Consider the following 144,179-nt stretch of genomic DNA (forward strand, 5'->3'; position numbering starts at 1 on the left):
AGCATTTCATCAGTTACCGGAAAGAAATTTACTACAAGACATGTAACAAATAGGAACTTGTCCTGACCTCTGTAGAACCTGCTCTTAACAAGAACTCTATCAACACCCTCAGTGGACAGATACTTCATGCAGTAGGTGGTGAACAATGCCCATCTGTATTCTCCCTTAAGGTGTCTCTTTGTGTGGAGAAGACTCACAGGAGTATGTACTCAGGGTGGGGTGGTGTCACGGGAAGTGAGTTTACAGTGTTCTCTTCTGAATTACCTTTCCTGAAAATAAATAAGTTTCTTGTATACCTGTCTTGGTTTTGGGATCAAAGTTGTCACAGCAAGTTAGAAAAATTTCCAGGATCCTTTTGCCAGCTAAGGCAGGCATAGTCTTCAGTTAGTAGGGATGGGAACAAATGCATCCCTGACAGGAGAGATTTGTGATAAATACAACTTCTTTGCGTAGAAAATATTGTGCTTTTGTTGTAGCCACCAGAGAACTACCTTACTTACCCTGTTTTTTAGATATTAATATACCAAGAATTTGGTCTGTATGTGTCACTTTTCTTTGTGAGAAGTCTCACAGTCAGGCTTTGGCTCCTGTTTCTATCAGTTACCAGACGTGCGACTTTGGATGAGTTACTTAAATTCCTTGTGCTTTTCTTTTCTTGCCCTTAAGTGGTAGCAATAACAATAGCAATACCTTATAAGCTTGCTGTGGGAATTAAATAAATTCATGCATTTTAAGTGATTAGCACAGTGCTTGATGTATAGCAAACATTGGATAAGTCCCTACAGAGACTAAATGTTATACTTACACACACACACACCCCGAAGCCTATGTCATAAAGAACAATGGACGACGACACTGTTCAATGACAGCCTAAGGACTTCTCCAAAATTATTCTTCTGGAATTATCAGCCTAGGAAGAGCCAAGAAAAGGAAATAGCACAGGTTCTAGATGGAGATAATACAGGAAAATAGGGGAAAGGAACAGGAGAAAGAAATGAGTGGTAATATGATAAGAACGCGTTAGATGCAAGTAACAGAATACCTAAGTACAGAGACTTTTAAAAATCAGTCATTTATTAACCTATTTAGCACAAATTCTGAAAAAGGTTATACCTAGATTGGCTCAGCAGTTCACTAATGCCAGCAGATTTTCATACATTCTTTCTACTACTCTTCTTTGGTTTATCAGTACTATTTCCCTTTTTGGTCACAGTTTGGCTCTTGAGGTGCCAAAGATTATTTCTTCCCAATAATATCCCAATTCGGAAGAAAAGAGCCAGCAGAAAAAGAATTTTCTTTTCCTACTTTTCTTTCTTTCTCCTGCCCCACCTCTATCTGTCTCTTTCTCTCTCTCTCTTCAGAAAGCAAAATCATTCCAGATATTTTACCGAGAGACTCCCTTTGTCTCAGATATCTAGTGCTCCTATAACAGAAATACCACAAACGCATGGCTTTAACAAACAGAAGTTCATTCTCTCAAAGTCTAGGAGGTTGAAAGTCCGAATTCAGGGTAGCAGCTCCAGAGGAAGCTTTCTCTCTCTGTTGATTTTGGGGGAAGGTCCTTGTTGTCAATCTTCCCCTGGTCTAGGAGCTTCTCAGTACACAGACCTCCAGTCCAAAGGACTCACTCCGCTCCTGGTGCTTCTTTCTTGGTGGTATGAGGTCCCACTCCTCTCTGCTGGCATCTCTTTTTTATATCTAAAAAGAGATTGACTGTAGATAGAGTACTGCCTTATTAACATAACTGCCTCTAATTCTCCCTCATTAACATCATAGAGGTTAGGATTTACAACACATAGGATAATCACATCAGATGACAAAATGGTGGACAACCACCCAATACTGGGAACCATGGCCTAGCTAAGTTGACACATATTTTGGGGGGACAAAATTCAATCCATAACACCCTTGTATATCTTCTTAGCCAGCCCTGCTTTATATCTCCATTGCTAGACCAAAGTAGTGGATGCTGTCATGTACCTTCTGGATACTCCCTTTCATGGCAGAAATACTCATAACCCTAGCTTCTAGGAGTGTTGGTGGCTGTTGGATGTCAGCTGAAATCAGCTTTGAGAATTTCCCTCAGTATCAGAAAACTTTCACCCAAAGTCCCACCTTCTCCCCAGGGGCAGCTTGGTATCTAATAACAGGTGCTGAGGTGGTATAAAGACCTGACTCTCTTGCCTTAAAGCAAGGCAGCTCTGAAAGACCATTCTAGCACCAGAACTCCCTATGGGATCTCCTGAGGCCTTTATTGGGACTGCATCACAATTCAACTCCTCTTTCTTTATAATCCTGCTTTCCTGATAGTCCACATGGGTTCGCCCTGACAGTTCTCCCCCATAAACCTATGCATAAATCTTTTCTCAGAGACTGAGTTCCAGGGAACCTGTCCACAGGGCATCTTACTGTCAGAGGTGACCGTGATAATGTGATTGGCTTTAAAAAACCATGATTCATCAAAAAGCACCCTGAAACCTGAGCAAAATCCAAGTTCTGTAAATTTAAGAAAAGGGGGTACATTCTTGGATAAGCAATGACAGTATCTACCACAATTGGACAAAGACCTTGATCTGGCCATTTGTCTCTGGTTTCTGAAAATAACCCAAGCAATGAAGATGCCTTTGTTTTTTGAAATAGCTGGATAAATAGGGCAGGCCACATACCTGGTGAACTAACTTCAGGAAGGGAGGGAGGCACGATGCAATCGTGTGTATTCATTGATTAGACTCCCCATAACTATGCAATATGTCAAGTGTATTCAACGAGGTTACTATGACTAAGGGAGCTGGGACCTTGGGATTTCCTGGATAGGTGAGAACATTCATGCATGGGAAACAGTGTGCCACGTCCCCGGGGACAATGGAAGCTCTGTGCTGGGAACTCTCCTAGACCTTCCCTGATGTGTCTTTACGCTTGTATCCTTTTAGGTGCTTGACATAAAGGAGAGGCTTCTGCCAAAGATGTAGGCTGGACTCCATTTTTGTTATTTACTGCTCATCCTGAGCTGACTCTCAAAAGCTAGTTAGCCAGAATACCTCAGGAAGCCTGCCTTCCCTACCTTCCTCTCAAAGAATGCTCCCAGGAAGAATATTCACTCAGGCTGACCCCCAAAATATCTGTAGGTTAGCAAGAAGTTAACTGACTCCAACTTTAAGACTAACAAAACAATGCTTAAGGAACCCATAATTGTCTGGCATCTGTTAAAGCATGATTTTGTAAATGTAAAAATATCAGAATTTTTCCTTGTAAGTTCCTGAATTTCCTGTATTTAAACTCTGAAAAATTCCTTTCCTCAGAGTATTTTGGCAAATCCTCACTAAGTGCTGCCTGATCCAGATGGCTTTATTCCTTCAAATAACTCTTTGCTTTAATTTTAACAGACTGCAGTTTGCTTTTTGACACTGGTTATAATAAATGTAGGATAATTGTAAATACAGGTAATGGTCTTCATAAATTTTGTGAGCTGTTATAGAGAATTAACGAACCCACAGAAGCAATGAACCAGCAGGGGCTGGCAGTACAGAATCAGTTTGTATAAACCTAGCTCTGTGTGGCTAGGTGATAGAAAAAGGCTGCATAGGAAATTCATAAAGAAGAATAGAGTACTTCTGGCTTGTGACTCAATCCCAGGGGACTGGAAAGAGAGAGAGAGAGAGAGAGACAGAGAGAGATTGAGAGAGGCCAGCTGGTCTAAAGTTCAGGAAGTAGTGCAGACTCAGCTTATAGCTGCTCCCCAGTGACCAGGCCTCAGGTGGCCAGGGATGTTTTGACCCAACTCAGGATAGCTGGGGATGAAGTCTAATCTAACTCTGGGTGGTTACGGTCACAGAGATAGAGAAAGAGAGAGAGAGAGAAAGAGAGAGAGAGAGAAAGAGAGAGAGAGAGTGTTTACTATGGAAGTGGCTGGTGACAAGCAATGGAAATCTGGGAAGGTGAGGTCTGGATCCACGTCCAGCTGGGAATTGAATTCATGTTGATCCCTTACTGCAGTTAGTGCTAAAGGTGGAGTTTGCCCATCTTGCCCCTTTGTTAGCATCACAACCACAAAAGTAAGTTGTATTTTTCCAGATATTTTATTTTTGAATATTGAGTTGTATTCAATATTTTCCTATCCAAAATGATAGGAAAGGCAAGTTGTGAGCAAGATAAAAAGGCTGAAATGTTATTCTTTGGTTCAGTAAAGAAAAATTCAGAGTTCTTAAAGATCAGTGACCAATAAAAACAATAATCACACCAAGATGGGTAGAATTGCCTAAAATAAGAATTCAGAGATGGTTGAAGCAGTGATTCACAAATTCAATATGCATGTATATCATCTAATGATCTTGTTCGCATGTGGATTGTGGTTCAGTAGGTTTGGTGGGGCCTGACATGCATTTCCAACCAGCTCCAGCCATGCAATGCTGCTGCTCTTCTGACCACAGCTAGAGGGAAGCATCAAGGTTCTGGAGCTTGGTTTCAACCCTGGTTCAACATCAGAAACACCTGGGGAGTTTTTAATAACCCTGATGGCCAAGACACACCCTTAGAGCAGGAATTCTCAAAGTGTAATCCTGGGCTCAGCAGTGCCAGCATCACCTGTGAACTTATTAGAAATGCAAATTTTTGTGTCCCCTCCAGACCTATTGAATCAGAATCTCAACGTGGAGCTCAGTAATTTTATCATCTGTGATCCTGATACATGCTAAAGTTTGAGAACCGTTGCCTTAGAGATTCTGATTTAATTGATCTCGATGGAATACCAGCACCCATATTTTTTTTTTATTATGGCAAATACATACGTAACAAATGGTTTGCCATACCATATTCTTCCTGTGTACAATTCAGCAACATTAGTTATGTTTATCATGTTATTCAAAAATAACTATTATCCTTTTCCAAACTTTCCCATCACTCTTAACGGAAGCTCAGTGTCCACTAAGCAACGAGTTTCCCTTTCTCCTCCCGCCCACCTACCCCTGCTAACGACTAATAAACTTTGATCTCTATACATTTGTCTAGTATCCATATTAAAAAACAAAACAAAACAAAACAAAAATCCTTGGATGTTCAGGAAAACTGCACCCGAGGAAAATGTGACTCTTTTTATAGTACACTTGTGGTAAAGATTCAAGAAGAACAAGTGGAATTTACTTTGGTATCCCTTTGTGGGCAACCTTTTTTTCTGCCTAAGTATATGATCAACTCTTAGTCCTCATTTTCTCAACAATTCAGCAGCACTTGACACTGTTGATCACACCTTTTTCCTTGATATATATTTTTTTCACTCAGCTTCCAGGAGATCACATGCTTGGATTTTGGTCTTAATTCACTTGTTTCTCCTGTACAGTCTGCTTTACTGATTCCTTCTCAACACTGTTAATGTTAGAATACTTCACAGCAAAGTCCTTGATTCTCTCCTTGATCCAGACTCCTGAGTGAACTCCTCCCATCCCATGGGTTTACATGCCATGAATGTATTAAGAACTCCCAAATTCATGCTTTCAACCCAGAGCTCTCTCCCAAACTCCTGTACTGATTATACAATTTCCAACTTGATAGCTCTGCATGCATATATAGAATCACAAGCTCAATATGTCCAAAGATGAATTCTTAATCTTCCATCCGAAGCTTACTTCAACCACGGCCAGCTCAGGTGGCAGCAATTCTAGCTTTTTAATAGCTTATGTCAAAAGCCTTGGAATAATCTCTGATTCCCCTTTCTCTCTTTCCTTGTTTCTAACCCATCAAAAAATTCTTTTGGATTTACCTTTAAACTATACCTGGAATCAGATTATTTCTTAATGTCTCCACTCCTACTTTACCTAAATTACTACAATAGCGTCTGTCAGTTCTCTTTGTGTCTACTCTTGCACTCCTGCTGCCCATTTCAACACAGCAGTCAGGTGATCACTTTAAGATATTCCAGATTAGGTCTCTCTGTCCCAAATCCTACAATGGCTCCCAGTTTCACTCAGAGTGAAAGCTAATGTCCTAACATGGACTTCAAGCCCTTATATGACCTGGCTCCCTTTTACCATTCCTAGCCCCTCTCCTGCTGTTTTTGTTTCCCATTGACCTCTCCTTGGCCACGTTGATTTCTTTGCCGTAACTTGAAGACGTGCTTCCACCACATGTTGTTGGTAAAATATAAGTTGTTGGTAGGTGCTATTAAGTCGGTTCTGACTCATAGCAACCCTATGTACAACAGACGAAAACACTGCCCAGTCCTGTGCCATCCTCACAACTTTTCTATGTTTGAGCCCATTGTCGTAGCCACTGTGTCAATTCATCTCCTTGAGGGTATGTGTCTTTTTCGCTGACCTACTTTTTTCAGTAGCTGCTCTGTCAGAAGTTTTCCTCTCTCAGATATCTAAGTGTCTAACTCTCTCATCTTCAAGCCTTAGCTCAAATCTCACTGCCTTTGTGAGGCATACCCTGAGGTTTACTTCCGTTTAATATTTTAGTCTACCCCCTCTTCCCATCCCTCAGGGCATTCAAGACCTTCCTTCCCTTTTCTATTTTTTAAAATTTTTCCACAGCAATACCACCTTCTAATTTTCTACATTTTATTTATCTAGTATGTGGATTGCATTATCAGTCTGCATGTATTTTTGTATTATATATTTTGTTTGTTTCCCCCATTAGAATGTAACTCTACAGGGTAACTTTTAAAAAAAATATTTTCATTCACTGGTATATCCCAAGAACCTAGAACAATGTTTAGCAAACATAGGCACTGGAGACTGGTGGTCTGAACTCAGGCAGTGTGACCAAACCGAAAAACCAAACCCATTGCCGTTGAGTCTATTCCAACTCATAGCGACCCTATAGGGTGACAGTGGTACCTAAAAGCAAGGGGATCCAAGAGCCATTCAGGAGGTAGATTAACAGGGCTTAGTGATTGATAGAATGTGAAATATGAGAAAGAAGGAGTAAAGGTTGATAGGCAGGTCATTGTTTGGTGATGGTATTACCTTATACTGTGGAAGGGATCTCAGTAGCAGGAGCTGGTTTGTGGGAGAAGATGGATTCTGTTGAGGTGCCTGTGAAGCATTCAGCTAGAGAGGAACTCTAAGTAGTGAGATATATGCAGATATAGAGGCATAGATGTGGGAATCAAAACATATACACAGATAACAATTGAAGTCATGAAAGTTTTGGTGTTTGAGTGGGAAGAGATGAATCATGAAGAAAACTATTATTTACTGCTGTAGGGGCGAGAAGAGCCAAAAAGGAAGATCAATAAACTCTCAGAAGGAGAAAAAGAAAATATGAATATTATGGTAGAAGATTCCAAATATTTAGATGATGATGCAAGAAAAAATAAATAAAAGGAAAGAGACTAAGGCTAAAGGAAGAGAAAGAAGACAAAACCGATGGAACCAAGTCTCTGAGGAAGCCAAAGGGGATGAGATTTCCAGAGGATAGTTAAATTGATGTTAGTGTTAAGTGCTTAAGCAACTAGTAAAATGTATATACAACTTACATAAAATGCAAAAAATGTGATTACTATATGTCTTTGTCATCTAGTGCTGCCATAACAGAAATACCACAAGTGGATGGCTTTAACAAAGAAAAATGTATTTTCTCACAGTCTAGTAGTTTACAAGTCCAAATTCAGGGTGTTGGCTCCAGGGGAAGGCTTTCCCTCTCTGTTGGCTCTGGAGGAAGGTCCTTGTCCTCAATCTTCCCCTGGTCGAGAAGATTCTCAGGTGCAGGGACCCCATGTCCAGAGGACGTGTTCTGCTCCTGGTGCTGCTTTCTTGGTGGTATCAGGTCCCCAACTCTCTGCTTGCTTCCCTTTCCTTTAGTCTCTTCAGAGATAAAAGGTGGTGCAGGCCACACTCCAGGGAAACTCCCTTTACCTTGGATCAGGGAGGTGACCTGAGTGAGGGTGGTGTTACAATCCCACGCTAATTGTCTCAATATAAAATTACAATCACAAAATGGAGGACAACCATACAATACTGGGAATCACAGGCCAACCAAGTTGATATACACATTTTTGGGAGGGGCATAATTCTATCCATGACACTATATAAGAACACCATAGAAGATATGAACTCTCTCTGTTGTACAAAGTACTTTTGTTTGGAGGTGGAAGGAAGGGGATACACAAAACTGCCATGTTCCAAGGCATTGATAACACAAGCCTCGCTTAAATGAGAGCTATACACCTTTCATGAAATAGTCTATGGACCTCTTCCTAAACATGTATGGGCATGCACACACACACACAATCACACACACACACAATTACATCAAAACTTGGCATTTTCCATTCTGCGGTGTGATGAATTACTTAGTATGGCCTTTCTCACCATGGTCTTGTAACTCCCACCCAGGTGATTGGGCGGGGCTGTGAAAATAAGATAATCGTGGCCCACCAAGGGGATTGGTCAGTTTTGCCTTAATAGAGAGCCAATTCCACAGCAAAAGGAGGATCTTACCACCACCAAGGAAGAACAGCCAGGAGTGGAGTGCACGTCATTTGGACCCAGGATCCCTCTGCTGACAAGCTCCTGGAAGCAGGAGATCAAGACAGAGAAAGCAAGAGGTAATCCTGAAGACAGTGAAAAGCGGTGCCAGGAGAGACCCAGCAGCAGGTGGTGGTGAGGTGAGCTTCTCAGCCCAAGCTGAATGCCTTTGGACAGAGACTGAGGGCCAGGGTGAGGCATGCCTGGGAGTACACTGAGAAGAGGGTACTCTGATGGAGGAACTATGTCCTGAGTGTTCCTGAGCAAGGGACTAGTTGAACAGGAAATTTGGTACACATTTACCAGAATGTGTGAACAAGAGGTAAGGAAGGCCCATGGGTGATGACTAAAATGAAAAAGTGGTCTTGATGTTTGCCAGGCAGCTGGGGAGTGGTAAGGGGTTATTGAAAATCAAGATTTAGTCCCACCATTGCAAGCCTCTCACTTCCCGCCCTGCAAACCCACAGGCATTTACAGGGGAGAAAAAGCACGTTCTTTTGCATCCATGGATTTGGAATTTGTGGGCAAGGCCAGGTCTTAGACTTCCCTTTGTGTTTCTAAAGACATAACAACAGCAGTGAGACTGGCTTTCTAAGCTAATAAAAAAAGCTAATAGCTAGTGTAAACAAGATACAAAGTTGGAAAAATTTTGGAAATCATGTGGTGATATATTTTCAAACATCAGGTTAATTATCGCATCTTATTTCTTCATGAAAACTCACAGAGCAAGACGTTTACTTGGTAACACTGTGTTAGCCACTGGTTTATGTTATTTTACATACCGAGGGCAGCACTTGCTCATGGGGTGACAGGTGGTCGGCTACTCCCCTTCTCACATTCAATTCTCCTAAATTGGAATATTCATTAAATCTTGTTTCTACTAAAATTTGGATCAGGGAAAAAACTTTGGTTCTCTGTCCAAAAAGAAGGTAGTGTCTCTAGACAGTACACATTTGTCAGTTTGTGTGATGGGAAAGGCAACACCAAATGTCAGTGAAACAAGCACAACTTAACAAAGGTAAATGATGACACTAAGAAATAAGGGACACAAGAATAAGGGACATTAAGAGTAAATGCTATAACATATACAAGTTGGCAACAACAGCAATAATAACCAAAAAATATATGAGTGGTTACATAAGTAGATATGTATGCATACATGTGTATAGGAAGGTGGCTGTTGTTGTTATGTGCTGTTGATTAGGTTTTAACTTGTTGCAACCCTATGTACAAGAGAACAAAACACTGCCCAGTCCGGCACCATCCTCACAAATGTTTAAGCCCATTGTAGCAGCCACTGCATTAATCCATCTCATTGATGGTCTTCCTCTTTTTCATTGACCCTCTGCTTCACCAAGCATGATGTCCTTCTCCAGGGACTTGTCCCTCCTAATAATGTATCCAAAGTACTTAAGACAAAGTCTTGCCATCTTCCCTTCTAAGTAGTATTCTAGCTGTACTTCTTCCAAGACAGATTTGCTTGGTCTTCTGGCAGTCCATGGTATATTTGATATTCTATTCAGTATGTGGAGCCCTGGTGGCGGAGTGGTTAAGAGCTATGATGGCTGCTAACCGAAAGGGCAACATTCAAATCCACCAGCCGCTCCTTGGAAACCACATGGGACAGTTCTACTGTGTCTTGTAGTGTGACTATGAATCAGAATTGGCTCCATGGAAATGGGTTTGGGTTTGGTTTATTCAATATAGGTAGGAAAGAACATGTGTGCATATACGTGAGTATATATAGGTGTATCTGTAGGCATATCTATGTACAAGTTTGTGTATACTGTACATATGTTCATATATATAATAAAGTACATAAGAGGCACAGTCATGTATACTTCCTAGACATAAACAAACACCTCACAGGATTAGTTTACTAGGTTTGAAGGCTTAGGACCATAGTCTTGTGGGACATCTTGGTCAATTGGCATAACATTGTCTATAAAGTTTATGTTCTACATCCTGGTTTGGTTAGTAGCGTTTGGAGTCTTAAAAGCTTGCAAGTGGCAATCTAGGATACAACTATTGGTCTCTACTTGTCTGGAGCAAAAGAGAAAAAGGAAATCATAGGCTCAAAGAAGAAACTAGCCTACAGGACCAATTGCCTACACCAACCATGGCCTCGCCTATCCAAAGTCCAGAATAATTAGATGGTGTCCAGCTACCTCTATGAACCATTCTGACTAGGGCCAAAATAAATGGTCCTGAATGAATGGGAGAATATTGCAGAAAAAGCTCAAATTCTTCAATTTGACTGGCAAATTCTTACTAGACTGGCAGAGGCTATACTTACTATCGAGACTACCCCCCTGAGACACCCTTTAAACTTTGAACTGAAACCACTCCTGGAGATCACTTTCAGCTAAATAATAGATTGGCTTATAAAATAAACAATATTACCCATGAGTGAGTACTGTGCTCCTTTTATAAAAAAACAAATAAACAAACATACAAAATTCCGGTCATATATATAAGACCAAATAGTCAACATTTACCCTAAAGCAAAAATAAGAAGGTCAGGGTGGTCAGGGAAACAAGAATAATGGAAACGGAACAATCAGAATGGAAATAATGAGAATGTTGACACAATGTGGAAAATGAAACCAATGTAACTGAACAATATGTGTAGAAATTGTTAAATAGGAACCTAATTTGCTGTCTAAACTTTCACCAAAAACTAAATAAAACATTAAAAAAAAAAAGAAAGTAGTGAGAATTTCCAATGAAAGGACAAGTAACAGAGGTGTATTGTTCCACACTTAGGCCCTTCTATTCTTAGATGACATTTTAATCTCAGTTACCTCCCACGCTCATTGTAACATCTGGCAATATTGCAAATGTAAACATTAAATCCTAGACTTTCCTTTTGACCTTAGGTACAGCAACTAGCTGTCTTCATCATGCCCTCTTCACTTGCTTACAATTTGAGGAAAAATTTTGTTATGAAATCAGATTAACTATTGAATACATGTCGAATAAAATGAGGACTCAGAACTGGCCATTTACTTAGGCAGAAAAAATGTTACCCACAAGGGAACACCATATACCTCAAAGTAAATTCCCCTTGTTCTTCTTGAACCTTTAGCACCGTGTACCAGAAAAGTCATGTTTTCCTCGGCTGGAATTTCCTTGAACATCCAAGGAGCCCGAGGCGTTTTTAAAATATATAGATCCTAGTGTCTCATCTGTGATGTGCCATGTTTTGGTAATGGCAAAGAAAATTTTATTGAAATTTTCACCAAAGTAAAAAATGACTGAACTAACCTAGACCCCTGCTAAATTCAGCAAAATCAAAATTGACTTCTAAAAAATGCTTAACTTTTTTGGCTCCTTATCTTGCTAAGCTACCATAAAAAAAAAACAAAAACATAAGGGTTCAGAAAAATGCTCTTCCTCTGTGGCCATGTCAAGATGTGGAAGAAATGTACCTGAAAGCCTATAGTCATGCAGATGCAGGATGTCACATCTTGTTCCCAGATGGGATCAGGACAAATATAGTCATCTGAAATCCCCTTATGAAGGGTATTCTCAGAAAATATGTTGTCATAAGGAAGTTATTTTCAACTTATCTTGCTTACCATGTTAAAACAATGCAATATGATTTGTGTGTAATGTCCTTTAAGAAATGCTTGCCCTGTACATCTCTGAAAAGCTATGTCTTATGATAACTAATCAATACCTAGCAAAATCTGTTTGCTATCTGGCTATGGGAACAGGCTCTATCCTGACGTTGTCCTGTCATTGGACTGCTGACCCAACTTTAATCCAATCACTGAGCCCTGCTGTGAGAAAGCTAGCCTCTAACTTCCAAATGTTGTAAATTCTGTTCTTTGTCTAAGTCCTATAAAAACGTTTGTGTAGTTATTGTGCCTTGGACTTTGTGGTTTCATTTCAATGGGCCATGCAGTTCTCAATTCAAACTGTTTTTTAAACACTTAGTAAACTTCTCTGTTTTACTCTGAAACAGTATTCAAATTTCCTCTACATTTTGGTGTCAGAAGTGGGATCTGGATCATCTTGTCAGTGACAACCCTGGGGGCCCATGGACCCAGAGCACAGGTGCTTATACAAGCCCTTTGTGCTTAATCGGAATCTGCTTCCTCAATTCCAGAGTCTCGATTCTCAAGGGATTACTCCTAGACAAACATTCCTGGACCAAGGACTTTGGCCTTCAGGTTGAAGTGCCCCCTGAGGTTTGTTAACGGCTTTCTTATCTCTTTACTTTTGGTTTGTTGTCAAGTCTGTCTGGTAGGTTTGTCACTATTAAATTGTGGTTTGGTTTAGCCTTGTGTATCCTACTGTGTTTCTCTAAATGCCTGTTATGGTTTCTTCAGGTGCATTTTTGACGAAAAGGCACTGGAGCAAAGGTTAATCGGTTTTCACAGGTATGGTTTTGTCTTAATGAGTATGAATACCAATTCATCACTGGTATGCACTCATTTTAGAATTTTCTGTGCAGAAAATTAGAATCGAAGAGCCTCTAAACTACCTTAGTTAAGTCAGTTTGAAAAGTTTCTCCTTGCAACTCAATTTTTAGATCAACACTGCCATGTACTGGAATAAGAATTGGCTAAAAGAAAACCTAAGTTATTTTTCTGAGAAGATAGAGAAGTTCCTGATTTTTGAGTGAAGGGCACCATCTACTGGCATAAGAATTATCTGAGAGAAAACTAAGTTAATTTTTCTTTTAAACCGTGGTGCACCATTTTTTATTTCCTGTTTGTTTCCTCAAACATATTGAACACCTTTAAGCACTTTCCAGTTAAAGAAACTAATATACTTAAAATAATAGACTAGGCCTCTAAAGGGCAAAATAAATTAAGTTCAAAATAATATGCTGTCTTGTATATTATTTGAGCTAGCCTTACAGAATGGTGCTGTTGATGCCCTAGACTTGATTCTGACTCATACAACAGAATGAAACATTGCCAGGTCCTGTGCTACCCTCACGATTGTTATGTTTGAGCCCATTGTTGCAGCCACTGTGTCAATCCATCTTGTTTAGGGTCTTCCTCTTTTTCGCTGACCCTCTACTTTACCAAGCATGATGTCCTTCTCCAGGGACTGGTTCCTCCTGATAACATGTCTGAAGTATGGGAGATGAAGTCTTGCCATCCTTGCTTCCAAGGAGCATTCTGGCTATACTTCCTCCAAGACAGATTTGTTTGTTCTTTTGGCAGTCCATTGTATATTCAATATTCTTCAACAACACCATAATTTAAAGGTGTCAATTCTGAGATAGGGAAGAAAGGGGACTGAGTCCCTAGGCAAGGAACTCTGCAACACTTGCAAATTAGTTACAAAAATTATGTGGTTGGCTGATGACATAAAACTCCCATCCTGGAATGTGTGATAAGGAAAGAACAATGTACTTCCTTGTAAGTTGTTTTTCTGAAGGACTGGCCCAATCTGGTCCCTGGAGCATGCGCAGCTATCCACTAGGTGACTGAAGATGACCTCCCACCTGATGCAAGTACCCGTGACAGGAATTGAACCTGCGCCACAGGGGGACTCTGCAGGCATGACACCCCATAATAAGTCTGGTCACCCAGTCCCAGGATCCTTTTCTATGGGTTCCATCTTGGATTGCAGATGTGTGCGCAGCCTAGTTTAGTAGGCATTGCCATTCTGAGAAGTACCCGCCCCTGGAAAGAAACCTACTAAATATTTATTACCCTATTATCCTCACCAAACCCATATAAGCACTAGAAAAACCTTTGCTTGGTGGAGCAGAGGCTAGTGTTGCTCGGTCCCTCTCTGTTCTCTGCTCATGAGCCTTCACTTTCTGCTGCTAATAAACCTTTGTTTGTGTGGAATCTCTGAGCCTTTCCTGGTCATTCTTGGTCAGAAGAAGTCAAGAACCTAGGCGGGGCTTGGTCCTGAGCTGGGAAGCCTTAGCTTGCAACAATTCTTCTTTGGTCTTCCTGATTCATTTCCAGCTTTTGCATGCATATAAGGCAACTGAAAACACCAAGGCTTGGATCAGGTGCACCTTAGCCCTTAAAATGACATCCTTGTTTTTAACACTTTAAAGAGATCTTTTGCAGCACATTTGCAAAAGGCAATGCATCGTTTCATTTCTTGACTGCTGCTTCCATGGGCATTGATTGTGGATCCAAGTAAAATGAAATGCTTGACAACTTCAATCTTTTCTCCGTTTATCATGATGTTGCTTATTGGTCCAGTTGTGAGGACTTTTTTTTTTTTTTTTTTAATGTTGAGGTGTAATCCATACTGAAGGCTGTGGCCTTTGAAACTCCAGCCAATAAATGAGAGACTGAGGTAGGAGAGTAGAAAGGCATCTTCATTTCATTGCTCAAGGAATGGAAACAGTTGGGGCTGCTGCCACTAAGATTGCTCATTGACAGCGAGTAGAAAGGTTACTTTTAAGGGGTTTACAAGTAGGAAGTTATACAAGTTACATCAGAAACATTCTTAATCATACTACACAGGTGCAATGGGATTTACATATAACTTCATGCATTGCATGTTCAGAAAATGGCAGTTAAACTCCCACCAGAGGTGGGGAGGTTACTATGCATGAGACATTTAATGAGCTAAAAGGTTATCCTGAATGTCAACATGGTGTCTAAACTGGCTTCCACCAAATTCCTCTAGTTTTGTAGTGGCAGTTACAGAGAGGGGAACCAGAATTTTAATGTAAAGCTATGGGGTTGGCCAAGCAAAGGAGCCAGGATTTGAATGTAAAACTACAGGAAGTGCTAAGCAAGCGGCTTGAAGCAGTGGAATTCTCTGCAGAATGGAGACCTCTGTCTTATAAGTGCTTCAAGTGCTCTTTACCTTCAGCAAGCAAGCTTGTGCCTTCTGCATATCAGTTTGTTAATGAGACCTCCTCTACTCCTGATGCCCCATTCTTCTTCAGATAGTCCAGCTTCTCAAATTATTTGCTCAGCATACAGACTGAATAAATATGGTGAAAGGATACAACCCTGATACACATCTTTCTTGACTTTAAACCATGCACTATCCCCGTGTCCTGCCTGTTGGTCTATGTACAGGTTCCTCATAAGCACAATTAAATGTTCTGGAATTCCCATTCTTTGCAATGTTATCCGTAATTTGTTATGATACACACAGTGGAATATCTTTGCATAATCAATAAAACACAGATAAATATCTTTCTGGTATTCTCAGGTTTCAGCCAGGATCCATCTGACATCAGCAATGATATCCCTGGTTCCACGTCCTCTTCTGAATTTGCCTTGAAGTCCTGGCCATTCCCTGTCAATGTACTGCTGAAACTGCTTTTATATGATCTTCAGCAAAATTTTCCTTGCATGTGTTATTAATGATATTATTCAATAATTTTCACATTTTGTTGGCTCTCCTTTCTTTGGAATGGGTAGAATTTGGATCTCTTCCAGTCAGTTGGCCAGGTAGCTATCTTCCAGATTTCTTGGCATTGACAAGTGAGCACATCTGGCACTGTTGAAACATTTCAATTGGTATTCCGTCAATTCCTGGAGCCTTGTTTTTTGCCAATGCCTTTTTTTTTTTTTTCAGTGCAGCTTGGACCTTTCTTCAGTGCCATCCGTTCTTGATCATATGCTACCTCTTGAAATAGCTGAACCTCGACCAATTCTTTTTGGCACAGCAACTCTGTGTATTCCTTTCATCTTCTCTTGGTGCTTCCTGCATCATTTAATGTTTTCCTGGTAGAATCCTTCAATATTGCAACTTGAGCTTCGAATTTTTTCTTCACTTCTTTCAGCTTGAGAAATGCCAAGCATGTTTTTGCCTTTTCATTTCTAACTCCAGGTCTTTGCACATGTCATTATAATACTTTGCTTTGTCTTCTCGAGCTGCCCTTTGGAATCTCCTGTTCAGTTCTTTTCCTTCATCATTTCTTCTGTTTGCTTTAGCTACTCAACGGTCAAGAGCAAACTTCGGAGTCTTTTCTGACATCAGTTTCGGTCTTTTCTTTCTTTCCTGTCTTTTTAATGACCTCTTCCTTCCTTCACTTTCTCTCTTTCTTTCTCTCTTTCTTTCTTTCTTACTTTCCTTGATGTCATTCCACAACTTATTTGGTCTTTGGTCATTAGTGTTCAGTGTGTCAAATCTATTCTTGAGATTGTCTCTATATTCAGGTGGAATATACTCAAGGCTGTACTTTGGCTCTTATGGAATTGTTCTAATTTTCTTCAACTTGCACTTGCATAGGAGCAATTAATGGTCTGTTTCACAGCTGGCCCCTGGCCTTGTTCTAACTGATGATATTGAGTTTTTCCATTGTCTCTTTCAACAGATGTGGTTGATTTGATTTCCTGGGTATTCTATCTGGCAAGGTCCATGTGTATAGTCACCACTTATGTTGTTGAAAAAAAGGTATTTGCAAGAAGTTGTTGGTCTTGCAAAATTCTATCATGTGATTTCCAGCATCCTGTCTATCATCAAAGCCATATTTTCCAATTACCAATCCTTCTTTGTTTCTAACTTCCGCATTCCAATCACCAGTAATTATCAATGCATCTCTACTGCAGATTTGATCAATTTCAGATTGCAGATGTTGGTAAGAATCTTTAATTTCTTTGTCTTTGGCTTTAGTGGTTGGTGCATAAATTTGAACAATAGTTGTATTTACTGGTCTTCCTCATGGACATATGGTTATTATCTTATCACTGACAGCGTTGTACTTCAGGATTGATCTTGACATGTTCTTTTTGATGATGAATGCAAAGACATTCCTCTTCAATTTGTCATTCCTGGCATAGTAGACCATATGACTGTCCAGTTCAAAATGGGCAATACCATAACTCACTAATCCCTAGGATACTGATGTTTATGTGTTCCATTTAACTTTTGATGAGTTCCAATTTTTCTAGATTCATACTTTTTGTATTTCATCTTCCAATTATTAATGGATGTTTGCAGACGTGTCTTCTCATTTTGAGTCATGCCACATCAGCAAATGAAGGTCCTGAAAGCTTGACTCTGATCCATCCGTTATGGTTAACTCTACTTTGAGGAGGCAGGTCCTCCCCAGTAGTCTTTTGAGTGTCTTCTAAGCTGAGGGACTCATCTCCTGGGACTATATGAGACAATGTTCTGCTGATATTCATAGGGTTTTCACTAGCCAATTTTTAAGAAGTAGACTGTCAGATTCTTCTTCCTAATCTATCTTAGTCTGGGAGCTCTGCTGAAACCTGTCCACCTTGGGTGACCCTCCTGGTATTTGAAATATGGGTGGCAAACCTTCCAGTATCACATTAACTTACAAGCCACCACAGTAGGAAAAACTGGCAGACACGTGGTGGCACAGAATAGTAAATTTATGTAGTTGTTTGTCTTGTTCCATGTTTAAGTTTTTCAGTGTCTTGTCTCAGAAGCTTTGACCAGCAGTTGTTAGTTTTTTTCCTTATCAAGTCTTTTAAGTCTTAGTGAAACTGCTTAGTGTACCCAAGCTTCTAACAGTTACTTTAAAAACTTTAATGTAAGTTGGTATATTTCAAAAAAAACCAAAAATAATCTTATAAATATGTCAAAAATAAAATTAACCCACAAAACCAGTGAAGTCGAGTCAATTCCAACTCATAGCGACCCTATAGTACAGAGTAGAACTGCCCCATAGAGTTTCCAAAGAGTGCCTGGCGGATTAGAACTGCCGACCCTTTGGTTACCAGCCATAGCACTTAACCACTACGCCACCAGGGTTTCCAAAAATAAAATTAGGGAAGTATAATAATAGCCTCCTACCTCTGGATGGTATTATTTAATTAAATTATTATATTTCTTCAGAGAATTTACTCAAAATAGTCCTAGTATTCCTAGGAACTAATAAGATAAATTCATTCTGGTAAAGTTTTTACTGCTTTATAATACGTCAACTTAAATTAGGCTCCAATATCTTTTGAAGTAACTTAAGCTGAATTGAATATACAGGATATATTTTGTTAAACAGAAAGAGACTGGCTATTCTAAAATGAGAAAGAGAAAAGAAATTGTTGATGAATATAGAAAATGATTGAAGGTCAAGAGAACATGAAAAAGAAGGTTAAACATACTAAAGAAGTAAGACTAAACATGCCACAGAAAAATATGTATGTATGTGTAGTTAAGTCTAATAACGAACGTAGTTACCACTTAAGGATTATGCTGTTAAGAAATATATAACAAAGACAAGTTATTTGTCAATCCTTAAAAGTTTATTAAGGATTTTTGTATGGTATACTCAAGTTCATGTTTATTGCAACTAAAAGTTTAATGGGATTAATTCATAAAACTATTATTCTCTTGATGTTGTTCATGAGCACTTAATTAATGACTATGTATTTTTTTGTCCTACCCTTTGATGAGCGCTCACTGAGAAGAGTCTGTTTTTGTTTTTTTTTAATAAATTGTTCTTGTTTCCTTTTCTTTTTTCCTTCCTCTCAATTTACACTTAATCTGGCTCTCACTCACTCTCTCCAAATATTGGAGGATTCCAAATTCTGTACGCTGTAATGTCTAACAACTTGAACTCAGAGTTAACAATAATAAAGCAAAGTATCTAAGTTGTTATAAAATGAGGCCCTGAGTTTTCTAGAATAAGAAATGATGAGTGAATTAGTGGAAGAAAATCATAGACTCAGATACAAAGTCACAGCATTTAATGAAATAAAAAGAAATAAAATCTGACAAGAAGTTATAACAGATTGCAGACTGTTCCAGATGTGATGTGGTTCATAATTCCCAGGTTTGATATAGAAGAATGAGTTTGCTCAAAGCGAACAGCTTTTCACCTGAGATGAGATTTAACAAATAACATAAACAATAAGTAGTGGGTATGATAGGTATAAATATAGGTATACAAACATAAATATATATATATACACACACACATTCACAAATACACACATACAAACATAAAACCTATATATGTATAGGTATAAATTTGTGTTGTTAGGTGCATACTTATGTATAACCAAATGAAACATTGCTAGTCCTGCACCATCCTATAATCATTGCTATATTTGAGCCCATAGGTATAAATACATGTACATATACATTTAATGACCTATCAACTTATAAAACAAAGATGAAAAAGTGATAAAAGGTACATATAGCTGTAAATTCTTTAAAGCTAGTTTAAAGAAATTTACTAAATCATAAGGGTTATCAAATACTCACATAGTGCACATAGCTCTATGAACCATGTCAAGTGCCAGACGTCTCTTTGTTTTATCCATTCTTCTATCTTTTTTAGGTTTTCTTTTTCTTACCAGCTGTGTTTTCAAAGGTCTATAATATGTAATTGTCTTACCTTTTCCTGTGCATTGTTTTGTCTCACTGGGAAACTAAAACACTAGTGATGTTGTAAGAAACAAGAGCATATTCATCTGGAAAAGAAAGAGAAAGTGCACTCTTACTAAGTCTCCAATTTTCTATTCTAAGGCTATGTCAGGAAATATGCACACATTAGATCTGTTCTTCCCAATAATTTTGCAATAGTCACTCATTCCCCCTTCTCCCATTTTACTAATTCAGATATATATTCTCAAAGTTTAAGGCACTTGATGAAATAAGTTCAAATAGTAAACAACAGATCCAGAATTCAAATATTTCTTGACGAACTCTATGACATTCAATAAGGAATTAATAGTATTAACCTTCCAGAGAAAATTTTTTTATCATTTCCACCAAAACTAGTTGTCATCGAGTTGATGCCTATTCATGGGAACTTCATGCGTGTCAGGGTAGAATTGTGCCCCATTGGGTTTTCAATGATTGATTTTTCAGCAGATCTCCAGGCCTTTCTTCCAAGGCACCTATGGTGGGTGGACTCAAAGCTCCAAACTTTTGGTTAGCAGCCAAGAGTGTGAACTGTTTCCACCACCCAGGGACTCTATGGTCTCTATAACATTTTAGTAATTGCTTTGGAATCCAAGATACAAGAAATCTATCAAAATTTTCCATAACATTCCAGAATATTGAGTACTCTCCTTAAATGAAATTCCACAGAAATGACATGAAATTGTAAATCTTGGCATTAATAACAAAAACAAAATGACCTGGCAGTTTAGCATGGTTCATATTTCAAGGTGAAGGGGAGCTCTTCCATGTTATATGAAAAGAATGTTAGGTGTTGAAAAACTCTAGTAATTAGAAAATAGCCCAATCAGAAGATAAATTATGGAAGGAAAACATTCAATATACAAAATAAAAACATATACTGTTTAGTCTTTGTAGACCAAGGATGATTTTGGAAAATTGCATAGCTCAGGGACTCTCAGATATAGTTATCGTGTTCAATAGCCTTAGGACATGGTTGTTGCTTGCCTACCCTTTTCATAATAATCATAGACCATCACTGAAGCTGGCCGAATGTTGGACACAAGGTTGCTTTGCTCAACAGAGAAAGTGAAACTCTTTGCTGTACCAAAAACCTGTAAAGACATGAATTACAAATACATCAGGTCTGCAAAAAGAAATTCACTGAACAAATTATTTCCAAGAAAACTCATGATTTACCCAATAAATGAATCTAGGGTACCATTATCTTATATAATGGCAAAATAATAATGAGTTAGTATTAAATTATACACACTGTTAAGTTATAGTGCTTATATTGAGGTGCAAGGCATTCAGTTGTAAGAATTAACGTCAAATGTAGGCATTTGTGTGTGTGATAATGATGCACACATAGAAACGATGGTTCTAAAACTCATGTCGCTCACCCTTCTTTGGAGTTCAGGTCAAACTATAAAAGACTTATACATCTACTCTGTAACCTGACTATGTTAGATGCTACGAGGAATGAAAAACAGAGACGATGTTCCTAAACTTAGGAAGCACCCAGTCAGGGAGCCATGGCATATATGAAATAACTTGAGAGTTAAGAAGGAGAAGATAATCAGTGGAGCAGAGCATGGTCAATTTTTAATACTACTTAATTAAAAAATATATATTTATTTTGTCATTGAGGATATACGCACCAAAACATACGCTAATTCAACAGTTTCTACATTACCAATTAACTACATTGACTGCATTCTTCGAGTTGTGCAGCAATTCTTACCCTCCTTTTCTGAGTTCTCCCCCTCCATAAACATAAACTCACTGCTCCCTAAGGTTTCTATCTAATCTTTTGAGTTGCTGTTGTCAATTCGATCCTATACAGATAGTTCTTAAAATATCATAATGCTCAAGCAGACATTTTTTGCTAGTTAAGCTATTGTTTGGTTTTAAGAAGACTTTAGGGAATATTTTTTAATTCAGTTTTAAAGATTATCTCAGGGCAAGAGTTTCAGGGGTTCATCCGACCTTTATGGCTCCAGAAAATCTGGAGTCCATGAGAATTTGAAATTCTGTTCATTTTCTCCCTTTCAAAGGAGATTCTTATATAAAATGTTTGATCAAAACCAGTTTTTCTGGTCTCATGGCAAAGGAGGTGGTTGTTCATTGAGCAAGGTAGCCACACATTCCATATCCTCCTTCTATTCCTGACTCTTCTTCTTCTGTTGCTCCAGGTGAATAGAGATCAGTTACGCCTTGGATGGCAGCTTGCAAGCTTTTAAGATCCCAGGCACTACATGATGAATTAGGAGGTAGAACAGAAGCACTAAACATGTTATTAGGCCACTTAACTGGGATATCCCATGAAACCATGACCCTAAACCTCCAAACCAAGGAACCAAATCCCATGAGGTTTTTGGTTGTACATAAAGAGCCTCAGCAGAAATGCTTTTTTTTTTGTCATTGTTGTAAAAATGTATTTATCACACAACTTTTGCTAATACAACTCTTTACAGGTGTACAATTTATTGAAAGCAATTACAATAATCGGCTGTGCAACTCTATCCTTAATCACTGCAATTTTTCCATCAACATTAACCCCCTGTTTCCCCTCCCTCCTGCTCCTGGTAACCACTAATAAACTTTGGTGTCTACAGATTTGCCTTTTCTTGTTTTCTTATATAAGTGAGGTCATGCAAATTTGTCTTTTTGTGATTGACTTATTTTACTCAGTATAATGTTTTCCAGCTCCCTCCATATTGTAGCACACATGTATCAAAATGTCATTTCTCCTACTGGCTGAGTAGTATTTCATTGTATGCATGTACCACGTTTTGTTTATTCATTCGTCTGTTGATGGGCATTTAAGTTGTTTCCACCTTTTTGTTATTGCGAATAATACTGCAATGAACCTTGGTGCACAAGTCACTGGGTCTCTGCTTTCAAGTCTTTTGACTCTATATGTAAGAGTGGAATTGCTGGGTCATATGTAGTTCTATTTTTAGTTTTTTGAGGAACCGCCACACTTTTTTTCACAATGACTGTGCCATTTTGCATTCCTATCAGCAATGGATAAGGATTGCAATTTCCCCACATTCTTCCTAACATTTGTTATTTTCTTTTTCTTAATCTTAGCTACCTTACCCATTGTCATCGAGTCGATTCCAACCCATAGTGACCCTATAGGACTGGGTAGAACTGTCCCATAGAGTTTCCAAGGAGCAGCTGGTGGATTCGAACTGCTGACCTTTTGGTTAGCAGCTGAATGCTTAACTTCTACACTACCAGCCATCCTAGTGGGAGTAAAATGGCATGTCATTGTGGTGTTGATTTGCATCTGTCTGATGGCTAATGACGCTGGACATCTTTTTATGTGTTTGGTGGCCATTTGAACGTCCTTTTTGGTGAAACGTCTATTCAAGTCCTTCGCTCATTTTATGATTGTGTTAACATCATCAATTTTTGACAAATCCTAACAGGTATATCTATAAGAAATAGAAGCATCCATTTACCCTCAGAGGAAAAAAAGAAAAACACAAAAGCAAAAATTATTTTTGAACTTACATTATCCAAGTAGAAAAGAACATGGCCACTCTTGACTTCAGTCTTCATCACTCGGCCATTGTTTTCAAGCTTTGAAGAAATTGACAGGGAATGATAGGGATAGATATTAGAACTAATAATAGTACTATTCCAGAATTGAATGATTCATGCTTTTTATTTAACCAATTTTCAGGACTATATTTTATGGAATGATCCCATAGTGTTGGGATATTTTGATAAGCACAAGTAGGAACTAGATAAAGGGATATATTATGCACTATGAAGGATTATGAAGGATAATGAATGTTACTTGCTACAAATTAAGAACACCATACCTCCAGTATTACAGCAAAAATATAAAAGTGAACCCTAAGTTTTTTTTAAATGAAGAGTTCAGTTTTTCTAACCAATTGTTTTATCTATATATTATTTTTTTGTCCTGAAAGATTGAGCTATTATTTACCTCCTCAAGGGATGACATGACTGGAGTAAATCCTGATAGCATTTTTACATCAACAATGACCATATTGGAGTTATTGCGAATTCCAGTGTAGCTGAAATTAAACAAAACACAAGAACCCCACTAGTTTTCTTGGTGGAGATAGTATGTCAGCAGGTACTAATTGAAAGGCAAAAGCTAAAAAGGAAGCACCTGAAGAAAGCCATTCTCAAACAACTAAAGATAGTCGCATCCAGAGTGATGGTGGATGAAATGATACAAAGTAACATGGTTAGAGCAAATGATAATTATCTGAAACTAGAATCTATCTCCCCAAACCCCTGTTCTTAAGCTTATCTGAAGCCTCAAAGTTAGGACTTATAAACAAAGCTTATGAATTTTTATTATGATAACTTATGTTAGCTTTAGATTTGCACAACACTTAAAAGAGATCTTTGTTTAAAAAGCAGGAAGTTGAAAGAATCACAGAGTGGGGACGTTCCCAAGAGATCTTCTTGGTTATGCCCCTGCCTCTGGGTAGGGTTGCTGGGACACGAAGTGAAGAATTCCACAATCTATTTAGTTGCTATCTCATCTCTGGTGTTCAGTCTATTTTCATTTAGAAATTCTAAGAAAAATTTCCCAAATTACTTTCACACAGAGTTTCCCCATATATCAACTAAGCCTAAAACCTTTGGGAATCTGTAAATAAACTTCAATTTGAGGGGATTATTTTATTATTCTACTCTGAAAAATAAAAATCTAGTTATAGAGGTTATAAAATAAAAATTTGTGAGCTTTATACCATAGGCCCACATGTGCTTGTCTTTAGGAAGAAAAATAGTATCTCCATTGTCCAAAACTGCCAGTGCTTCTGTTCAACAAAGTCTAAATATTGCTGGAGTATTGGTGGGGAAGAATGTTTCAAGTTATATTTGCATAAAGCTAGCTCTGATCTAGCTTAAGGTGTACTGAATTGTGGTGCCCATTGTCACAGTTACCAAACCCATAAAACTCACTGCCATCAAGTCGATCCTGACTCATAGAGACCCCGTAGGGTTTCCAAGGCTGTAAATGTATGGAAGCAGACTACCATATCTTTTTCCAGCAGAGCAACTGGTGGTTTTGAACAGCCAGCCTTTCGGTTAGCAGTTGATTGCTTTACCCACTGTGCCACCGGGGCTTCTGTCATAGTTACTGGTATTCTTAATTGTTATTTTACCACTGTTTAAAATCTCTTTTTGATATATTACCATCTCTAACCTGGGAGCTGAAATCAAAACGTGGCGCTTACCTGAAAGTCACTGTTAGGTCATAATTATTCTGAAGTGTATCTGAAGAGTTTTTCTTTACTATTTCCAAGGAAAGGGAAAATCCAGATGCCTTCTTAGGTACTAGCACATTATACCTAAGGGTGGCCTAGAAAGGATAGAAAATAATAAGAAAACCTATCCATTTATCCTATAGTAAAAACTTAAGGACCTATTATTAATATACTTTAGTTCACATGTTTACCATCAGGGAATAAGGCTAAAATGAATTTGCTTAGTTTTCAGGAGACACAAGAATCTTTAACAACATAACTTAATGAAGACATCAGAATGCTTTCTAGCAGTGATATTCCTCAAGAAACTTCCCAATTACTAAGCTATAATTTAGGGAGTACCTCTTCATAAAATAGGAAACCCTGGTGGTGCAGTGGTTAAGTGCTATGGCTGCTAACCAAAAGGTGGCAGTTTGAATCCAGCATGCACTCCTTGGAAACTCTGTGAGGCAGTTCTACTCTGTCCTATAGGGTCACTATGAGTCAGAATTGACTCGATGGCAATGCATTTGGTTTTTTTTTTTCTTCATAAAATAACTAGTCTTTTCAGCAACCAATTAGAAATTATCAATGAGGGAAGATATTCATGAAAATATGAAAAGTGGCAAGATAACACTTCATAAATAACTGAATGGATAGCCTTAACCTTATAGGAAACATTCATTTCCCTCTTGGGTAGATTTATATTACCTGGATAAATGTACAACCTTGTCCTTCCACATCTACTGTGTATTGTCCACGTGCTTTTGTTAGTTCTGAACGCTGGACCAGCAAGTGGTTGTCACTGTTAACCTGGAAAATCTCACTGGATTCTTCGCTTCTACAGGTGACAGTGTTTTGGCCATTAGAGAAGGTGAGCTTCATGTAACGAGTTACAGCGAGAAGACAGACGGCAGTGTCCTGCACAGACCAGTACAAGCCATGATCCTAGCTCTGTTATTAGTCGTCATTTGAGTATTAACTCTAAGTCAATTCACAGACATATTCTTAAGACAGATCAACAGGGCACCAAGAAGCAATATTCTGAACAACAGAAAAATATATTTGCATGTGCTTAAAATTTAAATGAATTTTAATTCAATAAGTCTTAATTAGCTTTTAGTTTTCTAGAGGATTTTATCGAAAATAAGCTCTGCTGTTGAAAATAGTGTCAAATCTTTTCTAAAAGTTAAGGTGTTATATAATTCAATGATCTCACAGCTTCCTTGGGTAATGCTCATACTCAATCATCTTCAAGGAAGGGAAGTCAGAAGAAGCAAAGGATGCTGGGAGATTTACTAACATGGTTTTACTCAGAAACTAAGCCTGAAAATAAAAGGGGGGATGAGGGGCTGAGAGTGCAGACTTTCTTCATGGGAATGAAACTGCCTTTCCTTGCATTTTCATTTTTTTCCTATAAGGAAAGACATAAATCATACCCATTTCTTCGCTACACAGTCCATTCATCTGCTTTTCCCAATGTATAGACCACAAATATAGAGAAAAATCTTTCAGTTTTGAAGTATACCTCATCAGCAAAAATGAATTCTTTGTTGACATGCAGTTTGACAATAGTGTCATCAGGTATCTAACTTACCATCAACTCTCATGCTTATGACTACAATCTCACTAGACTTAGATTCTTTTTTTACTGGGTAACTGCAAATATAGAAAAAAAGAGGGTATATATTCCTTGAAAAGGGGGCCTTATTTTATTTATTTGCATACAGAGACATTCTAGTAGAGCGCTTGATAGACAATAAAAAAAAAATAACCACCCAATAAATAATTAATGACTAAATAAAACAGGATTTATAATATCGAATATTTTACCTCTCAGTGATTATCTTTGTGGTCTAGATTATTATAGAGTAGCTGCTTCTACATTACACATACTGTTATTATTAAGCCCACATCAATCACCTGGGTGGAGGAGAAGCCTCCATGGGAATTCATCTGCTGGGCAAGCCATTGCACAATCTTACTAGCATAGGTGAGGTCAGGAGTTTTCCTGGAAATGACAGCCAGGAGCACATAGCAGGTCTTCTCAGTCTCAGCAGAAGGGGCCCGAGGAAGGAAAGAGGGGGATTCTTCTGTCTTAGGCTTCTTTGCTCTTTCCCAATATACCACATTATCTGAGAAAAAGAGAGAATTTTTACACAATCCCTCTTAACAGTACTGATTACAAACAAGAAGGAGGCAAATTCCATTCTTGGCCCCAAATAACAACTTTCTAGGGTCCAAAATATTACTTGAGTTTTGCAAGCATTATTTTTGCTTATGGCATAGTACCCATACTTAATTTCCTTTACTTCATTTGAGAAGAAACTAGCAGAAAATAGAAACAGGGAAATAGAAAATATATAATGATCTCTAAAAATAAAAGGATTTTATGGATTAAAATGAAATCGGGAAGTCCTAACCTCTGTACCTATAAGTAGTATCCTGTTTGGAAATAGCGTTTTCTTTTATGTTAACGAGTTTATACCAGAGTAGGGTGTGTCCAACTTAATACCTTCTAAGTGGTGTCTTATAAAAAGGGAAAACAGACCCAGAGAGATACACACACAGGAGGAAGACAGATGTCATACCAAGGAACACCCAGGGCTACTGTCTTTGTCATCTACTCACAAATCCAGTGCTGCCAAGTCGATTCCGACTCATAGCGACCCTATAGGACAGAGTAGAACTGCCCCATAGAGTTTCCGAGGAACGCCTGGTGGATTCGAACTGCTGACCCTTTGGTTAGCAGCCGTAGCACTTAACCACTATGCCACCAGGGTTTCTCTTAGCCATTTAGTGTTGCTATAATACTACAAGTGGATGGTTTTAATAAAGACACGTTTATTTTCTCACAGTCTAGTATGCTAAAAGTCCAAATTCAGGGCGTCAGCTCCAGGGGAAGGCTTTCTCTCTCTGCTGGCTCTAGAGAAAGGTCCTTGTCATCAATCTTCCCTGGACTAAGAGCTTCTCCATGCAGGAACCCTGGGTCCAAAGGATGCGCTCTGCTCCCGGCACTGCTTTCTCGGTAGTATGAGGTCCCCAACTCTCTACTTGCTTCCCTTTCCTTTTATCTATTGCAAGACAGAAGGTGGTACAGACCGCACCCCCACAGAAACTCCCTTTACATTGGACCAAGGATGTGACTTGAACAAGGGTGTTACATCTCACTCTAATCCTTTTTAACCACGGGCAGAGATTATGATTTATAACACATAGGAAAACCACAAAATGGAGGACAACCACACAATACTGGGAATCATGGCCTAACCAAGTTGACACATATTTTTGGAGGACACAATTCAATCCATGATAGCTACCATGAATGACCTACCCTTCCATAGAGCCGATGCCCCGGTTTGCACTTCTAGCCTAGAAAACTGTGAGACAATGAACACTTATTCTTTAAAGTCACCCGCTTGTGAACTTTTTTTTGTAATGGCAGCACTAGGTAACAAGACAAGAGCCACTGAGAAATTCTCTAAGATAAATAGAAACAAACTGCTGAAGAAAGGGTTCCTATACGATTGCTAAGAAAGTTTCATCACTTTTTCTCTTCAGCAAAAGTAGATAATAATACTTACTTATTTTTGTTGCCGACTGATCCAGGATCTGGAGTAAAGAGTCCACTTGCTCCTCTTTTCCAGCTAATGCAAAAGCGTAAGCTAGAATTGCATGATTATAGCTGTTGGTGACACCACTTTCCAACGCCTCCTCTAGGCAAAAGAGCCCGTTTCGTAGAATAGGAAACTAGTCAGGAGAAGAATCAGATATTTTAAAATAATACTTGAACATTTTGTAAATTTGCTGAATATCTAAAATATTCATTCTCTGTAATGTATATAGTAATATATTCTTGAAGTCTATTTCACACATAAGCCTGTTCATACACACACATACATATTAAAGTTCAGAAATATTATCATAATAAATTTGAAATGGCACTATTAGTAAGCTCGAAATAAAATTTAAGTAGTAAGAAAATGAAAGGTTCTATATCTGATTTAGTAATATTTTAGTTCATAATACAAGTTTCTTCCATGTGGCAAAGCGTATGTGTTTATTATTAGACCTAAGACATTTTACTCTGATACCTAAAATAGAGGTTTACATCCCTAAAGATGATTTTTGAGATATACTAATAATCCTGAAAATTCCTAGTATCTTAGTTTAGGAGGAGAGTTTGAAATCAGATAATCTGACCTATGTATTGGAGACGTAGCTAGGATGAACTCCACTCAAGCAGAAAATGTTTACACACATAATTTATAACAGAAACAGAACACTAAGCTGTGGCTATATCTAGAGCAGGGGTTCTTAACTTGAATTTATGGCTGAACTTCAGGAGATATGGAAATAAATGCATGAAAAATCTGTTTATGTGTGCAAGTGTATATTACCTCTAGGGAAAAAGCTAATAGTAGTCCTCATAGATATCTAAGAATCAAAAAGTTTGAATTGCATTAATTCAAAGGGTGAGAATGATCAAAATGTTCTCTTGATGTTTCACCCAGTCTAAGAATTTCAAATGGCTCTGAACTCATTGTCTCTTGAATGTGCATTTAGCTGACTGGAATCAAAAGATGAGGGGAATACATACAGTGAGACTGAGCCCAGCTTCAAGAAATGCTCCAACAATATATGCGGTCAGTAAAATGTCCTCTTCATCTCCACCCTAAAAACAGAGTAATAATGAGTCATATAGGAGAGCAGAGCACAAAATAATAGCCATTGCTCTGAAGTGAAACTAGGCATACAAGAAATACTGGCATGAATATAATTACTCATAAAACACTAGAAAATGTGTAATTTTTTAATTAGATGATTGAGTTGTGTTTGCAGTAATTCATCAAGATTCAGTACTATAATGAAATAAAACATAATAAAATTAATCCCAAGTATACTTAATGACATATAATGACATATATAGTCATACTTATATGACCCAGTATTAAATGTGCATTCCAAGATATTCATACGACCTTTTGACTCTATTTGATATTGACTTAAAAAAAGCAAAGAATTTCTGATGGGGTGGGACAGGTAGTTGATGGGAAGCTTCCTGAACATCCCTGGAAAGGTACCCTAGGAAGTTACAAGTCAAGCCTAATGGGCTCTTACAGTGTAAAATTAGAATAAATCATTTGTTTTATAAATTGACTGTGTATCAAAATTCCCTAAGGAATTAAAAAATAAAATACCAGAATCCACACAAGAGATTCTGATTCAGAAAGCGGGAAGAAGATACAAGGAAGTGAATTTCAGTCAAGGCTCTAGTAATTGGAAACCCTGGTGGTGCAGTGGTTAAGTGCTACAGCTGCTAACCAAGAGGTCAGCAGTTCAAATCCACCAGGCACTCTTTGGATACTCTATGGGGCAATTCTACTCTGTCCTGTAGGGTCACTATGAGTCAGAATTGACTTGAGGGCAGTGGGTTTGTGGTTTCTAGTAATTCTAATGCAAACAGCACTCATATTGGCATTTGGGATCCACTGATCTAGTCCAAACCTCTAATTTTCTCTATTTAAGTAAAAAGGAGTTTCTTTCTTCCTCAGAAAAGAAATATTTCTGGGAAGTTTCATTTTTAAGGTGCAAACAACTACAGATGGTAGAACCTAAAATAAGGTAGGGGGCCCAAAGCACACTTAAATTCTAGCAAGTTGTATCGGCATTCCTCTTTCTTGTAAATTTCCATTTTCCTCTTGCTTCTTTGTCTCACATAACACAACACACACATATTTCATTATGGAAAAAGGATTGGATAAGCTTAACAAACCAAAAAAGCATTTATATTGAATCCAACAAGAGGAAAGATGTGGAGATCTTTTAGAAGAGCACATGGAAAAGCCTGTGATTCTCCTAGGCAGGAACAAGAGCTCTTGTCCATCAGGCTCCTCCCATTGTGAAGGACACGCTTTGAATAATTTAAAGACATTTTCCCACACCACATAAGAGTGAAGCAATTTGAAACAATCTGCATTAAATAAATACCATAAGGAGTTGCTATTCATCCATATTTTGAAGTGAATCAGTTTCATCAGTTTTATATTCCAAAATCCAAGAACAGGAGTGGTGATTATGAAGGAGAACATAGAGGACAAGCCCAGGATATTTCACGGTATACCAGAGCATATTAAATATTATGGTAGGGGATTTTGAGCATCCAGAAGGAAACACAAAGGTTACGAAAATAAAGTACACAGAAGGTGGGATGGAGGTGGATGGCCTAGCTGCATCTTTTAGTTACATCTGATTTTTCTCTGTAAATTTACTTTGAAGACCACTTTCTTATCTGCAATGAAAAGAAGTCAGCAGAAAGGGAGAATGTACAGTGATTTATATAAATATAGACAGGGAAAGGAAAGAGGATTGGTATAGCCACATTTCACCTCATTTGCATTTTGGCTTAGGGCAGGCTTGGCCTTTATGCCCTTCTTTGAGAGAGTATTGGAAGAGCTTGCTTCATTGAAACATCGGTTACTAAATACTCCTCCCAAACTTTCTTGCTATCCAAGAACAGTTATAAATTACTTTCTCAAGTTCCCCTCTCTTAATATACTGTGTGATTCCAAAGGTAGGTTTTCTCTCTAGGTTCCCTATCTCTCCTCTCTCCCCTATTTCTAGCTTTTCTACTGCAATGGACAGATTCTATGGAAGGACTAATGACTAAGGCAAGTAAATAGAAGATTCATGAAGAGTTATATGTCAGCTGTGGTTAAACACACATACAGCAGGAATGATGCTATTGACTAATACACCACAGGCCTATGCTACAGAATACTCAGATTATGAAAACCAGAGACAGGGAAGGTAGGCAAGGCAAAAAAGCAAGGAAAGCACAGACGTCTGTTAGTCTCCTACCTCCCAGGCGTTGTTGAAAAGCTTGCCATCACTTTTAAAGCAGCCATTACTTTCCTGCCTGCTTGAAAGCCAGATCAAGGTTTGTTTTTGAACTTCTTCATCAATGTAAACATATTTCTTCATTCCCTCGAATGTCTTAAAAGTAAGGGTAGTGAGCCTATAATGCAAAGCACCAAAACAAAAGGTAGGTAAAAAAAAAAAAAAAGAAAGCTATACAACAAGTTCACCACCATTGTTCCCTTTAGGTAATGGATGAATCCAACTTGTCTAATGTAGGCTGGAACCAGTCTTTATTGATAGTATTTCTTTCCTTTGGGTCAATAAATGTTATGAATAGTGAGAGTTAGACTAGGTAATAGCCAATATGTTTAAGTTTTTGTTGTATAGCCCATTAGATTATCCATGCGTGGAGACAGATTAAGTGCAGTTAGGTGTTATGGGGCCGTCTAGTCTGGCTTACTTGAATCTACATAGGACCAAACCAAAAAAAAAAAAAAAAAGCCAAACCCATTGCTGTCAAGTATATTCCCACTCACAGCGACCCTACAGGACAGAGCAGAACTGCTCCACGTGGTTTCCAAGGAGCGGCTGGTAGATTCAAACTGCCAACCTTTTGATTAGCAGCTGTATCTCTTAACTGCTGTGCTACCAGAGCCTACGTGGGACCCAAGAAGCACAAATTAATATGTGCCATTTTCTATGGTGTTCACCAGTTGCACGAGCATAGGGGGTTGTCATTAAATGATCAGGTTGCTAAGTAAATTGTCAAGACACTGTAGGTATATTGTTGCACTTGAATTAGAATAATTAAGTCTTTTAGTTTTATCTGATTCTTCTTTGCAGATTTACTTTAAAACCCACTTTGCTTCCAAATCCCCATTGACCTCAAGCTTCCTCACATCCTGCCAAATCTTTCCCAGGGAATTTCTCCCATTATTTAAAACAAAATTTTCGTCTCTCACCATATGTTTCCTTGCTGACTCCTCTGCCAAAACACACTATATGAACCATCAGAGTTTTTGAAAGCCAATTGCTTTTGGTAACCTAAAATACAATATTGAAGTAAATTACTTTTTAACCCAAGAAAGTTAAAAGAAAAAAAATGGTGTAATGAATGACCTGGGCATAAGTTACTAGGATGATCATTCAAATTTCTGAAACTTAGGTTTTCTACCCATAAATGTGAAAAAGTAAGTCCAACATTATTGGTTTTTGATGACAAATAAGATATCATATGTGAATATGTCTAGCTCAATAACTGGTTCATAAGTGGCAACTGTTAATTGCTTAGTACTCTTTCCCTTAAGGTTATTTTACTTCATTGTTACCTTTCTCCAAAGAAAGCCCAATAAAATTTTATCTGCAAACTTTGTCTTTAAGACCACATTTTACAAGATTTATATGTTCTCCCTCTACATATAAATCAGATCATTTCAATTCAATGGAACACGATCAAGTAGACAAATACAGAAATTGAAAAACGAGCCATATACAACTATTATCAACAACAACAACAGTGACAAACAAGGTATTTTGGCAAAATATTGTTGTTGGTGTTGTTAGGTGCCATCGAGCCGGTTCCAACTCTTAGCGACCCTATGCACAACAGAGCGAAACATTGCCCGGTCCTGAGCCATTCTCACAACTGTTGCTATGCTTGAGCCCATGTCTGCAGCCACTGTGTCAATCCAGCTTGTTGAGGGTCTTCCTTTTTTTTTTTTTGCTGACCCTCTACTTTGCCAAGCATGATGTCCTTCTCCAGGGACTGATGTCTCCTAATAACATGTCCAAAGTATGTGATACATAGTCTCGCCATCCTTGCTTCTAAGGAGCATTCTGGCTGTACTTCTTCCAATGCAAAATATTAGGTGTTTAAAAAAGAACTGAGTTCATAATTTGAAGCTTCACAGTTCTAAGTAATGAAGTTAAATATTTGGACAGTGATCACATAAGTTTTGAAAGCACTGAAGTCAAAAAGAAAACGTAGCGTGGACTCAGAGCACCTCAGTTAAGATCCAGTTTTTCATCAGACTACCTTATAATTACATCTTGGTGATAGTAATAACTAATTTCATCTATTTATGCAGAAACCACTTAAATCTTCTCACCACTAGATAAGAAAAAGGCAGCTTTAGATTTAACTTCCTCCGTCAACTGTTCAGTAGATTTCAGATAGTCAAGGACATGGGTGTCAGATGCTAGTAGGGCGATGTTCTGCTCTCCACATCCATAGGGCATTTGGAGAAGATTCTCCAGGTTCTGCATTGCAAGGCCAAGAATATCCCCTGAAATTAGAAAAAGTGATAATCAGAATTGCTTCCAATTTGTCATCTCAGCATTTATAACCGCAGATAAAGAGGCATTAATGGGAGTAAAGAACATTTGAAATTGAGTCCAAAAACAGTTTTCATGACTTAATTCAAAATTCTAAAGAGAAGGTAGCCATAAAGGGTGAATTAAAGGGATTTCTGGTAGGAAAAATACTTCTGAAAAGCTCAGATTCTCATTACTAGGGTGAGGCAGTAGTTAGGGAGGTGTTTGCTTATTTGCTTGCTTGCTTGCTTTTCAGAAACCTTACGAATGGGTTCCTTAAAAGTTGTATTCCACGCCTTCCCAAAAGGTGTTAATGTTAATCTTAGACAAAGATGAAGTTTGCCTTTTGTAAAAGAGATTTCTCCTTTTACTAAGGAAATTCCCAATGTCTTGAACAGGCAAAGTTTATTCTGATTCTCTAAGAGAGGAATTCAGTATTTCAGGTTACTGGGCTGTAAGAGAACACTCTGTTTTCTGAACACCATTTATCATCTACCAGAGCTTATGTTTCACAGGGACACACGCTTGGAAACAGTATTAAAATCCCTTTAGGTCCTGTACAGAAACAAACATAAAGGATGGTCCTGAACAATAAGTTCCTCCAGATGGTAGCTGCACAGAATCTCCCCCTCCTGCTATTTTGAGGATTTTGGTTTTTTGAGATCACCTCCACCAAGATTTTCAAATCGTTTTGAAACACAAAATTTAATCAACTTACCCACAACAGTGAAAAAGGCCCTGGCTGATCCTTCTACTACATTGTTGGGCAAGTCCAAAACTACCTCGTTGGTAGCTTTGGTACCTGGAAAGAAAATATAGACCGAAAATAACGTGGCGACTTCCTTCCATAAACAATAACAGCAGGTCTGTAGGACAAACATATTAGCATTCAGGTTCCATTATTTATTTTTATTTTACAAGTTGCTTGTTAGAAAACATAAAATTGAGGTTTTGAGCTAGTTCAGAATAACCATATATTTAAAAAATAATATGTAAATGATATGTTAGATCATGGCCCCATTCTCAATTAATTTATGGTGTAAATTGTTGACGGTTCAGCTGTTAATCAAAAGGTCAGAGGTTTGAGTTTCATCCAGAGGCAGCTCAGAATAAAGGCCTAGTGATCTACTTCCAAAAAATCACCCATAGAAAACCCTATGGAGCACAATTCTACTGATACACATGGGGCCACCATGAGTGGGAATTGACTTGATGGCAACTGGTTTTTTAAACTTATTTCATATGTGAAATAAAGTGTAAAAACTACTGACTATAACATATAATATAGCACACACACAAGATGAATTTTGAAGGCTCCTATTAAGCATGAAAATCAGATCACCATTACGACAATACTCTTGATGGTCATAAAGCAGGAGACTGAGAGGCAGTGATTTGCCCATGGGCTGTCTCACCCTAAGAGTACAAAAAGTGAATAAATAAATAAAAATAAACCAAGCCCCTTGCCCTTAAGTTACGGAGTAGAACTGCTCCACAGGGTTTCCTTGGCTGAAATCTTTATGGAGGAGCCCTGTTGGCACAGTGATTAAGAGCTTGGCTGCTAATCAAAAGGTCAGCAGTTCAAATCTACCAGCTGCTGCTTGGAAACCCTATGGGGCAATTCTACTCTGTCCTGTATGGCCCCTATGAGTCAGAATTGACTCGTTGGTGACAGGTTTGGTTTGTTTTTTTGGTAATCTTTATGGAAGCAGATCACCAGCCTTTCTTACTCAGCACTTTGGGTGAGTTCGAGCTGCCAACCTTTAGGTTAGTAGTCGAGCACAAATTGTGTCACCCAGGTGCCTTAAGAGTACAAAAATAAAGATCACGTTGTACATTATTACGTATAATCCTGATTTCTCACTATCCAACACTGTGTGACAAGAGAAGCCTAGAATATACAGACAGGAAAAATAGGCTGAAAGAGACCAAAGTCACAGGTGAATTGAAGAGATCGCATAAATATACTTTCTGTTTGCTAAAATTATACAATGAAAATAGGGCATGAAATAAAGTAATCCCCCATGAGGAATATAGAATAAAATTGCTGAGGTAGATGGTATGCTAAGTGGACTAATACTCAAGAAGAGGAAATAAACTGACTCTGTTGATATATTTCCTTTGGAACTAATTTGACCCCCTAAATAATCCTCTTACCTTCTGTACAGATAAGGAGACTTTGAGTCATTTCTTTTTCAATACCTTCAGGCTGTCAACAAGAAAACAAACAAACAAAAAAGCATAAAATAATGACAATAGGTCATGATTCCATAAAGGTTATGACAGTGCAGCATCAGCTCACATAGGCAGCGCTGGTACGTGTTTGTGCCTGGGGGAAGATCTATTCATTGCCCCCTTCTGTTTATATCTACACATTGCCGTACTTTATCAGCACCCATTTTAGTGGTAGGACAAGGGTGTCCCCTGTGTTACTGTGGGACACTCTCAACTCCTCCGATTCTTTGTAGAATCTTAGCTCAGAAACAAATAAAAGTGTTTTGTATAGTAAGAAGGCGTGAAAGCCCAGAGAAGAGCGTTCCTTTGATAATCGTTGATGCTTTTTTTGAAGATGATGGAGACTGCACACATTATCTCTTGGATTTGGGAATCAATTACAAAAAAGGGAGGGAAAGAAATAAGTGTACAGGAAATATCTTGATCCAGGTGCAAATGAAAAATTATCAAGTCTTGTTCCAAGTATTAAGTTGCATTATCTTGGGTCAGTTATTAATTTCAGAAACTGTGAATTTCATTGCTGTTTTAATTCATTTAAAATGGCTTGTCTTGTGTCAAAAGTAATCATGGCCAATTAGCTAATCCTTTTCAACAAGAATGTCTTTTAACGTCTAACCTCTTGTATACTGTTTATTTCTTATCAGGAAGAGCTTAATAGCTTTGCACATACGTACCTCTACCAGCAAACTTTTGACCACTGTGTCTTTCCATCTTAGATTTTGCTGCTCAGTTGCTTGATCCGGGCAAGCACTACTTTGTTTGGATTCACCAACTACAGTGATGTTCACTTTACCTGGAAAACATCCCCAAATATAGGTTAAATTGACTTTTGCCCTTTTTGTAACAGGAAATTATTAGAATCAGTGAGCCATTTCTTGGATTTGTCGAACTATGTCCTATCATCATATTGATGCCTAGACAAAAATAACTTATTTCTTCACTTCCTAGAGATAATTTGGTATGTTCTGCTTTACCTATTTCAAGATTTCATATATTAAATAAGTGATCATTTTATTTAATTAGAATATAAGAAATCTTAAGGAAAAAAATAACTTTCTAGAAAGTCATCTAAGGCAATTCCTTGATATTGCTTGTTTGTACAGAGTGCATATGACAACATAGTCAGGTAGCATCAGGTAACTAGGGGTCCTAGCTTTGTTCAAGCTCAAACAAAAATAGTAAATTATGATACAGTGGAAAGGACACTGGACTGAAATCAAGTGCTAGCAAAAAACTGGAAACCCGTTGCCATTGAGTCAATTCTGACTCATAGTGACCCTATAGGACAGAGTAGAACTGCCCCATAGGGTTTCCAAGGAGCACCTGGTTGATTTAAATTGTTGACCTTTTGGTTAGGAGCCTGAGCTATTAACCACTGCACCTCCAGGGCTCCAACAAAAAATCAGTTGTTCTTAATTTCCTGTGATATCATATGCTATATAATCGAAGCCAATCTTTTGTCTCCTTTCTTATGAAAATTAGGATACCAAAAGATAATTCTTTAGGTTTAATATTACTTATATACCCATATACTTGACCAATATACTGTAGTTTTTTCATTTGTTTGTTTTGCCTCATTTGTTACTTGTGTCCTCCACTTAATTGCAGAAAACTATGCAAGTCGGTACAGCATCCTCTCTCAATTGCCAGGGTAACATTTTTTGAAAACCTCATGTAGTAGGAAATTTGAGAAACTTAAAATCTTAGTAGGATGAATCTTGAAAACATTATGCTGAGTGAAGAAAGTTGATCACAAAGGGACAAATAATTTCATAATCCCACTTATATGTAATACTTGGAACAGGCAAATGTATAGAAACCAAAGTTTAATAGTGGTTACTAAGGACAGTAGGAAGGGGAAAGAGGAACCATTGTGCAGGAAGCATTGAGCTTCCGTTTATGGTGATGGAAATTTTGGCAATGGATATTTGTGATGGTGGCACAACAACTTGATTGATGTGATTGGTGTCAATGAATTGTATACGTGAAAAATGATGAATTGGCAAATGTATTTTATCTATATTTTTACAGCAAAAAATATCTAATGGGAAAAAAAGGCTGAGGCAGACCAATCTCACAGGTGAACTAAAACGATTTCATAAATACACTATTTTCTTGCTAAAACAATGAAAATGGGAATAAAATAAAGAAAATTTTAACAACAAATTTTAATTAGATGATAAAAACAAGACTTTTTAAAATGGAGAATAAAGGAAAAAATAGAGCTAAAAATGTGAGGGAGAAAATTAAGTTGATATAGAGGATATAAGGCAAATAAATAGAGACAATAAAAAATGGGCTGGTTTTCTATGAAAGATTGGAGTAAACACACAGCTGCTTACCCAGTTTCTTAGGAATAATAGTCCACACGTACGTTTTCTTCTCTCCAGCTTGAATAATCTCACTACCGTTGCTTTGCAGGGTGTTACTACTTGCCTCATAATTCTCAGATGCTTCCAAATGAACAGAAATCTGAAGGAACAATCAGGCAATGTGGATAGCACTTTATTTTGCTGTTACTATTCCTCCCTTCTCGAGAATAATCTGCTTTATCTATTTTAAGTTGGCAAAATTGAAAGGTACCAAATGACTTGCAGTGTGATGGATCGCTTTTGTGTGGCTTTTCTCGCCTTGGTCTTGTAACTTTCAACCAAGTGATTGGGTGGAACTGTGCAAATAGGGTAACTGTGGCCTATCAAGGGCATTGGTCAATTTTTCATCCCACTGGGCTTGAAATGAGCCATTCTAGAGGCAGGAAGGAGAGGATCTCACCATCACTAAGAAAGAACAGCTGGCAGTGAAGCATTTCTTTTGAACCCGGGATCCCTGCGCTGAGAAGCTCCTGGAACCAGGAGACAGGTAGAGAGAGAGAGACAGACAGCTAGATGTAACACTGAAGGTAGTGAAAAAAGGTTGCAGAGAAACAGCAACAGGAGACCTTGCAGTGGGCTTCCTGGCCCATGGAGCAAGAAAGCTGAGTGTCTTTGGGCTGAGGCTTACTGGTGGAGTGAGGTGCCTCTGGGCACTTATTGGCAGAGCTAGAAGAGCTTTATAATACTTGCCTGAGCAGGACAGAGGCCCAGAGGTCAGAGAGAAGCATGCCTGTGGCATGGCTGGGAAGAGGCTGTCCAGGTGAAAGAACTGTATTCTAAGTGTCCCCAAACCTGAACTGTAACCTGTTTACTTCCCTAATAAACACCATAATTGTGAGTATTGCCCATAAGTTGTATGGCCGTTGCAATGAATTATTGAACCCAGCACAGAAGTAGAGCGTGCCATGGGAGGGACAGTTGGTATCAGAATTGGTAAAGATGTCAAAGAGAGAAGGCATGTCTGACCTCTGTCTCATGGGAATCAGCCTTGAGCTGTTGATCTTTATTCTCCTTCCCCCTTGTGAAGTTAGAGGAGGTCAAATGCCTCCTCCACATCATTTTACATGACTCTTCACACAAGAAGATATACATGGTAGAATGCACATCATTGTGAGATGCTATTCTCAAAACGAAAACGGCAACAGCAACAACAAAAATGGTTGCCATGGAGTTGATTTCTTCTCATGGTGACCCCACGTGTGTCAGAGTAGAACAGTGCTCCGTAGAGTTTTCAATGGCAGATTTTTCTGAAGTAAATGCCACACCTTTTTTCTGAGGAACCTCCGGGTGGACTCTTAGCAGTGAACACACTAAATGCATTATCTGTTTGCACCACGTGGGGATTCTGAGTCGAAGTAGTACGTAAATCACTGCTGAGAATTAAAACAATTGTTTTTGTTTGAGGAATATGGGAACACGTATAACTGCTTTATAGTCCAGTTTTGTATTTGGGAATACAAGAGAATATAGCAATGTGCAAAGAGATATTAAATATTTTCACTTTGTTAGATTTTGTCCTCAGATCAAAGGGAACAACTTACCTCTGCACATGTATCCAGGTAGCTGAAGACAGTGACAATCAAATCAGATTGTTCATTTCGAACCATTGAAAAGGGTAAAGTAGTTTCAACAAAGAAAGACTGAAAGACTTTCAGAGTAACTGTTGATGAAATGCCAAATCCAACATCACCATTCACACAGAAGCCATTTGCCTCCCATTTGGTTATAGTATCAGGAACGAGGAATGAAAGATTTGCTGAACCTGAGGAACTACAAGGAAAGATTACTGGTAAGATACATTCCTTCTCTAAACCAACAACCTGTATTTACTCCACGGCAAACAAGAAAAAGTATTAACTGCAGGTTAAAAAAGAGTTATAGTGTGGACAGGGCATAGATAAAAATCTTGATAGCTGAATTTCTATAAAATTTTACTTTAAAAAAGGCCACATTTAATTTTCACAGTTTTTCAAACATCGTATTTTTTTAAAAAAATTGAGGCAGCTTACATCTATTTGCACAAAATTAATAGATGAATAGTACCTGTTGAAAACATAGAGGAAAAATAATAAAATTCAAAGTGTGATCATTACATGCAAATGATTGCTATTACTTATTTTACAAATATGGTACTGTTTCATTTATCCAGGATTAAAAGTTAGGGAATAAAAACAAGAAGAAAACATAAATAAAGACACATAGGGGAGAGAAGCATGTTAAAGGCTCACTTAACGCTGATGAGGTCCCAGATCCATGTTTCTGGAAAGTTTGTTCTTACTGTTTCCATTATAGCCTGTTCTACATATCCAGAATTCTCCTCCAGGGTCTTACCTACTAAAAGAAAAGAAAAATGATTTATTTGGAGAGGATAATAATACATTGCTCAACCACACACACCTATATGTTAGGTCTTTAACTATACCTGCTTAGTGTGAACCGATATAGGGATTTATCCCCAGGGCTCATTGTCAATCAGTGTACATCTCAACCTAATTATTAGCATTTCAGTGCTCAAATCTCCCCCATTATAAAACAAAACACAAAAAGCAAACAGACAAAACAAAAATATTCAACCTACATTGTTCCTCCACAGCCAAAATTAGACAAACTTATGTCTATTTACTCCAGTTTCTCATCTGACATTCTGGTGTCTGTCAGAATGCAGTCTGGTGTCTACCAATTCTACTATGCTAATATTACCTTTCTATCACCCTTCTGTCAGTTTGTTATGCTGTAGTGACTTGTGTGTTGCCATGATGCTAGAAGCTATGCCACTGGTATTTCAAACATCAGCAGGGTTACCTATGATGAACAGGTTTCAGTGGAACTTTCAGACTAAAACAGACTAGGAAGAAAGGCCTAGCCTCTACTTTCAGAAATTATCCAAGAAAAACCTATGGATCAGAAGATCAACCAACATAGTGCTGGAGGATGAGCCTCCTATGTTGGAAGGCAACAATGGACTCAAGCATGTTGGCAATCTTGACAATGGTGCAGGACCAGCGTTTTGTTCTGTTGAACATGTATTCACCATGAGTCAGAGCTGACTTAACAGCAACTAACAACAACAAAGACAATATTCCTTTTGCTAAAGTTGCCTATGACATTCATATTGCTAAGTCTTATGAATAGTTTCTTTCATTTGCTTGGCTTGTAGGTTGCATTTGACACTATTCATTACTGTGTCCTTTGCAAAATAGTCATTCTTGTTAACTTTCATAACATGACATCCTTGCAGTTTTCTTCTCCCTCTTTCGCCACTCCTGAGTCTTCTTGGTAATCTCTTCATTCTTGACTTGTTCCCAAGAGGTCCGAATTGGGTCCTCTTTTCTTTTTACTATGCACTGTCTCCCTCGTTGATATCTTTGCACATGGCTTCAATTATAATACTTACTCTGATGTCTCCTAAATAGGCGTCTTCCACCTGGATCTCTTTCCTGAGCTCCAGATTTATGCATTTTTGGATATTTATTTTTGGATGCTTTACAGACATTTCAAATGTCACTGTTCCAAAAGTAAACTCAGATCCCCTCACTTGCTCCTTTCTAATATCTTCCATCTCCATGAACGGTACCAAAATTCATCCACGTACCCAAGTCAGAAACCTAAGAATTATCTTGAAGAATAAGGGAAATGCCTGCATCTCCCATAACTAGCCAATCAACAAATGCTATTATAACGTACTTTGGACATGTTATCAGAAGAGACCAGTCCATGGAGAAGGACATCATGCTTGGTAAAGTAGAGGGTCAGCAAAAAAGAGGAAGACCCTCAAGGAGATGGATCAGTACAGTGGCTGCAACAATGGGCTAAGACATAATGATTGTTAGGATGGCACAGGACAGGACAGTGTTTCGTTCTGATGTACATAGGATTGCTATGAGTCAGAACCGATTCAACAGCACATAATAACAACAACAATAACTTGAGAACGGCTCTCAAATCTATCCATGTTTCTCCATCTCCACTGCCTTTTTTCTAGTAGCCCAAGACACTGCCCACTCTCAGTTGGTTTACTAATATTTTTAACATTTCATACCTACAGCTTTAAACAGCCCAAAACCCAGTCCCTTTTTCCACAGAGCAGCTGAAGAGATCTTCTAAAAACACACCTTAGATTCTTTGCTAAAAACTTGTTAGTAGTGTATTTTTGCATTGGGATTAATTCCAAACTCTTTATATGCCCTCAAGGTCTTTCATGATCTGTCTGTCTGTCTCTCTCTTGCTTTAGCTATCTTAACTCTTGCCTTTGAACCGTACATGTCTGCCATTCTGAAACGCTTTCAGTTTCTTACCTCATCTTTCATGGTGTTTCCCTCTTTGCTTGCAACGGCCTTCTAATTCTGTGTTATCACTTACCTTTCAGGTTTCAGCATAAATGCTATTTCCTCCAGGAGAACATACAGGCCCTTGAGAAATGTAAGCCTCCTCTAGACGCTCCCATTATTTCTTATTTTCCACTTAATGCACTTGTCACATGTTCCTGGAATTACCCGTTTCACTATAATGCTTCTCTCTTACACTAAAATCTCCAGCATGGCAGGGATTCAGTCACTGGATTTATAACACATAACTCCTGGCCTCAGTAAATATTTGTTGAGTGAACTAATAAATGAGTGACTGAAGAAAGAATTGTTTAAAGTGAATTACTTTGGCTTTCAATACATTTTATTCAACAATACTAAAAAAATACTAGAAAGCTTAAATGTTTCCCATAAAACTCACTAAATATGGGTTAATGTAATGGCAAAAAAAAAAAAAAAAAAAAAAATAGGTAGCTTCAACCTTATAACTAGCACCTCAAAGAAGTTTTGACTTCTGGACTTTACGGGGCCTCCTGAATACTCACTGAGTCTATCCTTGCACAAAGTTGTTAGACCTTTCATTTCCCTTAAATGGAACTTCTGACATCTATCTCCAAGACCAGCCCCATTTTGATCATTGGACTAATGTGAATGTGAGACCAGGAGGTTTTAAAGAATGTTCTTCAAGCACTCTCAGATACATTTGGAATCCAGCTTTGATTCTGGTTCTGTTCTGATGACCTTGACAGAATGTCCAAACTGGAAATTTGCCTACCTATCTTATTCATCTAAGACTATGGCCCAGTTTTATAATTACAATCTTCCCAATATGGGATGGATTAGTATTTGGACACACTTGTATGATGACAGCTGTCTGGCTGTCTAGGTGTCACAATAACCTCTGTCTTGGAATCCATGTATTCTGGTTTACACATAATAAGGACACGTCATTGTTGTTATGTGCCATGGAGTTTATTCTGACTCATAGCCATAAGGGCATAAGGGACAATAAGCACACCTCATTGTCTTGCATCAGATTCACTTCAACAGAAGGTCAGTCCTCTCACATCACCACACACTGTCTGCTCCCACACACTTCTGATATTGTATTCTGCCAATAAAAATAAACTTCCTCTTATATATCAAGCTAACTCTTCCTTTTAGTTAAAATTGTTTCGAGCCTACCTTATGCTGCTTTATTCAACTGCAGAATGTCTGGTTGTAGTAAAAAAAATGACATAATTCACATATAAAATCTTCATTTTGTATAGTTTTATCCTAAATGCACCTGATTCCATGAATCTTTTTGCCCATCCCCCAGCCACAGAATTCTAGATTACCCACTTGCAAATCTGGATGAGTCGCTAGACATAGATGCATATCCTGCTTCATAACGTAATGGTCTAGGGAATGGCAGCCTTATATCCACTGAACACACTTCTGGTTTCTGGTAGTGAAGATTGGTAAAGACTTTCAGACCCATATCCTTCAAAGAAACCAAACATAAAAAAAAGTTGCACTTTCCCTTCATATGAGAACTAAAAAAGGCTTATCAGCTATAAAATAGGTCATAAATACACACATCTGTGCTAGCAAGAGTTCTGGGATCCTAGAAGATGAGTCACCTCTATTTGATTTATGGGGAAAAAAATCTCTAGAGTAAAAATGAAAATTACTGCAATTTACCTAGCACTTACTATGTGCTAGCATTTTGCTAAATATTTTACACAATGCCCTAGTTAACCCTGAGAGAAAAAAATACTTATCATTATTTAGGTAAGTAGAGATAAACATTATCATTACTCTAATTAACATCAAATACACACACACATATGCACGCATATAAAATGCATATCTAGTAAACTAGAGGGCTGGGAATTGAGCTAAAGTCTGTCTGACTCTAAGGCCTTTATACACCTGTGCCTGTAATTATAAAGATCCTTTCACGGAGGTCTCAACATACATAACTAATAGCCCAGAACTCTATTTCGATCTTTTGATTTGACTATTTCTGCACAAGACATATCACAACAAATTTGAGACAATCTCTACTTTTACCATGTTTTATTATTCCAGCTACATAACTTATTTCCAACTGAAAAAAGAAAAAATAACATCTCTTATTCATAATATAATTTCTGAGTGCTTTATTAGGAAATTACAGACCATATACTCAAAGATTAAGAAGAAAACTACATAATTAATAAAACACTTATGCATTGTACAACACTAAAATAAATTTGAGATATTTTCTAAAATCTTAGTGAACTTACCCTGACGATATTATAGATGTCTCCATCCCCATAATTGCTTACAGGCATATAATACAAACCATTGTAAAACATATCCTTCTGAGGAATGCAAGGGTTGAGCTTTTCATCATCAAGATTGAGACCATGATAGAAATAACCATATGATTCTACATATGGAAGCAGATTGTACACCTATGGAAAAAAAAAACACATAATTCCTAATTATTCTAAGCACTCTTTTTATAATAAGAAAAATTTGGCAAACGTTGTACTATAACCATCTGTTCTTATTCTTTTCTTTACAAGTATGGCCACAATATTTGATCCAAAACTTTCGAGTCATTTTATACTTCCAAAAGAGGAAGACTTCCATTTTGTTCTATGCAGCCAATGTCATGTTCACAAAATTTTTCAGCTTTGGTGCAGGGTTTAGGAGAGCATGCAAGCAAAATTTTAAAAAGTCTGAGGATTATGTTTCCTGGCCATCAAGTTAATTAATTTTTCAGCTGTGTATTTAAAACTAGGCTTACTACTGAGTGTTACTTTTTAAAAGCAGAATAGAAAACCAAATTTGTTTGTAAGATCTCAACTTTATAACCTCTATCTCTCTTCCGAATATAGATTTAAAAGAATTACACTTAAAAATGTAAAGATATCTAAGTGCTTAGATTAGGTGATTTAAAAAAAAATTTTTTTCTTTATGCCTCTGTGTATTTGGAACATTTTCTACAACACACAGCTATCATTTTAATAAAAAGAAAAATGTTCTAATTATTAACCCTAGATTTAAATACAGTCATACATTTCAATAGTTATTTCCACGTATTTGGAGCCCTGGTGGCGTAGTGGTTAAGAGCTATGGCTGCTAACCAAAAGGCTGGCAGCTTGAATCCACCAGCTGCTCCTTGGAAACCTATGGGGCAGTTCTATTGTGTCCTATGGGGCCACTGTGAGTCAGAACTGACTCTACTACAAGAGGTTTTTCTATGTATTTGCATCAATAACAAAGAAAAAATATCAGAGTTATTTACTGAAATAATTTTGATGTGAAATTCTAGAACTGATAGTCTAGTAATGCTTATGAAAACACAAGATCTATTAATAGACAATCAGTCACCCAGGTGGCACAGTGGTTAAAGCCACTAGCTGTTAACTGAAAGGCTGGCAGTTGGAACCCACTAGCTGCTCCATGGGAGAGGACATGGCAGTCTGTTTCTGTAAAGATTACTGGTTGCCATCAAGTCAATTCCAACTCATAGGGACCCTATAGCACAGAGTAGAACTACCCCGTAGGGTTTCCAAGGAGCCACTTCCGTAGAGATTAACCAAACCCACTGACATCAATTGATTCTGCCTCATAGTGATCCTGTAGGACAGAGTAGAACTGCCCTGTAGGGTTTCCAAGGAGCTTCTGTTGGATTTGAACTGCCGGCCTTTTGATTAGCAGTGAAACTTTTAACCACTACACCACTAGTGTTTCCCCTAAAGACTACAGCCTTGAATATCCTATGAATTCCTACTCTGTCCTATTGTTGTTAGGAGTCAGAATCCACTCATTGGCAATGGGTATTAGTAGATAATAACTATAGACACTACTCTAGGTTTCCATATCTATGGTCACACCTATGATTAAAAAATCACATTGTTGTCTAATTCCTAACCCATTGTAATTACTCATAGAATTCTACGTTGTTTTAAGCACTGGGTCAGCCAAGAAAAATAATTAAGTATAAAACTCATGAAGGAACAAAGGAAGAAAACATTTGATAATTTCAGCATGTTCCATTTCAAATAAAAACATCATTTGAAGAGTGAGACTTAACAAGGATCCAGACAAAAATGAGGAAAATGAAGTAATCAGAGAGCTTACACTTTCAGCCGACAGCTGTTGCTCCAATTTCAGTAGAAGAACACTTTTATCCACAGCCCGCAGGGCACAGAACGAATCAGTGGCTGCTTGAAGGTAGAGATTAACATTGGAGCCAGGTAGCCCCTGCTCCTTAGAGAACTTTATGTTAACCTGACATGAAGAAAGAAAAGGAATGGAAGCAGAGATTATTTTATATGAAGATAATTGGAACATATTTAATCATTTCCAAGTAAATCTGTCTAAATGTTTGTGCCTATATTTCTCCTGCCCGCTCTCAGCTTTACTCTCCTTGCAGAGACAACTCCTTCACAACGGTCTCATCATCCCAAGATTGGCATTGCCACCAAAGGTTATTCGTTCTGTTTGGCGATTCTCTCGTCCCCTTATTATCTAACTATGCGAACGTTGACTGAGAGAGTAAAAGTTGATATACTAGTCGTCTAAGACAGAGACAATAGGGAGCAAAAGGCTTACCCCTCTCATTGGGAACAGGTCACAAATAGAAGAAGAATCACCTTATTTTTAAAGCACTTGTCAACCTGGAATCTAACACTGTCAGCCACAATTTCCCCACTGGGGTGAAGGGTGTACACGAACATGATGGCCACAGGAGCCAGGTCAGCACTGATGTTGATGGGGAATGAGAAGTTTCCATTCCAGGCTGTGTAAATAAGAAAAGTCATCAACTGATAACAATGCCAAAAATGTCCTGGATCACTGGGCAAACTTAGATAAGGGGAAATGACTTATGAATAAAAAGAAGAAGGGCCACTGTTTTAAAGTCAAATGAAGCAAATAATGGGAACTATATGTACAAATAAGGAAGCTGGCATAAAATTTAAGCAATAACAATATTTGGGTTTTGGCCACCACTTTCCTATAATGTACTTGATGACCTGGAAATAATAGAAGCAGTTGGAAATCTCCTTCATCAAAATACTTAGTAACTTACCTTGGCCATGTTAACTATTACCCTCCATCTACAAATCAAAATGTTAAATACTCTTTTTAACCTCTTGACTCTATCTCTATAATATTTCCCTAAAAAGAAAAACAAAACAAAACGAAAAAACGTGAAGATAGAGTACAAAATGAATGTATTGTACTCACCATTGTTTCTGACTTCCTTGTGTCCACTGAGGAGGATAGTTCCTTTTACCATCATCTGTGCAGAACAAAGAAAACACAATATGTGATATTTCTAATGATAATTCTACTCTATAAGATAAGGGAATTTGCATAAGTAAATATTAAAAATAAACTTTGCAAAACTTAGAAGAGGGCAGAAAAAGTGACTACAGTTTACTGGGAGCCTGTTATCTGCTAGAATGAGGCATTGGTGGGTCAGTGGTAGAATTCTCGCCTTCCCTGAGGGAGAATTGGGTTTGATTCTCAGCCAACGCACCTCATGTGCAGCCACCACCCATCTGTCAGTGGCAGGTTGCGTGTTGTTATGATACTGAACAGGTTTCAGTGGGGCTTCTAGACTAAGACAGACTAGGAAGAAAGGCCTGGCAACCTACTTCCAAAAATCAGCCAATGAAAACCCTATAGATCACAAAGAAACATTGTCTGACCCACAACCCGTCATGGGGATGATGCAGGACTGGGCAGTATTTCCCACCATTACGCATGGGGTTGCCATGAATTGGGCTGACTCAAAAGCGGCTAACAACAACAACAACATTAGGTGCTAGAAGCTTTGTGAACAATGTGCAATGTACTGTGTAGCTGCGTAAGACTGCCTGGTTTCAAACCTGCCTTCGCCTACTCATTATCTTTGTGACCTCAGACACTTTGTTTCACTTTGCATCTCTTCTATTATTTGTAAAATGGGGACTGTTGTTAGGAGCCCTGGTGGTGCAGTAATTAAGTACTTGGCTTCTTACCTTAGTGGTCCGAACCCACTAGCTGTTCTGTGGCAGAAAGACGTGGTGGTCTGCTTCTTGTAAAGATTACAGCCTCGTACTCTGTCCTACAGGGTCATTACAGTCAGAATCGACTCCGCAGGAACAGGTTTTTTGGTTTTGGTTGTGAGGATTAAATGAATTAAATACATACAAAGCCCTTATAACAGTAGTTGACTCATAATACCTACCGTAGGAGATAAACCTTATAATTTCCAAATACAAATATAGAGCCAAGGAAGCTAAAGTTTAGAGAGTTTAAACAATTAGCCCAAGATCAACTAGCTTGCCAGATAAATAGGATAGGGAAGGATTGTAATTTCCAAGTCTGTGTCTATACACAGAATGATAAATATGGGGAAAAAATTAAAAGGCTAATACTTTTTTTTTTTGTCATCAAAGTTAGCCTTTCACTGAATTCTCTGACATCTGTTTGATATTTTACTGTCACGAAGGGACATAAATATTTGATATCAGTTACAATTGGATGCCAAAAAGAGCAGACTTTGACTAGCAATTTTTTTCAACCTTAGGAAAACTGAAGTTCCCTTAGATTTTTTTGGTGTGTGTTTGCTTTTAATGGGCCCAATGGTATTCATCAGCAAGGTAAGAAGGTTGGGCTCACTCAGATTACCACGGCATGAGGGATGTACCAGTTTGTAGACTGAACTGTGTGCTAAGTGTGCATTGAAATGGACAGATTCCAAGAAGGGACTTGTTGAGACTCACCAAATAGAAGAAGTTTATGTTCGAATTCTCTGTATATGCTTCACCGTTTAGGGAATAATGCACGGTAACAATCTGCTCCTGATTGCACTCAAGCTGCTTTGGTTCTGGCATGATCTTCAGAAAGCTGCTAGTTCGGGAGTAAAAGCGGGAGACTGACAAATGAGCGTCTGCATAGTTAGGCGTCAACCAGCTGGAACCATAGCAGCTCTTCGGCTGAACGTATGTGGCCTGATGTAATAAAGGAAAACCAAGAATCTTCAGATTCATAAAGACCTGAAGACAGTAATTATTACAGAACAGAAGAATTCTTATCTCCTCAAAGCGAGAGGAGTCTTAGCTTGGGTTTGCTGTTTCATGAAGTGATAGCACGTTCATTTTTTAAAATATATATAAAACATGACCATAATTATATAAAGATTTCACTAGACTTACAATGAATTGTTTATTCTTATTTTCTAATTGAACTTAAGCATCACTTCTCTTAGCTACATTTGAACATTGACAAATTGTTTAACTGCAAAATTCTGTCTAAGGGGTAGAAAAACAAAGCACAGTATCTTTCCTAAACTGTGCATAAAATGATCTAAGGAAAAAAGCCAAAACATCTCCATGAGGCACTTCTGTTTTCTCAGAGGGGACTATTAGTTGTTAGAGAATTCATAATAATTATAAGAAAATATTAGCTTCTCACCCTCTTGAGTAAGTATTCTCATAAAGTATTTAATGAATAGCAATTCATATAAAATGCCCTAAATTAAAAAAAAAAAAAAAACTTTGTTAAAATGCATCCTCCGTGGAAGTTATTTCTTAAGAGATTCCTAGTGTTACAAACGCCTAATGTTCGGATTCTCTGTGGGATTTCTTACTGTCTTCATCTTTGACAACTTACTTTCAGGCTGAATTCAGGATCAAAAATGTCTGAGGTATCAACGGAAAACTGGGCTTCACCATTCTCATCTGTGGTGTAATTTCCTATAAATTTGTCATTGAGCTCCAATTGCAGTAACTTGCTCACCATAGGTACATCATTGGGGCCAGAAAATTTAAGCTGTATGAAAAAGGAAGCGTTAATATTCCTAAAATACAGAACTTTTCACTTCCCTGCCGAGAATTTTCTGTTCATAAACCTGATCCCTTGTTTGTAGTTTCCTGAAATTCCAGTAGGGAGAAAGATGCTGTATTAAATAAATACGTAATATGAAAACAGCTACAAGTTTATCTATCACCTCCTTTCATCCTAGGTCTTTGCCCAAAAGATCAGACACAATAATGCTAAATACGTATTATTTTTACACATGAAAAAAAAAGTGTCTAGAAATTCTCAAAGGGCAATCTATGATCAAAAACAATGAAATGGAAACATGTATTTCTTTAACCAAACCTACAGTTCCAAAGTAAGTAATTCCTCTTCTATAGAAAGGGTCCGTGTTCTCAAATCTCACACTTCCGAGCAAGTGAGTGATGGAAATAGAGGTCTTTTCACTGATCTGCACGCCTGTAAGAAATGATGAAAAACTGTCAGGGAGGGATGCAATTGTTCGATCAAGGATTTCAAAAGAACAGATAGCTTAGGATACGTGCACAAACTTCTATACAATCATATTCTTGTTCTACACTGAAAGGAAGGCCTGGATGCTTTGAAACATCTGGTTATAGTCATTTACATCAAACTGAACAATGCAAGCAAAACGAAAATATTTGGATTAGAAGCAGAAGAAAAGTTCTTAATTTCCTTGCTCCTGCCAGTCTACTCAGGCCTAGCTTGTGAGACTCTTTATGATGGAGAACGCCATTTTTTTGTGTGTGTAAAAAAAAAAGTGTAAAAGGCATCTCAAATATAAGTCTTTCCCTTTCTGAATCTTTCTCAAGGCTGCAAGATAACTAGATTTCAAAAATATCTGACCACGGGGTAAACAGAAATATTTTCTGGTACCAACAAAGCAAGTAAATAAGCAGATTCAAACATATCAGCTAAATTGCTATCAATAACAATATAAATGCCACAATCTTATCCATTAGGAATGCCATTACAATATTGATCAAGAATATTTGCATAAAGCATTTTGTAAATATAATCCCAAATCCTTTTTTAGGTAACTAGAAATAATTAATAATTGAACCTGGTGTCCTCACCCCAAGTAAATCACTCCTTTCTTTCTTTTTTTGGTTTTTCATTCTTTTAACAAATATTTATTAAACACCTATTATGTGCTATCTTGCAAATTTCTCACTAGTAACATTTTCACTTGCAAGGGCCCCCAGTCAAATTAAAGCAGAGGTTGGCAAACTTTTTCTGTAAAGTGTCTAAAGCTAATATTCTAAGCTTGTGGGTCATATGATTTCTGTTGCGACTACACAACTCTGCTGTTTTATCCATAAAGCCAGTTAGACAAAAGATTGTGGTTGTGTTCCAATAAAGCCTATTTACGTATACAGGCAGGGGGTCATATCTGGCTCTCGAGTTGTAGTTTATGGACACTGAAATCCCTGTGTGGTATAAACGTTTAACGTGTCCAGCTACTAACAGAAAGGTTGGGGGCTAGAGCCCATCCAGAAGCTCTTCAGAAAAAATGCCTGGAGACGTACTTCTGAAAAATCAGCTATTAAAAAATCTATGGGGCACAGTAGTCTGACAGACTTGGGGTTGTCATGAGTTAGAGTCAACTCGACAGCAACTGATAGGGTATTTTCTTATCAATTGCAGGGTAATTGCTTATCAAATGATTAACACTGAGTTAAAAAGAGATATTCCATGTGCAGCTAATTTAGCAGCTCAGCTCGACTACTTCAGAGGGAAGTTTCTCAATTTGTCTGATTGATACAGGCACAGAAGCACATATAAATGCGTAATGTGAATATGATAAAATGATTTTAAATATAACGATAATTTTATTCAAGAACAATCCTCGAGTTGACCTATTGGCACATGTACTTAATTTTGCTATTTTGAGCAATAAATTGATCTGTACTTGGTGCATATTACTGACTTAACAAACTTCTTCCCAGTAAACTGCTATATATTCTCAAATTTCCCATAAAATAAGATCCTTACCTGTTCCGATTTCTGTAACAACTGCTGTGATATCAAAGGACATAAAAAATCCAGAACGGTAGAGTTGGAAGACTTTTGTATTTACAGTTTGAGAAACACAACCATTTCTCAACTGAAAAATAGAGAAGGTATAATGAAAAAATTATCATTCTAAGAATCTTTAGAAATGATAGGAGCTTTCTCACAGATTTATAACCCCCAACTCCAACTCCTCCCCATCCCCTGCCCCACGACTCCACCTCACAAACTTGTTAATATGACTAAAGAATTGAAGAAGAAGCAGGAGAAGGAGGAGGACAGAGGAGGACCTAAGAGAAGAAGGAGGAGGAAACAGGAAGAGGGAGGAGGGGGAAGAGGCGAAATTATTATTATTTACATCACTATTTAAAATAAGGTAAGGAAGTAATCTATATGTCACAGATTTCAAGATTTCAAGGAAATTCTCTGGAGACAATGTATATGGGACTAGATCAAAGGATGTCAATGGAGCTGAATGATATTTTAAAGGAGTAAAAGATTAAAATCATCTTGAAAGGCACTAACAAGGCACATCAACCATGTGAAAAATTAGATCTGTCCTATGGAATCCAAGTTCAAGAATTTCATCCCTTACTAAAAATGAGGGGAAAAGTATCAAGACTTAAAAATATGGAAGACAAGAGAATGATTACGGAAGACAAATGAGAGTTGTGTCTATAAAACCCATTGCCATTGAGTCGATTCCAACTCATAGTGTATAGGACAGAGTAGAACTATCCCATAGGGTTTCCAAGGCGTGGCTGGTGGATTCCGAACTGCTGACCTTTTGGTTAGCAGCTGAGCTCTTAACCACTGCACCACCAGGGCTCCTGTTATGTCTATGTATATTTTTAATTCCCGTGAAAGACAGAAGAACAAATGGAACAGAAGCACTCTTCGAATATGTATCACTGAATTTTTCAGGTAAGTTGTTCATTCTAAATATGGGAAAAAAATCTATACATAATCTTTCATCAGTAACATCAATAATTAGAGATATATGAATTCAGTTATATTTTAAAATAAAAAGCGATTATTAATTCCAAACTTAAAATGTTAGAAGGATATATTCATTCATCTTATCCTCAAGACTACTATATGAGCTAGGCACTATTATTATCCCCATTATATGGATGAATAAACTGAAGTGCAGACAGTTTATATAACCTGCCCAAGGTCACACAATTAAAAGGTGCTGGAGTTAAGCAGGCATTCTGACTGCAGGGTATATATACTAATTATAATGCAGTCGAATTAAAAACAAGTATAAAAAGTGACAAGACAAAAACAAACAAAACCCATTGCTGTCCAGTTGATTCCGATTCATAGCCACCCTATAGGACAGAGTATAACTGCCCCATACGGTTTCCAAGGAGCAGCTGGTAGATTCAAATTGGTGACCTCTTGGTTAGCATCCTGAGCTCTTAACCACTGTGCCACCAGGGCTTAATTACTTTGGAATTAATTAAAGAAAACATTTTTCAACAATCCTTAAATCAAAGAGAAAATACAAGAAAAATTAATAACGATTACAATATTAGCATAAAGGAAAAAATGCCTTGCATCAAAACCGATGATGTTAAGCTGTGCTTAAAGGAAGACATAAAACTCAAAATGTGTTTGTTACCAAAGAGTAGCGAACACATTAAAAACACCAATAAAATAAACAAAAAATATTGGGAAAAGGGATTAATAAGATAAAGTTAAAATAAATTATTCAGTAACGAAAAAATACTAGAAATAAAATATAAACCAAAAATCAGAATAAAGGCCCATAAAATAGATAAATCTTTTATGAGCATGATTTAGAACAAATAGGGAGAGTGAACTTGTACACAATTAGGTGCTGATACAACTAAGTATCTGTCGGGAAGATGATTCCTTGTTTTAGACCACAATAAAAAATAAGTTGTTCATGGTTCAGAGAAATACCAAAAACAAAATAAATAATCAACGTATATGTAGACGGCTATATGTACACCACAGGGGCAGGTAAAACCTTTTTCTAAGGCTGGAAATCCATAGACATTAGGGATTTTCGTACATCAAAAGTACAAGATATTAAATATTTGCCAAAAAGATTAAAAAAAAAAAAAAACCAGTTGCCATGGAGCTGATTCTGATTCATAATGACTCTGTGTGCGTCAGAGCAGAACTGTGCTCCACAGGGTTTTCAAAGCCAGATTTTTGGGAAGTATTTCACCAGGCCTTTCTTCCAAGGTGCTTCTGGTTAGGCTTGAACTGCCAAGAATTCTTTTGGTTAGCAGCTGAGGATGTCAACCATTTGTACCACTCACAGATTCTGATAGAGAGTAATGTTGATTATATACGAAAGTTTCAATTGGAACAGAAAAACTATATACCAGAAAATTGGCAGAGATCAAAGGGGTATATCTAAGGCCTCACACGTGAGCCTCACATTGATGGGCCGTGCAAATCATCAAACATGGATGAGTTAGCTTAAAGGCTCAGGGTCATAATAAAGAAAACAGGACTAGCTCAGGTGTTCACAAGAGAAGGATGATTACATAATTTGCTCAGGACAGTCAAACGATTTCATCACGAAAAAAACAAAACCAAAAACTCCTCAAAAAACTCAACACTTTCCTTTTGATGAGGTATACTAATCAGAAGAGAAGGATTTGAGGAATTGGAGAGAGAGTCTATTTTACAGCGAGATAAAAATTTAGAAAAACATATGCAAAGGTTGGGAAGTCATATTAATCAAACTGGACTTTGTTTTTAAAGGAAATGAAAAATAGGCAAGGAGTAATTAAGAGTTTTCGAGAGAACAAATCCAATTTGGTAATAAAAATATGAAAATATGCTCATACTCACTAGTAATTAGGTAATTACTAATAAAGCAAATAAATTTGTTTCCAAACCAAATGGCAAAAATTTTAGACTCCTAATATATTTTAATATATTGCTGGCAGTAACTTGGGAAATAGAGTATTCTTATATATTTCTAAGAGAAATTTGAATCTTTATAAACTTTTTGGATGGTGATATGCTAGTAGTTGTTAAAGTTATAAATGATTGTATCTATCAATCTATCTATCATCTATCTTTCCTTTGGCTCAAGAAACCCACTCTAAGAACTCTATTTCAAATAAATAAAATTCTCATATATGAAGATAGTTTTATCAGTTTGATTATTACTGCATTGTTTACCCCCAGGGGAAAAAATAAAACATTAGCTGTGTGTAGATTTACACCCATCATTGGGTAATATGGTTGACTAGATTATATCATAACCACTCAATGGAATAATACACTACTGCTGTGGAAGATTTCCACTCAACATTTCTGAGCTTGTATTTTTTATCTAAAAATAAGTTTATGGCTATCTTTACCAAATACTGTGCTATTGATTTAAAGGATGTGCACAAAATTGGTAACTTCAGTACTATCAGACTTAAAATATAAACCACGCGGTGTACCTAAATTCCATGTTCGAATGTCAAAGGCTATCCTCCAAGAGAAAGGTATAGTTGTTCATTGATTGAGAGCTAAAGTATAATATTAAGGTATTGCAGGAGTCCCTAGGTAGTGTAACGGTTAAGCACTCCACTACAGGTTGGCAGATCAAACCCACCCAGAGGCAGGTTACAAGACAGGCCTGGGGATCTGCTTCTGAAAAGTCACAGCCCTGAAAACACTATGGAGCAAAAAAAATCAGCTCATGGCAACTAATAATAACAATGATGCTGCAGATGGAGAAAACCAATAGTGGCTTCAAAGAGCAATGCAAATTTAAAGAAATAAAAGTAGGTGCCGCGAATTGCAAATGTTTGCAAATACGCTGGTTTCACAAGGGCAATTCTAGGCGCATGATTAGTAGTATCAGGAAGTCATTTATTTTCAGGATGACTAATGCTCCTCAAAGCAACAGCAAAAAAGCCACCTTAAAAAAAAAAAAAATTGGCGGTGGAGTCTGTTCCGACTCAGAGAAACCCTATAGATAGTAGAACTGCCCCATATCTTTTCCAAGGAGCGGCTGGTGGATTCTAAGTGCCAGTTTTTTGGTTAGCAGCTGAGCTCTTAACCACGGTGCCACCAGGTTCCAACAGCAGAAAAGCCACTTAATCAGTGCATAAAACTCGAAGGTCAAAAAAATCTTTCAAATTTTAAAAATCCTGTGACTCTATAGGTACATAACAATTTACATGTGACTCTATACGTACATAACAATTTACATGTTTTTTATGAGGAAAAAGAAACTGATGGTAAACACAGTACTTTCTCCTCATTCTTCACCTTATCAGACTGCAACCTCCATTATTCACCAAGTGAAAACAACAATATTGTTAAGTCTCTTTGAAAAATGGAATCAAAGAAAGAATAATAACGAAAAATACAGAGAGATCTTCTATAAGGTCGCTAAGAGCTGGAATTGACTGGACGGCAACGGGTTTGGGTTTTTTGTTTTTTATTCAGGGTGAAGGTCTGTACCTGTGCAAGAAACTGTTCACAGATTTCATTGTTGTCTTCCTCACAGTTCTGAGAGGCATAAAATTTTCTGCACACCTGGATTTGGGCTTTCCCTTGCACAGGTTGGCCATAGGTGTACCTAGTAGGAGAGAGCGTATTTGTGATTACAGGTGGACAATAAAATAGTAATATTTCAGTCTTCTTCAGAAAATGTGTTTGAAATCCCTAGGAAGTAAGTACTGCAACCAAATTTAATTAAAAACCCTCATCTATTGGTACTATCACCCCACAGAATTTAGGTTAAATTGGGTATTTGATCTGTTTTTTTTTTTTTTTAAATGAAATTCAAAGTGATGTAGAATCTAAAATAGCCTAGGACCTCAGTGAATAAGATAAAAAATAGTTAAATTGGGCTTTTGAGATTATACTTAAACCTTCTTATAGAAGTATTTCAAAAATTGGTTGCTGCACTTTCTTAACAGAAATACATACATATATAAATAAAAATTGGATAATTCAGAATCTTGAAGTACTTCTGGGTTAATATACCCAAAAAAACCCAAAGCTGTTGCTGTCAAATCAATTGTGACTCATAGCGACCCTATGGGACAGAGTAGACCTGCCCCACGAGGTTTCCAAGGAGCATTTGGCAGATTCGAGCTGCCGACCTTTTGGCTAGCAACCACAGCACTTAACCACTATACCACCAGAGTCTCCTCTGGGTTAACATATTTATAAAAATTCTTATTTTACCACTCAAAAAATATAAAAGGTAGGGATTGGTGTAAACTGAATATGCATCAACCAAAGGTATGATACATCGGGGCAGGGGGAGGAGTTTAAATAAATATCTAATTTTTTCCTAAACACATAACTTTAAGAAAAAAATGCTACCAAAGGCAAATCCAGATGATTTATTTACTATTAGTTTTAATTATTGAGGGTTCTTTCTACTAAGATTTTGAAGAAACAGACAAGAAATGTAAAACTAGAATATAGTAAAATTGAATATCATTAACTTTACTAATTGTGATATATTTTTCTATTTATTGAACATTGATATATGTTAGGTGTTTACCTACATTATCTCACTTGTTTTTCTCAGTGACCCTGAAATTTCAGTATGTTACATCATTTTACAGATTAGTCAACTGTGATCAAGTCACTCACTTCTCTCCATTGTAACTGGTGTAGAACTAAAATTCAAATTCGTATCTGTCTGATTCCACAGTCATGCTTTTTTCCATTCTACTAAATAATTTCTCTATTTAAAAATTCTTTGTGGTTTTGAGATTTTGACTCAAGCCAAACCACTAAAATAGTCTGTCAGCTCAGAATGTCAATTACAAGTAAAAGAGAGGCAAGACTTCAATTAGGTTACGTATATTATGATCAGACTCTTCTTATTATTTTCTCTGTCATTTATTTGTAATTTAAAACACTTATCCATAATGTTATCTACACAGGTTAATACATGCCCATGAAACATGTGGCTCAAATGTTCATACAAGGCAGAGTAAACATTCTTCCTTTGTTTTTGATTTCAAAAACTATTGGTGGCGACTAACATAGTTTATTAAAATCTCTTTGCTTATAGACAACTTTTCTTCCTTCTTAATAGCCTAATTCATTTCTGAAGTTGTTTGCTAAAATGATCTAGTTTTCTATTGTTTTCTTAAGGTGTTCCATGCTAAATCCCAAAGAATACAAAATATATAAAGCAGGGAGACAGTACTATACAACTTGAAGTAAGCAACTCATTCATTGATGTTAACATCTAGACGTACTGGTTTTCATGCTTAGAAATTATCTTGTAGCAAAGATTGCTCCTGTTTTAGTTGTCTGGTCATGATGCAAGACTTTATTATTGCTGATACTGACTTAATGTCAAAATCTGAATGTAATGGTAAAAAACTTTCAAGAAGTCAAAATAATGGATTATAATTCCAAGTGATGTTAAGGCACAATCAATTCCATGTTAGCATTTAGCATAGCAAGGCTTTTATAAAAGCCTTATATATAAACACTTTGACTTTCCTGATCCATGTGTTGTACTTTCTAAAGTGCCCTTGGGCAGGTACATTAATTAGAGAAGTTAATTGCAGTGAAAGTTCCTGGCTTCGTGTAGGGTTTTTCCAGTGAAGCCACTTTAGGATACTGGATTTCTTCAAGCCTACAGTGATTATCCCATCTTTTTTAACATAGATATTCTATGATTGGAAAATAGTCATAAAAGATTGTTGTTGTTGTTGTCATGTGCTATCAAAAGATAAGAGGAAAATTAATCACAATGTTAATGGCAGTTGATAAAATCATATTTTTTATGTTTTTCTTTATGTTTTTCAAATATTCTACAATGAGAACTCATTACTTCTCACTGTAGTAACATGTACCTACATAGTGTGTGTAAGTATATAAATAAAGTTACATGATTAATCTCGTTTCTCATTTTATCTGACCTTTGTATTGACCTGTGGGACAAAGCTCCCTAAGAAATACTTACTTAGCACATGTAGCCACTTGGAATTCATCATCTGAAATAGTTATTGTTTTTGGTACATCGACCTTAACTTCAAACTTGGGCAACACTGGAAACAAAGAAAAATATGCTCACTTTGGCCCCCACAGTTACTGGTGAACAAAGTTTAGTTACACTCATGTAGGTAGGTACAATGTTTTCCTATATATATACCTGTATAGTCCGAGTTTCAATTACCTAAAATTCTCTGCCACACCAATCCACCACAGCACCTAATGGTTTTTCATTAAAGATTAAATTTTCCCCCTTTCCTTTCTCTTTCCTATTCTCAAAACTTCACATTTTATTTGTTGTAATCCCTCAGATCCATCCTAGAAGATTGTCTAGACTCTAGAAAATGGAATATTTCTTAAGGAGAAAAGGCAGGGACCAGAATAAAGGTACCTGCAAGGAATCAGGAGCAGAAAAGCAGAGATGGTAAAGCATAAGAGGCCAAGAAAGGAAGATGATGGAGAACCAAATCCATCCTCACCTACTTTTGCCTAAGTTTAGCTGTTTGTTCAGTCCTTTGAACTCTTTATTTATATAGGACAGCCATAAATAGCATAAAAAGCAGTTGGTTACCCCATCTATTAACATTAAATTGGTGTCTCATTGTCTTTCCTGATTTTCTTTGCACAACAATTGAGTATTCTCCCAACATTGGTTCTGAAGCCAACTGGAATGAAAGCTGGGTAATATTTTGGAAAGAAGTCACATTTTGCCATTGAAAAATCCTATTGTTTTGAGGATCCTAGAAAATAAAGATATAAAAAAAAATCAGAGGTTGCATGAAGAATAGTATCCTTTCCTTCTTATTGTAGGTCCTTCCTGTAATTAATGGAATTAAAAAAGGTCTTAGCGTTTTATTGAACCAATTGTCTCAAATTGGAAAAACAGCATAACTTCCTCAAGGTATGCAAATTCAATTTTATAGCATATCTTCCTTAAGCCTAAAGGATAAGAAAAAATAATTTGTAACTAATATTTTGATTTTCATCTCTTTGAACCAAAGTTGCATAATAAGAGAATCAAAAACTCAGTGTATGTGCTCTAGAATAGTGCTCTCCAAAGTGGGGTGGACACACGCTAAATGGTGAACTGGAGATACTTATTCTAACAAACGCTTATACAGATCGACACTGGTTTTCACTTGGCCAGTGTGTAAGTTGGTCATGAGTCACATACTGCATGCAAAAGCTGCTGAATGGAAATTCCACGATAAGAAAGGGTTGACAATTGCATCCCCTCTCCTTTATTTGGGAGACCTGGTGGTGCAGTTGTTGAGTGATATGGTGCTAACCAAAAGTTTGGCAGTTCAAATCCACCAGCCACTCCCTGAAAACCCTATGAGGCAGTTCTCCTCTGTGCTCTAGGGTTGCTATGGATCGTAATTGACTCAACAGCAGTGGGTTTGTTTTCTTCTTTGATTTCAGCATAATGGATTGGATTGCAGCTTAAATGACCCTGGTTCGAAAAAAGTATTGCTATCATCCAGCTGTCCCCTTATTTCAATTATCTTAATTTCTAATTATGCATAATGAAAATTAGACACACATCATCATTTATCTGAAAAACTAAAATAATGGATTTGAAAAAGCAGAACTCTTACCTGAAGTGTGATTAAAGGATACTGAAAAAGGGTGAAAGAAAACACAGGTTAATACTGTAATAGCACATTCTTTTTTCCAAATATTACATTCAAAGATTATATGGTTTCTTTAGCGCAGGAACTTAGCTCTCACTTTCTCAGAGGACAAGGTATCTATATCTAAAGACACCAAGAAAACCCAAAATGTGACAGACATCTAGAATCTCTTCTGGAAAGTGGAAAGCAGGTTCCTTGAAACCCATTTTCTCCACATATGATGAAAAGACCTATCACTGTCAGTGAAAATTTTGCATTTAAATTTGAGGTTTAGCACTGAGCTATACCCATAGAGTGTTCCTTGGTAGAACCTATTTCCATACTTGTGGAAACTTCCTGAAGGTACTTTGTGTAGCAATAGATTTGTTTACTTAATTTGTTTAAATTTCCTTGTACTAGTAGAAACCATTGAGCTCACCAAATCCGCAACAGGTTTGAACTTAGTATCCAATGTCACCAGACGAAATTGAACTAAAAAATAAAGAAGAGGAGGGGGAATATTTCTCACTGTTATTTCTGTCCCTCAGATATGATTATTTGTAAACAGATATAGAAATTAAGTGCCTTGCTCTCAGAGAATACTGCCTTCCCTTTTCCTCTAGCTCTGATTTTGACCCTTTGAGATTTGGATTCCATTTGGAGAGATTTCTTATGGAACAGTTATTATTTCTTTGTTGATGATGCTCTGTCTTTACCAGAGCTGACACTGGCTGTGCCCAGTGCTGGAAACTTTTACTCTAATATCCCAGGGGAATATCTTAAGAAATGGTGGCAGAGTTAGTCATAGAAGGACAAATTGAAATATGTATGGTAGGAGATAAACATAATATTCCTAGACAAATATTTCGGTGTTAGCAAACAGTAATCTAATTTGAGCAGAATTCCATAAAACCATTGTAGATACTTTTGTGTCCATAAATGTCATCATAGCATTTTAATATATCCAGGAGAGAGAATATAATGTAGTAAAGATCTTAGTATAAGAATTCTACTCTTGTTGTCATATTTCTTTCAATAAATTATAAAATAACAAAATATAAGTCAGAATAAAATGTCGAGGTGCTCTGATCTAACCCTCTAATTTTACAAATGAGGAAACTAAATCCCAAAGATCAGAATTTACTTGATGAAGGTCTATTATTTATTAATAGAGCCAAGACCAACACCAAACACTTCTGAATCCTAGCTCAGCATTCTTTCTGCTACCTTCTACTTACCATTGCCGTTGGGCCAATTCTGACTCATAGCAACCCTTTAGGACAGAGTAGAACTGGCCCCTAGGGTTTCCAAGGAGAGGCTGGTGGATTGGAACTGCCGACACTTGGTTAGCAGCCGACCTTTTAACCCCTGTGCCACAGGGCTTCTTCTATTTATAACAATAATAAACAAAACAGAAGGTCTCTGCCTAGGTTGTCAGAATTATGATTATGTCTACTATTACGAATATCGATAATAGTAATAATTGTTAGCATTATGGGATCCTCACTGTGTGCCGGGCACTATTTTACATTGACTATCTTATTTTATTCTAACAATATCCTTATAAATGAGACACTTTTATTATGCACATTCTACAGATGAGGAAATGGAACCTAAGCAAGAGGTTTAATTAACTTGCTGAACTGGTAAATGATGAAGCCAAATAGCCTTAATCCAGATGCAAACCACACAGTTTTACTCCACATCCTATGCTTGCAACCATTGTATTATGTAAACCTGTTGCTAGACTTTGGAAACAGTGAAAGCGGCATGCAAAACTTTAAGAAGCATTCAGTTAACAATTCTGGGAACCCATGATCCCACAAGATTAAGGGTAGATTTAAGGCTACAATCGATCTGTTTGGATTGCTCTCAATTCAGAGCATGTGCTCCTATAGTCAACTTTATAAAGGTAACATCAATATTGACTCACCCTTCTCTCCGTATTTATAGATGGGTTTATCTGTCTGCACAAAGGTTACGGTCTCTTCTGAAGCGATGGCTACAGATCTCCTCTCAAAGATTTTAAGTGTATCTCCCTTAGCCAGCAATGTCACAAAAGCCAATTTTTCAGAGGATTTCTGAAAGACCTATTAATGTAGGAGACAGAGAATGAAAAAATCATTTTTAGATGTTAACATGATGAAAAATATCTTAATTCATCTTCTCAAGCTGAAGAGAGCCTTGTAAACCCATTATTTCTTAAGAGACGTGATCACTTGCTACAATTCCTTTATTTAGCATGAGAGCAGTTCCTAATAAATTTATTTTTATGTCCTCTTGCTTTCTATTTTTTCTTTGTTGCTCTGTGTCTCAATCCTTGACCCCCTTACCAGTTTCTCTTTCCTCACATTGTGAAACATTTCTACTACCTAAAAAGTGGTAATTATGTCTTTTGTCACTCCCTATTCTGGAAGAATGGCAAAATTTTATAATTTTTGTTGCATGTGTAAATTTTCCATTTATTTCTTGACTGTCAGGGATTCTCCAATTTTCCTCCCCAGCTTCCACAAATCATCAAAAGTCGAGATTCATTATCTCTCTAAAAATAAATTTTAGATAGTAATTTTATCTTCCCATCTGAAGTTCTGAAATGACAAATTCAGCGTCTCACCTTGAAATCTGCACAAGCATGGAAATTATTTTCCTCCACAGACTGGTCAAAAATAGTGGTATTGACTCCATCATGTTCTAAGACAATGCTCAAGGATACAGATTCATTAAGGTTTAAAAGGTGGACACAAGCTTTTTCTGTAGAATGACTCTGTATCACAGAAGATATCCATAGGATATATTGCCTATACAAAGAAAATAACCAACACCCTAAACAAGTGCAGGAGAAATGGAGAACATCTATGAAAAATATATTTTATTTTGTTGAAATATTCTGAAACATACACATTCTTTCATAGACAAGTTTACAAGAAACTTAGGTATGCAGAGGCATCTTAAGAAAAAGATATCAATTCCCTTCATACACTTATTTAAAAGTTGTAAGGCAAATCAGTACTCAGTCTCAGAAGATAAAATGGTAAAACAAAATCAAGCCGTAACAAAGAACATATTAAATAAGGTCATTTTGCTAATACTTTAATATAAATAAAGAGAATAATATTCTCTTACGGTTCTGAAGCCACAGCTGCAGTGAAAAAAAGCAAAAAGGTACTCGGAAAAATGGTGAACGCCATTTTACCCCAATGCCTGAACAATGAAAACTTCAAGACAAATATGCTTTCTCTTTCTCTTCTTAGAAGTCAGCTGTCTCAACTCCCTGCTTTCTTTCCTTGATTTTGCTCTGCCTTTCTCTGTATATTGTTGTTTTTATAGTTATACACAGTGGAGGATCAATTACTTTTTGGAACAAGTCTTACGGAAACTGCCAATCACATTTACATCACCACCCCCATTACCTCTGCAGGGGATGTCACTTTATACAGAACTTCCTACTTAAGTTCACTGGGCACCACTGTGTTTTGGAATCAGCTGCACAAATTGGACAGGCAAAAGAGAAAAACAAAGAAAGTAGTTGTGTGACACTTCAGATTTCATTTAACCAATCTATTCTGTTTAATTTATCACCTCACTCACAGGGCTGAAGGTCGTATCAAAAGCATTAATACCTGGCAATCAGCAGTTGAAAGAAAAATACCTCTGTGAAGAGGTTAAAATATGTATAAGCTAGATACTTATTGGTTAAAAAAAAGACTTTACCATCATTTTGACTGCAAAACATTTCTACAAGGAAAATGAACTAACCCAAAGAAACCAGCAAACTCGTCAGAATTCTCACTGTGTTACTTCCCCAATTTGTCTTGTCACTGTATTTCAAGTATTGATGGAGCTAATGCATGCAGCCTGAAGAATGATATGTTTGTTAAGGAAAGGCAGGAACTGGCTTCAGTCTTTTAGAAGTGGTCTTGTAACAGTAAATACAAAGAAAAGAACAAAACCATTAATTATAGATGGGAAAGTATAATGGAAGTAGTTAGAGACAGGCTACCATGAGGTCTAAGAAATGTGGGAACAGGGTTCTCTTGTTAACCACATTTTGAATTCCAGTGCAGAACTGTGTTCATGAAAACTGATTATGTCATCTTGGGATCTAGTGTGTTTTCATAATTTCTCTCTTTCCAAATATAGAATATCCTGAAGTAATTTTATCTGATTAACATGGTCTGCAGCGTAATGGGCCTTTATCCCAGGAAATTCAGAAATAGTTTAGTTCCAAAAATATTTATTGAGTGCTTATTATGTATCAGCAAGAGAACTGGTTCTAGAGATACCAAGGTGAATAAGACTCAGTTCTCTAAAGGATTTGGCTTTCTAGTAGAGAAATGAAGGAAGGGAGAGAGGAAGCAAGAAAGGAAAGAAAAAGAAGGAAATGCTTTCAATGTTCATCCATGTTGTGGCATGTATCAGGACTTCATTTCTCTCTATGGCTGAGTAATATTCCAATGTATGTATATACCACGTATTGTTCATCCATTCCTCTGTTGATGGACATTTAGGTTGTTTTTATCTTTTGGCTTTGGGGAATAGTGTTGCAATGAACACTGATGTACAAGTTTTCTCTTTGCATTCCTGCTTTCAATTCTTTTGGGTATATACATAGGATGAATAAGGAAGACCGGAGAAGAATTGACGACTTTGAATTGTTGTTTTGGCGAAGAATATTGAATATACCACGGACTGCCAAAAGAACAAACATATCTATCTTGGAAGAAATACAACCAGAATGCTTCTCAGAAGCAAGGATGGTGAGAATTCATCTCACATACTTTGGACAAGTTATCAGGAGGGACCAGTCCCTAGAGAAGGACATCATGCTTGGTAAAGTAGAGGATCAGTGAAAAAGAAGAAGAACCTCAACAAGATGGGTTGACATAGTGGCTGCAACAATGGGCTCAAGCATAGCAAAAATGGTGAGGAAGGCGCAAGACCAGACAGTGTTTCGTTCTGTTGTACATAGGGTCTGTGTGAGTCAGAACTGACTCAATGGCACCTAACAACAACAACATAAGATTGGGATAATAGTTTCTGTTTTGTTGGAGAAAACTGTGCAGGGTGAAATTAAATTCAATAAGCCTGTTGAAAAGACTGTGGTTGGTTTATGAGTATAAATGTTATCCTGAAAAGTAATGTGTATAGTAACTCTTGTATTCCACAGAGATTAAAAAGAAAAAAGAATAGTGGTAAGGAAACCATATCAGAATTTGTTCAAATATTATCCTAAGTAGCAGGTGGGATGAGAGGCTGAACAACAGCAAAATCTCTTCAAGACATATTTTCACTCCAATTTTTAGGACTTGAGACTGTTTTGGATATGAAATGAAGAAGAAGAAGAAAATGAGACTGATATTGATGAATGTTGTTATAATTCCATAAGAGAATGAGTACGAAATAAATATATAGACAGAGTGATGATTAATGTTTGGGATATATTAAGTCTGAGGTGTCTGCAGTACAATAAAGAGGTGATAGACAGTAGATAGATAAAATAATAAATCTAGTATTTTGGAAAAAGTTAGAGATGTGAATGTAGATTTGAGAATTATTACCCCATATAAATGGTGTTTAGTATCAGGAATATTGATAAAAATAATCCAGGAAAAACATTAACAAAACAAAAGAAGATGGCCAATTGTAAGAGCAAGGTGAAAATCTGGCTACTTTTCTACTCCGGCTGGGTGGTATTTTTTGGGGTGGGGCTAAATTGGTTCATTTCCCTAATAACATTGAGTAGAATGTAAGGCACTGCCTTAAAGTGTTTTTTTCTTTTTAAATCATTGTTTAGTTTATAGATTTTTTTGAAACAGTAAGAAAATTTGATTTCCCAGCTGTATGATACATGATAGTCCTTTTCAAGAGTGAAATCTAACTTCAGAGTTCCTGAGAACATCTTGAACTTCTACATCACCTTTATGAAATGTTCAAGTCAACACTACAAACAAAAGTATTTCCCAAGAACCAGTAATATATAGGCAATTAATAACGTTAAAAAAATTTCCTGACGCTGCAAGACATAGTTTCTTCATGAAGGAACAACCTGCTTGGTGTGCAAAATTCACTTTTTGTTCACAGATGTGTATCTGCTGAAGCACTGCTAGATCATTAGAGTTGCCAAGATATTGATGTAATAGGATAAAGTCTTGGAAAAATAAAAGGATTTACAGATGATGCTGAGAGACTTCCTGGGATATCCATTATTTCTGACACCAGCTGCCCATTCTTCATGCTCTCTTGCTGACCCTAGCCACCCAGATCTAGGGCAGATCTCACGTGTAAGAGGACACTGCCCTTGGGTTTGTTAACTTGCTGAAACAACTCACAGAAGATATTAAACTTATGACTTTATAGCAAAAGAACATAAATCAGGATCATCACAAGGAAGAGATGCATGGGTAAGGTCAGGGAAATTTCTCAGTGCAAAACTCTGTGTCTCTGAGTGGGCATGTCATCCTCCCTTTACCAGCAAGGAAGCCCTCTGAGCCTTAGTGTTCCAGGCTTTATTGGCCAGTCTGGCAGGATAGGCTAAATGATGCCTCTGCCTGGTTCATACTGGCCTCAACGGTGAGTATTTTCTGGTCTGGCCAGCCCTGACTCATAAGCACAAACCCTCAGGAGTGCTCTGGAGGTCCCAGACCAAAGCACCCCAATTATTCCAAGGGTCATTTCTGTGGAGCCAAGGATGAAGTCCACCTTACTTAGGATGAAACTAGGTCCTTTACCCCACACTACCTCATAGGGTTCTTACGAGGATTATATGTGTTATTAAAGATAAAGTGCTAAAATGCTTAGAATTATGCTTGGAGAAAGTAAAAGCTCGACAAATATTAGACCACAGAATGTGAAATTGGAGACTGGGCCTAAGCAATGTAAAAGTTTTTGACCTTGCCTTATTTCTGCTTTGTAGAATGTGGCCATTGTACAATACACATCCTCTGGGATTCTTTCCATGTTTATAAATCGTATATCTGTGGTTAGATTAACTGATATTCCAAGCCAGAGACAGCATCAATTGTTTAACAAAAGCAAGTTGGCATTTGTTTGGTGCCAGGGCACTAATTTACATCGCTCCAGGAAGGAGGAAGGAACATCAAATGTGTGCTATGATGTGAAATCTGCCTAATGGTCTGGCATGTGCAAATCAGTTCAATAATATTTGGTTAATTTAGTCCAATACAAATATGAGGAAACTAGTTCCTTACCTACTCTTTAATCCGGGAATTAAAAAAAAAAAAAAAATCCCAGTGTAACTAAGCTCTTATAAATCCAGGCATTTACCTTTACGAACTAAAGATTGTATAAATAAGAAAGCATTTCCTTGGGATTATAAAATATTCTAGAGTCAACAGTACACTAAAGCTTTTGTTGAAACCACTTTAAAGCTTTGAACCATGTATTTCCTATTGTCTAATGACCTGTGATATCTTTAAAGTATCATAAAGCAGTAAAGAGAGGAGTTATGAATGCTATCATTACACATAAAATAAGGAAAGAAAGAAATGAAGCATTTTTGTGAAATCTTTATTATTCAAGATAACCTTACCAAAAATAAGGTACTTCTGGTTTTTTGTTGTTGTTTTGAAAATGTATATAACACAATATATATTCCTACTTTTAATCATGGCCTAGTTGTAAAGAAATAATGGCCACATAGATTAATGTAGAATAAGATTCTGGTCTCTCAGCAAGTCTCTCAGCATCACCTGTAAATCATTTTAGTTTTCCAAGACTTTATCCTATTACATCAAAATCTTTGGAATCTTGCTCCTTAAACAATTAGCCCATGACTGAAATAAGCTGTTTTGAAACAGGGAGTTTTTGTATCATCAGATCTATAAGAATCTCCAGTGTTGATAATGCCTTTGCAACATACAGTTGAACAACAAAAAGCAAAAAATAGAAGAAAAAATGCTTCCTCGTTCAATATTTCAATAAAATTACATTCACTTTCTTCTGTATTGCAATACCTAGGAACATTGACTTTAATTTACTTAACAAATATTATCAGCATTAAATCTGAGGCTTATGGGGCTGACTAGGAGAAGCTGACCTTGCAGTAGGCCAAATGGCTAGATAATAATCAAGATTCTAAATAAAGATCTGCATTTGTAGTTATAGGAAACTGGCATTCTTTGTTTTATATGGATTTCATTTAAATAGCTTTACTAAAACCAAACCAATTGCCGTTGAGTGGATTCTGACTCATAGTGACTCTATAGGACAGAGTGGAACCAATTCATAGGGTGTCCATGACTGTAATCTTTGTGGCCCCCATGAATCTGTCAGTTTGTCACGTTGCTGTGGTGCTGGAAGCTATGGTACCAGTATTCGAAAGCTGCAGGGTCTCCCATGGCTGACAGGTTTCAGCTGAGCTTCCAGACTAAGATGGACTAGGAAGAAGGACCTGGTAGTCTGCTTCTGAAAAGAATTAGCCAACGAAAACTTTATAAATAACAGCAGAACATTATCTGATATAGTGCTGGATGATGGGCCCCTCAGGTTGGAAGGCATTCAAAAGACGACTGAAAAAGAGCTCCCTCCTCAAAGTAGGGTCGATCTTAAAGATGTGGATGCAGTCAAGCTTTCAGGACCTTGACTCTACATTAATTTCCTGATGTGGCACTACTCAAAATGAGAAGAAACAGCTGCAAACATCCATTGATAATCAGGACGTGAAATGTACAAAGTATGAATTTAGGAAAATTGGACATCATCAAAAATGAAGTGGAACATATAAGCATCGATATTCTAGGCATTAGTGAGCTGAAGTGGACTGGTACTGGCCATTTTGAATTGGACAATCATATGGTCTGCTATCCCCGGAAAGTCAACTTGAGGAGGAATAGCATTGCACTCATCGTCAAAAAGAACATTTCAAGATCTATCCTGAAGTACAACACTGTCAGTGATAGGATAATATCCATATGCCTGCAAGGAAGACCAGTTAATATGACTTTTATTCAAATTTACGCACCAACCATTAAGGCCAAAGATGAAGAAAGTGAAGATTTTTACCAACATCTGCAGTATGAAATTGATCGAACTTGCAATCAGGATGCATTGATAATCACTGGTGATTGGAATGCGAAAGTTGGAAACAAAGAAAAAGCATGGGTAGTTGAAAAATACGGCCTTGGTGATAGAAATGATGCCAGAGATCAAATTACAGAATTTGCAAGACCAATGACTTCTTCATTGCAAACACATTTTCAACAACATAAACAGTGACTATTGACTTTTTTTTTTTTATTGACTACATCTGTGGAAAGAGATGGTGAAAAAGCTCAATAACATGAGTCAGAACAAGACTGCAGAACAGACTATCAATTGCTCATATGCAAGTTCAAGTTGAAGCTGGAAAAAATTAGAAAAACTCCACTAGAGTCACAGTATGACCTTGAGTATACGGCACCTGAATTTAGAGACCATCTCAAGAATAGATTTGACATGTTGAACACTGATCTCCACAGACCAGGTGAGTTGCAAAATGACATCAAGGACATCATACATGAAGAATGCAAGAGGTCATTACAAAGACAAGGAAGAAAGAAAAGACCAAAATGGATAACAGAAGAGACTCTGAAACTTGCTCTTGAATGTACAGTAGCTAAACCAAAGGAAGAAATGACAAAGGAAAAGGGATGAACAGATTTCAAAAGGCAGCTAGAGAAAACAGAAGTATTATAATGACATTTGTGACAACCTAGAGTTAGACAACTAAAAGTGAAGAACACCCTTGACATTTCTCAAGCTTAAAGAACTAAAGAAAAAATTCAAACCTTGAGTTGCAATATTGAAGGATTCTACGGGAAAAATATTAAACGATGCAGGAAGCATCAATAGAAGATGGAAGGAATACACAGAGTCATTATGCCAAAAAGAATTGGTTGACGTTCATCCATTTCAGGAGGTAGCATATGATCAGGAACTGATGGTACTGAAGGAAGAGGTCCAAGCTGCACTGAAGGCATTGGTGAAAAACAAGCCTCCAGGAATTGACAGAATACCAACTGAAATGTTTCAACAAACGGATGCAGCTTTGGAGATGCTCACTGGTCTACACCAAGAAATTTGGAAGACAGGTACCTGGCCAACTAAATTGGAAGAGGCCTGTATTTATGCCTATTCCAAAGAAAGGTGATCCAACCGAATGTGGAAATTATCCAACAATATAATTAATATCACACACAAGTAAAATTTTGCTGAAGATCATTCAAAAGTGGTTGAAACAGTACATTGACAGGGAACTGCCAGAAATTCAAGCCAGATCCAGAAGACTACGTGGAACAAGAGATATCATTGCTGATGTCATATGGATCCTGGCTGAAGGCAGAGAATGCCAGAAAGTCAATAAAACACATATTGACTATGCAAAGGCATTCAGCTGTGTGAATCATAACAAATTACAGGTAACGTTGAGAAGAACGGGAATTCTAGAACACTGAATTGTGTTCATTAGGAACCTGTACATGGATCAAGAAGTAGTCATTCAAACAGAACAAGGGGATACTGAGTGGTTTAAAGTCAGGAAAGGTGTTCATCAGCATTGTATCCTTTCACCATACTTATTCAATTTGTATGCTGAGCAAATAATCTGAGAAGCAGGACTAGACGAAGAAGAAAGAGACATCAGGATTGGAGGAAGACTCATTAGCAACCTACATTACGCAGATGACACAATCCTGCTTGCTGTAAGTGAAGAGGACCTCAAACACTTACTGATGAAGATCAAAGACTACAGCCTTCACTATGGGTTACACTTCAACATAAAGAAAACAAATATCACCTATGCTCATCCAAAGACTTCACCAAAAGAGTACAAAAACTACCTACACACTGGGAAAAAAATTTTGGCTATGACATTTCTGATCAGTGCCTGATCTCTAAAATCTATATGATACTGCAAAAACTCAACTGCAAAAAGACAACCCAATTGAAAAGTGGGCAAAAAGTATGAACAGACACTTCACTAAAGAAGACATTCAGGTAGCTAACAGATATATGAGGAAATGTTCACAATTAATAGCCGTTAGAGAAATGCAGATCAAAACTACAATGAGATTTCATCTCACTCCAACAAGGCTGCCATTAATCCAAAAAACACAAAATAATAAATGTTGGAGAGGCTGTGGAGAGATGGGAACACTTCTACACTGCTGGCGGGAATGTCAAATGGTACAACCACTTTGGAAATCGATTTGGCACTTCCTTAAAAAGCTAGAAATAGAACTACCATATGATCCAGCAATCTCACTCCTTGAAATATATCCTAGAGAAATAAGAGCCTTTACATGAACAGATATATGCACACCCATGTTTATTGCAGCACTGTTTACAATAGCAAAAAGCTGGAAGCAACCAAGGTGTCCATCAACGTATGAATGGTTAAATAAATTGTGGTATATTCACACAATGGAATACTACACATCGATAAAGAACAGTGACGAATCTGTGAAACATTTCATAACATGGAGGAACCTGGAAGGCATTATGCTGGGTGAAATTAGTCAGTTGCAAAAGGACAAATACTGTATAAGACCACTATTATAAGAACTTGAGAAATAGTTTAAACTGAGAAGAAAACATTCTTGTGTGGGTACGAGAGGGGGGAGGGAGGGAGGGTGGGAGGGGGCATTCACTAATTAGATGGTAGATAAGAACTACTTTAGGTGAAGGGAAAGACAGCACACAATACAGGGGAAGTCAGCACAATTGGACTAAACTAAAAGCAAAGAAGTTTCCTGAATAAACTGAATGCTTCAAAGGCCAGTGTAGCAGGGGCAGGGGTCTGGGGACCATGGTTTCAGGGGACATCGAAGTCAATTGGCATAATAAAATCTATTAAGAAAACATTCTGCATCACACTTTGAAGAGTGGCATCTGGGGTCTTAAACACTAGCAAGCAGCCATCTAAGATGGATCAATTGGTCTCAACCCACCTGGATCAAAGGAGAATGAAGAACACCAAGGACACAAGGTGATTACGAGCCCAAGAGACAGAAAGGGCCACGTGAACCAGCGACTACATCATCCTGAGACCAGAAGAACTAGATGGTGCCCGGCTACAACTGATGACGGCACTGACAGGGAACACAACAGAGAACCCCTGAGGGAGCAGGAGAGTAGTGGGATGCAGACCCCAAATTCTCATAAGACCAGACTTAATGGTCTGACTGAGACTAGAATGACTCCGGTGATCATGGCCCCCAGAACTTCTGTTGGCTCAGGACAGGAACCATTCCCGAAGCGAACTCTTCAGATAGGGTTTGGACTGGACAGTGGGTTGGAGAGGGATGCTGGTGAGGAGTGAGCTTCTTGGATCAGGTGGACACTTGAGACTCTGTTGGTATCTCCTGCCTGGAGGGGAGATGAGAGGGTGGAGGGGGTTAGAAGCTGGCAAAATGGACATGAAAAGAGAGAGTGGAGGGAGAGAGCGGGCAGTCTCATTATGGGGAGAGTAACTGGGAGTGTGTAACAAGGTGTATATGGGTTTTTGTGTGAGAGACTGACTTGATTTGTAAACTTGCAGTTAAAGCACAATAAAAATTATTAAAAAAAAAAAAAAAGGAAACAAAAATCCTCATAACTGTACCAGGAAGGAACATCATGATAAACAGAGAAAAGATTAAGTTGTCAAGGGTTTCACTTTACTTGGATCCACAATGAACGCCCATGGAAACTGCAGTCAAGAAGTCAAACGACACATTGCATTGGGTGAAACTGTGGCAAAAGATCTCGTTAAAGTGTTAAAAAGCAAAGATGTTACCTTGAGGACTGAGGTGCACCTGACCCAAGCCATGGTGTTTTCAATGGCCTCATATGCATGTGAAAGCTGGACAATGAAAAAGGAAGATCAAAGAAGAACTGACACCTTTGGTGTTGGCAAAGAATATTGAATATACCATGGACTGCCAGAAGGGCAAATAAAGTTGTCTTGAAAGAAGTATAGCCAGAACGTTCCTTAAAAGCAAGGATGGCACGACTTCCTCTCACATGCTTTGGACATGTGATCAGGAGGGATCAGTCCCTGGAGAGGGATACCATGCTTGGTAAAGAGGAGGGTAAAATATAAAGAGGAAGATAATTACTTTCGTTTACCATACATAACCTGTAAATATGATCATGTGAGTATCTTTTTTTTTTTTTTTTTAAAGCATTCAAAGGTTTCCCATTTCCCTTTATATGAAAAGTAAAGTCCTTAACGTGACTTATAAGGCTTTGTTCACCTCTTCATTCTCATCTAGCATTTCTCTCTCCTGTGGTTGCTCGACTTCAGACCAAGTGAAGTTCTTTCAACTCCTTTTATACAAAGGTTTTCCCACCTTGAGGATTTTGCCCATGCTATCCTCTATGACTGGGTGGTACAAATGGCTAAGTGCTTGGCTACTAACTGAAAGGCAGGTTGTTTCAGTTCACCCAGAGATGCCTTGGAAGAAAGGCCTGATGATCTACTTCTGAAAAGTCACATCCATTGAAAACCCTATGGAGCACAGTTCTACTCTGACATACATGGGGTCGCCATGAATTGGAATTGACTTGATGGCAACTGGTTTGGTTTTGGTGTTTTATGCCCTGTGATTTAGATGTTTTTATCCTTCATTTCCCAGCAAACCTCTCTACTTGACCTAAGATCTCATATAGTCTATTGCTAAACTAAATCTGCAAACTTGAGTAATTCCTCCCCTCCACCTCCATTTTTATTACCTGTGATTTTTTTCTCCATATTGCCGTGCACTTGATACTAAATTCCTGTTTAATATTTGTTTTCCCTACTTAAATGTAAGCTCAGTGAGGGCAGAGACTAAAAGACTGCTTTCTTTTCTACGCTTATTTCTTTTCGGTGTCTAACCCTAGTGGCACAACAGTTAAGTGCTCTGCTGCTAACTGAAAGGCAGGCGGTTCAAACTCAGCCAGAAGCTCCATGAAAGAAAGATCTGTCAATCTGCTCCCTTAAAGATTACAGCCTAGAAAACCCTATGGGAGAGTCTGACTCTGTCACATGGGGTGGCTAGTGTCGAAAATTGACTGGTCAGCACCTAGCAACAGCAGTACTATATCATATATGGTTGTTGTTTTTAGCTGCCGTCCAGTCGGTTCCAACTCATAGCGACCCTATGCACAACGGAACGAAACACTCTCCAGTCCTGCTCCATCCTCACAGTCGTTGCTATGTTTGAACCCATTGTTGCTGCCACTGTGTCAATCAATGTCATTGAGGGTCTTCTTCTTTTCTGATGACTGGCTACTATGTGGTAGTTGCTCAATAAACGCTTCTTAACGAATGTGACCAGATACCACTTATTCATTCTATCAATGATAATTGTGATAAGATTTAATTTTTTAAATAATTACTTTTGCTCCTCTATTTTATTCAAAGAAACTGAGATAGAATAATAAAAATAATCACAGTAGTTTGTCATTCTCTAAAATTTGATTATTTCACAAGTATTGTAAGAACGCTTTTGTTTACCGAGCTTAGGATAAAAGAAAAAAAAATATGAATCTAAAAAAAAGATAATCTCCTTAAGTGTATCACACTTAAGTTAAACAATATAATGTAAATATATTTTAACGATTGTGTAATTTTCAGATAAAAAAAATCACACTCATTTTTAAACACAACTAGTTTGTTTCTAGGATTCTAGTTTTAAATATTCTTGTCAATAGGGGACACTGTTACTGAAATTTTGGGATAAATTAACAACCTTGGAATTATATTAAAGTTCTCCTTGTTTTGTCTTCTTCACATATCACTATTTGCCACTGTAATACCCTGAACCCAAGAGATCTCCTTTCCCTACGTAAGAAAATCCCTCAATGGTTTACCTCTATTATAAAATTATCTATATTTTAGGTAGGCTTTCCATAGATCCCCTTGGATAATCCTGATTTAATTTTATTTTATAATGGTTTACGCTTAAAAACAAGCACACACACACACACACACAAAACTGGAAATTATCAAGCAGGCTATACTATTACAGATTCAAATTCAGTCTTGGAACCTGAACCTTTCCCCAAATTCAAATCAGTTCTTATGACTGAATTAATTGCCCTCACCTGTGCCTGCCAGGTAAAGAGATAAAGAACAGTATTTATACAAATAATAGGCATATTCTAGTATGCTTGGTCATTGTTTACTTTGAGAACTACCTTTACCCAGGATATTATTAAACACTTTTGAAAGGCTTTACCTTTTACTCAAAAATTTCATTGTCTTTATGGTCAATCTTCAGTAAAAAGCATAGAGAACAAATGGAGTTCAAAAATAAAAATTGGCAAAGCTCTCAGAGACTCTAGAACATCCATGGCCTAAAGTATTGTTATAATCTTGATGACCCAGGCTCTCACTTATGAATTAATAACAGGGCACTTTTAGGATATTTTTCTATTTTAGATAGATATGACTTCATATAACCAGTTTTATTATTAAACAAGTACAAGCAGCTTTTCTAAAATAATCACTCAAACACATCCCTGCATTGTTTGAAACATGGAAATTTAGCTTCCTCAAAGAGACATCATAGAAAATCCACCCTTATGTTTCAAAGGAAAGGGCTTTTTCAGGTACTGTAACAGCTAACATAGCTGTAAAAGTCCAAGGTGGTGATCTTTGGATTCATGTTTCCAAGTTGACCCCTGACCATCATTTTTTTTATGGTCATTAATTGTTCATGCCATTAGGAGACTTTAAATTGAGAATTCTCAAGTATCCTCTAAAAACAGCTGCAGGAAGTAAACTTTCATCCAGGATGACAGAACAAAATTAATTTTCTGATTCCCCGTCATGCTTTTTCTTCCTGTTTGCTCTACTCTTATATTGCCTAACATTGTACTTTAACACCCCATATTGACTGAATGAAATATTTTTCAATGTGTTCCCCTTATCTTTATCTTTTTACAGTTGGCACCCTATGGTCTGTCACTCAAGGAAAAAATAAAATTCTAATATGCATTTTATTCAGGCCATAGCAATTGCTTTGAGTTAACTAATTTGGTGATTCTACCTTCTCCCATCTGATCCTACTGTCAAGCATTTAATAGCTGTTCATTAAACCATGTATTTTTAACAGAGGCTACATTATTCTAAAAAAAAAAAAAGGCTAAAATCAGTTCTTGTAGGTTAAAAAAGTCTTACTATTTCTATGTACAAGGCATGCATGTATATGTATGCATATATATGTATATGCCGTACATAAACAGGTATATAGAATATCTATAGTATTAACATTTCTTGGGAGGGATAATTAGGAAAAAATGTCCAAAATGGCTGTTTAGGGACACAATATATATATTTTAAAAGTTGAGAAACATTGCTTTAAACACTTCAGAAGGTAGATTTTCTTTTATAGCTCCTGTCTGGTACTTAAATTATCCTTACTTTTTTTTTTTTTTTATAATTTACCCTTACATTTTTAATTCTAACCTTCAATCTTGTAAAAATTGGACCTTAACCCCATTCAACAAAATATGTCTACTGAATTTGTTATAGCCTTATCAGTTGAACTCAACCCATGAGAAGTGGGAACTAGTTTTAGGACTATCACTGCTGTAATAATCTGTCTTCTGTTCTTTCAGAAAGACTACAACCTCTTTTGCAGGAACTGCATAACTCTACTCAGAAAATCTGACTGCCTTAAGGGACCAATGATTAACTGACTCCTGTTGAAATGAAGGGCACTTAGACTGCAGATAGGGCTGTACCCGTCTAGGGAACTGCTTCTTATGGGGACATCACTTCTGCTCTGAACGTCCAGCAAATCATTTTAAATTCACTAGCCAGACTTGTCATAGACCTTGATTTCCTTTTAAGGAAATCCCAAGGTTGTGTTTGTGCTATAAGACACTTTTTCTTGCACATAATAAATACATCTAGTCAAGTGGAACATCCCATGACTGGGCTAACAGTAAATGCCACCTGAAACAGACTCAGAAGGACGTTGGGATGTATTTTAAAGGCCTAAGTTTAGTCATCTAGTTCTCTGACTTCACTGACCATTTCAAGGACTAGAAAAAATTTTGATGTTGGCAGTTGTCTGTGTTGCAGTGAGCTGACGCATGTCATCCAAAGTCCTAGGTGCTGCTATGTAGCCGTTGTCACATCACATGATTCAACAGTCTATCTTGTGACAAAAGGAGCATGAAAGACAAACCCTAGTCCAACTACAAACAACATTCTCTGGAAAATCTCCTGATTCACACAATTTCAGCAATGGTGAAGATCTGGTTATCACAGATTAATGTCCTATGGCTTGAACTCATGTACCTTTCACCAAAAAAGGGGATTGAGATAGAAAACAGCATCCCTGAGAATTCTTACCTAGTGTTTCCCTACCAAACATAATAATTTCACAAAATACAAACATTACACAATGTAGCTCTGGGGCCATAAAGGAGTGAGACAAAAACAAGCTCTCTCCTTAATTGTGCCTGCACACAGACAAAATCAGAACACTGTGCAAAAATGACCAAATATCTCCCTCTCCCAGCTAACATAAGTGACTCCTGCTTCTATCCCAATTACAGCTTTAGTTTTGCTATGTTCCTCTTACCTTCCATATTAAAATTATTAAGAAATCTTTTGTAATTTCACAGGTTTATTAGGTATCTTACTGATGAAGATCAAAGGCTATAGCCTTCAGTATGGATTACACCTCAACATAATGAAAATAAAAATCCTCATAACCGAACCAATAAGCAACATCATGATAAATGGAGAAAAGATTGAAGTTGTCAAGGATTTCATTTTACTTGGATCCACAATCAACACCTGTCATGGATTGAATCGTGCCCCCTAAAAATATGTGTCAACTTGGTTAGGCCATGATTCCCAGTATTGTGTGGTTGTCCTCCATTTTGTGATTGTAGTTTTATGTTAAAGAGGATTCGGGTGGGATTGTAACACCCTTACTAAGGTTACATCCCCGATCCAATGTAAAGGGAGTTTCCCTGGAGTATGGCCTGCGCCACTTTTTATCTTAAAAGAAACAAAAGGAAAGGGAAGCAAGCAGAGAGTGAGTGGGGCCCTCACACTACCAAGACAGAAGCACCAGGAGCAGATTGTTCCCTTTGGACCCAGAGTTCCTGCATGGAGAAGCTCCTAGTCCAGGGGAAGATTGATGACAAAGACCTTCCTCCAGGGCCGACAGAGAGAAAGCTTTCACCTGGAGCTGGAGCCTGAATTTCGACTTCTAGCCTACTAGACTGTGAGATAATAAATTTGTCTTTGTTAAAGCCATTCTCTTACGGTATTTCTGTTATAGCAGCACTAGATGACTGAGACAACACCCATGGAAGTAGCAATCAAGAAATCAATTGACTCATTGCATTGGGCAAATCCACTGCAAAAGAGCTCTTTAAAGTGTTAAAAAGCAAAGATGTCACTTTGAAGACTAAGGTGCACCTGACCTAAGCCATGGTGTTTTCAGTCACCTCATATGCATGTGAAAGCTGGATAACGAACAAAGAAGACTAAAGAAAAATCTATACCTTTCAATTATGGTTTTGGCAAAGAATACTGAATATACCATGGACTGCCAAAAGAAGGAACAAATCTGTCTTGGAAGAAGTACAGCCAGAATGCTGCTTAGAAGCAAGGTTGGTGAGACTAAGTCTCACATACTTTGGACATGTTATCAGAAGGGATCAGTCCCTGAAAAAAGACATCATACTTTGTAAGGTAGAGAGTTAGAAAAAAAGAGGAAGACCCTCAATGAGATGGATTGACACAGTGGCTGCAACAATGGGCTCAAGCACAACAGCTGTCATGAGGATGGCACAGGACTGGGCAGTATTTCCTTCTGTTGTACATAGATTCGCTATGAGCTGGAATGGACTCCATGGCACCTAACAACAATAACATACATGAAAGGAATCACCACACTTCCACAAACTGTATTTACGTGAGGTTTCAATAAAGACAAAAGATCTGAAACAGCAGAAGAAAGAAAACACAGGCAAGTATCAGGAAGGTCCTAGACATCCATACATATCTTCAGGGTCCTCTTTCAATCACGTGGAACATACTTTGTAACATGAACCACCAAGATATCTCAATCTCAGAGAAGTCAAGCCATAAGTTTATTGAGAGATCTTTTATACCTCACGGGCCAATTAGCAGAAATCTGCTGTGTAACCAGGTAAAAACCCAAAACCCAGTGCCGTGGAGTCGATTCCAACTCATAGCGACCCTATAGGACAGAGTAGAACTGCCCCGTAGAGTTTCCAAGGAGAACCTGGTAGATTCGAACTGCCAACCCTTTGGGTAGTACTTAACTACTACGCCACCAGGGTTTCCCATGCAAATCATCAATCCATACATTTTCAATAAATAGTGTAGGCAAGTTTATATATGACACCAATGTAGTTTTTGGCACATTACAAAGCATTAACTGCTGCATTTATTCCTATCACTATCCGTGGTTTTAGGCATAGCTAGAGAAACGCACAGAACTACCTCAGACCAGCTGCAACTTAACCCTATCCTTATATAATACCCAATCACAAAATTGCCCCTGGTTTCTGACAGCATCCAATCCAGAAAAAGCCCCAGTTTCTTGAACCCTTCCTCAAATCACATAACACAAGCCCAGATCCTGTAACATTCCTTCTTAACACCTTCATACTGAAATGCTCCATTGTGTTAGAGCATTTCATAGAGTTACAGGTGAACTGAACCAGAAAAGCTGTAGCCTTGTCTCTGGGGACTCTTTGTTGCCTGGGTTTATTTCTTGGTTCTGCCAGATGAGGGCAGTGGGATTCATAACGTGCTGTTTAAAACTCCATGGTGAACCCCAGGGTCAGTTTGTTGATGGAAGGTTTTTAACTGGCACATCCAGTTAGGCAGCCTGTCTTGAAAATGGGACCAAACCCAAAAAACCAAACCCATTGCTGTCGAGTCGATTATGACTTGTAGCGACCCTACAGGACAGAGTAGAACTGCCCCATAGGGTTTCCAAGGATCAGCTGGTAGATTTAAACTGCCAACCTTTTGGTTAGCAGGTGAGCTCTTAACTACCGCATCACGAGGGCTCCAAAACGGGACCAGTGGGGCATAAAATCCCTAATGACAACTTTATCTTGAGCTTCACCAAAGCCAGGATTCCTCGCACAGATCTTGGTAGTTTAACCCGGAGACAGAATCCAGACTGTGTATGAATAAGGACCCTGTGCAGCTTACAGCTGAAAGTTCCCAGGATTCCAAATGCTGCCTCTTTTACTGCTCTGTGTCTGTTGCCTTTAAAGAAAAGCTTTCCATGAGTATGAGTTTGTGGGGTCTTTTGAGTGCTTTTAAATATCTGTTATTGTTAGGTGCCTTCGAGTTGCTTCCAACTCATAGTGCCCTATGTGTAACAGAACCAAACATTGCCCAGTCCTGCATCATCCTCACAACAGTTGCTGCTTGAGCCTGTGAATTCTTATGGTGTATACTATTTTTATATTATTGGAAAAGATTCCTAATCTGTCTCCTTGTTTTTAATTTTTTCCTCCATAGTCTATTTTCAATGCAGAAACCAAAGTGATCCCCTAAAACTAAATGTAACCAGATTGAGTCTTTCCTCTGTTCCTACATCCCATAATGGCTTCCCATTTCCCTCAGGGGAAATGGCCTACAAGGCATTACCTGATCTAGCCCTGTTACCTCACTGAAGCCAGCTCCTGTGACTGTGACTTCATTCACACAGTTCTAGAGATTCTGGCATCCTTGTTGTTCCTGGAAGGTGGCAGCCTTATTTTTACTAGCTCTTCATTCTGCCTGGATTCCTCCTTCACTGGAGTATCCTACTGGCTAACTCTCTCATTTCCAGCAAGCCTTTGCTCCATACGTTCCACCTGGACCACTTTATTTAATACGGCAGTCTATGCCACCCTCACATTCCTCCACCCTTCTTACCTTTTTCCCCTCCAGAGTATTTCCTGGAGCCCTGGTAGCACAATGATTACAGAGCTTGGCTGCTAACCGAAAGGTCAGCAGTTTGAATCCACCAGCCTGCTCACTGGAAACCACACAGGGCAGTTCTACTCTGTTCTGTAGGGTTGCTCTGAGTTGGAATTGGCTCAGCAGCAACAAGTTTGCCTTTTTGTATTTTCTACCTTTTACACAATTTACTTATTTTTACTGTTTACAGCCAATCTGACTGCTAGAGAATGAATGGTTTACAAGGTCTGGGATCTTTGTCTCTTCTGTTCACTGATCTATCACAAGTGACTAAGACCTCCTTAGCATTGTAGGTCAATCAATATTTCCTCAGTGAATAACTGGTCCCCAAATTTAATCTACCAAAATACAGGTTAAGAACATTTAAGGAAAAGCTGTTTTAAATACATGTGAAAAACAAAATTATAGTGGGAGACTTTGCCATACCAGACTCTAAATTTGCCAGATTAAGTTCACTAAAAATGCATTAGGGTACAAAAAACAATGAATTTAAAATGTAAGAAGGATGGAGGAATATGAAGGTGACATAGATTGCTGTATTAAGTAAGTGATCAAGGTGGGACGTATTGAGCAAAGGCTTGCAGGGGATGACAGAGTTAAACAATTAAAATACAATTAATTAGTTAGTTGCCGTCTAGTCTTTTGCCACTCATGGGTGCTCCACAGGGTTTCCAAGGCTGTGACCCTTTGGAAGCTGATCACCAGACCTTTCTCCTGAGGGGCCTCTGAGTGGGTTCGAACCACCAACCTTTCAACTAGTAGTCAAGCACTTAGGCTTTGGGCCACACAGGGACTCTGTAACATAACTGACAGGGAAAATTTATCAGCTGTTTTAATAATGACTCCTCAGAGAACACACTAATTCCTTTTTCAAAAGATATATATAAAAAAAAAAACACAGGGTTAAATATTTTTTCCACTATTTTTGAAATTGTGAGAGGATTTTAATACTTGGAATAAAGGAAATCAGCCTCCTAAGTAATTCTTGAACTGAAAAAAATTTCAAACAATAATTACAGAACATTTCTAAGAAATTATGCTGACAGCATTGTATGTGACAGCAATGTATGCGATGTGGCCAAAATCCTACTCAGAGAAAACATCGTTGTCTTGAATGCTTTCATTATTGGTAAGTAAATTACACTTCTGAGAGATTTAATTACTTATTCAAGATCACACAAGTCAAGTGTCTGAATTAAGACTCGAACCCATTTATTTTCTCATTTAATACACTCTACTGGCACTTCTGTTCAGATAACAACCAAATGAAAAGTGCAAAGTTTGATTAGACCCTAGATTGAGTAGGAAAAGAGATTCCAAAGGACTTTTTGGAAAATATGGATATAAAATATACGTTAGGATATATTTTTAAATCTTTTTTTTTAATTTTCTCAGATTTAGATTTATTTATAATGTCTCCAACTTTCAAATCATTCAGAAAAAAAGATAATAGGAAGGAGAGAGAACTAAACTAAACATTGAAAATTTATAATCACTATTGGACATAGGTAGAGAAAATACTTGTGTTCATTTACTATTTATAAATGTGAAAATTTTCCAAATAAAAGAAAACTACAGCTGTTCATTATGGTCACAAGGTGGCTATACACTCACTTTCGAATTGCAGGCAGTCACCGAATTTAAAAGATACTAAAAGTGTATCTGGAAAACTGGTGGTGCCGTGGTTAAGGTTTGGCTGCTAACCAAAAGGTCGGCAGTTCAAATCTACCAATTGCTCCTTGAAAGCCCTATGGGGCGGTTCTACTCTGTTCTATACGGTCGCTATGAGTCAGGATAGACTTGATGACAATGCGTTTGGATTTTCAAAGTCTAAGTTCATGACCCAGATGGACAGTGCAATCAAAGTTCATAGAAAAGAGCACCCACTGCAGCCTGAAACAATCACAGGCAACTGTATAGAATATAGAATTAATTTTAGTTTTAAAAAATATTCAAAGTTTTTAAAAAATGAAGAAGAAAAGAAGGGCATTCGATCAGAAAAACAGCCTGAACAAAACCAATGCACTCCACATAGAATGCCCTGAAGAATGCTTTTATTAACTACCCAAACCAGTTGTCTTGGGTCAACTCTGACTCATGGTGACCCCACAGTTGTCCACAGGATTTTCAAAGGCTGATTTTTTTCTAATGTAGATGGCCAGGACTTTCTTTTGAGGGACCTGTGATGGACTCAAGCCTTCAACCATTTGCACTCACCCAGGGACTCCTGTGTTGGGATAGAGAGTACAGTGGGCATCATACCTGGGAGATCAGACTTGGGTCGCTGCTCTGTTAGTAGGACGGCTCCTAAATGTTGACGAATCGTTCTATGCTCCTGCTGTATTATTTGTGTAATGGATTAAATTGTGTCCCCCAAAATATGTGTTAACATGGTTAGGCCATGTGTGGTTTTCCTCCATTTTGTGATTTTCCTGTGTGTTATAAATCATAATCTCTGCCTGTGGTTAAAGAGGATTAGGGTGGGATGTAATACCCTTGCTCAGGCCACATCCCTGATCCAATGTAAAGGGATTTTCCCTGGGCTGTGGCCTGCACCACCTTTTCTCTCTCAAGAGATAAAAGGAAAGGGAAGCAAGCAGAGAGTTGGGAACCTCATATCACCAAGAAAGCAGAAGCAGAGAGTTGGGAACCTCATATCACCAAGAAAGCAGTGCTGGGAACAGAATGCATCCTTTGGACCTGAGGTTCCTGCTCTGAGATGCTCCCAGGCCAAGGGAAGATGGATGACAAGGACCTTCCTCTAGAGCCGGCAGAGAGAGAAAACCTTCCTCTGGAGATGACACCCTGAATTTGGACTTCTAGCCTACCAGACTGTAAGAAAGTAAATTTCTTTTTGTTAAAGCCATCCATTTGTGGTATTTCTGTTACAGCAGCACTAGATGACTAAGACAATTTGTAATAATTTATTTGTTTATTTAGGAATTATTTATTGAGTATCTACTCTGTGCCAGAACCATATATTGGGAACAAATACTAAAAAGATCTTTTCTTTTATGAGGCTCATATTATCTTAGATAGAGGCAAAAAATAATAAAAACAACATCAATAATAATAAGCAAATAAATAAAGCAGTTTTCCAATTTCATGTATTGTGAAGGAAATAAAGAAGGTATTGCAAAGGACCAAAGTGGGGGTGGTGGTTTCAGATAAACCTTCTTGATTGATTCTTACCTTTTTTTTCTTCTGTTTTGCTTGGCGAGGAATACAAGCAGCCATAAAAATAAATAATTAAATAAGGCCACAAGGTGGCGGAACAGAGTTCATCAGAAATAGTTACAGAAGTAACTTGAATTGTTGTCAAGGAGGAGGCTACAGGCTCTCCTCACCAGATGAGAATAAGTTAGTTGCTTCATGAATTTATGGGTGTTTAGAACTCAAAATTATTATTATTTTTTAGAATTCTCTTTTTACCTGTCCTTCTTTGTTTTATTTTTTCTTTTTCAAGCTGTGTGTGGTAGGGAGGGCAAAAGGTTACTCTTGTTTACCCATACCTGAATTATGGGACAAGACTCTGATTGTTGATGGAGTACAAATCTACGGATTGGAGACAACAGTAAAAACAAAAACAAAACAAACAATAACACCAAACTAAGCTAATGCATGCATCAAGAATATTTTCTTTTTCTATATGTACACCATAAGTGTTTTTCTACTATCCTATTTTTTTTTTTTAACCCATACCATGCATATTGAAGAGCTGTGTGGGATGCCTGGGGGAGAGAGGTAAAACAGAAGCAAATAGACTTCAAGTCCAAGTGCATGACTGTGATGTCAGGGACACTAGAGAATCCCACCTATGAATGTGAATTGTGAAAATCAGTTCAGAGAAACGATGATCACCCACCTCTGACACCAGACTGTGTGATGGATAACAAGTCCCACTCCACATGCCAACTTTGTCCTGTGGAGATCTCAGTTTCCCTCTCCGGTTCAGTTCAGACTCCAGCTGTCCACACAGCCCTACTGTCTCATCCCTAGCCACCCAGGGCTAGGCTGGTGGGTACTAACTGCTAGTTTGGGAGTCCACGTGACTCCCCCACTTCACACCAGCTGGCCCCAAATGGGATTTTCCTCTACCCCCTCAGTGTACCAGCTACAAGCCCTTAAGTCCACATGACTCCCTTCACTTCAGACTGGCCGGCCTGCCCCTCTCCTTCCTTGGATCATATAATTAGATGGAATGACTTACAGAGCTCATGGTAAACACCATACCTTCAATAACAGCTTTCATATAACAAAAAAGGATACAAATGAAAAGATGTGTAAGACAAGGTCACAGCTTCCATGCCCCAAAGAGGATGTACTACTCTCCCCTGCATGATCATCAAGCAGGAAGCTCCATCTGAGCCTCAGGGCTCAGAGTTTTTATTGGCCTCACCACCCAGCCATAATAAATTCTATCATGCCTCCTGAGGCTTAGTCAGTACTGGGTCAGCAAGTGAAGCTCTGTTTCGGGCCACTGGGGAACTAAGACCAAAAGGACAAACAGCTTTTTGCAAGGTCAATCCATACCTCTCAGTTACATGAAAAATAAATGGAAGGAATCTCATTGATTGAGCCTCAGAGTCCTTTTAATACAATATAAACAGACCATTACTCCCCAAAAATAACCTCTTTTTAGCTTACTGTGCTAAAACAAGTTGGTGGCTGTCTCCTTTCTTCCTTTAATTGTCCTATCATAGTACTTGTCCAACTCCAGCCAGGGGAGAAGCGGAATCAACCTAGCATACATTAAAAAAAAGAAAACAAACTATAATATAAGAAAGAAGAAATTAAATTATATTTCAGAAAAGTGGGAAAAAATAGATTAAAAATTGTGAGGAGAAGAAGGGAAGAGAGGTGTGGGGAAATAAATACACATAAAGAAATTAACATTTGATTCAAGCTTTCTACAGTTACCAGGATTTTTCTAAGCAAAGAAAGGATTGAGTGATAAAAGAATTTCAGGCTTATGAGACAACATGTATTAAACTATTAAGTTATAAAAGGTCAGGATGTGTAAGGAGTCATTGTGCCAGGAGCATGGACTGCACAGGCACATACGGTGGAAGAAAACACCAGTCATGTAGATGGTAGACCTTGAACATCCTACTAAGAAGCTCTTTTGGCATGGTTTTGAGTTTCAGTATGTTTACTGTCAATAAATATAGATTCAAAATTTCCCCCTTAAGAAGAGAATGAAAATACAAGTCACAGACAGGGAGAAAACATTTGCAAATCACATACCTGACACAGGACTTGTATTTGTATCCAAAATACACAAAACCAAAACCAAAACGGTTGCTGTTGAGTCAGTTCTGACTCATGGCGGCCTCATGTGTGTCAGAGTAAAATTGTGTTCTATAGGATTTTCAATGGCGGATTTTTTGGAAGTAGATGGCCAGGCATTTCTTCAGAGACACCTCTGGTGAACTCTAACCTACCACCTTTTGGTTAGCAGCCTAGCTTGTTAATCATTTGCATTACCCAGGAACTAATATATGCAAAAACTCTTAAAACTCCAAAATAAGAAAGAAAAAAAAAAATTACAAAACCAGCAAAAGGTCTGAAAAGGCCCCTTGCCAAAGAAGATATAAGCCGTTAAACCTATTGCTGTCAAGCCAATTTTGACTCATAGCCACTCCACAGGACAGAGTAGAACTGCCCCATAGGGTTTCCATCTTTACACAAGCACACTGCCACATCTTTCTTCTGTGAAGCGGCTGGTGGGTTCAAACCTCTGACCTTTCAGTTAACAGCTGAACGTTTAAGCAGTGTGCCACAGTGCACCTTAAAGAAGATATACTATATTTTAACACAAATAACACGAGTCTTCTGTGTTTGTTTTTCAGCCATGCCCTCTCCCCTCGAAGTATTTTTGTAAGCATGCTACTCTAAATTTTTTTTCCAACAACGAGTGGAAGAGGATTGGCATGGCAGCACTTGTGAGGGTGCCTTGCATGGAGGAGGGTGTGGCTGGCAAACAAAGGCAGAAGACACTTTCTATGTGCATAAAAACACAGCAGAGATGGAAAATAAGCATCTTCAAAGTAAATCCATCATTAAGGAATTGTAAGTTAAAACAACAATGAGATACAACTACATGCTTATCAACCAGACCGGTTGCCATTGAGTCAACTCCAACTCGTACTGACTGCTTGTGTGTCACAGTAGAACTGTGCTCCATAGGTTTTCAATGGCTGATTTTTCAGAATTAGATCATCAGGTCTTTCTTTCAAGGCACCTCTGGGTGAATTCCGAGCTCCAACCTTTTGGTTAGCAACCAAGTGCATTAACTATTTGCAGCACCCAGACACTCTCCCCATACACACCTATTAAAATGGGTAAAATCCAAAATGCCGGTGACACCGAAGGCTGATGAGGATGTAGCGCGACAGGAACCCTCATTCATTGCTACCACGAATGCAAAATGGTACAACCACTTTGGAAGACAGTCTGGCAGTTTTTTCACAAAGTTAAACATAGGCTTAAAAGCAGCAAAACAAGTCTACCTAAAACTGCGGTAGTAAATACATGACATGCATTTGTCAAAACTCATAGAACTGTACAACATGAAGAGTGAACCCGAAGGTAAACTTCAGATTTTGGTTAATAATAATATTAGTTCATCAATTGTAACAAACATAACACGTTAATGCAAGATGTGAATGAGAATAGAAACTATGCAGGGAGAAGGGTTATATGAGGATTCTCTGTACTTTTGTGCAATTTTTACGTAAACTTGAAAATGCTCTCAAAAGTCTATTAAAATTTGCCTTTAGAAGTAATATTTTTTAACTTGCCTAGAATCTAGTTAGACTAACTTCTGAATAGAATCGAGCCTCCATAGTTCGAGTTTCAGAGATGATCTCAGCTGTATCGTATCCAGCTGTAAGTGGACTTAATCAAATTATCTAATGCTGCAGTAGAAAATGACAGTGACAGACAGCCTAACTTCCTGGGGTTCAATGTAAAAGTTTCTTAGAGATGCATACGTTAGGGGTACTAAATTTTAGATCTAACAAGTATAAAAGAAGGAAAAAGTGAAAGTTTGGAATGAATTCTGAACTATTTTGATGGACTTAGACTGACCCTGAGTTGCTTTAGAAGGTTGCTGTGAACATCGTTCCAAAGAGGTGGGAATGTACATTGTTAATCAAGGGAATGAATATTTTCTTCATATTTCTGTTGTCCTACTAGTGTCACTACAGGTTTCTTCCCAAAAAGCATGAAACAGCTCAAAAGATCTCACTCTTAATGTACATTACTCTGAACTGCTGCTTTTGTCTAAAATGTTTTCCTGAATAATTTATTTCCCAAGTAATTTGCACAACATGAATTATATTTTGTATATTTGATGTGTTCAAAATTCTATATCAATAAAAATTATTCTAAATCTTCATGCATGGGGAACAGCAAATTTTGGTTATTATAGTATATACTTGAATTTATATAATTCACTTCGACGTTGAATTACGAGGGTAGGTAGATAATCTTTTTTCAGGTTTCTTTTTTTTTTTCTCATTCAAAAATTTATAAACATATTGTTTTGTGACATTGGCTGCAGTCCCCACAATTGGACAGCACCCTCCCCCTTTCCATCTCTGGTTCCCTCTGTCCATTCATCCTGTTCCTGTCCCTTCCTGCCTTCTCATCTTGCTTTTGGACAGCAGCTGCCCATTTGGTCTCGTATATCTGATTTAACTAAGAAGCACATTCCTCACATGTATTATTTTTTTGTTGTTGTTTGTTTTATAGTCCTGTCTAGTGTTTGTCTGAAGAGCGGGCTTCGGGAATGATTTCAGTTCTGGGTTAACAGAGTATCTGGGGGCCATAATTTTGGGGGTTCCTCCAGTCTCTATCAGACCAGTAAGTCTGATCTTTTTAAGTGAATTTGAGTTCTGTTTCACATTTTTCTCCTGCTCTGTCTGGGACTCTCTGTTGAGTCAGAAGTTTTATCATAAATCTCTTTATAGAATAAATCCAATATTTTAATGTATTTGTTTTTTATTCAAAATTTGGCATTTTTTTGGGAAAAATAGACATGCAAGAGATCTATTTCAGAATAAACATTTCCTTTTTTTACTCTAGTTCCCCTACAGCAGAATTGAAAAGATATCATTTGTGTTCCATTAGAATAATGAAAGATTTAATTATATTACAGGCAGTCCCCAGATTATGAACAAGCTCCGTGCCTAAGTCTGTCTTTAAGTAGAGTTTGTTTGTAAGTCAGAAGAGTAAGGTACAATTTGTATAACATCAGTTAGTCAATTTTTTGTCTTAGTATATATTGTATAGTCTAATTTTCTATGCATAAAAAATTAAAGAAGCACTTCCAGATTTACTAAAATATTTTTAACGTAATAATACAGTGATAATAATGTCTTGATGCACGTCACAAAGTAGCTCCTGTTTGTTATTAGGAACCATTGTCTGTACCTCTAATTTTTATTATAATAGGCTTTACGGAGGTTGGTCGTAACTATGGGTTGTAATTAAGTTGAACGTTCATAACCCGGGGGACTGCTTATATATATTATCTGCTACCCGTGCTGAGTCATAGAAAGAAGAGACATGAAAGAAAAGAAACAATGAGAAAATTAAATGGGATGAGTTTTGGTATGGTGGGAAGAGTTCAGGTCCCTTTTCAAACTCCTTTAGTTATCAGGTTTCTGGTGTAAAAGTCAAGAGAATGAACTTTAATCAAATTTCTGCCACTACTCTGTTATGCGATGGTCAGAAAAATCATAGGTTATCAGAGATGCACAGGACTTCAGACATCATTTGGTACAACTTTTCTTGAGATGAGCTAAAGCATATAAAGGATCAATGAAGGCCACACAGGTAAGCCAGGAGAAGAATCCAGTTCATTTTGAGAGTCTCTCAAAATGACAAGTGTATTCTCTATGAATCCGTTTCCTGAATTCTGGAATGACTAAGTTGGACATGAATATCTGCAAGATTCATAAAAGTTTTAGAATTCTCCGTATTTGTTCTTTTTGTGCCACTAAACATACACTAGTTAGTATCCACAGTTTACGCAATTGAAGGTTCAGATGCTTGTAATGGAAAGTCAAGTTCAGAAAGGATTCATAAATGTAGTCTACTATCAGGACATACTTTATTTCTGACACGTTTTAGTTCTTTTTGGCAGATCCATTTATTGTCTGAATAACAATTCTCGGAAACAATATTTTCATTTGATACGAAAGCACAGCTCTTTTCATAAACATCACCAACAATTTTTAATCTGTGGAGCAAAAGGGACACTTCCTTAAGTGTTTAGGATGTTCTCATATAATTCTCCTCATCCAGCCAATGATTTCCTAGGACTTTAATTAAACAACCAAATGCTAAAAGATGAAGCACAGAGTACACAGTCACAAATGTAATGGTATAAACTTTGAAGATAAAACTAATGTAAACCTCTAGAACTTACAGGCTCACCTTCACTGGAAAAGAATCCTTCTAACGAGAAGCTTCATAATCATATAAAAAAAGAAAATGCTTTGGAGACTGGGAATTGAATCTCCTGTTCTACTATTAACATTCCATATGCTAAGCTTCTTAGCTTGGCTGAACCTCAGTTTCTTTCTTTCTTTTTTTTTTTTTAATGTATGAAGGAATACCGCCTAATATTTGGGGAGGCATGTGACAATTCTTTGAAAAGAGTATGTGCTCAGTAAAAGTAGTAAGCATATAGAGGGTGCTAGACGTACAAAACCAAACCAAACCTGTTGCCATTGAGTCAATTCTGACTCATAGCAACCCTTTAGGACAGAGTAGAATGCCCTATATGGCTTCCAAGAAGTGAGCGGTAGATATGAACTGCTAAATTTTTGGTGAGCAGCCTGAGCTTTTAACCACTGCATCACCAGGGACCCCTGAAGAATTTGGTTGCAGCTGAGGGAAGAGGCTAGGTTCATGTAGTATGTGGTCAGTTTCCTTTTTTCCTGATTTAAAACATAGGTTGACAGGTATCAGCTTCAATATATTATTATTTCTAAACAAGCATGAATCATGTGACTCACTGCAGATAAGGGTGGTGATAGAATTCAAACAATGGAATAGGCTATATAAGGGTTGAATTCGAAGAATAGGGTGGTTCGAGACTCAGCCTATTTGTCTCAAAAAAAAGAATGAGGGGGTGGCATTGGGCAAGGGTCCATCACACCTTCTTTGCTCCTTGGTTCCATTTCTTCATGCCACCCCTTGGGCCTGAACAACTAATCTGATTTCTTCCTAGTGCCACCTTTCTAGTTAAACCATGAACTTCTCTCAAGGGAACTATTGTGAAATCCCCTAAATTGTATCTCTTCCACCATTCAGATTTTCAGGGTAATGTGTTAAATACCATTCTGGCCAAATGACCCAAAACCCTTTTCAAAAATGCCTCAATGTCTCCCCAGGCCTTCCATGACCAGATATCTGTCCAGTTCTCTGACATTATCTCATTCAGTCCCCAAAGCAATCCAGCAAAAGAATTACCTTTTTTTTTTGGTAACTTACCTGAAAACCAGAGCTTAGAGAGTTAAAATAAAAGCAGAGTCTAAGTGATGATCTTTCTACTCTAATAAGTTACCTTTCAGGTTTACCAAGTTGACTCAATAGCAATTAGTATGGTTTAAAACAAAGCACACTTTTAATCCACAGAATAAAATGGGATGTTCCACTGACCTTAATATATCCACTTAACATGCATTTCTGCTCACAGACATTTAAAATCAATGCTTTTCATTTTTTTTTTTTTTACTATGAACCACTATGAAATAAACATTTTATGTCATGGCCCAATAAAGAAACACACACACACATAATAAAGTCTATAAACTAAAATTAACCCTTACTACATTCGAAAAAACAAAAGTAAGTTAATACAAAATACTTTCATTTATATGTTTAAAATAATATATGTAGAAAATAATTCCCAGAAAACATTACAAAGAAAGAAATGGGGAATGATTTTATTTAATGGAATTGGTATTCTTGCATCTTGATAAATTCATTCTAGTCCAGAACATTACCTTAAGTAATTTTCATTTTAAAGTCTTGTACTTTAAAAAATATTTTAGAGGTGGAGCCAAGATGAGGGAGTGGTCAAGTGCTTCCTGTGGTCCCTTTTACAACAAAGATTTGAAAAAAACAAGTGAATCGATTATATATGACAATCTGGGAGCCCTGAATATCAAAGGCAAAGTTGAGGAGTTGGACTGAGCAGCAGGGGGAGGGAGAGATGGTTCAGAAGCAGCGAGGAGTTGCCAGACCTCACCCGGCAGGTACTGTCACCCTGCAGGCTGGTGCCAATGGTAAGGCAAGCAGTGGTGTTTGGGATGTGTTTTTACATCAGGAGTGACCGAGAAGAGGAAAGTCTACTCATACCTCCAGAATCAATGAAAAGTGACTCTCAATTGGCAAAAGATAAGTACATGCATTTAACCTCCCCTGCAGATCAAAAAACACCCCTTTGGGAAAAATTTCTCTCCCATTTACCTGCCCCCTGCCTGTTCTGCACTGGGTCCAAGCTGGCTTCAGAGTTTCCTGCATCCCCTGGGCTGGAAGTAAGACCCATCCCATGCCTTGAGCCATTCTGTAGACCTTGGAGTGGGAGCAAATTAACAAACAGGAAAAAATAATCAGCTGGCACCCCTAAGCTGGGAACTCAGGGCAGAAACAGCTTCTTTGCCTAGGCACAGACATAAGGTATCCATGGAATTTGAATGTCTTTCACCCCTGCATAGACCTATGTGGGCCCATTTCAACAGGGTAGGCCCTCATTAGCACAGTAGAACAGGGTATATACCGGAAGTCTAACTTCAACTATATCAGCTATATGGTGGAGAGGTAGGTTCATGACATTTGACACTGCTGTGCCCATTGAGCAGTGTCCTCTCCTACCCACACTCTGGGGCCTGAGGACTGGTGGTTCCACCCACACCACCTAGCCACCTGTGACAGGGGTCCAAGAATGAGTGGTGCTTCCCAGTCCTTACAGCCAACAGTGTTGGGTGCCCACAGTCTGGCTACAAAACCCACCCACCTACACATTCTAAGGAACAGGGACAAACTTTCCCCACAGACACTCAGAGGCAGCTGCTGGCCCCCTGCCTTTCTCAGCACGTGACCCCTACCACAGCCAGGTACCTGTGCATATACCAATGACCTCTGCCCATCTGGGACTGTAGGTGACAGCCAGCACCCAACACTTGGTGAGTGATTACCAGGACATGGGAGTTGAATCCATACAAGGAAAGTAAGCAGACTGCTGGGCTCACATACCTAGGAACAGACCTAACCACCTGGTGACAAGATGTTAGAGCTTCAAAGGTGCCAATAATCAAACTAACTTACACAAGCAGCCTATTTGGGCATAAAAAAACAAGAAGCTAGGACACAGTAAGCAAGCATAAAATAAATACAATAACTTATTGATGGCTCGGAAACAACAGTCAATATCAAATCACATAAAGAAACAGACTATGATGGCTTCAGCAAGCTCCTAAAAGAATCAGGAAATCTTCCAGATGAAGGTAACTTCCTGGAATTATCAGAGGTAGAATACAAAAGACTAATAAATAGAACTCTTTGAGAGATCAGAAAGGAGATCAGGGAAAATGCAGAACAAGCCAAGGAAGACAGAGACAAAGAACAAAGAAACTTAAGAAGATTAGAGAAAAGCATAATGACAAAATTAACAGGCTGCAGAATCCATAGAGAGACAACAAACAGAAATTCAGAAGATTAACAATGAAATTTCAGAGTTAGACAACGCAATAGAAACCCAGAGGAGCAGAAATGAGGATATGGAAGTCAGAATTAGTGAGATTGAAGATAAAGCACTTGACACCAACATATTTGAGGAAAAATCAGATAAAAGAATTTTTAAAAAATGAAGAATATAATTTTATTCCAGAAGCTATTTCCCTGTCCCTTTGGAAAATGGAGGATGTTAATCACACACTTTGAATTCTGAAAGGAATGCTGTGGATGTAATGCATTGGAATGTAATCATAAGATTAATATTTTGGACTAACCCTCCCCCTGCTGTCGAGTAAGGTAGATTGCAATTACAGTGTCTTGGTCATGGTCTTAGTCATCTAGTGCTGCTATAACAGAAATACCACAAGTGGATGGATTTAACAAGAGAAATTCATTTTTGCACAGTAAAATATGCTGAAAGTCCAAATTCAGGTGTCAGCTCCAGGGGAAGCCTTTCTCTTTCTGTAGGCCTTCTTATTAATCTTCCCCTGGACCAGGAGCTTCTCTTTGTAGGGACTCCAGGTCCCAAGAATGTTCTCTGCTCCCAGCTCTTCTTTCTTGGTGGTATGAGGTCCCCCTCTCAACTAGCTTCCCTTTCCTTTTATCTCTTGAGAGATAAAAGGTGGTGCAGACCACATCCCAGGGAAACTCCCTTTACATTGGTTCAAGGATGTGACCTGGTAAAGGTGTTACAATCCCACCCTAATCCTCTTCAACATAAAATTACATCATGATTTTTGGCAGTTCTCTGTCAATGTACTGCTGCAGCCACTTTTAAATGATCTTCAGCAAAACTTTACTTGTGTATGATATTAATGATATTGTTCGATAATATCCACGTTCAGTTGGATCTTCTGTCTTTGGAACAGGCATAAATATGGATCTCTTCCAGTCAGTTGGCCAGGTAGCTGTCTTCCAAATTTCTTGGCATGGAAGAGTGAGCACTTTCAGTGCTGCACTCATTTGTTGAACCATCTCAATTGGTATTCCATCAATTCCTGGAGCAAAGTTTTTCCACAATGCCTTCAATGCTGCTTGGACCTCTTCCTTCAGTACCATTGGTTCCTAATCATATGCTACCTCCTGAAATTAGTCTTGAATATCGACCAATTCTTTTTGGTATAGTGACTCTGTGTATTCCTTCCGTTGGAAACCCCGGTGGTGTAGTGGTTAAGTACTATGGCTGCTAACCAAGAGGTCGGCAGTTCAAATCCGCCAGGTGCTCCTTTGAAACTCTGTGGGGCAGTTCTACTCTGTCCTATAGGGTCACTACAAGTCAGAATTGACTAGACAGCACGGGGTTGGGCTTCTTTTGATGCTTCCTGCATTCTTTAATATTTTCCCCATAGAATCCTTCAATATTGCATTTCGTGGCTTGAATTTTTTCTTCAGTTGTTTCGGCTTGAGAAAAGCCAAGCATGTTCTTCCTTTTTGGTTTTCTAACTCCAGGTCTTTGCCCATGCTATTTTAATGCTTTACTTGGTCTTTTTAAACTGCCCTTAGAAATCTTCAGTTCAGCTCCTTTACTTCATCATTTCTTCCTTTTGCTTTAGCTACTCGACATTCAAGAGCAAGTTTCAGAGTCTCTTCTGACATCCATCTTGGTCTTTTCTTTCTCTCCTGTCTTCTTAGTGACCTCTTGCTTTTTTCATGTATGATGTCCTTGATGTTGTTTCACAGCTTGTCTGGCCTTTGTCATTAGCATTCAACAAGTCAAATCTACTCTTGAGATAGTCTCTAAATCCAGGTGGAACATACTCAAGGTCATTCTTTGACTTTTGTGGAATTGTTCTAATTTTCTTCAGTTTCAACTTGAACTTGCATAGAAGCAATTGATGTTCTGTTCTACAGTTGACCCCGGTCTTGTTCTGACTGATAAAAAGGTAATGCATAAGACTTTTTAATGTTCAAAGTTCAGAGATTTCCATTGCAAACAAAAATAGGTCAGTTGCCTGTATGCACAGGAAATACTTACCACAAAGGTCTTCAAAGAAAAATTACAATTTTAGAAGCAATGGTCAATCAGCATGTCAGCTAAAAGTGGACCTATTAGCATCTGTCTGAATTTGAAGTCCATCTACTAGAAAGAGGATCCATATTTTTAAAAATCATTTTTATAATCTAACAATTGTGTTTGCTTTCGGAGTGGCACAGGTGTCCTCCCATTTTTGTGTTATGAGATATAGAGTGTGTACATAAAGCAGCTACTGAAAGTCACATCTTAAAGTCATCCTTTTATAAGTAATATGATATCCTTCTAACGTGATTACTCCAACTCATTCAATCAATATTTATAAATAATCTATTATGTTACCTGGAAACCCTGGTGGCACAGTGGTTAAGAGTTATGGCTGCTAACCAAAAGGTCGGCAATTCAAATCCACCAGGTGCTCCTTAGAAGCTCTATGGGGCAGTTCTACTCTGTCCTATAGGGTTGCTATGAGTTGGAATCAACTAGATGGCAATGGGTTGTGGTTCTTTTGGTATTATGTTACCCTCTATATTCCTTGTCGATGGCAGTGGGTTTTGTTTTGTATTCCTTGTAGTGAGGGTTATGGAAGAAAATTTAAATATGAAATGTACATACAAAATAAAAACAACACAAAGCAGAGTGCATGGTGAGTTTTCAGAAAAATGCAAAGCTGTTATAAATTTTTAAACGATAATGTGTGGGTAGTTGTGGTGAAGGGAATAGTAGTGGAGGCAATGAAATTTGTCTGAAGAAAAAGAAGGTTCTAAAACAAGAGGCCAAGAAGCCTGTGTTTGAATATCATATGAGGTAGAAAATTACATCAATTTTCTGTTAGTAATCAAAAAATATTTCTAGTAAACTTATAAAAAATGCATGCAAATGATCCATACCAACCTAAGTATAGACATTAACTTTGAAAGTGAGAAAAAGAGAAAAATGGCTTTACTGGTACTTGTAAAAATTTTTTTATTTATATTTTAATCTGATAAGAAGGAAATAAGGGCAAAAATATTAATACAAGTTACAGTGGATGCCATTCTTTTATACAGCTTATTTACCTGTATATTTTTTCTTTTTTGAAATTCTCAGGTATGTATTTGGCTAGTTTTGTTTTCCATATCTTTAGTCATTTTGCTTATATGCGTTTCGTAGTCAGCAGTTTTTATTTGCTACAAATATCAAATAAATGTATGATGTATGAATCTAGGAAAATTGGAAATCATCACAAATGAAACAGAACATGTAAACATCGATACCCTAGGCATTAGTGAGTTGAAATGGACTGGTATTGGCCATTTTGAATCAGACAATCACGTACAGTCCACTGTGCCAGAAATAATAAATTGAAGAGCAATGGCATTGCATTCTTTGTGTAAAAGAACATTTCAAGATCTATCCTGAAGTACAATGCTCTCAGTGATAGGATAATATCCATACACCTACAGGGAACGCCAGTTAACATGGCTACTATTAAAATTTACACACCAACCACTAAGGCCAAAGATGAAAAAATTGAAGATTTTTACCAACTTCTGCAGTCTCCAATTGATGAAACATGCAATCAGTATGCATTGATAATTACTCATGATTGGAATGTGACTGTGAAAGTTGGAAACAAAGAAGAATCAGTAATTGGAAAATATGGCCTTGGTGATAGAAATGATGCCAGAGATCCCGTGATAGGAATTTGCAAGACCAACAGCATCTTTATTGCAAATACCTTTTTCCAACAACATAAGGAGTGAGTGTACACATAGATCCTGCTAGCCAGAATACACAGGAATCAAAATGACTATGTCTGTGGAAAGAGAAGATGAAAAAGCTCAAGAACAAGGCCAGGGGCTGACAGAGGAATGGTCCATCAATTGCTCATATGCAAATTAAAGTTCAAACTGAAGAAAATTAGAACAACTCCTCGAAAGCCAAAGGACGACATTGAGTATATTTCACCAGAATTTAGAGGCCATCTTAAGAATAGATTTGATTAATTGAACAGTAATGACCAAAGACCAGAAGAATTGTGGAATGACATCAAAGGCATCATGCATGAAGAAAGCAAGAGGTCATTAAAAAGACAGGAGAGAAAGAAAAGACCAAAATGGATGCCAGAAGAGACTCTGAAACTTGCTCTTGAATGTCGAGTAGCTAAAGCAAAAGGAAGAAACGATGAAGTAAAAGAGCTGAACTGAAGATTTTAAAGCACGGTTTAAGAAGACAAAGTAGAGTATTATAATGACATGGGCAAAGAGCTGGAGTTAGAAAACCAAAAAGGAAGAATACGCTTGGCATTTCTCAAGCTGAAAGAACTGAAGAAAAAATTCAAGCCACGAGTTGCAATATTGAAGGATTCTATGGGGAAAATATTAAAGAATGCAGGAAGCCTCAAAAGAAGATGGCAGGAATACACAGAGTCACTATACCAAAAAGGATTGGTCAGTGTTCTACCATTTCAGGAGGTAGCACATGATCAGGAACTGATGGTACTGAAGGAAGAAGTCCATGCAGCACTGAAGGCGTTGTGGAAAAACAAGGCTCCAGGAATTGATGGGATACCAACTGACATGTTTTAACAAATGAACGCAGCACTAGAAGTTCTCACTGGTCTGTGCCAAGAAATTTGGAGGACAGCTACGTGGCCGACCGACTGGAAAAGATCTGTATTTATGCCTACTCCAAGAAAGGTGATCCAACCGAATGTGGAAATCATGAAACAACATCAATATCCCACGCAAGTAAAATTTTGCTGAAGCTCATTCAAAAGTGGCTGCAGCAGTGCATTGACAAGGAACTGCCAGAAATTCAAGCCAGATTCAAAAGAGGACATGGAACCAGGGATATCATTGCTGATGTCAGATGGATCCTGGCTGAAAGCAGAGAATACCAGAAAAAAGTTTACCTGTGTTTTATTGACTATGCAAAGACATTTGACTACGGATCATAACAAACTGTGGATAACATTGCAAAGAATGGAAATTCCAGAACATTTAATTGTGCTCTTGAGGAACCTGTACATAGATTTAAGAGGTAGTCATTTAAATAGAACAAGGGGATACTGTGTGGTTTAAAGTCAGAAAAAGTGTGTGTCAAGGTTGTATCTTTTCACCATACCTATTCAATCTGTATGCTGAGCAAAGAATTTGAGAAGCTGTTCTATATGAAGAATAATGGGGCATCAGGATTGGAAGAAGACTCCTTAACAACCTGCGTTATGCAGATGACACAACCTTGCTTGCTGAAAGTGAAGAGGACTTGGAGCACCTACTGACGAAGATCAAAGACCACCGTCTTGAGAGTCGATTACACCTCAACATAAAGAAAATAAAAATCCTCACAACTGGACAAATAAGCAACATCATGATAAATGAAGAAAAGATTGAATTGGTCAAGGGTTTCATTTTACTTGGGTTCACAATCAACACCCATAGAAGCAGCAGTCAAGAAATCAAAGGACACATTGCATTGGGCAAATTTGTTGCAAAAGACCTCTTTAAAGTGTTGAAAAGCAAAGATGTCACCTTGAAGACTAAGGTCATCTGACCCAAGCTGTGGTGTTTTCAATAACGTTATATGCATGCAAAAGCTGGACGATGAATAAGGAAGACCAAAGAAGAATTGATGCTATTGAATTATGCTGTTGCCGAAGAATATTGAACATACCATGGGCTGCCCAAAGAACGAACAAAACTGTCTTGGAAGAAGGACAGCAAAATGCTTCTTAGAAGCAAGAATGGTGAGATTATGTCTCACAAACATTGAACATATTATCAGGAGGGATCAGTTCCTGGAGAAGGACATCATGCTTGGTAAAGCACAGAGTCAGAGAAAAAGAGGAAGATGCTCAAAGAGGCGAATTAACACAGTGGCTGCAACAATGGCTCAAGCAAAACGATGGCTGTGAGGGTGGCACAGGACCAGACAATATTTTGTTCTGTTGTGCATAGGGTCACTATGAGTGGGAATTGACTCGACGGACCTAACAACAACACAAACATCAATTCCTGTTAATATGTGATTTTATCTCATCTACATTTGTCAGTGAAATGCTATGGATAGAATAATGTATTTCAATGGAATAAAGGACCAGTCTTACTAAAGTCTTTTACTGGTAACTTTTATAACTTCATTTAATGTACTTACTATTTTTTGGCTGATCAAAAAAAGTCTGTTATTTGAATTTTTTTGCATTGGAAAACTTAACCACATTTCTGTTTCCATCATGTACATTTTGTTTTTATTGTTATAATTTGCATTCGTATTTTAGCTTGAGTTGTACGCTTAATTATAGACACTGTACTGTTAGTTATGTGCTACTTAGTCTAAGCTTAAACATCAAAGATAATCACTTGCCCTAATGGAGAATTTGTAGTTCCAGACACTTCATATAATATCTTCTTTCCTAAAACACTTAGTTTCAACTATCCATTGATTGGCTGAATTTCTTTAACAAATAGTTTATTTTCAGAAAGAGTCTATATATTTATATTCAGTAAGCTCTTAAAATTGAGTTTTGCTTTTATATTTGCATGAGAACTTGATGGATTTAAGTACTTGGTTACTCACTTTTTTCTGCCAAATAGTGTAGACATAGCTCTTTTATCTTTTATCTTCTGCTATTGATCTGGTTGTGGCAAATTCTGAGGCCAGGCTGACATTTCCTATTGTAAAGAACATACTTTTTCTTTATACTGTAAAATATGTAACTTTACCAGCACATGCTTTCATTTTTTATTTTGTTTTATTTTTCTGGAACGCTCAGATTTAGTTCTCTTATTTCAGTAAAGTTTTCTTCTATTAAGGTCTAACTTTTTTCCTTATCCTTTATTCTAGTCTAATTTGCAAGAATAACAATTTTATGCATATCGGCTTAAAAAGGAGGTACTGTTTGTTAGATATTGAATCGCCTGGCCCTTAGCATGCAAGTTCAGATAAGAAAATCACATATAAACTATGGATTTGAGACCACTCACAGAGAGAAGGCAGAGGTGGAATATCTCTAAACTCAACTCTCTCCAAAGACTGATGCTCTCTCTTTGTCAGGTACTCTACCCACCGTGGCCATCCTCACACACCAGCTACAAGAGACCTCTGCCAGGCAAAAGCCATGGGCAAGCCTTCTTCGTGAGACCACTTGTTAGAGATAAAACCCTGAAGTATAAATATCTGGACTCTAACCACTGGAATAAACTTATATTAGAAGTCTCTGGATGGACTGCTAAGCAAAAGGTTGGTGGTTCAAACTCACGCAGAGGTGCCTTGGAAATAAGGCCTGGTAATCTGCTTGGAAAGGTCACAGCCTTGAAAACCCTATGGAACAGTTCTACTCTGCAGCCATGGGATTGCCATGAGTTGGAATTGATTCAACAGCTTCTTGGGTGAATTCTTTAACACATAATATGTCACGTAAAAGAAGTGTGTTTTAAGTATTAACAAAATACAATTCAAATTTAGAAAATTTAACAGACTAGCTCCTTGAAGTTTGCATTTTAACTCCCTTCTAAACATACTCCATATTTTTCCTCTATTTGGTGATTCATTTTTATGGGTGTATTGGTTTTCTATTGTTGTACAAGAAATTACTCCAGAATTTGGCAGTTTAAAACAACAAACGTAATATTGCAGTGTCTGTAAGTCAAGAATCTGGGTGCAGTTTAGCTGTTGTCTCTGAATGAAGGTTTCTTGCTAGGCTGAAATCACTTAAAGGCTGAAATGGGGGAGGCATTGCTTCCAAACTCACTCACACAGCTGTTAGCTGGCCTTAGTTTCCTATTGACTGTTGGCTGCAGGTATCAGTTGCTTGTCATATGGGCCTCTCCATAGGGTTCCAAGAAGTAAACAGCAAGAGAGATTACAGTCTCCTTGTAATCTAATCTCAGAAGTGACATGTGATAATTTTGCTGTATTCTGTCCATTAGAGGGTAATTACTAGGTCTAGCCCACACTTAAGAGATGAGGAATACACAGGGCATGAACACCAGAAGGAAGGGTCATGGGGGGCCATCTTAGAGGCTGCCTTCCACAATTTACTCTTTGGCCTGCAGTGATTCACATCTCTCCTACATGCAAAATATATTCACCTCTTCCCAAGGTCCCCAAAAGTCTGATCCCATTAAAGTGTCAGCTTAAAGTCCAGAGTCTCATCATCTAAATCAGATTCATGGGTGGATGAGGTTTCTAGGGTATACAGTTCTTTAAGTTAGCTCTTTGAGTTGTTTCTCTAGATTTATAAATCTGAGACTAGAGAGTCAAGTCATCTGTTCTCCACACACTCAACATACAGTGACAGACACAGAATAATCACTATGGACATCCTGTTCAAAAAAAGGGGAAATGAGAGGCTCAGAGGAATGATCGGTTCTTAACAATTTTAATCTTCAGCTGGACAAATATTGGAAGTTCCTTGATTATGACTCAAGGCAAGGAAATAGTTCTCCATGGCTCTCAGCTCCATGCTCTGTGCCCTTGGTTCCACCTGCGGAGTCATCATCCCTTTACATGAAAAGTAGCAAGTAGCAATTTTGTATTATCTTTATTCCTTTCAGTCTAAACTGACAATGTTTAGGCTGATATCATCGTCTCAAAAACTTTGTGGCCTCCTGTGACTCTCCTTAGGGCTGACAAAACGAACAAACAAAAAACAAAATAGTCGCTATTAAGTTGCTTCTGATGCATAGCAACCCTGTGTGTTGCAGAGAACTGTGCTCCATAGGGTTCTCAAAGCTGTGATCTTTTGGAAGCAGAACGCCAGGTCTTTCTTCTAAGGCGTCACTGAGTGGGTTCAGACCATCAACCTTTTTGGTTATGAGTCGAGTGCTTAACCTTTTGTGACACGCAGGGACTCCCTCCTTAGGGCAGACTCCATTAAGCAAAATGAAACCCATCAATCTCTCAGAGATAAGGCTTTTTCTAACACAGACCCCTGCTGAGATACTGAGTCAATGTCCTTAAGTGTCCTAGAAAACCTCTTATTTGGTTGAAAGGATCTTTGGGTCATAACCTAAATCTCTTTGAAGGGACTTTTGTGTGATTATAGTCCCCTGTTGTTGTTGTTAGGTGCCCTCAAGTCCATTCTGACTCATAGCGATTCCACATACAACAGAACGAAACACTGCCCAGTTCTGCACTATCCTTACAATCATTGCTATGTTTGAGCTCATTGTTGTAGCCACTGTGTCAGTTCATCTCACCTCATCTTTTTTGCTGATGCTCTACTTTACCAGGCATGATTCCTTTCTCCTAGTATCGGTCCCTATTAATAACACGTACCATGTAGACAAAGTCTCACCATCCTCGCTTCTAAGGAACACTCTGGCTGTACTTCTTCCAAGACAGATTTGTTTGTTATATATTTATATGTTATATATTAAATATAGCATAGTACTCCAAGCACCACTTTTAATCTTTCTCAAATCTTAACAAAAGGTTTTTGTTAAAGTTTTTGTTGAGTTTTAGGAGACTAGTCTGTTCGAGGCTCAAGGTTCAAAAGACTATCTCAAGGGCAATGGCCTGTTGTTTTACCCCAATTCAATGGACCCCAGAAATACGGATTTCAGGAGAATTAAAAATTGTTTCTCAATGGAGAAAGAACTAAAGCAAAACTTTGTCTACCTCGTAATTTTGCCTAAGGCTGGCTGTAGTACTTAACCATGTAGCCCTGCTCCAGGTTAAGTAGTTGGGCTAAATTTATGTGGATTAAAATGATATTTATTGGGTTGGTTTGCTAAAAGCCTTTTAACTGTTGCAACACAACAAGTAATACATATTTATAGGCTTGGCAAAACTTAAAAATTCTGTTAGGTCTTCTGCTAGAAATATTGCAGCTGAATGAATAGTAAGTTATATCTGAATAAGATTTATGTATGGATATGGCCTGTTGTTGTTAGGTGTCATGGAATTGATTTTTGACACATAGTGACCCTATGTGATAGAGTAGAATTGCCCCAGAGGGTTTTCTAGACCATACAACCTCTCCATATGGTTAGGTTCTAAAGATCACATTGTTATATGAAATTGGTGTTATGTGAAAATGGAGGAAGACTGCATCAAATCACAAAATGGAGGATGACTACTTCATTACTTAACTGCCAAACCACTGAGAATCATGGCCCAGCCAAGCTGACACATAAGCTTAATCATAACAGCCAGCATTACTCTTGCCTCATGCCTCAACATTTATTACTGACAGATGTATGTTGTTAGTGTACAAATTATTTGGGTGGTAGATTTTCTACTATTGTCATAAATGCAAAGTGTCAGATAAAGAGATAGTGGATAGGTGAGGAGAAGGTGTAACTTTATAGGAGCACATTACCAGGTCTTAACCGAGCACTTAACTGTGTATATGGCCTGCAGTGATGAAAATACAATAATGATATTAACTCATTATTAGCTACTTGTAAAGCACTGGCATTATTTATGGCTCAGGAGTAAGTGTAATTGTGGAATTTGTTGATTTCCTCTCATATACTTGATACTGCTGAAGAGGAATACTATAAACAAAACATCCCCTGCTCAATGTTTCTCTCATGTCTTCCCCAAAGCACCACATTCTTCAGCTCTTCTTCCAGCCTCAAGAGTCACGCTTCTTTGTTTCCAGACTTGTACTTACCTGCTTTCTTCTAAATGTTGAAGTGCCTTAAAATTTTATTCTTGGCCCTCTTCTCTTCTGTGTTTACCCATTCTCAGTAGATCAACAGTTCTCATTGTCTGCTGCTTCCACTATTGCCCTTCTATGAACAACCCCACTTAGCAGCCAGAGTTATTTTTCTAAAATATAAACCAGATCGCATCTTTCCTCTGCTTAACCAGAACCAGATGCTATAGATTCAACTCTGACACATGATAACCCCATATGCATCAGAGTAGAACTGTGCTCCACAAGGTTTTCGATAGCTGATTGTCTAGGAATAGATCATCAGGACTTTTCTCCTAGGTTCTTCCGAGTGGACTCAAACTCAAACCTTTGGCTTAACAGCTGAGTGTATTAACCATTTATACCACGCAGGGACTCCACCATCCAATGACTCCCCATTACAGTTGGAGAAAAATAGAAGGTCCAGTAGCATCTGGATCTTTTACGTCTCTCCAGCCTCATCTTTTATCATTCAACCTTCATCAACCTTGCCTCTGCTGCCATACTGGTTATATTCTATCCACAAAAATTTCTCTCTGTTCATAGCACATGCCAGCTCCTTCCTGCCTTAGGTCCTTTGCTCCAGCTAATCCCTGTGATTGGAATGCTCCTGCCTCAGATCTTCACATTCTCCGGAAAGTATTCCCTGACCATTGGATCTAATGTAGCCTCCCAGATACTGTAGCACACGCACCTTTAGAATGTTTAACACCATCTGAAATTACCTTCTTTTTATTGTTTATTTATAGTTTGTTTCATCCTTGCTAGAACAGAAGGTCTAAGAAACAGTAAGCACTTTTCCTGTCTTGTTCACAGCTTTTTGGTGCCCAATGCATAGCAGGCACATAATAAATCTTACTGAATAAATATACGCATTTCCAAACAATGCATTGGTAACACGGTGTACAGTGTTATAAGGAGTAGGTGGGTGGTGCAAATGGTTAACGTGCTGAACTGCTAACTGAAAGTTTAGAGATTATAGTCCACCTAGAGGTGCCCAGGAAGAAAGATCTGGCAATCTGCCTCTGAAAAATCAGCTATTGAAAACTCTGTGGAGTACAGTTCTACTCTAACACACAGGCGGTCACCCATGAGTTGGAGTCAAATCAGTGGCAACTGGTTTGGCTAGTAGACGCGTAGTAGTATCTCATCGTCATATTAACTTGCAATTCCCTGATGATGCATTCTCACAAATGCATTCTTACCCTTCATAGCATCTCCTGAAAAATGAGTTGATTATCATTAACTACCTAAATCAGTTGTTGTCAAGTTGACTCGGACTTGGGCTGACCCCAGTGTGTCAGAGTAGAACTGTTCTCCACAGGGTTTTCAATGGCTGATTTTTTGGAAGTAGATTGCCCAGATTTTCTTCCTAAGTGTCAAGAAGCTGAGCACATCAACCATTTGCATCACCCAGGGACTGTTGTGTTGAGGTAGAGAGTGCAATTAACTTCGTGCCTGGAATATCAAACTCGGGTGTTACCTGCATTAATAAGTCAGCTCCTCAATGTTGAAAAATCAATCTGTGGTCCTGCTTTATGATTTGTAATAATTTATTTATCTGTTTAGGAACTATTTATTACCTACTGTGTGCCAGAACCAGACGTCGGTAACAAACACTAAGAAGGCCCTTCTTATCATGGAGCTCATATTGCCACAGATAGAGGCCAATAATGATAATAATAATAAGCAAATAAACAAATAAATGGGTTATCTATTTTTATATATTATGAAGGAAATAAACAAGATGTTTCAAAGGGCTAAAATGCAGGTGCTGGTTCTGAATAAAACTGTCCTGGTGGATACAGAAATTTGTTTTTTTCTATTTTGCTTGGAGAGGAACAAGAGCAACTACAAAAGAAAAAACAAAAAGTAAATAAGGCCAAAAGGTGGCAGAGCAGAATTCATCAGAAACAACTGCAGAAGTAAACTTGAATTGCTGCCAAAAAGTAGGCAAAAAGCTCCCCACACCAGACCAGTATAAGCTAGTTGCTTTATGACTTTATGAGTGTTTAGGACTCAAAATTATTATTATTATTTAGAATTATCTTTTTCTTCCCTTGTGCTTCTTGTATTTTTTTTTTTCCCCAAGCTGTGTGGTACAGAAGGCAAAAGTTACTCTTGTTTACCTATACCTGTATTATGAGAGAAACATCTGATTGTTGACTGCTCGCACATCTGTGGATTAGAGACAATGGTAAAATAAAAATGAAAAACTAGGCTAGTGTCTGAAGAACATTTTCTTTTTTAATTTTTCCACCATAAGAATTTTCCTACTGTACCTACTTTTTAACCCACACCATACATATTGAAGAACTCTGTGGAGTGAGTGAGTGGAAGGTAAAACAGGAGCAACAGACTTCAAATCTAAGCATGTGACATAAAAAATAGAGGGAATCTCACTGACCGACTTTCAGAGTGCTTTTACTACAACAAACAGATCGTTACTCTGCCAAGAATAACTTCTTTTTAGCTTACTACATTAAAAGGAGTTGGTGACTGTCTCCTTTCTTCCTTTAATTGTCCTATCTTGGTACTTGTCTGACTCCAACCAGGGGAGAAGTGGAATCAGCCTTACAGACATAAAAACAACTGACGTTATAACAGAACAAAAAAAGGAAGTAAATCATGTTTCAGAAAAGTGAGAAGAAATAGATTATAAATTATGAGAGGAAATAATCATAAAGAAATTAATATTTGAATCAAGTCTTCTGCAATTATTAGGATTTTTCTAGGCGAAGAATGAAAGATTAGGTGATAAGAGATCTCAGGCTTATGGGACAACATGCATTAAACCATGAAAGCATAAAAGGTTAGGATGTGTTTGAGCCTGGTAAGGAGTAATAGTCTGGGAGAATGAGCTGCACAGAGGCACATAGTGTAAGATAACACCCATAAAGTAGGTGGCTGACCTTGAATGTCCTGCTAAGAAGCTCTTTTGGCATGATTTGGAGTTGTAATAAGTTTATGGTCAATAAATATTTACTCAAATACTATAACCAAAATTTTTCACCTGTTAAGAGGATGAAAAGTCACAGGCTGGAAGAAAATATTTACAAAACATGTATCTGATTAAGGATTGTATCCAAAATATGTAAACAGCTCTTAAAACTTGAAAATAAGAGAAAAAATTCCATTACAAAATGAGCAAAACATCTGAACAGACACCTCACCAAAGAAGATATACAAATGGCAAACATACATATTAAAAGATGTTCAACATCATACATGCAAGTTCAAACAACAATGAGATACCCCTACACATTTATTCATCAAACCAGTTGCCCTTGAGTCTACACCAACTCATGGTGACCTCATGTGAGTCAGAATAGCACTGTACTCCATAAGGTTTTCTTTCAATGGATGATTTTCAGAAGCAGATCACCAGTACTTTCTTCCAAGGCACCTCTTGGTGTACTCAAACCTCTAACCTTTTAGTTAGCAGTTGAGCTTATTAGCTGTTTGCACCCCACAGGGATTCCACACACCCATTACCAGTTTCTGTGGGAGTGAATTTTGACTCATGGCAACTCTTTGTTGTTGTTGTTAGGTGCCAGTGAGTCAGTCCGGACTCAGAGTGACCCTATGTACAGTAAAACAAAACACTGCCTAGTCCTGTGCCGTCCTGACAATCATTGCTATGTTTGATCCCATTGTTGGAGCTACTGTGTGGATCCATCTCATTGAGAGTCTTCCTCTTTTTTGCTGACCCTCCACTTTACTAAGCGTGATGTTCTTCTTCATGGACTGATCCCTCCTAATAACGTGTCCAAAGTCTGTGAGATGAAGTCTTGCCATCCTGGCTTCTAAGGTGCATTCTGGCTGTACTTCTTCCAAGACAGATTTGTTCTTTCTTCTGGCAGTCCATGCTATAACCAATATTCTCTGCCAACACCATAATTCAAAGCCATAAATTCTTCTTCAGTCTTCCTTATTCATTGTCCAGATTTCACATGCATTTGAGGCTATTGAAAATACCACAGCTTGGGTCACGTGTACCTTGGTCCTCAAAGTGACGTCTTTGCTTTACGACACTTCAAAGGGGTCTTTTGCAACAGATTTACCCAATGCAATACATCATTTGATTTCTTGACTGCTGCTTCCATGAGCATTCACTGTGAATCCAAGTAAAATGAAATCCTTGACAACTTCAGCATTTTTCCTGTTTGTCATGATGTTGGCTATTGGTCCAGTAGTGAGGATTTTTGTTTTCTTTATGTTGAGGCGTAATCCATACTGAAGGCTACAGTCTTTTATCTTCATCAGTAAGTGCTTCAAGTCCCTCTTCTCTTTCAACAAGCAAGGTTGTGTCAGCTGCATAGCACAGGTTACTAATGAGTCTTCTTCCAATCCTGATGCCACATTCTTCATGTAGTACACTTTCTTGGGTTATTTGCCCAATATACAGATTGAATAAATATGGTGAAAAGAAAAAAATTCCAATACAAACATTTCCTGATCTTAAACCATACAATATCCCCTTGTTCTGTTTGAAGGGCTGCATCTTGGTCTAGGTACAGGTTCTGCATGACCACAATGAAGTGTTCTGGAGTTTCCACTCCTCACAATATTATCCATAATTTGTTATGATCCACACAGTTGAATGCCTTTGCATAGTCAATAAAACACAAGTAAACATCTTTCTGGTATTCTCTGCATCAGCAATGATATCCCTGGTTTTATGTCCTCTTCTGAATCCGGCTTGAATTTCTGGCAGTTCCCTGCTGATGAACTGCTGCAGCCACTTTTGAATGACCTTCAGCCAAATTTTACTTGTGTGTGATATTAATAATATTGTCTGATAATTTCTGCATTCTATTGGATCTACCTTCCTTTAGAAAGGGCACAAATATGGATTTCTTCCAGTCGTTTGACCAGGTAGCTGTCTTCCAAATTTCTTGGCATTGATGAGTGAGTGCTTCCAGCATTGCTTCCATTTGTTAAAACATTTCAATTGGTATTCCATCAATTCTTGAAGTCTCTTTTTCACCAAGTGCATCTTGGACTTCTTAGGGTGGCTAAAATCCCAAACACTGACAATACCAAATGCTAGCAAGGATGTGGAACAACAGGAACCCTTCTTCATTGCTGGTGGGAATGCAAAACGGTACAGCCACTGTGGAAGGTGGTCTTACAGTTTCTTACAAGCTAAACATAGACTTACTTTAAGGGCAATGAAACTATTCTGCACAATATTGTAATGGAAGGTATGTGAGATTATGCAGTTGTCAAAATTCATAAAGTGTTACAACACAAAGAGTGAACCCTAAGGTAAACTATGGACTTTAGTTAATAATAATGAATCAATGTTAATTCAATAATTGTAACAAAACTACCACACTGATACAATATGTAAATAAGAGGAACTGTGCAGGGAGGAGGAGGGGTATACAGAGACTCTGTACTTTCTGTGCAATTTCTCTATGAATCTACAACTTCTCTGAAAAATAGCCTCTTACAAATTTTCGCCCTTGAGCCAAACATTTTTTAACCTGTCTAGAATTTGGCCAGTCATGCCTTCTGCCTGTTATAGTTTGAGTTTCAGAGATGGTGTCAGCAATATGATACGCAGCAGTAAGTACACTTACACGGTATCTAGTTATCGAATCAAATTATCTAATACTGCAATTGCAAATGACGGTGACAGATAAACTAACTTTTTTGGGTTACTTTCATTGTAAAAGTTTCTTACAGGTGCATGTCTTAAGGGTACGTGAATTTCAGATATAACAAGTATAAAAGGAAGAAAAGGCCAAAGTTTGGAATGAATTCTGAACTAACTGGATAGACTCAGACTTATGCTGGGCTGCTTTAGAAGGTTGCTATGAACAGCTTCCCCAAAAGGCAGGGATGCACACTGCTAATAATGGAAATATTTTCTTCAGACTTCCGTACTCCTACTAGTGTCACTATAGGTTTCTTCCCCAAAAGTGAGAACCAGTTCAAAAATTTCATTTTTATTTTGTATTATTTAGTATCGATGCTTTTGTCTAAAATGTCTTCCTAAGTAATGCATTTCCTAAGCAATTGGAACAAAATTAATTAGATTTTTGATTTTTTATGGATTTAAAGTTTATTAATAAAAAGTATTATAAATTTTCTTTTTGCGGGGTACAAGAAATTGGGAAGTTATTTTGGTCATTATGGTATAATACTGAAATGTATATAATTCACTTTGGCAATGAATTACCAGGGTAACTAGAAATCTTTTTTTTTTCTTTTTCTGGAACTTTTGTTATAAGTCTCTGTACAGGGTAAATCCTAATTATAATGTTATTTGTTTTCCATTAAAAAAAATTGGCTTTTTTTGAAAAGTGAGAGATCTATTTTGGAACAAACACCTTTTTTTTAAACTTTAGTTTCTCTAACTGCAGTGTTTGAAGCTATCACTTGTTTATTATTAGGATAATGAAAGATTTAATTACATGTCACCTATTACTTGTGTGTGAGCCATAGAAAGAAGAAGACATGGGAGAAAAAGAAGTAATCAGAAAATTCAATGGGAAGAGCTTTGGTATGGTGGGAAGAGAAAGGTCCCTTTCCAAACTCTTAAAAAGTTATGAGGTCCCTGATCTAGAGTCAAGAAATGAGCTTTAATCAAGGCTCTGCTGTCACTCAGTTATGTGATGATCTCATGGACTGTAAGAGACACACAGGGCTTTAGAAATACTTTACTACAACTTTTCTCGAGATGAGCTAAGGCACAGAAGGGATCAATGAAGGTTACACATGTAAACCAGGAGAAGAATACACTTGGTCCGAATTTCTTTCCATTAAATATCACTGTCTCTTAAAATAACAAACCTATTCTCCATGTCTCTGTTTCCTCATTTTCTAGAATGAGTAGGTTGGATATGAACATCTGTAAGGTCCATAACAATTTCAGAATTCTCAGCATTTGTTCCTTTTTTGTCACTAAGCATACATTAGGCAGTTATCAGTTAGAAGTTCAGAGACCTGTAATGGAAAGTAAAGAAGTTTAGGTGGGATTTATAAGCATAGTCAAATGTCAAGTCCCGCTCTTTCTGACAGGTTTTGGTTCTTTTTGGCAGATCCATTTATTTTCGACAAAACAGTCTTCAGAAAAAATTTTTTCATTTGAGATGAAAGCACAGCTGTTTCCATAAGCAAGACCATCAATTTTTAATCTGTGGAGCAAAAAAAAAAAAAAGAGTCTAAGTGTTTAGGATTTTCTTACATAATTCTCCTCAGTCAGCCAGGTATTTCCTAGGACTTTCAGTGAACAATGGATTACTAGATGATGAAACACAGAGTATGTACACAGCCACAGATATAATGGTATAAACTCTGAAGACAAAGCTAACGTAAACCTCTTGAACTTACAGGTTTATCTTCAGTGCAAAAGAATTCTTCTAACAAAATACTTCACAATGATACAAAAAAAGAGAGAGAGACAGTTTTGGAGGCTGGGAATTGAATTTCCTGTTCTACTATAAACATGCCATATGCAAAGTTTCTTAACTTCGCTGAACTTCATTTTTTCTTAGATATACAAGGGAATAAACACCTAACATTTGGGGGAGCCATGGAAGTGATGATAAGAAAGCATGACAATGCTCAAGAAAATCACGTGCCCAGTAAAAGTAGTAAGTATATAGAGGGTGGTGAACATAGTGGGCATACAGGCTCTATAGAATTTGGTTGTAGCTAGGGAAAGAGGGTAGAAGTCCTGGTGGTGCAATGGTTAAAGCGCTCATCTACAAACCAAAAGGTTGGCTGTTCAAACCCACCAGCAGCTCGAGGGAGAAAGATGTGGCTTTCTGCTCCCATAAAGGTTACAGCCTTGGAAGCCCTATTGGACAGTTTGACTCTGTCCTGTAGGGTCGCTGTAAGTCAGAATCCACTCCACAGAGTAGCTTTGCATTTCTTTGTTTTGGTAGCGAAAGAAGCTAGGTTCATGTGGTATGTTGTCAATTTCCTTTTTTCCCCATTTCAGACACAGGTTGACAGCTATCAGCTTCAATATATTATTAGTTCCAAATGAGGATGAATCTTGTGGCTCACTGCAGGTGAAGGTAGCAATAGAATGCAAACACTGGGACGGGCAATATTAGGGCTGGGTTGCAAGCATGGGGTGAGTTCAAGAGTCACGTATTTGTCTCAAAAAGAGGGTGAGGGTGTGGCATTTGGCAAGGCTGCTTCACAGCTTCTTTGCTCCTTGGTTCCATTTCTTCATGGAGCCCTTGAGGCCTGAGCAGCTAATCTGATTTTTCCCTGGTGCCACCTTTCTAGTTAAACCACGCACTTCTCCCAAGTGGACTATTGCAAAAGTCCCCTAACTTGTATCTCTTCCACCGTTCTGATTCTTCCATCAACTTTCAGGGTAATTTTTAAATTCCAATCTGGCCAAATGACTCAACTTCTTTTCAAAAATTCCTCAATGGCTTCCCAGGCCTTCCAGTACCAGATAGGTATCTGCCTAGTTCTATGACATTGTCTCCTTTAATCTCCAAAACAATTTAGGAAAGAATTACTCTCTTTTATTTTTTTTTTTTAACTAAAAAACCAGGGCTCAGAGAGTTAAAATAAAAGTAGAGCCTAACTGATGCTCTTTCTACCCTAAAAAGATACCTTCCAGAGTCCACTGGGGAGCACCTGGAATGGTTTTAAACAAAGTATCATTTTATCTTCAGAATAAAATAGGATGTTCCACTTAATATATTCACTTTACACATATTTCTGCTCACAGACATTTAAATTAATGGTTTTCAATTTCTTTTTTTACTATGAACCAGAATTAAAAAAAAAAAAAATTTGTATCATGGCCCAGTAATCACACACACACATAAAAAATTTCATAAACCAATATTAACCCTTACTACATATAAAAGAAAACTAAAAAAAAACAGTGTTATCGAGTCGACTCCGATTCATAGTGACCCCATGCAATGCCAAAACTAGGTCCATATAAACTAGAGTTTATATGTAATTAAAATAATATATGTAGAAAATAATATATTTATGTAGAAAGCATTATTAAAAAAGAAATAAGGAACAATTTTATTTAATGGAACTGGTGTGCTTACCTTTTCATGAATTCATTCTAGTCCACGACACATACTTTACATAATCTCCATTTTTTAAAGTATTGCACTTTAAAAAATATTTTAGAATGTAGCTCAGTCAACATTCGCTGATTAAGCCAGCATTTCATTTGATGCTTAATAGTTTTCAATAATAATAAATTACCACCATATTTTAAAGGAAGTTGAACATGCTTCCGTGTTTTAAAATTTCAACTTCTTGTTTTTCTAATTATTAAAAATATCACTTTAAATGTAATTTATAGAAGTCTGATTAAATGTTACAATCATTCATAGGTTGATAAAATGTCACACAGAGTATCATCTTTTCTAAAAACGCATTGAAAGCTCTTTACAGACACGTGGTTGAATGTCTGCCCACTTTCCTTGCAGGGCAAAAATTACCCTGCTATTTGCTAGACAATTCACTATAATTCTGTTAGAATATGTGATTTAACTGTGTAGCATCAACTCTCCTGTTACACAGATGGTTATTATGACCATCTGACACAAAAAACTACAGTGAAATACCAAAGAGGAAATAGCAAATGGTTCCTTTGTGGCCCATGCATATATTCATCACATCTCCTCAAATAACGGTCTCTTTCACTCATTGGTTAATTTCATTGAAGTATTTGTCATAACATGCATAATTCCTCCTAAGCGTGTTTGCTACATACTATGAACCTTACTATTTTTTTGTTCCTTTTATATTAATTGCTTCAGTGTGAGGTGTAATGGACCAAATTGGTTTCATGACTCACTAAGGTATTTTGTGCAACAGTTTAAAAAAACTACTTAGGAAATTCTGTCTGCCAACAGACTCTAGTTAGAGAATTTTTACTGAGGTACCTCTTAAAGAAGCTAGTCTATTTCTTGTCTTCTAAAACTCCATTTCAGGCAAAAATATATATTCTTATAAACTCCATTTATGTCTTTTCATAAATGGAATTTTCAACCAACTTTGTAATCATCCATCTTCTCTGCTTCTTCTGAATCTATTGAAAATTTCTAAACTAAATAAAAACTGCAAAACTCAATCATCAATAACAATGTTACTGCCTTGCAATGTGAATCTGATGTGAATTAAACATTAAAAATAGCTCATCTAATACTCACACATTAGAATTTAAAAAAGAGCCATTTATCCACTTCCAGTTCTTCTCTGATGTAAAATTTAATCCAATCCAATACAGAATTCCTCCAGACTTTATCAGGCCCTGTATGAGTCTCTATAAATGGAACAGAAGAAATGACTGAGTACTGAACTAGTTAATCTATTCAATACTACCTTGTTCTACTCATCCCCTGAGGTCTGGATCAAGCATTACTTCCTCTATAAAGTCTTTTCTGAGTCCACATCATAGGTAATCATTCTTTTTTTTTGTAATATTTCTCTATATTTATATATTTCTTTTATTACAGTCATTATATTATAATCATTTATTTTCTTACATGTCTGTTTAGTCTGGAAGTCAAGGTCTCTACTTCCATCAGGATAAAATCTTTGAGCTAAAGCCCAAGCATCTTGACATGGTTTAAAGAAAATATTAAATTCTATTAAGGTCATTTAGTAATTATTCACCAATTCTTCTTCATCTTGAATAATTAGCAAACTGGACTCTTTTGTGTAACAATCTGCTAAGCTGTTGTTCCAGGAGTTGAAAGTGTGAGAAAGAAACAAGCATTTCCCTCGAAGTGAACACCAGTGTATTGGGCATCTTAATGGACCCGGTCTCTCTAAAGTAAGAAAGAAAAAAAAAAAAAAAAGATTTAAAGAAGCATACAGTTTCAACCTGTTGCCACTACACTACAACCAATCTTTCTCTCTCTCTCTCACACACACGCATGTCGTTACATATGCTTAAAAGTCATTGACCCTCATTGTGAAAACAACTCTAATGAATTCATTACAATTTTGAGGTTTTTGAGACCAACTATTCATTCTGGTACCAGGAACTGGAAAGTAATGACTAGTTATATGAAGCACGAATCGATTCTTAGAATACTAGAGAAGAAAAAAAAATCAAAATAAAGTAAATAGTTACATTTTACATTTTTAGACACTGAGCGACAGAATAATACAAGCGGATGGTGGTAGAGTCAAGATTACTTCTGTGTTTCCTTGAGCCTATCAACAGTGTTTATTCTACAACGTGGACAACAATATCAAACTCACTTAACAAATACTTATTTTAAACAATATGCCAAGTGTGAAGCATAAAATAATTCATTTCACTAAATTAATGAGAAATACCATGGGAAAAGCATAAGAAAAATTTTGTTGTCAAATAATATTGTTGCCTACTTAATGCAATCTCCTGGATTCCATTTTCCAGAAAATTTTCACAGTTTTCTTAAAATATTTGTTCTGTAAGAGTATGTGCATAGATCATATTCTGCTGCCCTCACTCAACCACAGTTGCCTTTATTAAAACACTCTACACATTGAAACTAGAATAATATTGCTACATGTCAAAGAAATGAAATACATATTAAAGAATTTGTTCTATGTTTTCATTTCTATTAATTCATTTCAGACCAAAGTTAACTGTTTGACATGTTCATTAAAATAAACAAATACTCAATTTAAATGTATATTTAACTTTTTAACTTGATATTTTGGCTATTAATTACTGAATAACCTAGTAGCAGCTTCTCATGAAGTAGTATACCCTGTGGGTAAGACCATAGGTTCTGGAGCCTGAATACCTAAGTACAGTTTCTGGTGTGGCTACTAACTGCTTGTGTGACCTTTAGCAAGTTATTTAACCTTTCTAAGCCTCAGGTGTCTGAAATGTAAAATCAGGGCAATAAAAATTCTATCTTAACATATAGGATTGTTGTGAGCCTTAAAAAAGCTAACTCATGAAATCTGTTAAAAGCTAGATGTTGCCTTCCTACACCGGCCCTCAGCAAGGAAAAGGCCACTGTTGCAGTTCAAGCGAGAAGACTGCGAAGCCCAATGGTGACAAGACGGATGAGTTCAAGTCTGGCGTTTCTCAAGCGCTGCTTGAACTGGAGATGAACTCGGACATAAAGGTGCAGTTGAGGGAGCTGCATGTAACCACAGCCAAGGAAGTTCAAGTTAGTGGTGGTCAGAAAGCTAGTATAATCTTTGTTCCGTTCCTTGACTGAAGTCTTTCCAGAACATCAAATCAGGCTAGTATGTGAACCAGAGAAAAAGTTCAGTGGAAATCATGTTGTCTTTATTGCTCAGGGGAGAATTCAGCTCAACCGAAAAAGACATACAGAGAATAAGCAGAAGCCTCCCAGGAGCCGTACTCTGAGAGCTGTGTACAATGCAATCATTGAAGACTTGGTCTTGCCAAGTGAAATCGTGGACAAGAGAATCTGTGTAAAATTGGATGACAGCTGGTTTAGAAACGTTCATTTGGACAAAGCACAGCAGAACAATGTAGACACAGGTTGAAACTTTTTCTGGTGTGTGTAAGAAGCCCACTGGCAAGGTTGTAAATTTTGAATTCCCAGAGTTTCCATTGTAAACAAAAATAACTCAATAAAGAAAGATTCACAATTAAAAAAAAAGAAGAAGCTAGATGTTATTCTTAGGAAATTCAAGCTACAAAATTACCTGTTGTTTCATTCCTGTATTCTTGAGTACTCCTGTACTCTTCTTGAGCATCTACGCTACATTTTTCTGTTGATTTCTGACTTAAAAATATCACTAGTTAATAAAGAAAAAACAAGAAGATTAAATGCAGAAACCTATGACTGAATGGAAAAGTTACATCGTCTCTATGTTTCCTCCCGATGCAGAAAGATAAATCAAGCATCAATAATAAAATTGTGGTTCCACTTATAACTTCAGCCGGTAACTAAATTATCTTAGCCAGCTCCAATATGGACAGAAGATAAAGGCAGTAGCAATTTGGTAACAAAGGGTCTAGTTAGGAGGCAGCCTACATAAACAAACACGAAAAAAACAGGTAATAGTGGACTCAGATATTCTGTTGCCTGTTATCTACTAGATTAGTAAATCTAAGGGCTTTAAACTCTTAAATTGATTACACTCTTACCAAAACTTTCTAGTCCTCAGAATAAGTATAACCATGGTTATCACAGGGGAGAGACTGCCCAGGACAATCTGGAATTTAGTGGGTTTTTTGGGTGGGTAATAAACTACAAGACCTCAATAATTGTTATTTTCATTGTTATTGTCATTTTTTTCATTGCCATCGTGATCTCTTTTTGTTGTTGTTTTCAAGTTCTTAGAGCACAAGTAAAATACCACACGGTGACTCTCAGAACAATTGGGAAGGGAAATGTGGAAGGCTGAAGTTTTCAAAGTGGATATGGGCTGAGCCATAGAAGTGTTATTTTGTTCCTGTTTATTTCATAGGTCTTTTGCTAAGTTTGGGGTGACCAAATCATGTTAAGATGCTCCCATACTTATGATGCAAGTAGAGTAAATATTCTGAAATGAATGATTTCACACCACTTACCTGAAACACTCAACCCTATCACAGCCAAGGCAAAGAGAATAATCCCAGCACAGCCAAGTTTCAGAGTAAATTGATGCCAACGTGGACCCTGACAGACATCTGAGAAGTTAAGATAATATACTCAATTAACTCAGTTGAGTACATGTGGTACAAAAATTAAAGGTGATTTAGATGACATATGGACAGTTAAGCTCTGGCTGGGAGCCAGGGGCAGGAAAGAGTATTTGTTAGCCATCTTAGAGATCCACAAAATGGATTCAATGAGAGCCAACTGAAAGTTTGCTCACTGATAAAATAGGAATACTTATGCTTGTTTTGTGTACAAAGGCTGGGTCTGAGAGCCATATAAGGTAGATGTGTTAGGGTGAGGAAACACTTGGAAACGGATAATGGTGATGTTTGAACTAAATGATGATCATAATGTCACAGAATTGTATATGTGAAGAATGTTGAAATAACAGATGTTTTGTTACATATATTTATCACAGTAACAAAAGACAGATGCAAAAATGCTTTGAAAATTGCCAAGTGCTATACAAAAATAAGGTGCGTGCCCTATTGTAGGAAACTAGTCAAAGCATTTTGGATTACCACCTGGTGCTATTTAGGACATGTGCCGTGGAGGAAGGGAGGTAGGAGTAGATCCTCACAGGAGATTCCTCGACCCTGGACATACATCTCAATATGAGAAAACCAAGCTTGGTAATATTGGCCTACTGAGCCAGAGTGATACAAGACCGGGAAAACTTATTCAATGAGCAACCACTACTAAGATGTCTTTCCTTCCAGTTATGTATTGTGATGGTTAGAGTTCATCCTTTCCTCTCTTGAAGCTCCAGCTTCATTTGCAAAATGAAGAAAACTCCATATAATCATTATTTTAATATTTATTACTGAAGTACAGCAGGGCTTAAGAACAGAGGCTCTCAAATCCAGTAGATCTGAGTTTGTGAATGCTACTTACAGCTTTGGGACTTTGGACAATCTATTCAACTTCCATAAAGTACAAGCTTCCTCATCTACAAAATGTAGTGCAGTATCTACTTCCTATAGTTTTGGAGAGGATTGTATGAAATAGGGCTTCTAAAACACTGGCCATAGTGTCTGGTGCAAAGTAACTTCAATAAATATCGCTTACTATTCTTTTTCTAAAAGAAAGATAGAAATTGTTTTTCTAAAATGATAGAAAAAAAGATAAAAACAATATTATTGTTTTTCTAAAAATATAGGTAAAAGGGCTACGTAAACCAGAGACTACATCAGCCTGGGACCAGAAGAACTAGGTGGTGCCTGGCTACAACCGATGACAGCCCTGACAGGGAACACAACGGAGAACCCCTGAGGGAGCAGGAGAGCAGTGGGGTGCAGATTCCAAATTCTCATAAAAAGACCAGACTTAATGGTCTGACGGAGACTAGAATGACCCCGGAGGTCATAGTCCCCAGGCCTTCTGTTAGCCCAAGACTGGAACCATTCCCAAAGCCAACTCTTCAGACAGGGATTGGACTGGACAATGGGATAGAAAATGATACCCATGAAGAATGAGCTTCTTGGATCAAGTGGACACGTGAGACTATGTTGGCATCTCCCATCTGGAGCGGAGATGAGAGGACAGAGGGAATCAGAAGCTGGCTGAATGTACACAAAAAGAGAGAGTGGAGGGAAGGAGTGTGCTGTCTCGTTAGGGGAAGGCCAATTAGAAGTACACAGAAAGGTATATATAAATTTTTGTATGAAAGACTGACTTGATTTATAAACTTTCACTTAAAGCACAATAAAAAAAAAGTATAGGTAAAAGGCAATTTGGGATGACTTTATAAAATAGTTATTTACTCATGACGATACTTAAGGAATTGAGTGGAGGGTCTTTTGCCTGGGAGGAATGCTCTTCTGCACCATGTCTGTCACACAGCACAGCAGGAGATTAGAATGAATGGAGTTACAAGAGATAATTGAAGAGGCCAGGCAAACTTCACTTATCTGGCAATACTCACTAAGGCTATTCTTTGGATTTAAGCAGTATGTTAAATCATATCATTTCGCTGCCCTAAACCTTCAGTGGAAACCTTGGTGGCGTAATGGTTAAGTGCTATGGCTGCTAACCAAAGGGTCGGCAGTTCGAATCGGCCAGGCGCTCCTTGGAAACTCTACGGGGCAGTTCTACTCTGTCCTATAGGGTTGCCATGAGTCGGAATTGACTTGACGGCACTTGCGGGTTTGGTTTGGTTAAACCTTCAGTGGCTTCCCATCAAGAAGACCTGAATCTATAAAATGTCTTACAAATCCCTATTCAGCCTGGCTCCTCATTGCTTCTCTGATTTCATCCCCTTCTGGTCTCCAAGCATACACTCTGCCATCGTATACCTTCCAAAATTAAATAAGCTCTGGCAGAAAACCATCCTGCTAACAATCCATACCTGTTATTCTGCTCCGACTCTGCTTAGATAGCTCCTACCTGTTTTTCCTAAAAAAATGACAGGCACGTTCCTGTCTCAGAGCTGTTGCACTTGCTGAGCCAAATTCTAGAAGTCTCCTCTGCCAGAGAGCAGGCCTCTCTCTCTCGCACTTCTTTTGAGTCTTGACTCAAATGTCATCTTCTCAGGAAGACTTTCTATGACTTTCCTATTTTATACGGAATCTTCCCAAATTTTGGTTTTTCCACATTTTAATTTTTCTCAATAGCAATTAACACCATCTAATTTTTAAAATATATCTATGGGTTATTTATTTTCTTGATTACATCTACAGTAATATAAGATAAACGCCATGGAGGTAAATATTTTTCTCTCTTTTGCTCACTGCTGTAGCCTCAGCACCTAGAGTATATCTGGCACATAGTAGGCACTTGTTGAATGAATGAACAAACTTTAAAGGCATTTTGCAGACACTTTATTCACTTTTCTAAAAGGTACACTCCTGACCTTCTCGCCATAAACTGGGTCACCGCTCACATTCTCTGCTTTTTGCTGACTTCCTTAGATAAAATCGCTATTTTATGCAGTTACCACAGCCTCAGAGTTTAGCCAAAGAGTCCAGTGGAGGTTTTACAATAAAGCTAATGCCAGGCCAGTGTTCTGTAATCACACATTTTGCTCTGACATTATTCTACTATTTTTTTTTTCAGATTTACTTTTAGGATGATATTTTGTGATGACGATTACTAATTTTTTGGACCAATTGATTTGGAAATGTAGTAGCTTTCAAGGAAACGCTTACGGTCTTTCTTTATATTCACTTTCTGACATCCCCATTCAAAAACCTTCCCCGTTTGCTAGATATGAGCAGGGGAGAAGATGTCTTGCTCTTTCCCATCAAGAAATAACTGAGGTTTGACCAAGCCCTCACCGCTGTTACCAAGCTCTTCCAATTTCCCCATCCCTGATATAAAAATTATACAGAAACTTATGTGATGATCCTAAGACTTTCTTCCTGATTTAGAACATTGCCAATCTAGTAGTTTCAAAAGTACATCAAACAGTTCTAAAAAGATACACTCTACCTGCTCAGCACAATATTGAATGACCATCATCAGATCAGGTAACAATTGTGATGATATTGATGTCAGTAAATTCAGTTAGGTTTTAGAAGGTAATCCTATGTAACAATAATTTTACACATTTTTTTTTTTTTTTTTTTTTTGCCTCAGTTTAAATTCTCTTCATCCATCCCCAGACCATGGCACCCATCATCTCCTGCTCACGGTAGATTTCTCCATTTCTTTCACTCAGAATACTAACTCCTCTGACACAGAAAAGTGCTGATTTCAGCAGTGTCAAACAAGTTTGTTAGTGATATGCCTCAGTGTATTTTGGATTATGTTTCTTCTAAGCTGTGATACTTTTATATGAGAGCCTACCAGGTGTAATTACAGTAAAATCTTTGATATTGGATATAATTTTATCTCAGGAGTTATTTCCCTGTCCCTTTGGAAAATGGAGAATGTTAGTCATATGCATACAGTTTGTATTCTGAAAGGGATGCTGTGGATATAAAAGCACCAGAATATAATCATAGAATTAATGTTTTGTGGAGGAATTTGGTATAAAGTAGGTTGCTATTCCAGCGAGGTAGCAATATGTCCCTTAAATATTCCTTTGTTCATATATGTAAAGTATTGTTTCTTTGGGGTTTTTGACCAAGACTCGATTAAGCACTTGACTATTAGCCAAAAGAATAATGGTTCAAAACTACCTAGAGGCGCTTCAGAAGACAGGCCTGGTGATCTGCTTCTGAAAGCCCTATGGGACCCTATGGAACAGTTCTGCTCTGCACACATGGGGTTGCCGCATGTTGGAAGTCACTGGAAGGCAACTGAACAACAACAACAATAAAAGGCATGTTTACTTTTCACACTATCTAGATAAACAAGGAAATCTAATAGGTGTGTTTTTCTCTATAGCAGTGGTTACCTAAACTCAAGCTATGCTAACTCTATTTAACAATAACATAGACCTGCTGCCCAGCTTCACATCAATAATTTAAAACCACAAATTTAAGAGGAAAAACTAACTCTGGGAGATATAAAAATGGCAAAAGGAAATTATTACACTTACCCTGAGGAAGAGATGGGGGTGATGAACTTCCATGGGCTGACTGCCTGGATAAGTTTAAATCAGCATATGTCACTTGACTGTCCATTGCAGATGAAAGAATTTAGCACTAAGCTTGTGTATGAAACCAAACTCCAAGCTCTGTGAGGAAAGATCAGTGAAAGGAAGTGCCGAGTGTGAAGTCTTTCGCTGTCTCTTTCATACCCCCACCCACCCACACACCTACCTGTGGGTTTTAGCCATAAATTTGTCAGGCATTCCACTTCCTGGGTGTCCATTATACTTAGAAGTGTAATATCCACTTTGCTTAATTAACGGGTGTGTTGCTTGACAAAATTCTGGGACAGTTTTGTTGTTAGATGCTGTCAAGTCGATTTCAACTCATAGCGACCCTATGTGACAAACTCTAACTGCCCTATAAGGTTTCTTGGCTATAATCTTTACGGAAGCAGATCACCAGGTCTATCTCCCACTGAGTGGCTGCGTGGGTTTGAACTGTCAACCTTTTGATTAGTAGCTGAGTGCTTATTTTTGTGCCACCAGCAGTCCATTCAGGAGTAGGGTCAAGCGAATGAGGCACTTGCTTAGGTGCAGAATTTTAGGGGTTCCAAAAAACCCAGTAACCAAGATATATAATATTTAATGCAATGTCATAAAAAAGTTAAAAATAATGTAAAAATGTTCATAATGCCATTCAAAAGTTTGAAACCCTGCTGAAATATCTGTGCTCCAAAGAAAGTGGCAAAATGTGGAAAATGGGGTCATGTGTGTGGGAAAGACCCCTGAATAATATGACAGATAAAGCAAAGAGCTAAAGATCAGTAGGTCACTTTTAGTTTAGTTCTCAAGGCATGTATGAATATGATAGTCTCCACATAAGTAAAAGAATTAGAAATCTGCAAGAACTATAGAAAGTGGAAGACTTTGGACTATGGAATATCTTATCTCTTTCAAGAATTTTCAGGCATAGAACCTTAGGGCAGGGTGGACCTTAGGTGAAACCAAGTCTGACATTCTCACCTGGCAAGTGAGAAAAAGAAAACCAGGAATTCCCACAAAGCCACTTGTGGTGATAGTGCAGGTCCTCAAAATTACTTGACCGTGGAAACAGTCCCTGGCTTTGAACCCCAGAAAATAAAAAATGTCTATTCATAGCAGAAAATTATTATTCTGTGCCTGGTATAGGGATACACACTGATTCCCTAAAGCCCAGTGATGACTATGAAATGAGACGTAGGCATTTGTGTGATAGTTGCACAACCAAAGAAGAAAAACATGAAGCTTATAATATACCCATCTTTAAGATGATGGTAAGGGAAACAAAGGTGGTCCTGCTTTTATTTTAGACCATTAGTATGAAAACATATCTACATTACTGGTACTAATACTCTGAACCTAAAGATTGCTTAGGCTTATCTCTTTTTTTTTTGTTTGTTTTGTTTCCCTGTGGGAGTTTAATTGCTAGAGTGATGCACCAATGATTATCCACTAGTATTTAGAGAACGGATGTTTCACCCTCCTGGAAATTTTCAAAATTTTGAGTTCAATGTATCTAGTCACTAGAACTAGCCTAGATTGATGATAACTCTTTGAGTGATTCAGTTAAAACGTTCTTCAGCTGTTTAACTATTTTGTAGTTGACAGTCTTTTTATTGGTGCTAGGGTATTTGGTTCTGCCACATACTTCATCTAATTTTTTAGAATACAGATAATCTGCCAGTTTTGGGGAAGGCTGTGCTGGGTCATGCGTGTAGAATAGTGACTTTTAAGCTTTCTCTCTCTCTCTCTCTCTCTCTATATATATGTATCTGGGTGGTACAAATGGTTAAACGCTCAACTGCTAGTGGAAAGGTTGGAGAATCAGTCCACCCAGAAGCACCAAGGAAGAAAGCCCTGACAATCTGCTTACGAAAAATCAGCCCCCATCAGCCTTATGGAGCCCAGTTCTACTCTGACTCGGAATCAATTCCATGACAACTGGTTTGGTGTTAGTTTTAGATTTCTGGCACATACGCTCCTTCTCTACCCAAGATGTAGTTAGCTGCAGTGGAGAATGTGTTAAAAAGCACCACAGGTTATTCCAGTGATGCATAGACTACACTTAAAGAAACACCCATTGGTTTTTTTGTTTTGTTTTAATTTAATTTTTAAAATTTTATTTTACTTTTTTATTGTGCTTTGGTTTACAGACTAAATTAGTTTCTCATTAAACAATTAATACACATATTGTTTTGTGACATTAGTTGTCAACACTCTCCCCTTCTTGACCTTGGGTTCCCCATTTCCATTCACTCAGCTTCCCTGTCCCCTCCTACCTTCTCATCCTGGCCCCTGGGCTGGTGTGCCCATACAGTCTCCTACACATGGTTGAGCTACGTGTATCATTGTTTGTTTCATGGGCCTGTTACATATTTGCCTGAAGGGTGAACTTCAGGAGTGACTTTCATACTGAGTTAAAAGGATGTTTGGAGGTCATATTCTCAAGATTTCTCCAGTCTCCAGCAGACCAGTAAATTCGGTCTTTTTTGTTAGTTTGAATTTTGTTCTACATTTTTCTCCAGCTCTGTCTGGGACCCTTTACTGTGATCCCTGTCAGAGCAGTCAGTGGTTCTAGCTGAGCACCATCCAGTTGTGCTGGACTCAGTCTGGTGGAGCCTATGGTAGTTGTAGTCCATTAATCCTTAGGACTAATCTATCCCTGGTGTTTTTTGTTTTCTTCATTCTCCCCTGCCTCAGATGGGGTGGGACCAGTAATATATCTTAGATGGCCTCTCACAAGCTTTTAACACCCCAGACGCTACTCACCAAAGTAGGATGTAGAATATTTTCCTTATAAGGTATGTTATGCCAATTGAGCTAGATGTCCCTCGAGACCATGGTCGCCAGCCCTAAGCCCAATAATTCGACCCCTGTTGGAGCTTGGATGTGTCTATGAAGCATCTATGACTCTGCCTGGGTCAAGTTGTGCTGGCTTCCCCAGTATTGTGTACTGTCTTGCCCTTCACCAAAGTTACCACTTATCTATTGTTTAGATAGCATTTTTCCCTCCCTCCCACTCCCCTGCCTCATAACTATCAAAGATTGTTTCTTTCTATGTGTAAATGTTTTCGTGGATTTTTATAGTTGTGGTCTCATGCAGTATTTGTCCTTTCGTGATTAACTTATTTCATTCAGCATAATGCCTTCTAGATCCATCCATGCTGTGAGATATTTCAGAGAGTCATCATTGTTCTTTATCATTGAATAGTATTCCATTGTGTGCATGTACCACAGCTTGTTTATTCATTCATCTGTTGATGGACACTTAGGTTGGTTCCATCTTTTTGCTATTGTGAATAATGCTGCAATGAACATGGGTGTGCATATGGCTATTTGCATGATGGCTCTTATTTCTCTAGGATGTATTCCTAGGAGTAGGATTGTTGGATCATATGGTATTTCTATTTTTAGCTTTTTAAGGAAGCACCATATGGTTTTCCAAAATGCTCGTACCATTTTGCATTCCCACCAGCAGTGCATAAGAGTTCCAATCTCCCTGCAGCGTCTCCAGCATCTGTTATTTCCTGTTTTTTTGACTGGTGCTTTAGTAATGTAGGAGTGAGATGGTGTTGCATTGTGGTTTTGATTTGCATTTCTTTAATGGCTAAAGATTGTGAGCATTTCCTCATGTGTCTATCAGCTGCCTGAGTGTCTTCTTTGGTGAAGCATCTGTTCATATCCTTTGCCCATTTTTTAATTGGATTTCCTATCTTTTTGTTGTAGAGGTGTTGGATTTTTTTTTAAATAGATTTTAGAGATTAGGCCATTGTTGGATCTGTCATAGCCAAAATTTTTTTCCCAGTCTGTAGGTTCTCTTTGTACTCTTTTGGTGAAGTTTTTTGATGAGGATGAGTGTTTAATTTTTAGAAGATTCCAGTTAACTAACTTATCTTCTGGTGTTTGTGTATTGTTAGTTGTGGTTTGTATCCTATTTATGCCAGGTATTAGGGCCTCTAACGTTGACCCAGTTTTTAATTCCATGATCTTTATAGTTTTTGGTTAATTCAATTTTTAAGGGGGGAAATACTTAACTTTATTTTTAATATTGTAATCCACCACAGAATAAGGATATCATGGGATTCTAATAAATAAAAATGGATAAAAATACTGTTTTGTAAAAAGACTGATTCTCTTCATTTTCCAGATTTCATGGAAGGCTGATGGATAAATGTATGCCCTTTTTTGAGAATGTAGCTATAACACTCCAAAGTTCTGTTTCCACAAACCTATCTACCAACACAAACCACTTTTTCACTCTTTATGAAACGAGCTATGTTGTTGGGTGCTTTTGAGTCAATTCTGACTCATAGTGACCCCATAGGACAGAGCAGAACTTCCCTATGGGGTTTCCAAGACTGTAAATCTTTACAGCAACAGATGGCTAGGGCTTTTCTCCCTCACAACGGCTGGTGGGTTTGAACTGTGGATCCTTTCAGTTAGCAGCTAAATACTTAACCATCTCGCCACCGGGGCTCGTTGAAAAACACTATACGGTATCTTGTTTAATACACCTAGAAATACTATTTAGGTACAATACTTCTCACCATCTTCTTCCGAGTACAAGTTATTGCAATGAATTTTAAACATACTTCTTTAAATACCAATTTTAAACACTAATGTTCTGTGATGGAAAATAAGGGAAAGGAAAGCATATTCTCTTAAAACATTGAAGATGTAAGGACAGTGTTTACAATGAAATATCTTCCCTCATCCCCCTCCCCTGCCCAGAGAATTGGAAAATGGCCAATTGTTGGAGGAATAAAAAAAAAAAAATTTTTTTTTTTTTTAAAGGAGCTGGAAGAGCAATTGAAGCCTCTAAGGATTAAGAGTGTTCTACATGTTTTAACATTGACCCATGAGCCTGTGTGCACCATGACTAGCTCATTCAAATATGGGCTTCTAAACAAAATTCCAAATTTAGATAATTTTTAAAATGCTTAGCTTCATCTGAGACAGTTTTAAAATATTAGGAAGCTTAGCTGTTAAACCTTTCTCTAGGGTTTTCAGAGAAGTAAGACAAATACTTTCTAACCCTAGGAAAAACTCATCAGTTGGCTTTGCATTGTTATCTCTTTGCTTGTCCTTTTCATTCCCTCCAGTCCAGCTGTAACACTTAAATTCTAATTTTTTTAAGTCTCATTACTTCACTAGTCTATAAAAATGGATACATTGTATCACTTCCTCCTCTCTGTTTCTGTTGTTTTTGAACACAAAACTATGCAGCTGTAAACTATTGTAGCTATAATGTACTTGCCTTGTAGTATCATTGATTTATAGCTGCTTTTGCTATTAATTGGCAATTTCCCCTTAAACCATGACTTTTTTTTATAATGCCAGAAAATTAAATGAATGTATATTGAAGGAACAAATGAGTCGTGATGTACTTACTGTGCTTATCTGATGCTTCACATTTGCATTGGAGAGTAAATATGAAACACCTTCTAATGAATTTTCCACATTTAAGCCAGGCTGATGGTTATAGCTGGTAAAACATGATTTTTGTGTGTGTGATTGGATATTATAACTGAATTTGAGGTTATTGATCTAAGCAGATCGTACAGCAAAAATTCATGACTTTTAAACACACACTGAATCTGCTGGTTAATATAAGTCTTAAAATACAAACTCTTTCAAGTAGTAAATGTATTCATTACACAGCTTGCTCCATAGTGTATTATACCAATATTCAGAACATTTTCAACATTACAATGATAAAACCATACTGCACAAGAATTCTTGATGTTCCACGTTCAAAAATTTCTACTGCAAACAAAAATAGGTCAGTTGTCTTTATACACAGGAAATACTTACCATAAAGGTCTCCCTGGAAACAGTTTTATTTTTGTAAGTTATTTTTTTTTTTACGGTCTTTTTTTTTTTTTTTTTTATGGTCAGTCAGCATGTCAGCTAGCAGTGGGCATATTAACGTCTACCTGAAGTCCAAACTTATCTGAAGAAAAAAGTGTCCTAAAACAAGGAGCCAAATTTATCTGAAGGAAAAATGTTCCTAAAACAAGAGGCCAAGAGGCTTGTGTTTGAACATCATGTGGGGTAAAAAGTCATGTAAAATAATCTACTGGAAAGAGAATCACTATTGTTAAAAATCACTTTTATAACCTAAAAATTGTGTTTATTTTTAGAGTGGCAGAGGTCTCCTGTCATTATTGAATTATCAAATACAAAGGCTATACATAAGGAATAAAGCAGCCATTGAAAGTTACATTCCTGACGTCATTCTTTGGTAAGTAATATGATATCCTCATAATGGGATTAGCACGATTTAGTCACTTAATCAGTATTTACAACAATGTACTATATTACCCTCCAGATTCCTTGTTATGAAGGTTATCAGGGAAATTTTCAAATATAAACTACAAATACACATTACAAACAACAACGAAAATTGTAAAGGACAAGCTGGGTCTTCGGAATTATGGGGAAAATTCCCAATTGATGTCGTTTGGGTGGTTGTGATGGTGGTGGAGGCAATGAAATTTATCTGAAGAAGAAAGTCCTAGAACAAGAGGCCGAGAGGTCAAAAGTTACATAAAATAATCTTCTATGTCATTTACCAATAAATATTTATAACAAATGTATTTAAAATGCAGGCAAATGATCCCCACCAACTTAGGAGGAGGGAAGTGGAAAAATGACTTTAGTTGTGTCTGTATAATTTATGTGTTTATATTTTAACCTGATCTGAAGGAAATATAGGCAAAAGTATTAATACATGCTATATTTTTATATATGAGTATAGCCTGGTGGCATAGTCGTTAAGAGCTACAACTGCTAACCAAAAGGTCGGCAGCTCAAATTCACCAGGCACTCCTTGGAAACTTAATGGGGCAGCTCTACTCTGTCCTATAGGGTCACTATGAGTCGGAATCGGCTTGATGGCAATGGGTATATAATGGGTATATAAGAGTAATACATTGTTTTACACAGTTTATTTATCTGCATTTTTTTTCTTTCTTGCAATTCTCAGGTATGTGCTTGGTCATAATTTCATTTTCAAATCTTTAGCATTTCATTAATATGCATTACATGACCAGAAATTTTTAATTGATACAAGCATCAACTTCTGTTAATATGTGATTTTATCCCAGCTACATTTGTTAATGAAATATTATGCATGAAATAATTCATTCCCATGGAATAAAAGACCATTCTTACTAAGATCTTTTAGTGGTAACTCATACAACTTCAATTAATTTACTTAATCTTAAATTTCTTAAAACCCCTTTGCCATTGAGTGGTCCTGACTCATAGCAACCCTATGTATTTCTTGGCTGATCAAAAAAGATGATCTTGAATTTCCATCTTTTTCAGTGAAGAACTTAACACATTTACATTTTCTATATGAACATTCTGTTTTGGTAATCATAATTTCTATTACAACTATCCTTAGGTCTATACTTTGTGATAAACATTATAAAGTTAGTTCTGTGCTATTTAATTTAAGCCTTAACAGCAAGGATAATCACTTGCCCTAATGGAGAATCTGTAGTTCCAGTCATTTCATACAATGGCTTCTCCATTCCTGAGATAATTATTATCTACTCTCTATTGATTGGTTGGATTTCATCATCAAGGAGTTTATTTTCAGAAAGAGCCTACAAATGTGTACCCAATAAGCTCCTAAGATTGCATTTTCCATGAAAACTTGATAGGTATAAGTACCTGGTTCAGTCATCGTTTCCCCCAGATAGTGTATACATTACTCTTTTATCTTTAATCTTTTTCTGTTGTTCTGACTGTGGCAAAGTTTCAGGACAGGCTGATGTCTCTCATTGTAAACAGCATACCTTTTCCCTATACTTTAAAATAAGTAACATCACCAGGATGTGCTTTGTTTGTTTTGTTTTTTCTGGAATGCTCAGATTTAATTGTTCTCTTATTTCAGTAAAGTTTTCTTTTATTAATGCTTACCCTCTTTTTTTTTTTTTATCCTTTATTCTAGTCTAGTCTTCAGGAATGCAATATTATACATGTCAGATCTCCTTATTCTCTTTCTCAGCTCTCACCTTTTGAATTGCTTTTACTTTGTTGGCAGAGCCAATTTCTTACCTTGTTATTTCAAACACAGTTTTTCTTTTGTTGATGTTTATTGTTTTCATTTCTGTGCCTAATGCTGCCAGCTCATTTTTCATCTTTTTATTTATCATATTATTCTTATTCATCTGTTGTGTGATTTCTTTTTTCAGAGTCTAAATTCTCCATAATTTTTTAGCATATGAAGAAGTATTTATATGAAATTATCTTCTTTCTCCAGAAACATTTATTCTAATACAAATTCTTCATCTGCTTTTGGTTTCTTTTCCCCTTACTTTTGGTGTGGATGGTGGCAAAGCAGTGTGAGGGGTGGTCTGTGTATAGATCCCACGTAAATTTTTTCTGGACATTATTCTTTGTGTATGTGCAATTGACTCCTGACACCAACTACCAGAGTGGTGTCAAACTTCACAAGTTAAGGGCTCAGTCCTCCAGACTGCCAAGTGTACTCAAGACTCAGACACCAGCCACAAGCTCAGGGTTTCCCAAACCACCCGCATGTCTGTTCAACTGACACAAATTTGGGGGTTTCCACTACCCTCTCAGGTTTGACAATTTGCTGGAATGACTCACAGAACTCAGTGAAAGTGCTATATTTATGATTACAGTTTTATTATAACCAAAGGATAACAATCAGAACAGCCAAAGGGAGAGCCATATAGGGAGAAGCCTCTTGGGGGGGGCGGTGCCCAACATGACTTTTTTTTTTTTTTAGGGATGCATTACCTTCTCGGTACATTGTACACAGAATATTGTCAACCAAGGAAGTTCACCTGAGCTTTGGTGTCTAGAGTTTTTACTGGAGTTTCATTATGCCGGCATGATTAATAGAACCATTGACCACAAGACTGAGCCAAATCTCCAGTCCTACTCCTCTCACCTGAGGTTGGACTGATGGGTCTTTCTAGCATGTCAAGCTCTTACCATGAGTCAACTTGCTGTCTAAATCATCAGGTATGGTCAATGTTCTCATAAATAATGAAGATATTCTAATTACTCCAAAAAATTCAAGGGCTTAGAGGTTTTCTCCCAAAAACTAGGGACAAATGCAGAAAAATCATTTGGATAAAGTTAATTTTTTCACTACACAGTATAAGAACCGTTATTCAGGCCAGCTATTTGTTAAAGGAGTTTTGGTAGAGATGGGCAAAAAGTTTTCAATTTTATACCAAGTGTTATATAAAACCATTGATGGATTTTAAGGAAGGGGTAAATTGAATGCAAACATTAAGAAAAATACAAGTATAATTTATATGGAAAATATAAAGATAAATGACAAATAAACATAAAATAAATATTATAGGTTTTAGGGGTTTTAGTTTTAATAATATCATCTGGAGGTAGAAAATTATTATATTTTCATAACTATATCTTGCATGATTTATAGAATCATTTGAAGAATCAATTTAGAATAATTTATGTTTTTAAGGCTTTGTAGTTCCAAATAAAATAAATTACTCTTTTTTTCTTAGTGTGCTTTTCAAATAGAACAATTTATATTAAAGTTTTTCAAAGTAGGTATAAAAGTCTAAATCGTAAGATAGACACAAGAAAAAATTTTTCTTGAATGAGGAAAGAACTGAAGTTTTAAGATAGCCTTACAAAAAATGGCATATGTCAGCCATGCTTCCAACCTGCAACTGTCAGCCATGTTCTCCAACCTGATACAAGACAGAAACTCAGACACAGCACTCCAGAAGCAAGCTCTCGAAACAAAATGCGACAGAAAGACCACATAAACTCACCTGCTTGTGAGGTCAGCCCAAAGAACAGGATTATACAATACCACACAAAACAAGGGAAACCTAGTTTCTTAAAGTGTAATAGTAATTTTTGTTAAGGTCAACTCAGTTCAGTGGAAAAAAAAAAAAAAAACAGGTTTTAGATAAAACTTACTAACTTGCTGGAGCCTCACATGAAGGACTGTCAGACCCTCTGACAAACCTGAGCACCAAAAAAAGTTCCTCCAAGAGAAAAAAAAAAGACAACACAAATGGGAGCTCATTTTCCCAAAGTGGAAAGAGTCTTAGTTATCTAATGCTATAACAGAAATACCTCAAGTGGATGGCTTCAACAAAGAGAAATCCCGACGCTTGCAGGTTGAAGGCATGGCTGAGAGTTGCTGTTTTTTGTAAGGCTGTCTTAAAACCTCAGTTCTTTCCTCATCCAAGAAAAACTTTATCTAGTGTCTGCTTTATGATTTAGACTTTTATAGCTACTTTGAAAAACTTTAGTATAAATTGTTCTATTCGAAATGTGCACTAAGAAAAAAAAAGATAAATCATTTATTTTAATTGGTACAAGGCCTTACAAATTATTCTAAATTGAATCTCCAAATGATCCCATAAAGCATGCAAGGGATAGAGTTATGAAAATATAATAATTTTCCACCTCTGGATGATATTATTAAAACTAGATTATAATATTCCTTCAAAAAAATCTTTATTCTGGCCAGTTTAATGATAAATAAGTGTTTATATAAATTTAGTAGTCTGAATATTTCCAGGAATTAATGGAAGTGAATTCATTCAGACAAAGATTTTTTATGTTCTGTACCATGTCAATCTTAAAGCCTATCTTAGTTCTCTAGTGCTGCTATAACAGAAATATCACAAGTGGATGGATTTAACTAACATAATTTTATTCTTTCACAGTTTAGGAGGCTAGAAGCCTGAATTCAAGGTGCCAGCTCCATGGGAAGGCTTTCTGTCTCTGTCAGCTGTGGAAGAAGGTCCTTGTCATCAGTCTTTCCTTGAGTGGGCCTAGGAGTTTCTCAGTGCAGGGACACCAAGTCCAAAGGACCAGGGTTCTTTATTCTTGGTGGTAGGAGGTTCCTCTGTCTCTCTTCTCACTTCTCTCTTTTATATCTCAAAAGAGATTGACTCAAGATACAATCTGATCTTGTACATTGAGTTCTGTCTCACTAATATGACTGCATCTAATCCTGCCTCATTAACACCATAAAGGTAGGATTTACAACACATAGGAAAATCACATCAGATGACAAAATGGTGAGCAACCACACAATACTGGGAATCATGGCCTAGTCAAGTTGACACACATCTTTGGGGGACACAATTCAATCCATAACAGAGGGAGGGGGAAAAAAAAAAAAAGAGCAGATGAGAACTCATTTTCCAAAAATGATCACTGAAATCCCAAATTAGTTTTAGTATGTTCAGCTTACTGTGTTTTTAAATATGAACCCCAAACCAGCATCCAGGTAGAGTGAGGGGAAATCCAGGCTCATTTATCAAAGATGTTAAGCTCTAAGGTTCTGGCTTTTGGTTCTCTTCTTTTTGAATTTAATTCATTCTGCCAGCTAGAGATCGAGTTTCTTATTTTAGATCTTAAATATACTAGTTCCTCCAACTGGAAAGTACTTTAAAGTAGCTGCTGCTGATTTTAATTTTAGTATTGTGATTATTGAGAAACTATATCATAAAAGAGGCCAGGAAATACCACCTCCCCCTGTAAATTTCATAAAGCAGGTCAGGAGCTGCCATCTCCCCCTGCAGATTTCATAAAACAGGTCAGGACCTGCCACTTCCCCCTGAAAATTGCCATTACCTATTTTCTTGCAAGATTTGGTGATTCCACCCAAATATAGACTTAAAAAATTATAGAATTTCAAAGTGAACCATTACTTTTAGTTTCTCAGAGGCAAGACAAAATCCTAGAGAGGGACTGCCATAAAATGGAGTAGGTCAAAAGACTCTGAGATATTTTGCAACAACTTTCACCAAGCCAATTTGTGCACCAAAATCCAGCTCAACAAAAAAAGCAGACAGAAACAAAAGTAAAAATACAGGGCCAAAGAAGAGAAAAAAAAACCCAAAGAGCTAAAAGGCATTTCAGCAGGAGTGTAAGAAGGTAAGGTGGATAAAGGGGAATGAATATAAAAGGAGGAGAAGGGGAGAGGGATCAGAGACATTGTAAGAGGCAGGAGCAGAAGAAACGGTTGAAGAAGTTACAGAGCTCTGACATTGCAATTTCTTAATTTGTTTGGACTGTTCAGAAATGGTGTCTTATAAGGGTGCAAATTTACCATACTGATGCCTTCTAGAGGCTTTTCAATGCCCACCAAAAACGGAAAACACAACAAATCTCCCACAGAGCCATCTACACAACAAATCGGAGGCTTGCCATTTGAGAGGGCTTACATTCACGACTCTGACATTTTGTGGAAATGGATTAAGCACAAGGGGCTCAAGCTGGTGCCGGAGCTCAAGGTGGTGCCGGAGCTCCAGTCCTTGCTAATCTCAGGGTTCAACGAAGATAAAACACCTTCGGAGTCCTGCCAACTATGCCAAATGTAGTAGAGTGAAACTCGCAGACTCTGCTAAAAAAAGGTTTATTAAAAGCATAAGATATATTCGAATAGGGGGATGTTAGCCCACACAGTGTGAAGATCAAAGGATCCAACAGCATCTGTTTTACAAGAATAGATCTAAGGTGGAATCAGGAATCTCCTAGCAAGATTCTGATTGGATGACCGTCCCCAAACTTTCCCAGATTTGCCTGGGCCTGCCCAGGCTTGTCCTGGCTTGCCTAGGCATGATCACATTGTCTGTTGGTTCTACCAGTCAATGGCCCAAGTTCATATGCACATGAATGGGAAGAAGTCAAAATTACATTCTCAGGAATGCAGAAGCAGGAACTTGTAACAAAGTGGAGTCAGGACTGCCTAGGCCAGCCACCCTAAATATACCAGGTACCTCTGTCCTGAAGCTCTTATTCAAGTTAAAGACAACAGTTATTATCTCATAGTTTCTATGGGTCAGGAATCTGGGTGCAGAGTAGCTGGGTGCCACAGACTCAGTGTCTCTTACAAGGCTATAAGGCCTGGTCAAGGTTGCTCAGAACTACACTGATCTCAAGGCTTGGCTGGGAAAGGATCTACTGCCAAGATTACTCGCTTGGCAACTGGCAAGCGTCAGGTGGCCAGTGACTCAGGAATGACAAGGACTCACGGGGACACATCAACTGGGCCCTGAGGTATAAAAAAAAATAGCTAGAACAATCCTAGACAACATGTTTTAGGAAACCTTTCACATAAACAAATACTTAGATAGGGCACGAAAGACCCATATATTTTCCTATTAGCATTTAGTAAATAGTAAGATTTGTTGACAGCACTGGGTTTTTTTTAAGATTTGTTAGACCAATGAAGACACTCTTGACTATCATTACTGAAACTTGTACCAGTGATTATTAACAAAGACAATTCAAAATGTAGAATCACATTAGTTGAGCAGTTTTTAGCCAACCTGTGAAAGGGTGAAGCTTTTAATGATTTTACCCATTTGTAATGATGATTCTGTAACATTCCTCGGACTCGGAGAGACATAGCTCCGGCAGTATGCGTCTCCATTTTCCAGTTTTGCCTCTTGGAATGTATGCCGAATAAAATCTTTCGTCTTGTTTTACTATGACTTTGTGGTGATTTTTACGCTAGGACACCAGAGACACCAATTCTTTGCCATGTGAAACTCTCTACCGGGTTATTCACAACATGGCAGCTTGCTTTGCTCAGGGTGAAGGTTCTGAAAGAGAGAGAGAGAGAGAACAAGACAAAAGACACAATCTCTTTTAACCTAATCTCAAAATATTATTAATTGCGGGTCATCTTAGAGGGTGTATATCTGTGTTTTCCATTAGAATGTTGAGAATAGAAGTCAAGTTTATTAAACTGTATACAATATTCCCCCTAGCCTAAAATAATTGTTGGCACATATACTATGTCCTCTATGATGTTTTGTTGTTTGCTAACTGAATAAAACAAGATTTAAAAATTAAATATTCAATTACTTTCATAATCAGAATAATCTTCAACACTAACCTAAAAACTTCCTGTGTCAGGACAGACTAGATTATGCCATGAGTTTATGATTTCTTTTAACTAAGATTCATGCCTTATTTAGGCATTTTTTAAATGTTGTAATTGCCATTATGCTGTTGCTATAAAGTGTTAGATTCTTTTTCACAGGTTTTAAACCCACATGAGATATTCTCAGTATATGTGAAATAAACGTTGCCTTTTTTTTTTTAGTTGAGATGTTTATCTCTTGAACAAGTATACAGTAGAAGCCTTCCAGGTGTCAACCTTGTCAATAACTATTAATTTCCAAATGCCAACATTTCTTTTTTCCTCATGCTTCGTGTCCATTTGAGAGTCAACTTTAAGTTTCGCTTTACATTTGCCTCCTTCCAGGAACCAGGTGTACAGGGAGATACCCTCAGGAATTTTATGATGTGCTATTGTTGGGGAAAGAGAATGTTGGAAATCACAGTTTTTTTTTTCTTTTTTTTAATAATTTTTATTGAGCTTTAAGTGAACGTTTACAAATCAAGTCAGTCTGTCACATATAAGCTTATATACACCTTACTCCATACTCCCACTTACTCTCCCCCTAATGAGTCAGCCCTTCCATTCTCTCCTTTCGTGACAATTTTGCCAGTTTCTAACCCTCTCTACCCTCCTATCTCCCCTCCAGACAGGAGATGCCAACGCAGTCTCAAGTGTCCACCTAATACAAGTAGCTCACTCTTCATCAGCATCTCTCTCCAACCCATTGTCCAGTCCCTTCCATGTCTGATGAGTTGTCTTCGGGAATGGTTCCTGTCCTGGGCCAAGAGAAGGTTTGGGGACCATGACCTCCAGGATTCCTCTAGTCTCAGTCAGACCATTAAGTCTGGTCTTTTTATGAGAATTTGGGGTCTGGAAAAAAAAAAAAATTTTTTTTTTTTTTATCCCACTGATCTCCTGCTCCCTCAGGGGTTCTCTGTTGTGCTCCCTGTCAGGGCAGTCATCGGTTGTGGCCAGGCACCACCTAGTTCTTCTGGTCTCAGGATGATGTAAGTCTCTGGTTCAGGTGGCCCTTTCTGTCTCTTGGGCTCATAGTTGTCGTGTGACCTTGGTGTTCTTGTTCTTCATTCTCCTTTGATCCAGGTGGGTTGAGACACATTGATGCATCTAGATGGCCGCTTGTTAGCATTTAAGACCCCAGATGCCACATTTCAAAGTGGGATGCAGAATGTTTTCATAATAGTATTATTTTGCCAATTGACTTAGAAGTCCCCTGATGCCATCGTCCCCAAACCCCCGCCCTTGCTCAGCTGACCTTTGAAGTATTCAGTTTATCCAGGAAACTTCTTTGCTTTTGATCCAGACCATCTGAGCTGACCTTCCGTGTATTGAGTATTGTCCTTCCCTTCACCTAAAGTAGTTCTTATCTACTAACTAATCGGTAAATAACGCTTTCCCACCCTCCCTCCCTCCTCCCCTCGTAACCACAAAAGTATGTGTTCTTCTCAGTTTATACTATTTCTCAAGATCTTATAATAGTGGTCTTATGGAATATTTGTCCTTTTGCCTCTGACTAATTTCATTCAGCATAATGCCTTCCAGGTTCCTCCATGTTATGAAATGTTTCACAGATTCGTCACTGTTCTTTATCGATGCGTAGTATTCCATTGTGTGAATATACCATAATATATTTAACCATTCATCTGTTGATGGACACCTTGGTTGCTTCCAGGTTTTTGCTATTGTAAACAGTGCTGCAATAAACATGGGTGTGCATATATCTGTTCTTGTGAAGGCTCTTATTTCTCTAGGGTATATTCCGAGGAGTGGGATTTCTGGGTTGTATGGTAGTTCCATTTCTAACTTTTTAAGATAACCCCAGATAGATTTCCAAAGAGGTTGTACCACTTTACATTTCCACCAGCAGTGTATGAGTTCCAATCTCTCCGCAGCCTCTCCAACATTTATTATTGTGTGTTTTTTGGATTAATGCCAGCCTTGTTGGAGTGAAATGGAATCTCATCGTAGTTTTAATTTGCATTTCTCTAATGGCTAATGATCGAGAGCATTTTCTCATGTATCTATTAGCTGCCTGAATATCTTCTTTAGTGAAGTGTGTGTTCATATCCTTTGCCCACTTCTTGATTGCGTTGTTTGTCTTTTCGTGGTTGAGTTTTAACAGAATCATATAGATTTTAGAGATCAGGCGCTGGTCAGAGATGTCATAACTGAAAATTCTTTCCCAATCTGTAGGTGGTCTTTTTACTCTTTTGGTGAAGACTTTAGATGAGCATAGGTGTTTGATTTTTAGGAGCTCCCAGTTATCTGGTTTCTCTTCTTCATTTTTGGTAATATTTTGTATTCTGTTTATGCCGTGAATTAGGGCTCCTAACATTGTCCCTATTTTTTCTTCCATGATCTTTATCATTTTAGTCTTTATATTTAGGTCTTTGATCCACTTGGAGTTAGTTTTTGTGCATGGTGTGAGGTGTGGGTCCTGTTTCATTTTTTTGCAAATGGATATCCAGTTATGCCAGCACCATTTGTTAAAAAGACTATCTTTTCCCCAATTAACTGACACTGGGCCTTTGTCAAATATCAGCTGCTCATATGTGGATGGATTTATATCTGGGTTCTCAATTCTGTTCCCTTGGTCTATGTGCCTGTTGTTGTACCAGTACCAGGCTGTTTTGACTACTGTGGCTGTATAATAGGTTCTGAAATCAGGTAGAGTGAGGCCTCCCACTTTCTTCTTCTTTTTCAGTAATGCTTTACTTATCCGGGGCTTCTTTCCCTTCCATATGAAGTCGGTGATTTGTTTCTCCATCACATTAAAAAATGTCATTGGAATTTGGATCGGAAGTGCATTGTATGTATAGATGGCTTTTGGTAGAATAGACATTTTTACTATGTTAAGTCTTCCTATCCATGAGCAAAGTATGTTTTTCCAATTAAGTAGGTCCTTTTTAGTTTCTTGCATTAGTACTTTGTAGTTTTCTTTGTATAGGTCTTTTACATCTTTGGTAAGATTTATTCCTAAGTATTTTATCTTCTTGGGGGCTACTGTGAATGGTATTGATTTGGTAATTTTCTCTTTGATGTTCTTTTTGTTGATGTAGAGGAATCCAAGTGATTTTTGCATGTTTATCTTATAACCTGAGACTCTGCCAAACTCTTCTATTAGTTTCAGTAGTTTTCTGGAGGATTCCTTAGGGTTTTCTGTGTATAAGATCATGTCATCTGCAAATAGAGATAATTTTACTTCCTCCTTGCCTATCCGGATGCCCTTTATTTCTTTGTCTTGCCTAATTGCTCTGGCTAGGACTTCTAGCACGATGTTGAATAAGAGCGGTGATAAAGGGCATCCTTGTCTGATTCCCGTTCTCAAGGGAAGTGCTTTCAGGCTCTCTCCATTTAGAGTGATGTTGGCTGTTGGCTTTGTATAGATGCCCTTTATTATGTTGAGGAATTTTCCTTCAATTCCTATTTTGCTGAGAGTTTTTATCATGAATGGGTGTTGGACTTTGTCAAATGCCTTTTCTGCATCAATTGTCTTTTGTTTTATTTATATGGTAGGTTACATTAATGGTTTTTCTAATATTAAACCAGCCTTGCGTACCTGGTATAAATCCCACTTGGTTGTGGTGGATTATTTTTTTGATATGTTGCTGAATTCTATTGGCTAGAATTTTGTTGAGGATTTTTGCATCTATGTTCATGAGGGTGTTCATGAGGGATATAGGTCTGTAATTTTCTTTTTTTGTGATGTCTTTACCTGGTTTTGGTATCGGGGATATGGTGGCTTCATAGAATGAGTTAGGTAGTATTCCATCATTTTCTACGCTTTGAAATACCTTTAGTAATAGTGATGTTAATTCATCTCTGAAAGTTTGGTAGAACTCTGCAGTGAAGCCGTCCAGGCCGTGGCTTTTTTTGTTGGGAGTTTTTTGATTACTGTTTCAATCTCTTTTTTTGTTGTGGGTCTATTTAGTTGTTCTGCTTCTGATTCTGTTAGTTTAGGTAGGAAGTGTTTTTCTAGGAATTCATCCATTTCTTCAAGGTTTGCAAATTTGTTAGAGTGCAATTTTTTTTAATAATCTGATATGATTCTTTTAATTTCAGTTGGGTCTTTTGTGATGTAGACCATCTCGTTTCTTATTCGGGTTATTTGTTTCATTTCCTGTATTTCTTTAGTCAGTCTGGCCAATTTTTTTTTTTATCAATTTTGTTAATTTTTTCAAAGAACCTGCGTTTGGCTTTGTTAATTCTTTCAATTGTTTTTCTGTTCTCTAATTCATTTAGTTCAGCTCTAATTTTTATTATTTGTTTTCTTCTGGTGCCTGATGGATTCTTTTGTTGCTCACTTTCTATTTGTTCAAGTTGTAGGGACAGTTCTCTGATTTTGGCTCTTTCTTCTTTTTGTATGTGTGCATTTATCGATATAAATTGACCTCTGAGCGCTGCTTTTGCTGTGTCCCAGAGGTTTTGATAGGAAGTGTTTTCATTCTCGTTGCATTCTATGAATTTCTTTATTCCCTCCTTAATGTCTTCTATAACCCAGTCTTTTTTCAGCAAGGTATTGTTCAGTTTCCAAGTATTTGATTTCTTTTCCCTAATTTTTCTGTTATTGATTTCCACTTTTATGGCCTTGCGGTCTGAGAAGATGCTTTGTAATATTTCGATATTTTGGATTCTGAAAAGGTTTGTTTTATGACCTAATATGTGGTCTATTCTGGAGAACGTTCCATGTGCGCTAGGAAAAAAAGTATACTTTGCAGCAGTTGGGTGGAGTGTTCTGTATAAGTCAATGAGGTCAAGTTGGGTGATTGTAGCAATTAGGTCTTCCGTGTCTCTGTTGAGCTTCTTACTGGATGTCCTGCCCTTCTCCGAAAGTGGTGTGTTGAAATCTCCTGCTATAATTGTGGAGGTGTCTATCTCACTTTTCAGTTCTGTTAAAGTTTGTTTTATGTATCTTGCAGCCCTGTCATTAGGTGCATAAATATTTAATATGGTTATATCTTCCTGGTCAATTGCCCCTTTTATCATTATGTAGTGTCCTTCTTTATCCTTTGTGGTGGATTTAACTTTAAAGTCTATTTTGTCAGAAATTAATATTGCTACTCCTCTTCTTTTTTGCTTATTGTTTGCTTGATACATTTTTTTCCATCCTTTGAGTTTTAGTTTGTTTGTGTCTCTAAGTCTAAGGTGTGTCTCTTATAGGCAGCATATAGACGGATCCTGTTTCTTTATCCAGTCCGAGACTCTCTGTCTCTTTATTGGTGCTTTTAGTTCATTTACATTCAGCGTAATTATAGAGAAGTATGTGTTTAGTGCTGTCATTTTGATGCCTTTTTATGTGTGTTGTTGACCATTTCATTTTTCCACTTACTTTTTTGTGCTGAGACGTTTTTCTTTGTAAATTGTGTGTTCCTCATTTTCATGGTATTTGACTTTATGTTTGCTTTATGTTTGGTTTTTGAGTCATGGAGTTGTTATACCTCTTTGTGGTTACCTTAATATTTACCACTATTTTTCTTAGTAAAAACCTAACTAGTATTGTCCTATATCGCCTTGTGTCCCTCTCCATATGGCAGTTCTATGCCACCTGTATTTAGTCCCTCTTTTTGATTATTGTGATCTTTTACATATTGACTTCAATGATTCCCTGTTTTGAGCATTTTTTTCTTTTTAAAATTAATCTTAATTTGTTTTTGTGATTTCCTTATTTGAGTTGGTATCAGGATGGTCTGTTCTGTGACCTTTTGTTGTGCTGGTATCTGATATTATTGGTTTTCCAACCAATTTCCTTTAGTATTTCTTGTAGCTTTGGTTTGGTTTTTGCAAATTCTCTAAGCTTGTGTTTATTTGTAAATGTTTTAATTTCACCTTTATATTTGAGAGAGAGTTTTGCTGGGTATATGATCCTTGGCTGGCAGTTTTTCTCCTTCAGTGCTCTATATATGTCATCCTATTGCCTTCTTGGCTGCATGGTTTCTGCTGAGTAGTGTGAGCTTATTCTTATTGATTCTCCTTTGTAGGAGACCTTTCTTTTATCCCTGGCTGCTTTTAAAATTTTCTCTTTATCTTTGGTTTTGGCAAGTTTGATGATAATATGCCTTGGTGATTTTCTTTTTGGACCAATCTTAAATGGGTTTCGATGAGCATCTTGGATACATATCCTTTCGTCTTTCATGATGTCAGGGAAGTTTTCTGCCAACAGGTCTTCAACTATTCTCTCTGTGTTTTCTGTTTTCCCTCCCTGTTCTGGGACTCCAATCACACGCAAGTTATTCTTCTTGATAGAGTCCTACATGATTCTTAGGGTTTCTTCATTTTTTAAAATTCTTGTATCTGATTTTTTTTCAGCTATATTGGTGCCTATTCCCTGGTCCTCCAGATTTCCCAGTCTGCATTCCAATTGTTCGAATCTGCTCCTCTGACTTT

The 144,179-nt window shown here is 37.6% G+C and overlaps 2 protein-coding genes and 1 pseudogene across 3 annotated transcripts; 1 reads left to right on the forward strand and 2 right to left on the reverse strand.

Annotated features, from left to right (window-relative positions):
• Positions 1-20,719: 20,719 nt before the first annotated feature.
• On the reverse strand, positions 20,720-64,662 carry LOC126076245 (ovostatin homolog 2-like). The gene is made up of 35 exons (XM_049884821.1): positions 64,598-64,662; positions 64,089-64,272; positions 63,408-63,564; positions 61,914-61,966; positions 61,460-61,480; positions 60,433-60,601; positions 59,833-59,917; positions 57,351-57,468; positions 52,878-52,989; positions 51,211-51,320; positions 50,715-50,873; positions 49,826-50,053; positions 48,300-48,354; positions 47,705-47,850; positions 47,190-47,339; positions 45,341-45,511; positions 44,412-44,553; positions 40,992-41,094; positions 40,305-40,533; positions 38,734-38,863; positions 37,066-37,184; positions 36,314-36,365; positions 34,875-34,958; positions 33,952-34,128; positions 32,806-32,887; positions 31,844-32,000; positions 29,583-29,657; positions 28,567-28,732; positions 26,906-27,117; positions 25,694-25,903; positions 24,974-25,098; positions 23,704-23,794; positions 23,258-23,330; positions 21,481-21,489; positions 20,720-20,835 (listed from the first exon to the last, which is right to left on the reverse strand). Exons 1-35 carry the CDS (start codon positions 64,660-64,662, stop codon positions 20,720-20,722), a joined length of 4,335 nt encoding a protein of 1,444 aa, XP_049740778.1.
• Positions 64,663-112,222: 47,560 nt separating this feature from the next.
• Positions 112,223-124,170, reverse strand: KLRB1 (killer cell lectin like receptor B1). Of its 2 annotated transcripts, XM_049882401.1 has the most exons (7): positions 124,062-124,170; positions 123,839-123,976; positions 119,286-119,384; positions 118,415-118,507; positions 116,405-116,559; positions 115,939-116,051; positions 112,223-112,923 (listed from the first exon to the last, which is right to left on the reverse strand). In XM_049882401.1, the coding sequence occupies exons 2-7, from the start codon at positions 123,921-123,923 to the stop codon at positions 112,785-112,787; spliced, it is 684 nt and encodes a 227-aa protein (XP_049738358.1). In that variant the 5' UTR covers positions 123,924-123,976; positions 124,062-124,170; the 3' UTR covers positions 112,223-112,784. The 2 variants fall into 2 exon arrangements, with proteins under 2 accessions (XP_049738358.1, XP_049738359.1); XM_049882402.1 differs by lacking the exon at positions 119,286-119,384.
• LOC126074793 (40S ribosomal protein S7-like) lies at positions 117,709-118,325 on the forward strand (annotated as a pseudogene).
• Positions 124,171-144,179: the final 20,009 nt, after the last annotated feature.

This window comes from Elephas maximus, chromosome 4, assembly GCF_024166365.1.
Source record: "Elephas maximus indicus isolate mEleMax1 chromosome 4, mEleMax1 primary haplotype, whole genome shotgun sequence".
Lineage (NCBI taxonomy): Eukaryota > Metazoa > Chordata > Mammalia > Proboscidea > Elephantidae > Elephas > Elephas maximus.

Coding starts and splice junctions, on each gene's coding strand:
- LOC126076245 (XM_049884821.1), bottom strand. CDS start 64,662: ATGGCGTTCACCATTTTTCCGAGTACCTTTTTGCTTTTTTTCACTGCA. Junction 34,959..36,313: donor TCTCCTTATCTGTACAGAAG/GTAAGAGGATTA, acceptor TTTTCTTTCCAG/GTACCAAAGCTACCAACGAG. Junction 34,129..34,874: donor GGCCTTTTTCACTGTTGTGG/GTAAGTTGATTA, acceptor TTCTAATTTCAG/GGGATATTCTTGGCCTTGCA.
- KLRB1 (XM_049882401.1), bottom strand. CDS start 123,923: ATGGACAGTCAAGTGACATATGCTGATTTAAACTTATCCAGGCAGTCA. Junction 118,508..119,285: donor GATAGGGTTGAGTGTTTCAG/GTAAGTGGTGTG, acceptor TTTATTAACTAG/TGATATTTTTAAGTCAGAAA. Junction 112,924..115,938: donor TCTTTTTTAAATTCTAATGT/GTGAGTATTAGA, acceptor TTTGCTCCACAG/ATTAAAAATTGATGGTCTTG.